This window comes from Amblyraja radiata, chromosome 2 (genome assembly GCF_010909765.2).
Source record: "Amblyraja radiata isolate CabotCenter1 chromosome 2, sAmbRad1.1.pri, whole genome shotgun sequence".
Lineage (NCBI taxonomy): Eukaryota > Metazoa > Chordata > Chondrichthyes > Rajiformes > Rajidae > Amblyraja > Amblyraja radiata.
In genome coordinates this window covers 30517736-30639631 of record NC_045957.1, presented here as the reverse complement: position 1 = coordinate 30639631, position 121896 = coordinate 30517736, and the positions used below count along the sequence as shown (strand labels likewise).

General features: G+C 42.2%; 2 protein-coding genes and 1 long non-coding RNA gene across 4 annotated transcripts; 1 reads left to right on the top strand and 2 right to left on the bottom strand.

Annotated features, from left to right (window-relative positions):
* The first annotated feature begins 309 nt into the window (after window positions 1-309).
* On the top strand, window positions 310-52184 carry cnpy1 (canopy FGF signaling regulator 1). 2 transcript variants are annotated; one of them, XM_033044304.1, is made up of 6 exons: window positions 310-528; window positions 565-740; window positions 31951-32066; window positions 49196-49402; window positions 49751-49847; window positions 51764-52184. In XM_033044304.1, exons 2-6 carry the CDS (start codon window positions 623-625, stop codon window positions 51805-51807), a joined length of 582 nt encoding a protein of 193 aa, XP_032900195.1. In that variant the 5' UTR covers window positions 310-528; window positions 565-622; the 3' UTR covers window positions 51808-52184. The 2 variants fall into 2 exon arrangements, with proteins under 2 accessions (XP_032900195.1, XP_032900189.1); XM_033044298.1 differs by having other exon boundaries at window positions 310-740.
* Window positions 7025-18377, bottom strand: LOC116987959. The gene is made up of 3 exons (XR_004415836.1): window positions 18264-18377; window positions 12180-12251; window positions 7025-7039 (listed from the first exon to the last, which is right to left on the bottom strand). It is a non-coding gene; the product is annotated as an uncharacterized LOC116987959 (long non-coding RNA).
* Window positions 52185-59818: 7634 nt separating the features above from the next.
* en2 (engrailed homeobox 2) lies at window positions 59819-66239 on the bottom strand. Its single transcript, XM_033044284.1, has 2 exons — window positions 64988-66239; window positions 59819-62042 (listed from the first exon to the last, which is right to left on the bottom strand). Exons 1-2 carry the CDS (start codon window positions 65523-65525, stop codon window positions 61726-61728), a joined length of 855 nt encoding a protein of 284 aa, XP_032900175.1. The 5' UTR covers window positions 65526-66239; the 3' UTR covers window positions 59819-61725.
* Between the last annotated feature and the right edge of the window lie 55657 nt (window positions 66240-121896).

Sequence of the window (121896 nt, the reverse complement as noted above, 5' to 3'; positions counted from 1 at the left end):
CGCCCACCCCCAATGTAAACTAGCATCAAGCCTTGGCTCCCACCACAATATCTTTGCTCCCAACTATCTCCGTCCTCCTCTAGTATCTTTGTCTACGCTGCTCTTCCCGACGCCTCTATTGCCAGCTTCTCATTGGTTCCTCTACCCGGGGGGGGATGGGGGCTGCGAGCGCGCGAGGCGGCCTTCCATTGGCTGAGAGGAGAGCGAGCGGCCAGTGTGACGCAGCCTGTGCGTAATGACGACCAAAGATCTTTGATGACGAGGGTGGACGTGGCAACGGCAGAGGAGGTGGGTGGAGGAGAGTGGAGCGAATCATTGTAGGGGAGGAAGCCGAGATGGCGGTGGGCGGGTCGAGGCAGCGCTGACGTTGCCCTCGTCCACGAACCCGGTGATTTTTGTTTTTGGTTCGGGAAACCTCAGCTCCAAAGGGTGACCGATCGATCTTTTAAACAACAGGGCAGCTGAAAGTTGATCGCCGAAACTCACACGACAATCGAGGCGGAGAGTGGAGAAACTTTCGCCGTGTGTCTGTCTGCCTGCCTGTGTGCCGGCCGGTCCGGTCCGCTCCGCTTCCTTCGCCGCGGGGACGGTTGGTTGGCAGCGCGGGGACGGACTCGCCAGCATGGGCTCGCGGCGGCGCTGGGACGATGCGCTGCACCTGCTCGCGCTGCTGCTGCTGCTGCTCGCGCCGGTCCCCCCGCGGGCACGCGCCCGGAGGGACGCGGAAGTGTACTGCGGAGGTGAGCGAGCCGGCCGTCTGCGGCTACTGTGGTGGTGGTGGTGGGTCGCCCTGTTGGCGAGGTGGACTTGGTAGCAGCCGGCATAAATGTAGGGACACTGTTTATATAGGCACGGGGAACTGCAAATGATGATTTATCAAACAACACACAAAACGAAAGGGTAAAAAACTATAAACAAGGAACACGATGCTATTTTACTAAGAAAAAAACACAAAGTGCTGGAGTATAAACAGTTGAAGCTACAAATGCTAGTGGGGGGGAAAAACAAAGTGCTGGAGTAAAACATTGCAAGAAACTGCAGATGCTAGTTTACCGAGGAAAGACATAAAATAACTGAGAAATGTTACCTGTTCCTTTTCTCCAGAGATGCTGCCTGACCCACTGAGTTATTCCTGCATTTTGTGTCTATCCTATGTATAAACTAACATCTGCAGTTCCTTTCTACACATTTTGCTTGCTCCACTGTGAAATCTCCTTAAGGTATGCCTACTTTGAAGAAGTTCTCTTCCCGTCTGAAAAAGAGTTCTGAACCGATTCCTTTTCTACAGAGACGCTGCCTGACTTGCCGAGTTACTCTCTGTTGTGTCTATCTTTGACATAAACCAGCATCTGCAGTTCCTTCCAACACAAGTAACTCAGTGGATCAGACAACAGTGGGTCTGAAGAAACATGGATAAGTGACGTTTTGGGGCGGGACCCTCCTTCCAAAGTGTTCCATTGAGGTCATGGTGTTCAGACTCCTTCCCGAACTCCTTCAAGTTGTTTTTATTAACGCGTAGGTTAAGGACTGAAGAACATAGCCCTGACCTGAAACGCCACCTGTCCATGTTCTCCAGAGAGGGACACAAAGTGCTGGAGTAACTCAGCAGGTTAGGCAGCATCTCTGGAGAACATATAACAATTACAGCACGGAAACAGGCCATCTCGGCCCTTCTAGTCTGTGCAAGACACTTACTCTCATCTACCTGCACTCAGACCATAACCCTCCATTCCTTTCCCGTTCATATACCTATCCAATTTATTTTTAAATGATAAAATCGAACCTGCCTCCACCACTTCCACTGGAAGCTCATTCCACACAGCTACCACTCTCTGAGTAAAGAAGTTCCCCCTCATGTTACCCCTAAACTTTTGTCCCTTAATTCTCAATTCATGTCCTCTTGTTTGAATCTTCCCTACTCTCAATGGAAAAAGCTTATCCACGTCAACTCTGTCTATCCCTCTTATAATTTTAAAGACCTCTATCAAGTCCCCCCCCTTAACCTTCTGGTTAGATGATGTTTCGGTGTCGGGCTTCTTTGGACTGTTCTCTGGAAATGCTGCCTGACCTGCTTTGTTATTCTACCATTTTGGGTTTTTCTGTAAGTCGGCATCTGCAGTTCCTTGTAACTGAGAAGTGAGGTGGGTGTCAGGAAGAACTTTGATTCAGAGCGAGATTACGATTTTGAATTCACTAACTCTGAGGATTTAAAATCACCATGACCCGCCCCTTCAAATGGGATAAAAATAGTATTTGCTGGTGATAATCAACAAGTCGAGCAGCATGACTTCAACAGAACTGGATAAGTGAGAAATCGGTATTTTAAAGTCACAAAGAAAGGTGGGGTGGTGAGAACATGGGGAATGGCTGTGATGGGGTGGAAACTCAAATTGTTTAGATGACACAAATGTTTGGCCAATTTTGTAGAGCTGCAGGGGAAGAGAGGGTGTGGGACTTGTGGGGCTACTCAACTTGGAGCTAGCTGAGAGTCATAAAGTTATACAATGGAAATGGGCCTTGCATCCAAACCCATCCATTGAGTCAATAAGCGAGTTTGGTATTCTGAAAAACGCAAGGAATCATGGGATTTGTTAAAGGTCACTCGCGATAAACATTCTCGGCTACTGTGCTAATGCATGTATACAGACCTCTGTTTCATCCATAGTCAGGATCGAACCCGGATCTCCGGCGCTGCAAGCACTGTTGAATTGCTTACAGCCAGTGGGGAGAAGAAGCGTTAACTCCAGCTCAACTCTGCCTGTCCCGCCGGGTTAACCGACAGCCCTGGACTGACTGGACACTGGCCGGGGGCAGTGGAGTTACCGCTTCTTCTCCACGCTGGCTGTAAGCCTGGGCCGCCACTGCAACGGGCCAGTAGCAATTCAAGCCAGAGACCCTGGTTTGATCCTGACTACGGATGAAATGCAGGTCTGTATTCATGCAGCAGCACAGCTGCCGAGAATGTTTATCGGGAGTGGCCTATGACCTGGGCATGCGCAGTCGGAATATCAAACTCGCTTATTGTGTTTAATTGTCATGTGTACTGAAAACGGAATAAGTAGAAGCGTGACTGCGACGTTTTTAAAGTTCAAAATGGCAATAACTTGTAAAATATAAGATCAATACGAAAGCATCTTATTCACCCTCTACAATCCCCTATTCCCCTCCTACATTATCCTCACTCTCCCCACCCTCCACCAAACATCCTCTGCTCCCTCCCTCCTCTCCTCCCCTCCCTCTTCCCCATATCCTCCTCCATCCCCCAGCACTCCCTCCCTCTCCTCTTCACCCTCCCTCTTCTTTCCCCTCTCCACCTCCCCTACTCCCTCCCTCTCCTTTCCCCTACTGTCAGTCACCCTCCCTCCATAACCCCTCTCCCCACCCAACCCCCCTCTCCCTCTATCCTCCCCCTCCCCCTGCTCCCCCACCTCACCTCCCCCCTATCCCACCCCAACTCCCTCCTCACCTCCCCCACTGCCCCCCCTCTCCCTCTATCCCCCAAGTCCTAGCTCCCCCTCCTCTCCCTCTATCCCCCTTCCTCCCCCACTCCCTCCTCACCTCCCCCACTCTCCCTTCCCTATCCCCTCCTCTCCCTCTATCCCCCTTCTCCCCCATTCCTCACCTCCCTCCTATATCACCCCCCCCCACAATGAAAATCACGATTTAAAAAAAAACAAAAAAAACTCAATAACAATCGTGTTTTTTCTTTAAAACAACCTAAACACGATTTTCGCTGTTAATGAAAACGGAAGAATTTGATTAAAATGTTTTTTTTAGAATAAATTTGATGTCAATGAAAATCACGATTTTTTTTAATGTAAATGAAATTTGGGATCCCATTGTGACGTCAGTCAAGTCAAGAGAGTTTATTGTCATGTGTCCCAGAAGGGACAATGAAATTCTGGCTTGCTGCAGCACAACAGGGTATTGTAAGCATAAGTACAGAACAGTTCAGTGTGTCTATATGACATAGACCATATATATACACATAAATAAACAGATAAAGTGCAGTAGGCTGTTATAGCTCAGAGTTTGTTTGATGGTGAGTTTAATAGCCTGATGGCTTTGGGGGGAAGAAGCTGTTCCTGAACCTGGATGTGCCAGCTTTCAGGCTCCTGTACCTTCTACCTGATGGCAGCAGAGAGATGAGTGTGGCCAGGATGGTGTGGGTCCTTGTTGATGTCAGCCTTTTTGAGGCAGCGTCTGCGATAAACCCCTCGATGGTGGGGAGCTCAGAGCCGATGATGGGCAGTGGTCACAACTTTCTGCAGTCTTTTCCGCTCCTGGACGCTCAAGTTGCAGAACTAAGCCACGATGCAACCAGTCAGCATGCTCTCTACTGTGCACCTGTAGAAGTTTGAGAGAGTCCTCTTTGACATGTCGACTCTCCGTAATCTTCTCAGGAAGTAGAGGAGCTGATGTGCTTTCTTTATAATTGTATCAGTGTGCTGGGACCAGGAAAGATCTTCGGAAATATGCACGCCCAGGATTTTGAAGTTCTTGACCCTTTCCACCATCGTCCCATTGAAATAAACGGGATTGTATGTCCCTATCCTACCCCTTCCAAAGTCCACAATCAGTTCCTTGGTTTTGCTGGCGTTGAGAGCCAGGTTATTGTGCTGGCACCATTTGGTCAATCGGTTGATCTCACTTCTATACTCTGGCTCGCACCATCAGTGATTCGTCCCACAACAGTTGGCGAACTTGATGATGGAGTTTGCACTATGTCCAGCTACACAGTCATGAGTATAGAGTGAGTACAGCAGGGGGCTGAGCATTGAGGTGCTCACGTGCTGATTGTTAACGAGGATGACACATTTCCACCAATACGGACAGACTGTAGTCTGTGGATGAGGAAGTTGAGGATCCAATTGCAGAGGGATGCGCAGAGACCCAGATCTGAGAGCTTGGTAAGCAACTTGGAGGGGAAGATGTTGTTAAACGGCGAGCTGTAGTCAATGAGTAGCAGCCTGACATATGAGTGTTTGTTGTCCAGAGTGGAGTGGAGAGCCAGTGAGATCGCATCCACCGTTGATCTGTTGTGGCGGTAAGCGAACTGCAGTGGGTCGAGGTTCTTGTCGAGATTGGAGTTGATATGCGCCATAATCGACCTCTCAAAGCACTTCATCACCACAGACATTGGTCGATAGTCATTGAGGCACGTCACCATGCACTTCTTGATGCCCTTTTAAAGCAGCTGGGAACCTCAGACCTCAGAAGTGAGAGGGTGAAAATGTCCGTAAAAACTCCAGCCAGTTGGTCCGCACAGGTTTTTAGAACACAGCCGGGTATACCATCAGGTCCAGGCGCTTTGCGAGGGTTCACCCCCCTGAAGGATCTTCTGACGTCGGCCTCTGTGACTGACTGAAATACCATCACGTCGAATGGGGGCTCGGGAAGGCTCATCGGTTTTCTCCCTATGAAAGCGTGCGTAAAACCCATTGAGCTCGTCAGGGAGTGATGCTTCACTGACAATTGAGCTGCCTCCTGATTTCACCTTGTAGGAGATGATGGCATTCAAGCCCTGCCACAGTTGCCGAACATCCGTCTCATCCTCCAGCTTGGAGCAGAAGTCCCTTTTGGCCTTCTTGATGGCCTTGCCAAAGTCTTATCTGGACTTCTTGTAGACCTCTGCATCTCCAGACGTGAATGTCCGGGATCTGGACTTCAGAAGAGCGCGGTTCATCCAAGGCTTTTGGTTAGGAAGGTTTTTGTTGGGACGCAGTCTCATTCTCTTTTCCCTTTTCAATGTCTTGGTGCATTGCTGAATTATGAAATTGTCCCTATCCTTGAGCTCGCTGCTGCTTTTTGCAACATTGTGGTAATTGTTCCCTAAAGTCTGCCTAACTGCCAAATAATCAGTTAACCTTGTACTACAGAATCGAAAATAGCCTGTTTATTGGCTTTTCAATATACTGCAAAACAACATTTGCAGTTCCCTTAAATGACTACTGCTGATTTGGTTTGCCTAATCTATGTGCAGATTCAAGGTCCCCCATGGTTATATTATCGTGGTTACACGCATTTCTTGTATCCTGATTTACAGGATGCCCCACATTACCACTATTACTTTGGGCCTGTATGCAACTCCCAGCAATGCTTTCTCTTCCTGAATGTTCATTTGGTCAGTTGATTTTTGAGCTAAGATCCTTCCATTGGATCCTATTTCATGACCTTCCTGATGATATCTATTGTTATGAATGTATAACCGTATTTAAAATATTGTGGTGGCTTCCTTGGGTAACTTGGGAGTATCTTGCTTTAAACAAAGCCTTCAGCTTGTGCACTATATTAACATAAAATCCAAAAAGGAGGCTGTTGCACCTTTGCTAACATTGGAAAAGTTAATATTCTTCTTCCCCTGGAGCCTTCCCTCCATCAGCATTTGTTATTTTGCACGTTGTCTTAGACCTGTGTTTTCTGGTTTCTTATCCATCCACTAATTAAACAATTATTCCCATAGTGGTTTCTCTTAATTTCTGTTTAATTTTTATTGAAAATAAATCTGTATCGTGCAATGTTGACGAATGTTCTGCTTAGAGGCAAAGGAACACTCGCCTGGGCACAGTTTTATTTATAGGTTTTACTGGTGCTTAGATAGTCAAAACTATATTAATGCACCATTTGTAGATGATCTTGAGAACTTTTTATTTTTTTATTTAGTTTTTATTTATATTTTTATTAGAATAAGTATAAACTGTGGCATATGACAATACATTTATTGTACAGCTTCCATTTTAATTTTAACAAAGATGAAATAGAAAAAGAGAGAAAGAGCAAAGAAAGAAAGTGAAAATGTAAAAATAGAACCCCTAAACTACCAAATGAGTGTAATCAAAGAGTGAGTAAGTAAAAACTTTTTTTTTAAAAAGACAAAAACGAAAAAAGGTAAAAAAAAAAAAAGTGTTGATATACCTGCTTCATTTCTCATCACACCCATCACCCAGTACGTAATTCCGACGTTGTGTTGCATCATGCTATCCTTGTAATGAATCAATGAAAGGAGACCATATCTTTGAAAATTGCTCTGATTTTCCTGCTAAGACAAGTCTCATATCTTCAAGATGTAGCGTCTCAGACATGTTTGTAATCCACATTTTTAGAGTTGGGGAGATGTATTTTTCCAAAATTTATGTATACGTTTTTTCGCCATTGTCAGGCCATAATTAAGGAAACGTCTTTGAAATATTGATAGCTCAGAGCAGGCTCCTGCTGTTCCGAAAATAATCAGTTCTAAATGGGGGGCCAGTTTTGTTTTTAATAATTTTGAGAACATTTCAAAGATTTATTTCCAAAAGTTATGGAGTTTTATGCAAGAGGCAAAGGAGTGTGTTATAGTTGCTTCTTGAGAGAGACATTTGTTGCAAATAGGAGATACATTTGAAAAAATCTTATTCAGTTTAGTTTTTGAGTAGTAGAGTCTGTGGAGTATTTTGAATTGAATTAAAATGTGCCTAACATTAATCGAACAATTATGTATATATAAGAGATATTTTTCCCATCTGTCTTTGGAGATTTTTAGGCCTAATTCCTCTTCCCATTCTCTTCTAATTACGGATGACTATGGGATTTCTGTATTTGGAAGGATATTGTCCAAGTATGATATTGGATTGTTTGTGACAGAATTTCTATTCATACCTTCGTCTAATATATCTGGCAGCAGAGTTTGATAATCGTGGGTATATGTTTTCAAATCTCGAATTTGAAGATATTTAAAATATTGATTACCTTTCAGATTGTATTTCGACTGTAATTTCTGGATTGATAGGAGGTTTCCCCATCTCGTACAAATCTCCAACCTTTTTAATTCCTAGTCTTTCCCAATAAATAAACGTTTTATCTATAATAGATCGCTTGAACCACGAGTTATTAGCTATTGGTGAAAGAAGAGATAGATTTCTTAGTTTAAAAGTAGATTTTACTTGTCTCCAAATTCGTAAAGTGCTGTTGAATAATCTGATTTTTCTCATAAATTGTGTTCTTCAACTTTATTGGGAGAGAAGGATTGCGCCTATATTAAAAGGCAGGCAATACTCTCTCTCCATTACTAACCAGTCTACCTGTTGGCATGCGTTATCCAACCAGCAAATTACATTTTTAATATTTGCTGCCCACCAATAGTAGTATAAGAAATTGGGGAGCGCCAATTCGAAATTTTCCTGTTTTGTAATTTGAAATAATCTAATAACTCTTGCAGATAAAATTTGGTTTAGTTTAAATTTCAATATTGCTATCGTTGTGTTTATCTATAGTTGGATTTTTCGCGTTTTCTAAATTTGTGTGAGTACATTATATTAAAAAGACAGAGGAAGCGGGCCGTTACACCATCAATGGCTTTGATCTTCTTTGCTACGCTCCCCATGCCAAACATGGACGTGCCACCTATGTGCGCTCCGAGATAGCTGAAGCAAGTCACCTGACCATAGCAAGTTTCTCGGATACCATAACTATTGGTGGTTTCCACATTGTCAATGTGTACAAGCCACCAAGTGCCAACTGGGATCTGCAAGTCCTACCCACCCTACCCCACCCTGCCATCTATGTGGGAGACTTTAACAGCCACCACCCTGACTGGGGTTACCCAGCAGCGGATCATGATGGGGAGGCACTTTCAGACTGGGCATCCAGAAATGACCTTGCTCTCATACACGACCCAAAACAAAGAGGAACATTCCACTCTGCCAGGCGGAACAAGGACTACTCTCCTGACCTGTGCTGGGTCAGCTCTTTGAATGGAACCCATTACCCTGCACAGACCCTCATCCTGGAAGATTTCCCACACAGTCAACACCGCCACTCACTCATACACATCGGCCTACACCTCCCAGTCATAAACAGTCCAAGAAAGATGCGCTGGAATTTCCGCAAAGCCAACTGGAAGAAATACAGTGAAACTCTAGACCAGAGTGTTGTTACCATCCCACTCCACACCATCACTGTAGATGAAGCATACAACCGTTTCTGCAGCGCCATCTATAAAGCCGCCCACAAAACAATTCCAAGGGGCTACCGTCCCCTCTGCGTCCCATGCCTGGATGGAGAAAGCGCTGCCCTCCTACAAACCTACAAAACATCAGGGGACCCTGAGATAGCAGAACATCTCATTGAATCACTATCTTCAGCTCGGTAAAGGAAATGGGAGGAGACATTAACAGAGCTAAACTTCACCCACTCTAGCAGAAAATGCTGGAGCCTCATCCGCCGCCTAGGAGCTGCACAGAAACCCCCTACCCAAAGCCGACCTTCTGTCACACCCAACCAGGTTGCATCCCACCTACTGAATATTGCAAAAGCATCCCAAGACAAGTCTACCAGAAGAGCTGTCGCAACAGAGCTAAGGACACTTCGACGAACACCTGGAAAGGAAAGAAACCCTGAGCCCTTCGAGGTGGCTGAACTGGAGAAGGTCCTGCAGGGCCTGAAATGTGGAAAGGCAGCAGGTTATGATAACATCTCTCCAGAGTTCATGAAACACCTGGGCCCCCGAGCTCTAACCTGGCTGACCCAACTCTACACTAGGTTTAGTTTAAATTTCAATATTGCTATAGTTGTGTCTATCTATAGTTGGATTTTTCGCGTTTTCTAAATCAAGTTGTCTAATCTGTTCTTCTAGTTGCAATTGTTCAGTCCTATTATTTATATTTTGAAAAGCTTGGTATGAAATAATAGAATGTGGCGGTCCCTGTGGGGTAGGCCACTCCTTGGATCATCCCCCTCGCCGATTGAGGGACAACCACACTGCTGTGCGATGTCTCCTCTGGAGTTCCGCGACCCATCGTTCCCATCGCCTGGCGGCGCAGGGTGTTTGACGTGCTCCATGGACTTGCACATCCCTCCATCAGGGCGACAGTAGCCCTGGTAGCCTCCCGCTTCATGTGGCACGGGCTGCGGAAGGAGGTTGGACATTGGGCGCGCACTTGCATCCCGTGCCAGACTGCCAAGGTGCAACGACATGTCCACGCGCCATTGCAGGAGTTCCCCATTCCTCATAAACGTTTTGACCACATTCATGTGGACATCGTGGGGCCGCTGCCGTCGTCCCAGGGCATGACGTACCTATTCACCGTTGTGGACCGCTTCACGCGGTGGCCTGAAGCCATTCCGCTACAGAATTCCACAACAACCACCTGTGCTCGAGCATTGCTGGCGCACTGGATCGCCCGGTTCGGTGTTCCACTGGACATAACGTCCGACCGGGGGCCTCAGTTCACGTCAGAGCTGTGGTCGGCCATGGCACGCCTCCTGGGTGTTCGTCTGCACCACACGACGGCGTACCACCCGCAGTCGAACGGCCTAGTGGAGCGGTTTCACCGGCAGCTTAAGGGTGCCCTGAGGGCGCGGCTCACTGACCCAGACTGGGTAGACGCTCTACCGTGGGTTTTGCTGGGGATACGCACCGCACCCAAGGAGGACTTGGCCTCCTCCTCCGCCGAGTTGGTGTATGGGTCTCCGTTAACGGTGCCCGGGGAGTTCATCCCGCCGGCACGTGGCCAGGTGGAGCAGCCTTCGGACGCTCTGCAACGTCTTCGGCAGACGGTGGGCAAGCTGGCGCCGGTGCCCACGTCTCGTCATGGGTCCTTCCGTCCGCACGTTCCCTCTGCTCTGGAGAACTGCCAGTTTGTTTTTCTGCGCAGGGATGCACATCGGACACCTCTACAGCGGCCGTACGAAGGTCCCTTCCGGGTCTTGGAACATGGCTCGTCGACTTTCGTCCTGGACATTGGGGGTCGGCGTGAGACTGTTTCAGTTGCGCGGTTGAAGCCAGCACATATCGATATCGATCGGCCGGTGCTGGTAGCGCTGCCCCGAAAGCGAGGGCGGCCCCTGTCTAGGGTACCTCCTCCTCTGGCTACTTCGTCCCCCGCACTTGTTGACCAGGTGCCTGTTCCAGGGCCGAGCGTTGTGTGCACCCGGGCTGGCCGCCGTGTACGCCCTCCTGTCCGTTTCGTACCTCGGGTACTTGGGGGGGGGGTCCTGTGGCGGTCCCTGTGGGGTAGGCCACTCCTTGGATCATCCCCCTCGCCGATTGAGGGACAGGGGCATTGGTCTGCCACGGGGTTTCCTGATGACTCCCCAGGGGCGGAGATACGGGGTTTCCTGACGACTCACCAGGGGCGGAGATAAGGGTGTCGTGTGTGTGTTCTCGTACTGCTACCATTAAAAAGCTTCTTTAGAATCCGCCTGGTGTCCGGTCTTTTCCTGACCTCGACCAGGCCACTACAAGAACCTCTAATAAACGCCTTAATAGATTCCCATAATAGGGAGGGTGAGATATCTTGGGGTATCATTGGTCTCAAAGAAAAGTTCCATCTGTTGTTTTAAATATTTACAACTTGTTTAGTATTTGAGGATTAAACCTCCAAAACGATTTTTTTATTGAACATTCCTTCTAGTTTTAAGGAGAAGGATAGCGGAGAATGATCAGAAATGACACTATTATGATATTTAGGGTTTGTTGTAAAGGGGGTTAATTTTGTGTCCACTAGGAAATAGTCGATACGTGTATAGGTTTTATGTACTGATGAATAAAAGGAGTATTCTCTCCAGCAGGGTTTGCAGTCCTCCATACATCTGTTATATTTGTATTTTTTATGTATGTATTTAAAAGTTCACTGGATTTTGATTTTATGTCAAGTCTCTTTTGTCGGGCAGATTTATCAAGGTATTGATCCAGAATGCAATTGAAATCTCCCCCGATTATCATGTTTTGGTGATTGAACTCGGAGATTATATTCAGGATTTTATTAAAGAATTGCGGTTTATCAAAATTAGGAGCATAAATATTTACCATGGTGAGTGGAGTAGAGTGTATCTCTCCAGAGACTATAACATACCTCCCCTCTTTGTCTGCGATGGTATTTTTATGTTTAAATGATATGCCTTTATGAATTATAATTGCGGTACCCCTGGATTTAGAGAGATAGGAGGAGTGATATGTTTGACCGATCCAATTTGCCTTCAGCCTGGTCTGAGCTTGAACTTTCAGATGTGTTTCCTGTAGAAATATTATATCGGCATTGAGTAATTTTAATCGGGCAAGAATCTTACCCCTTTTAATTGGCTCATTAGCGCCCCTTATATTCCTGCTACAAAACATAATTCCTCCAATTTTCTTTTGAGGGTCGTCTTGCATTGTAAGTTACATTGGTTCCTTTATTTCAGATGGTGCAACACAATACCTCAAGCTTCTGGGTGTTGGGTGGATGCTCCCAGCTGCTGAACTCTGTAGGTACATCCCATGAAAATGTGCCCTAAAAAGAAAAATCAAAAAAAGTGCTAAATAACATAAATGATATGAAAAAACAGTATTTAAAAATACTGTGTGAAAAAAACACCTAATGGTGGAAGAAAAATTAATGTAACCTTCCGTAGGTGTAAAATTACATTAAGCTCCGTTCCCTTTGAACAAGTATTATGAATAAGAAAGAACTGGTCAAAACTGGGTAATATATTCAAAGAGAAAACAAGCAAACATGTACTAAAATTAGTTTCTCTGATATCTTAAACTGAATAAGTATTTACTATTTAATTACTGTATTTAACTTAGAAGACAAATCCCAATATATATGAGTAAGAATCAGCTGGCTGGAAGGGGTTAACCAAGAATACAGTCTTGACTGGCTGCCATCTGTTTTACTCCCCTCCAGCTTGGGTGATTCTTTGTCGGTTTGGCCTGGGCATATCTGGGAATTTGTCCACCTAATCGATTAAACATATTTTAGTATATCAATCCAATAAATTTTAACTAGAGATCATAGATCTAAAGAATATTCAATATTGGCTTTAAAAAGGAATGAATCATTGTTAGGTTATGATATTGCATTTTAGATTAAGATACATGAGTTAGTCCAATTACTTATGTGTTCGTATAAAATTAATTATATCTTTTTGTTAGTGGATTATTACATTCCACTCCTTTTAATTTGTTTTCTATACTGCGTAGTTCCATTTTATTAAATCTTTCATTCGAAAATATTTTGTCTTTGAGGCGGTCATGTTGCATTCCAAAGCTGATAAGATGGTAAGATGTCTAGACATAAGCACATGCTAATTGGTCGGCCATCTTATCTGCAACATTTGTACATATTTTTATTTTATATATATATCAGGTATACATCAGCAAAGCCGTGATATTTTACTTATCCTTTAGTGTCCTTTTTTGGGTCTTGTGCCTATTTAAATGCTTCTTCTGGATCAGTAAAGAAATGCTCCAAGTCATATGTGACCCTCAGTTTAGCAGGATATATTATACCATATCTTAGGTTTGGAATTCCTTTAAGAATCAGGCGGGTCTTTGTAAAGAAGGCACGTTTCTTCGCCACTTCTGCTGGATAGTCTCTGAAGAATCTTACAGTTTCTCCTTCGAACATCAGATTTTTTCTGAGTGGTATTTTCTTCATAATGTCTTCAAGAACTGCTATGTCATGAAGTTTCAGGATAATCTGTCTTGGTGGGGCTCCTGCCCTCAAGTATGCTCTCTGAACTCTGTGTGCAACATCTATTTTCGGTTTTTCAGACAGTTTGAATACTTGTTGAAGTAGGTTGGCAGTGAAATCCCGAGGGTCTATTCCAGTTTGCTTCCCCTCTTTCAATCCAACTATCCTTAAGTTCTGCCGTCTGGACCGAGCTTTGAGATCGAGGCATTTGTCGGTCATTCTGGCCAGTTGCCCAGAAACTCGGTCTAGATCTTCTTTCATTCTCTTCATCGCTTCAGACATATCCTTAGTCACAGTTTCCAGATCTTTAATAGCATTGTTTTGTTCTGTAGAAGTAGTGAGAACGGACTCTGTTTTTTTAATTGCAATCTTCTTGGACCCATTCAATTTCCTCTCTTAGATCGGTATCTACTTCTTCTATACGGTCCTGTAGAGTACCAACTTTATCGACAATATCCTTATTCCCGACATCCAATATTGTTTCTAACTTTCCCAACTGGGATGACAGCAGGGAAATCTCTTTATGCAACATATCAGCAAAGTCCTTTGTCACAGCTTCTCTTGGAGATTGTTGTTGTTCTTTTACTTTTGCTTCCATATCAGCAATAAGTCCTTCAGTTTCTTCTTCTTCAGATCCTTCTGGAGTTGTTTGAGGTGTTTTCTCCAACTCTTGAGTGAGCCGGAGTCTGGTTAGAGATCTTGTCAGGGGTCGTTTAGGTAAATTGCGTTTTGTCTTTTAAAAGTCCCGGTATCTCCGTTAGTTTGCGGAGATTTATGATGACGTCACTTACTCGACGTCAGGCATCCCCGGTGAGTGTTTTTGAATCGGTCCCGTTTTCTTTTACAGGCTTTTTAGCGCATTTTTCGGGAACGAAGCTAAATGCAGTGCCTCTTACTGCTCCATGGCGCCACCGGAAGTTCCGATCTTGAGAACTTTAAACAAGACAACTAACTATCTTGTCAACAGTCAGATAATAGAATAGTTACAAGGCTGTGATCTAGTCTTTGTAAATTGTAATCGGGAATTCTCTTTGAAAATCGATACAGAAAACAAAATATAAAGGTTGATAATGGAGATGGTGGGTTGGGGCAGAGGAAGAAGAAATAACAAACATATTTAAAAAATAAAACAATATATTCGTAAGACTTTCTTAACATTTCTGTCTTTGGCCTTCTACTCCATTCCAAAGCAGCTCAAGGTAAGCTTGAGAAACAACACATCTCGCAACTTGACATATTGCCACTGCAAGACTTCACAATTAATTTGATAACTTAATCTTAAACCAGTCTTGTGTCTCATTTTCAGCATTCAATGTTTCTTCTGATATTTCATGTTTCATTTATATGCTCCTTATATACACCTTCTCTAGTCGGGTCTTAATTTGCATGATCCTTCACTACCCTATTTTGGCTGGCATCCTATCACTGGTATCATTCATTGGCCCCTGGATTCCAATCTAACCCACCCCTTCACTTTCATTCCCTTTAGATCCTTCACCGGCCAATACCCCCCACCCCCATCCTGAGCGTGCATACGCCATGCACGCAACACGCACGCAACCTGCCTCTGCAATCTAAAACATGTTTGATTTTTAACTTTCCCAGTTCTGATGAAAGGGCATCAAACTAAAAAGTTAACTCTGTTTCTCACCCCACATATGCTGCTTGACAATTTCTGACTCTTTCTGTTTTTATTATGATTCCTCTCCTCTGCTGGAGAAATCAGACAGCATCTTCCAGTGATTTTCTATTTATTTATTAAAAGGAAGGTTCATCTTTTTAAAAACAAACAAAACAGAAGGGAAATGATTTCTAAAATGTATCTTTACAACTTGTCAACAGCAAACTTTTCTTTAAATCGTCATATTAAAATAAGTTATTCTAAATACAGATAAATATAGTTTCAAAATCATGCATGGGGAAACAAATGAGAGAGAGCAAGATAATTTAGTTGCGTGTGTGGGCTCTGATCTCTTCTCACGGGGCAGAAGAAATGCTAGGCTGATAAAAGTGATAATGGATAAGAGAGAGGCTATAATTCTGTGAATTACTGCATGTAGTGCCATGGAAATTAATTTATTGCTGTAAATATGGAAATTTTACCTCTGCAAGCTGAAGAGATTCTAGGTTTAGTCTACAGATTTGGGGTCGAAGATGGAAATTTGATCCCATTATAAACAAAGCAATACAAAAATTATCATCAATCTTATGATTTCTTGCTCCTATTTTATTTTATCCATTCCTTGCGTGCCGATAATGTTAAGTTTAACACTTTGTTTACCACTACATCATAGAGTAAACCCACGAAAAGCAACTTGTCCAGATGGAGTTCCTGACCGTGTCCTTCGTAGCTGCGCTGGCCAGGTAGCGGGAGTATCCGCGGACATATTTGATCTCTCCCAACTCTGTTCTGAGGTACCTACCTGCTTGAAGAAGGCCACCACCAAAGAAAAGCAAGACCTCATGCCTAAACGACTACCATCCAGTGACATCCACCATCATGAAATGTTTTGAGAGGCTAGTTATGGAATCCCTGCTGCCACAACAGGTCCACGGTCGACGCCATCGCCATATCCGTACACTCATCGCTGGAACACCTGGATAAGAAAGACACCTACATCAGGCTCCTACTCACAGACTTCAGCTCTGCCTTTAACATCATTATACCATCCAAGCTCAGCACCAAACCCTTTGGACGGTGTCAGCAGCCATCTCTGCAACTGGATCCTCAACTTCCTGACCAACAGACCCCAATTAGTGAGGCTAGGGGACAAATCATCCTCTCCGATAATCCTCACCACTGGTGCTCCGCACAGACGCGTTCTCAGCCCCCTTTAATCCTCGTACACCCACGACTGTGCAGCCATGTACAAATCGAATTCAATTTTCACATTTGTAGACCTCATCACCATTGGGATGGATATCAAATAATAATGACATGGAGTACAGGAAGGAGATTGAGAACTTCGTGTCCCAGTATTGAGACAACCTTTCAATGTCAGCAAGACAAAGGAGATGGTGATCGACTTCAGGAAGTGAAGCGGTACACATACTCCAGTTTGCCATGACTGTGCCGAAGTAGAGATAGTTGAATACTTCCAATTTCTAGGAGTCTGTATCACCAGCAATTTCTCCTGGATCACCCCTATTGAAGCAACGACCAAGAAAACACACTGACGACTCTACTTCCTTAGAAGGCTTAGGAAGTAAGGTATGTCCCCGACAACTCTTATCGACTTCTACAGATGAGCCATAGAAAGCATTTTATCCGGATGCATCACAGCTTGGTTTGGGAACAGCTCCATCCAGGACCGCAAGAAATTGCAACGAATTGTGGACACAGCCCGACCATCACACAAACCAACCTCCCTTCCATTGACTTCATTTATACCTCATGCTGCCTCAGCAAGGCCAGCAGCATAATCAAATGCTGTACCATTGATGTTGATTGGGGCGGGTACTCCACCATCCACCCTGAAGTCAATAACTAGCTCCTTCATTTTATTGAATTTGAAGGAGAGGTTATTGTCTTGACACCTTGTGTCTCTAAGTTCTCTATCTCCGTCCTGTATTTCGTGTTGTTCCTGATTTGGCCCACCACAGGATGAGTTCATTATTTCAGCTGACATTCTTGCAATTTTATTGGCACATTTAGTTTTTTCAATACATTAATTGAATATTTTGATAATTTTGGCAATCATTTCTTATCATTATATTGGTAGATGAAGTATTCAACACCTTCAAATCTAGATTATCTGTATTAGCATTTGGAAATGACATAACCTGGATTATTTGAACTATTCTGTACATTGATAGTAATGAAGTAGCACTGTATGGACACAAGCCCTTTGGCTCAACTTGTCCATGCTGACCAATGTGCCTGCCTGAGCTGGTCCTAATTGCTTGCATTTGGCCCACATCCTCCTAAACCTTTCCTTCCATGAACATGTTCAATGTCTTAAATGTTGTAAATGGTATTGATTTATTATTGTCACGTATTTACCGAGTTACAGTGAAAACTGTTGTTTGCATGCTATCCACTCAAATCATATTATACACAGCAGAGTCCAGCTGTACACAAATACAACGGGTAGCACAAGCAGAAAAATACCAAAGTGTAGAACATTGTATTACAGCATTAGAGATTTACAGTTACAAAGTAAAACTCCAAGATCTGCAATGAGGAGGGTTGGAAGATCAGGACTGCATCCTATCCTATCCTAAGGGCGGACAGTAGTCTGATAACAGAAGCAAAGAAGCTGATTCTGAATCTGGTAGTACATATTTTAAGTTTATTATGAATCACTGCCCAATGGGTGGAAGCTTATCGACATCTTTATTATTTTATATAGTAGTGTTTGGTTTAGTTTTGCTGATGATCAGTGTCCTTTCAGCCTTCATTCTGTTTCATATTTAACACATGACTGTTAATTTGCGCCCCTCTGCCCCTAAACTGCTGCTTGACCTACTGAGTTCCTCCAGCGGCTCTCCTTTTGCTCCAGAAAAAAAAAATCAATAGGGACAGAAAAGTTTCCCTATCCACATATGCTATCTGACCTGCTGAGTTTTTTCCAGTATCCTCAATTTATTTTTTTGTTTTGATTTTCAAGGCGGTGCATTCATATAACGTTAATTGTATCTCATCACATGCAAGCTGCTCTTCCCCGCTACGTCCAAAAGCAGAATAAATGGTGCTGAATTTCACAGTTAAAATTCAGTTACAAAAGCAGTGGGAAATTTTTTTTTTTAATGTGATGAAATACTTCAGATATACATAGCCTTCATTAAAGCCATTTGGAATACTATATTGACTTTTAGGAATCTCACCTTGTAAAAGATATATTCACCTTGGCAAGCAGATCGACCAGAGCTTGAAGGATTTAAAGAATACAATGAGAGTTTTAAATGGTGTTGGCTTCCAGATGCAAGGTTGTGGTAAATAATTAATTTGTTGTGCGAAAAGGAGCATGTGTGCTGCCTGCAATCGGTATTTGCATAGGAAGCAATGACCTAGAAAAGAGCAAAATATGTTGTACAATGTGCAAAGCTATGTCTGAGATTGGAGCTCAAAGGCTGAAAACTAGTCAAGAATACTGCCAGCGTTCATTGGGTAGATTAGATGTGGACTTTATTATGGAGTACACTTTATTTATGGAGTGTGGGGGGTGGGAAACTTTTTTTAAAAAGGGATAGGTTTCACTTGAATTAATACACCGCTGATCCCTTATACCAGGGGTGGGAACCTGCGGCCTTCTAGGCCATTAAGTGCGGCCTTTTGAATGAATCCAAATTTTGTAGAACAAATCCTTTTATTTTTATTAATATGTTTTTTATTCGTCTTTTAAAAAAAATTTAATCTTAAAATGAACGTATTTAAAATACCAAAGACTAAAAAGATTCAACAAAATAATCCTCCCCGACTGACGGCCACAGAGAGTTAGATAGAGCTCTAGGATCTAGTGGAATCAAGGGATATGGGGAGAAGGCAGGCACGGGTTATTGATTGGGGACGATCAGCCATGATCCCAATGAATGGCGGTGCTGGCTCGAAGGGCCGAACGACCTCGTCCTGTACCTATTTTCTATGTCTAAGTCATTAAAAGGTTAGTTAACTTTAGAATTAACAAATTTTTTTCATTTTCTTGACGTTCGTACAAAGTAGTTAGATTTTTACAAAATAATGTTCATTTTGAAGTATATCTAATTGAAGTTTCTTGGATGCGGCCTTATTAGATACAGCTAACTTAATGCGGCATTCCAACATGAAAAGGTTCCCCACCCCTGCCTTATGGTGAGGATAACCAGCCCAGAAGAAGGCCAATTGAGGCTTCTCTAGCGGATGTGGTTGCTGACTATTTAAATTAAACAGGTGAAGAGAAAACAAATTGATTATGAAAGATCTTAAAATGATTTGGGAACATATGATTAACACATCATAACATTGGAACAATAGAAAAATAATACTTGTAATAATGATAAAGTGTTTGTAGCAACTTGTATCCATTCATTTCTTCTACCTGAATAGCACAATCTCCTTTGTAATAGCAACTCATCTAACCTACCCCTTGACTCTTCAGGCATGTTGCTGGTGTCTTCCACTGTTACGACTGACATAAAAAACCTTTTTCAATTCACCTGCCATTTCTTTATTCCCCATTACTACTCATTTTCCAATGCCCACTCTTGCCTTTCTTTTATTGTTAATTTATCTGAAAAAACTTGCTGTCCTCTTATATCATTGGCCAACTTCATATTTCATCTTTTCGCACAACACCTTCCACACTGGCCTATCATGCCAGGGATACGTCCGTGCCCGGGTGCGGTTAGAAAGGGAATACGCCCTGTCCACAGGCACCGTGAGAGAGTTCCGGGACCGCTGGGCTCCCCAGGGTGTTGAATGTATCCTTGATAAGGATTGTATCATAGTTATATAGCAGTTTACTATGGATATATGTTTATATTGTATTATGGTGGTGGGTTCTGGCTTGTTATATTGTAGTGTAAATATTATTTTTTAATAATTGAATAAATTTTTTGATTTAAAAACAAAACAAAAACACTGGCCTACCATGTGGGACCTTGTGAAATGGCCTTACTAAAGTCCATATAGATAATGTGAACTGCTCTGCCCTCATCAATTCATTTGGTAATGGAAATGTTCAGGAAAGCCTTGAGACACGACTTCAACATTTCAGATAAAATCAGCTTATCTTTACAAATACACATTAGCCTAACAGCTAAATGGAGTACAAATAATCGGTAATCAACAACTATTGGTGAATAGCTTTGTACTTCCCATTTCTATTTACGGAAAATTTGTGTTTAAAATAAAAAATGAAATAATAGACACAAGAAGTGTCCTTCCAGAGGAACAGAGGGTCTTTTCTTTATTCTCCTTCCCGATGCCCCCAAAATGTTGCAAAGTTTCATGTGCACGGAAAAGCAGGCAAGAGAACACTGCGTTGTTCTCTTGTTTCTTAACAATTGTCGAAAGCAATAGTTCTGCATTAAACCATTCACAACTTTCTTTGATTAAGAGGGAGGCATTCCATACACTGGTCCTTGCACCATGCCAGTCAGCTTCCTTCACATCAACTGTACAACTCAGTAACTCCTTTTTCTACTTCGATATATACTTCCTGCATCCATTACTTTATAATAAGATCTTGCACAAAAAGATCTTGCACAATACTGCTCATCTCTTTCATTCACTCAATCCAAGGCAAACTGACCGGCAATATTATTTGGAAGGTACAAAAGTGAAAAGTAAAAATGTTTCTGTTCTTAGGGGTTGGTGTTGAATTGCGGTGTTCAAGAGCATAGGCTGTGGATTGATATTCCTTGACAAACATGTTGGAAATCTAAAACGTGATTCCATTCAGTTTTAAATGGGTTGCACTGAAGTTGCAGTATCTTTTTTAATTATTCCAAGAACCTCTAGCCTGCATTATTTAAATCTCTTGCATCATTTCTCGTTTTAAGGCGGTGCAGAATAGCATTATTTTATATTTGTGTGTTAATTGTCAGCCATTTGTTTGAATGTGGTAATGATAACACTTCAAAAGCAATTCACTAAATGCCATTTGACAAAATAAATAGTATGATCCTTTAAACAGTAATGAATACCATACCAAGGCATGTTCTTTTCTGGTGAGAACATTCTGATGTAATGAATCCCCACAGCCAAGTGGGCCCCTTTGGAATATAAGGTAATAGAAGGAGCTCCAGAATTTCAAAAGCAAAGGTGGTTAGTGAATAGGAAGGTGGATAGACTTGTCCTTACTATGTACAAGCTTCCCAAGGCAATAAGAACCACTTAATTACAATAATAGACTACCTTATGGATTGAAATTTTAACAAACATTAAATCAATTTTCAAAATAAAGCCAGAATGCTCAAGAGAATGGGACAAAGCTATATACTTCATCAACTCCACGGCATGAATAGTACCATTGACCCCAAAGCCGTTAACACCATTTTACCCCTCCCTAAAATGAGAAAAGATATAAGAAATTTAAATAATGCCGGTGAGAGGGTCTTCATATTAACCAAAAAGTACTGCGACTTAAATAATCCAATATTTAAAAACAGAATGGAATCACATTTTAGATAAACAAGTTAACCAAGTAACATCAATCCACTGTCTATGATATTGGATTGCATAGCAACACCTACCGCAAAGAACAGAAACTGTTTATAAAAAATAGTAGTGCCTTGGGCACTACTTGATACTGTTGACTTTACTACCATCTGCATTATCCCAAACTTCCAAGAAAGTACTGGAGAAATATCAGAATGAATTATGTTTGTGATGCTATGCTTACCTATTATACATAAAATGTATTATCAACAGTTAAATATAATTTCTAATCTTGATTTGTACCATATTTTTTAAAGTATGTAGTGATTTTCATTTAACAGATGGCCAGGAAACAAAACAGCTCATGGCCATAATGACAGAAGGCACTTTCATCACAGTTAGATGAAATAGACAAAAAAACACCATTGGCTATTTCTAGGAGGTGAAAAATTACGAATGTGTTTTTTAAAATCTGTAGTTTAATATCACACAGTAAATGAGAGGAAAACATTGTCAAGCCAAGAGCAGAGCTGCAGTGCAGTTATGGCTTATCAAGCAGGCAATGAATGGGCACATTTTAGACAGACGTCTAAAATGACCGTACGAAGATGTTGCCAGGGCTTGAGGTTCTGAGCTATAGGGGGAGATGGGCAGGCTAGGACTTTATTCCTTGTAGTGCAGGAGGCTGAGGGGTGATCTTAGAGGTGTGTAAGATTATGAGGGGAATAGATGGGGTGAATGCACAGTCTTTTACCCAGAGAAGGGGAAATCAAGAAACATAGGTTTCAGGTGAGATGGGAAAGATTTAATAGGAACGCAAAGGCCAATATTTTCACACGGAGGGCGTGGTGAGTATATAGAAAGAGCTTAGAGGAGGCAGGTACTGCAGCATTTACATTTAAAAGACATTTAGATAGGAAAGGATTAGAAGAATATTGGCCAAATGCAAGGAGTTAGGACGAGAGTGTATAGGGCATCTTGGTCAACAAGGGAAGTTGGGTCGAAGGGCCCGTTACTGTGCTGTATGACATCCATGTTGATTTTGTCCTAAAGTCAGAAAATACACAATATGGTAACCATATCTCCAGTGTTGTAATGAACAGTATCAAAAGTACAAAACTGTGAAAGAGGGAGAGAACTAATTAATTCTGTCACTTGAAAAACGAATGCATGCACATATGCCGGTCTTTTGAATTTATATCATAGGAACTCATTCTTATCAAGGATGCCAATAAATCAAGCATTCTTAACCTAGAGATGGCTTGTAGGTAGCTTCCTAACACCATCTAGTAACTGAAAACCAACCAAGCAAATCCAATATCTTAGTGCGGTAACATAACACATGGTGTTGCTTTCAGAAATGCGATATATTTTATTACCAACTGAAATAGGGTATAGTTTTGAAGCTTCTGTTCCAGAAAAGAAAACCTATAGAATTGTAAAATACTTGATAAACACGCGATGAAGCCATACAATTCATTAATTGCTTGTTGCACTGCAATGATAAAAAAAACAAATGAAACGCAAACTATAAAATGTGCCTTTAAAAAATCTTAATGAAGTATTATCACCAGTTTGTTCTACCTCTGAAACAAAACTAGAAAATGCTGGAAACACCCAGCAGGTCAGACAGCATCTATGGAAAGAGAAGTCATCAATGCTTCAAGCTCAGGACCCTTGGTCAGAACAGGGAAAGAAACAAAAACAAGTTTGTGTGAAGGTTGGGAAGGTTGCCGAGGAAAAATAGAATGCAACTACAGATGTTCCTCAACTTACGATATTTTGAATTTACGATGGTCCAAAAGTAATACACAGTCAGTAGAAACCGTACTTTGAATTTTGATCTTTTCGACGAGCCAGGCGCGGAACTGATGCACGGAAAGTGACAGGTCGACAACCAAGTCACCAAGACCAGGGCAATTCATTGACCGACTCGGCCGTGACTGGGTGAATGATGAGTTGGCATGGGTGCTGGACTGCACACAAAGCCCAGCCAGCGGGTCAGTTGTGGAGTTTTGACCCGGGCGCCGGACTTTGCGCACGACGTCCGTGCAAAGTCTGGCGCCTGGGCCTAAACTCCTCAGCTGGCCCGCCAGCTGGGCTTTGTGTTCTGCTGCACGCGAAGTCCAGCACCCTGTCCAACACATGAACCGATGATCGGCCATGAGAAGGAGACTTGGTGGTGTCGGCCGTAAGCGAAGGTCCGACATCTAGCTGGGCTGCCGACCGACGGGGCCACAGGTGAGGCACTGCTGCTGCACTACGTCGGGACGGGTGAGGCGGGGACGGATGCGGGGCTCCGATCTGACAGTCCCCTCGACCCGAGTCCGCCTTCTGACGGGTAAGACATTGCAGCCCCCGGGAAGGCATTGCGTAAGGCCGGGAAAGAGGGAAAGAACGGGGGAAGAGGAGAAACTGAACAGTTAAAACTTGATATCTTCCTGAAGAACATTATGCCTGCTAAACAATCAACAAGTGTTGATGCCCTAGTGCCTTCTCCCACTATTCTTGAGCCTTATCAGAAGAGAGATAATGTTTAGTAGGTTTGGTGTATTAAATGCATTTTCGACTTACGATATTTTCGCTTTAAGTCCAAATTCCAGATGTCAGTTACATGCATATTAAATTTCTTCCTCTTTGTCATGATTTGTTAATGGCAAAGCTGTGGGACATGCCCACAGTCCAGACTCTGAATAGAATAAGAAAATCCAAGTCAAAATAATGACAGACTATAATAGCCATTTCCGATACAGAAAGAAAGTTGAGGGTTTGATAGTCTGGAAGGCTCCAAAATGCCCAGACAGAGGAGATGCTGTTCCCTGAGTCTTATGTTGGTTCTTATTCTAACTGGGCAGGAGGACATAGATATAATTCATAGTGGGAGTCAACCAGGAGGTCAAGTCATGCCTGCAGATGGAACATAAGTGCTCTGCAAAGTGATCAGCCAATTGCTTTTGGTTTCTCCAATTCAGAGGAGGCCGCTAGTGAATATTAAAGGTAGACAAAAGTGCTGGAGAAACTCAGCGGGTGCAGCATCTATGGAGCGAAGGAAATGGGCAATGTTTCATGCCGAAACTTCTTCAGACGGAACATTTTAGTTTAGAGATACTGCGCGGAAATAGGCCCTTTGGCCCACCGAGTCCGCACCGACCAGCGATCCCCACACATAAACACAAGCCTACACACACTATGGGCAATTTACACTTATACCAAGTATACAAACCCATGCCAATTAACCTACAAACCTGTACGTCTTTTGACTGAGAGGAAACCGAAGATATCGGAGAAAACTCACACGGAGAACGTACAAACTCCGTACAGACAGCACCCGTAGTCAGGATCGAACCTAGATCTTTGGCGCTGCTAGCACTGTAAGGCAGCAACTCTACCGCTGCGCCACCTTGCGCACCGTGAATATTGAATGTAAGACAAGATGCACAAGTGAATCATTGCTTCAGCCTATAAGGATTGTTTAGGTTCCTAGTTGATAGATAGGGAAAAAGTGAAAAGTCAGGTATTGTATTTCTTGCAGTTGCATTGGAAAGTGCAGAAGAATAGAAGTGGTTGCTGAGACAGAAGAGGTCAGTAACAATCACTCTGAAACATTGAAAGGAGGGGAACGCAGTTTTGATGGTGGAATGTTGTAACTGTTAGAAATTATCAATATTTTTTGATGAATTTTGGTGGAAGGCAAAGTCTTGGGGAAATCTGTTCTTGCTCTGTATAAAAAGAGAGAGGGCAAGAGCAGACATACATTGGATGCATTCAAGAGCTGTCCACTGCTGTAGATGGGAAGCCATGGTTTAGGAAGATATTTCAGTGGCACCGATGCTGAATGTCACATCACCAGAGCAAATGCAACTGAGGCAGAGGAGCTGGGAAACTCGCTCTATCAGTTCTTCCCTTTGTTCTACCCACCCCACCTCCATTTTCATCCCTTGTGAAAACAAACTTGTTTTTTTTAATTTCCTAGTTCTGAAATATTACTTGTTTTCTTACCTCGTATGTCAAGAGTGTTTAATTGCCGCATATACTGACAATAAAACAATGAAATTCTTACTTGTAGCAGCCTAACAGACCTGTAAATACAATATGCACAGATACTTAAGAAATTTAATAAATTAATAACCGTAGCACTAGTGCAGCAACAAAAATCCTTAGTGCAACTAAAGACAGTCCATAGATGTTCACAGAAGCAGAGTTGAGTGTTGTGTGAACATGCTTGCCTTTGGGTAAGGGTATTGAGTACAGAAGTACAGGGTAGTGTATTGAGCACAGAAGTTTGGACATCATGTGGTAATTGTGCAAGACTTGTGTGACTGACCACACTTGGAGTACTGTATGAAGTTCTGATCGCCCAGCAATAGGAAGAATGTCATTAAGTTATGTGAGTTTACAGCCTTGAGTTATAGGCTGAGGTTAGATAGGCTGGGACTTTATTCTTTGGAGTGTTGGAGGCTACGAGTGACCTTATTGAGCTGTACAAGATCACGAGAGGCATGAATAAAATCTCAGTTCTTCAGGTTTTTTTGTTTTTTTTTTTTTTTCTTTTTTTCTCTCTCTCTCTCTCTCTCTCTCTCTCTCTCTCTCTCTCTCTCTCTCTCTCTCTCTCTCTCTCTCTCTCTCTCTCTCTCTCTCTCTCTCTCTCTGTCTCTCTGTCTCTCTGTCTCTCTGTCTCTCTGTCTCTCTGTCTCTCTGTCTCTCTGTCTCTCTGTCTCTCTGTCTCTCTGTCTCTCTGTCTCTCTGTCTCTCTGTCTCTCTGTCTCTCTGTCTCTCTGTCTCTCTGTCTCTCTGTCTCTCTGTCTCTCTGTCTCTCTGTCTCTCTGTCTCTCTGTCTCTCTGTCTCTCTGTGTCTCTGTGTCTCTGCCATGCACTGTCAACTGTGGGACCTTATATAGACAGGAGTGTGCCTTTCCAAATCATGTCCATTCAATTTAATTTACCACTGGTGGACTCCAATCAAGTTGTAGAAACATCTCAAGGATAATCAATGGAAACAGGATGCACCTAAGCTCAATTTTGATTGTCATAGCAAAGGGTCTGAATATTTATGTAAATGTGCATTTCAGTTATTTCTTTTTAATTACCTTGCAAAAAATTCTAAACACCTGTTTTCGCTTCTTCATTCTGGGGTATTGTGTGTTGATTGTTGATTTTAAAAAGTGCATTTAATCTATTCTAAAATAAGGCTGTAACATAACAAAATGTTGAAAAAGTTGAGGGGTCTGAATACTTTCTGAATGCCCTGTATCTAGAATGAGCTACCAGAGGAAGGGGCCAAATGCATAAAAATGGGAATAGCCCTAAATGCCAACTTGGTCAGCATGGAGAAGGTTGCCTGAAGGTCCCGTTTCTGTGCTGTAAAGCTCTGACCCGGTAACATATATGGCCTTGTTTTTGGCTAGATTTGGGCAATTAACAGGGGGCACAAAGGGGCAGGTAGTAGAGCTGCTGCTTCACAATGCCAGAGGCCTAATTTCAATCCTGATTTTGAGTGCTGTCTTTTGGGCTCACTGTATTTCAAATGTGCTTTTGCCTAAAGTCGTTTGAAACCTAAACAAGACTTCCTTATGTTGCACTCAATCTCCCTTGCAATAAATGCTAACATTTAATTTCCCTACCTTCCTACTTGTTGTACCCATTTGTTAGTATGCTGTATCTCATCAACTAGTATATCAAGATCCCTGTGTGTACAGTTATTTGATCTGTGCAGAAATAGCTTGGGGTCAGGTATTGTTTAATTCCTGTGAAGTCACTTGAAATGTTACTGTGTTAGAAGTCTGATAATGGTTTAGCTAAGGTAGTGTAGAGAAACAAATTTTGAGGAGGCGTTAGATGTGGAAAATGGCACAGAACACAGTGAGAAAATTAGACTACCGCTATGTAGTTTCTTAACTAGAAATGAATACTGGAATAGATGACACAATACTGCTCTTGCACTTTATGGCAAAGAATAAAATAAATGGCATGATTCCAGCATCTGCGGTACCTTGCGTCATCATTTGATTTTTTAGTAGAAAGGAAGATTCTATTATATTTTAACCAGCTGATTAAAATAAGTGTAAAAATATGAAGTTTCTGGTTAATGTTCCTTCAGAAAAGTAAAATATGTTACAAACTCGCATACATAATTTGATCGTATTTCTAATAACTGAGGTGAAGTACACATCTCTGAGAAAAAACAAAGATTTGAACATGTATTCCCATAGCTTCCTACTTCATGATGTTGCATAAAGAACTAAGTTAGAAGCTTCACAGAAACCAATGAAACAAATTTAAATTGGTTTCCCTTGAGTCTTGGGACATTCTGCATTCTCTTAAAAGCCAGTAACAGCCTTCTATATTCCCCTGGAGAGTATAATCCAGCCATTTTTCTTTTCATTATCCTGTCTGCCTCCAAATTGTTTGACTTGTGCGTGCTCTGAAGACCCAAAGAAGCCGCTTGCATCAGCAGGAGTCTCTGACAGATTGGATTTATGTTCTTCCCATAAACCTTTGCACTTTCTGAAAGCTCAAATATAAAGAAATGATGTTGAAAGAATTACAGTCTAAGGAAATAAATAAATATAATCACATTTAAAAAAATAAATCTTTGCCTGTTTACTTCTGAGAAAAGCTAAAGGTGTTTTACTTAAAGCATAAAAGCTTAAGAAAATATTTTAGAACTGTGGTCTCAGAGTTAGTGATTCTGCCATGCAATTCTGGTGCCCCAGTTTTGATGCTGACACAGGGTGTAGTCTGTGTGGAGTTTACTTGTGCTCCCAGTAACTGTATGAGCTTTCTCTTGCTCCTGTTTCCTTTCACATCTCATAAACTGGTTGGTAGATATATTAGACAACAGACAATCCCCAATTGTAGTTGAGTGACGGGAAAATTGGGGGGAGTTAATGGATATGTGAATGAGAATAGTTACAGGGAAACACATAGGGGAATGGGGCTAGCTCTGGGGTGTGGGTATAGACTTTTGGATGGGCTGAATGGCCGCTGCTTTTGTAGTTCAATTATGATAATGAAGGTGGGGACAAGGATTTTGGCAGCAGAAAAAATTAGCTGGTACAGACTATCATGGAAAATAGACACAAGCTGAGTAACTTAATGGGTCAGGCAGCATCTCTGAAGAAAAGGTATAAGTGGCGTTTCAGGTTGCGACCCTTTGGACTAGGAGTCAAGGGGGATGAGAGATATAGACAGTACTTGGGAGATATGAATGGAAGAAATGTAAAAAGCACAAATGATCAAGGAAATGTGGGGCGTTGTTGGGTGTGGGGTCAGTGACAACGAATAAACAGAGGAACTCAACAGGGCGACAGTGAAATTAGTACTAGGATGGGTGAGGGACGGAGAGAGAAGGGGATGCAAGGGTTACTTGAAGTTGGAGAAACCAATATACATACCAATACATACGTAAGCTGCCCAAGTATAATATGAGATGCTATTCCTGCAATTTTCATTTGGCCTCACTCTTAACAATGGAGGAGGCCCAGGACAAAAAGGTCAATGTGGGAATGTGACAATAAAGTATTCCATTCCACACATGGAACAGAGGATACAGATCATGAGGTAAGAGGCGTGCAAGTGGACCTCTGTCTCACCGGAAAGAAGTGTTTGTGTCCCTGAACTGAGATGAGGGAGGAGGTATAGGTTCAGGTGTTGCATCTCCTGCGATTGCAGGAGAAAGTATCTGGGGGGGGGGGGGGGGAAGATGGGGCTAGTGATGGGATCCCGTTGGAGATGTTGAAAATGTTGGAGGATTACGTGCTGTGTGACGGCTGATGGGGTGAAGGGTGAGGACGAGGGGTTACTCTGCACCTGATGCGAATGGGCAGGGGGAGCAAGAGAAAAGCTGCGGGGTAACTAGGAGATATGTGTGAGGGCCTCATCTATGAAAGAAGAGGGGAACCTCCATTCCCTAAAGAATGAGGACCATGGAAGAAACGGATTTTAACAAATACCTAGACTGCTAGTTCTTAAGCATTTTACAGAAGACACGTGGGTTCACAGGTACTCGAGTGATCTTTTGTTAAACAATTGTAGTTCAAATTTCACCCCTGCCTCCTTCAGCAGAATTTGCCTAACCAATGGTGGGTGGGCATTGGTTAGGCAATGTAAGCATGTTCATCATCACTAGGAAATGACATTTAAACAAAAAAATCAATCTTCATGTTTGTCTTTTGTCTTCCCAATATTTTATGTAATCTTTGTGGATATCTTGTCAAATCATTAAACTTTTACCATTTTCTAATTTATTTTTTATAATATCTGCCTTTCCAAATCTTCTGCAACTGTCCCTTTGATCATTTCCTGAGCACTGGGACATCTCTGGGCAAGGTCCCACTGAATGCAAGAACAACATTCTAGTCACTAAAAAAGTACGCCTGCGGGCCGGATGATTTCGGGCTATGGGCCGGATCTGGCTCGTGGGTCGTAGGTTGCCGACCCCTGCCTTAACAGTACATTCACACTGCCTGTATGTAAAGCATCAGCTGACATCACACTGATACAGTCGCTGCCTGCCTCAGATTAAATATATTTTTACACATAAATTATGAATAAAGATAAGAAAATGTTTCAAACGCAAGTAATATTTTCTTATTCCAGTAGCAAACACAGTAAGGATTAAATGAAAATAATAAATCTTTAACTTTTTGAATATCTCACAATTGCAGATTAATGAACTGAACTGGGACTGTGTAAGTAATGTGTGAACACCAGAACAGCAAGGAAGCTATTGACAGAATTCTAGATTAATTCATTGGTGGAATAGTTAACAATTTATTCACAGTTTATACAGCGCTGCGTTCGCTTTTTTCCCCCTAATGACTTTTGACAAATCCCATGATTCCTTGCGTTTATCGGAATACCGAACTTGCTTATTACCAGTGTTTGCACTTTCCATTCAAGTCTCTGATACCCTCTAGAGGGCGCCATACTGTGTATCAAAGAATAAACTGCAAATCGGGAAAGGGATTTCTTGCTTTCTGTAAATCGTATTTTTGCAAAGACCAAAAATTAATAATGGTTGCATGCTAGTTTTTGATTTGTTTTAAATTAAATATTCAAATACATCAGTAGTACAATTGCTGTCTCCAGTTTGCAGAAAGTCATTGGGTTTTAAAAATTTCACACATTTTGTCATGAGATATTGACTGATTTAATTCCATTTAAATCCATTTCATTACATAAAATAAGCCATAACATAATATTTTAAAGTTTGATTTGTGCTTTCCCCTTCATTGGTTAAAAAAGTTCCACATAGCTGCTTTTGTTAATTTGTGTTGCTGTATAAAGACATTTTATTGGTGGATTGTAAGTAAAATGTTTCATGAAGCATTGCTCCAACAAAAAGTTGAGCAGAGTTAGTTGATTAAATAAAAGTTGAAGTTATCATTTTACAGCATTCTGTGATTGTATAGTTGGGAAAGTAAGTTTCCTTGCCAAAAAATACCAATGAATAGTTTCTGAACATCAGTACTAATAAATGTTTGCATGTTAGCTCATCTTGCCTCGCAGGAGCAGCAGACCTTTAAGATAGGTGAATATGGAAAAAAATATTTTGGACTGAAGTCCCTGTACATTGTGGCGTTAACTGTGTCTTGGGAGACTGCAGTTCGTGAAGCGCATGAACGCAAATGTCTGACTTAGCAGCCGAGGCAGAACAACGCGGCTGGAGTACCCAAGTGCTCCCTGTAGAGGTTGGTTGTAGACATGTCAACAACCAGACTCCTGAAGGGAGTGGGAGTTCAAGGACAGGCCTTCCGGCAAGCCGTCAGGTCGCTGTCAGAGGCTGCCGAGCGAAGCAGCAACTGGCTGTGGCTGAAGAGGAAAGACTCCAACTGGGATGGAAAATGACCAACAAGAGGGGTAATATGGAGGGGAGCGCACCTGGGGCACCAGGTGTTGCTGTTGAGCCCTCTGGAGGTGTCGAGGGCCTCTCAACGAAACACCAAGATAGGAGGGTGCCCACCTGATGACCCCAATGAAGTCTTTATCCCTACCCCCACTCAAGATATTAAGGTGCCAATTATAGTAGGGATTGTAATATCAAGCCGTATAAGCTTAACTGTTGGTTACATGTTCAATTGAGGCAGCTCGAGGTCAATATGATATGGAAATAGATAACAAAAGCAAATTACCATAACGTTGACCAGTAAAATGTTTTTAAGATTAAATATTTCTGGTGTAAAAGTGAAAATATTAATGTATCTTTAAATTGCTTTTTTTTACAAATTGTAAGAGTAAAATTTGGTAAGTTGGATCAGTGTTGTAAAATAGAATACTGGAAATAGCATTGATATGTTTTCATCTTTTTTTATGAAAAGATGAGCCAGGCTTTGTCGATAATTCAAGCTTCCAAAAACAGTTCAGAGGATCAATTTTGTCTTTGAATACAAACTTTCTTTACTGTGTTTTAACATTAATTGCTTTTCATTTAAGTTTGCAGGGCATTAGTAGATGAAATAGACTGGGCAGTTAAGAAAGTGGATCCAAAAAAGACAATTCAAGTGGGATCTTTCCGAATTAGTCCTGATGGTTCTCAAAAACCAAATGAGGTATGTGTATTGCTTAATATGCATAATTTATAGCCATTTATCCAAGCAGCAGTGGTCCACAAATTTGGTAACCTTAATCATATGGGGTAATAGAATATAAATTGAATTTACCCCTGGGAAATGGATTTTTTTTGTAATATGTTGAATGTATTTGAATATATGAAGTAAATAAAACATTCAAAGTATCTAAATGAAATAGAACAGAGGAAAAATCCAAATTACTCCTTCAACGTGACACTTGTATATTTAAAGTTAAATTTGAATAACGGAATTCCATACGACACATTAAGATGACATTCTCTAAAATGAATTTGGACTGTTATTTGCCGTGTACTTTTATTTTCTTGTCATTGAAGTTCAATTCCCGTTTACTTAAATTCACTTAATCTCTGTTATTGTATGAATATTTAATCAAATTTGTATTAATGGTTCAAATGGTTCATTAATTGAAGGTTAATTCCGCATTAAATTTACATCAATTTTCATCTGTCAAACAAACTTTTTTTCGATGAAGTATATTAATAAGGTAGGAATTGTACAAATAATACGCATTTGAAATCCGACCTACCGTTTTATTAATATTAAGATCTATCTAACCAAACAAAATACTTTAAAATATGATGCATGGTGGATAAAGAAAAACAAATCTTCAAGTAGATTTAATCTGCTGTGTCTATAATATTGTGACCATAGTTAGAAATACTTTAGAATGTGCTGTTTTTCTTGGGAGATCTTCAAAGACACAATTTAGATTAAAAAAAATAAGGGAAAGGAAGGAAGTTAAATCTATCTAAAGACAGATATAAAATCAGATTGCAAATCGATGCATCAGAGAACAGTAAGATTATAGAAATGTAATCTGAACATGAAATTTGTAATAACTTGGAAATAAGACATTGGTGAAAATATATTATGTGCTATAAAAGAGAATGCAAGTCTTTCATGAATGTTTCAGTAGTAATGATAACTAAGTAAGTAATTTTTATTTATATAGGACATTTAAATCAACTTGCGGTAAAACCAAAGTGCTATACATAGAAGAAATTGGGTTTCCATACATCCATACAAAATAAAAAAGAAAAGACACAACACACTATAGAATTTAACATGAACGTCCCCCCACAGCAGAATCAACATTTTCCACTGGGAGGGCAGTAAAAAGTTCAGTCCTCTTCCTCTGTGTTCACCTGTGGTCGGGGCCTATTTGAGGCCTCCGCAGTAGCCGCAGCAGAGGCTGGATGATTCAGGCCCTCTCGCCGGGATAATGGAACTCCGGCGTCGGAGAGAACACTCTCAGCGGCATTGGAGTTCTGAATCGGCCGCTTCCTACCGGAGACCGCGGCTCCCAAAGTCCACAAGCCGTGCTGAGTGGAGATTCACACTGACGATCTCGTCGAAACATCCCAGGCCTCCGTGATGATGATGTCAGCGCCGCGTGCAATTGGAAGCTCCGCAACCACAGCTCCGCGATGTTGGAATCGGCGGTCTCAGCACTCCGGATCTTACCACCGTCCCTCGGTAAGGCATCACCCGTTCTGCGATGGTGCTTCAGCACTGCGCTGCCGCCGAAGCTGAAGTTCTGGCCGGTCCCGACAGGAAACGCCGTTCCAGTCCAGGTGGTAGGCCGCGAGGAGGGAGCGAAGATGCGGCTCGGAGGAAAGACGCATCTCTGACCAGCAAGGGACTGAGAAATACAGTTTTCCCTTCCCACCCCCCACATAAATGAACTAGAACACCTCCACCAAAACTTTTAAACACACTAAAAATAAAAAAAAGGGTGAAAGGACATACTGCAGGCAGAGAAAAGGGTAACTAAAGGAAAATAAGGCTGACCAGCAAAGATCTTCTGTTGGAAGCAGGGGTTATAGCATTGGAATGTGTACTTTGCATCTATCTTCACTGGGAAAGACTGAAGCAGAATTATCCAGATATTTAAAAGCAAATGGGAATAATTGGAAAGCTTTCAATGAATTGAAGCATACACAACAACTATATGTTTTTAAATTCTGTCTTTCCAAGCAAATATTTTATTAACAATTGAATAAAAAACACACCCTTTGGCCCAACTTGACCATGCCGACCAAGATGCCCCGTCTATGCTGGTCTCACCTCCCTGCTTTTGGTCTATATCACTTAACTTTATTAGTGACGTGCCATGTTGGCTTGGTTAAGTATTTTTATGCCAGGATCAATGCCCTTTGGTTGAATACACATTCAGGACTTGACATATAACCAAAACTAATGGTTATCCTCTATTTCTGTGGAACTATGTATTTGGAAATGCTACTCGTTGAATTACTGGCACTCTCTACTTCTCCCATTGCCCTAGCCGGTATTCCTTCCTTAATTTTATTAAAAAGATAGATTGATACCACAGGTATTCATTGTTTGTTCTAAATCGGTGACTTAAAATTAAGCTTGGTTTAGAAATAAATGAAAATGCATGATGTTCTCAGCAAACTAAGCCAATTTCTGCAGAGAGAAAAACAGTAATGTTTCACATTCATGACCTGAGTAGTGGTTGGCTTTTTTTTCCATAGATATAGTTTGACCTGCTGAATATTTCCATACTTTTGTTTTTGATTTCAGATTTCCACCATGCCTGTTTTTTTAAACTCTGTAATGACAGCTTGTTTTCTTTCTCAGCAGATTATTGTTAGTACCCACATTTTTGTAGACTGCCAGCTCCAGTTACTTAGAGTTGGTAGTAGGTTACCTTCTGGAGTGACTGATTCAAGTGAGTGTGCTGCTGGGCCATTTGGAGGACATTTTCTCAGGCAGCTATATTATCATAAATGAGGTATAGATGGCAGTTTACTATGAGCATTTGTAATTTTAAACTAGTATGTTGAGTCAGCTTATTAGTAGCCTCATCGGTCACCTTTACTGATATTATTTTGCTTATGAAAACACTGAACTGATTATGTTTTCAGCCAGACATAGTTGGATTGCAACTCTGATTTGAAGTTTGATCCAGGAATGATTAGTAATTCCTTGATACACTATTGTAGACCGTGTTACGATGCTATATGTATCAGTCATTTGTGCTGAACAAAATATATAATTTTATTATTAATTTTTAGCAGCAAGAGGTGCAAAAAAAAGGCTTGCCAAAGATTATGTGGATTTAAGAATGGAACTGACGCCCAGCAGATAAAAATGTTTGTCCTGGAAATGCATGTGACTTCAAAACTCCCACTATTGTAATCAACACTTATTTGGCTTTGTACAAAGGTTTATACAATATTATTTGATATAAGGATGTCTATCTTTTTACCTCTTTGTAATAATGTAGTTCACTTTAATGTATTTACAGTAAAAATAAGTTTGGCTGAAGTGCTTGACATATACACATTCTGGCAGCAACTTCAGGCATGGCAGTTGTGCATGAAAAATTGGAAACTGCAGCATAAGAGATATGTATCTCTTCGCTACAAGCTGCAATGTCTCGTAGTTGGCTCCATGTTTTGAAATCATTAAATGCTGTGAAGTTCCTTTTGGTTGCTCTTTTAAATATGAACTAAGCTGCCACAAAGTTGGGTCCATTTCAATTCATGTTTACATTTTATTGGCACAATGAATCTTATTTCCTGCTGTTATTTCTTGCAAATTAACGGACAAATTCAGCTTGTATTTTGTAATTTGTTTGTATATGTTCTCCCTGTGACCATGTGGGTTTTCTCTGGGATCACCAGTTTCCTTGCACATCCAAAAATGTGCAAATTAATGGCATGATTGAACACAGCAAATTGCTCTGTGTGTGTGAGATGAATATCTTGGGTTGGGATAAGGGGTGTGGGTAAGGATGAGGGGTGATGGAATTGATTGGATTGTGAGGTTAGGATAGGATTAATGTAAAAATGGGTGCTTTATAATTGATGCAGACTTAGTGGGCTGAAGGGTCTGTTTCTGTGCCATATCGCTCTCTGATTCTATTATTTGTTTTTCTTTGAAGTTTGTGGTACTGCTAATTTGTTCTAAGATATAGGGGAATATGGCAAGTCTGTAATCATTGCTGTAACTTTCAGCGGTAATTGGTTCCAGTTGCAAAAAGACAATAAGCATTCAAGAAATGGTAGAAATACTGAGAGAGTACGAGGCTGGTTCATGATGTGAACACAGCTTATAATGAAGCATTGGAGAAATATTGTTAAAGTGTAAAAGACCTCTGAGGTGAGTTTCTCTTATCAGAAAGGAATAATGTGTCAGTCAAAGGTTAATTCACTAAAAAGTTTTTTAATCAACATATGGAGTAAAGTGTTAGCTTAAAAACTTGGAAGCAAAAATCCTGAACTTGTTTCATAATTAGTCATTGCAGTGTTCCGTTGCAGATGTTGCTCAGATTGAGCAACTGGGTACAGGGATACTCTGAACTGCAAATGCTAGTTTGCAAAAAAAGACACTGCTGGAATAACTCCGGCCATGCAGCATCTCTGGAGAACAGGGATAGGTGACATTTCAGGTCTGAATCCTTCTTCAGACTGCGTACTATAGTCTTAACCAGCCTTGTGGATGATGATGAAGCTTTGAATTAGGTGAACCACTAAGAGGATGCATTGTCCTGTGTTTTCAGCTGTTACAATTAAGTCCCAGTTGAATGGTGTTAATTCTGCTCCTGTTTTGAGAGAGGTAGAGAAGGTGTGAATGTTGAACGTATTTTAATTTCATTAATTTCGTAGCTTTTATAGAGTACTAGACCAGGTGTGGACCCGTTGGACCCGTTGGACCCGTCCCCAAGGCAATATTCCACCACTGACCCATAGCCCCCCCCATCCCACTGCATGGGCGCGGCTGAGGGGTTCCTGTTGTGACGCCAAAGATTCTTGTTGTGACGCAGGTCACGGCAACCCTCCCCAAACTGTGCCTCGCCATCCCTCTTCCTACCCATATCCTCCATTCCCCCTCATCCCCCAGCACTCCCTGCTCCTCCTCTTCACCCTCCCTCTTCTTTCCCCTCTCCTCCTCCCCTCCCCCACTCCCTCCCTCACTTCTCCCTCCCTCTCCTTTCTCCTACCCTCAGTCACTCACTCCCTCCATAACCCCTCTCCCCTCCCTACCCCCTCCTCTCCCTCTATCTCCCTGCGCCCCCACTGCCCACCTCCCCCCTCCCCCACTCTCCCTCCTCACCTCCTCCACTGCCCTCCTCCCTCCCACTCCACCCTCCTGTCCCTCTATCTCCCCCCCCCTCCCCCCCCCATCCTCCTACACTCTCCCTCCTCACGTCACCCACTTTTCCCCATCCTCTCCCTCTATCCACCTGCTCCCCCACTCCTCACCTGCCCCCTATTCTCTTCCCCCTCCCCCATTGTAAATGAGATTTGGGATCCTATTGTGACGTCAAATGCTGCTCACGGGCAGGGCAAGTGGAAAATGGTTTGAAAAGTGTTTTTTGTTAAGATGTCAATAACTTGTAAAATATAACATCAATCCAAACGAACCTTGTTTAATTTGCATCCCAAGACAATGGTAAGGTGGGCCAAAAATTGTAGCGCTATCGTGTACCGTTTTGGCGGGGTTTTGGAATATCACATCCACGCACGCATACAAACAAACAAGAGACTTTTTTTTAATAAACCTCCGATGAAGCTTCTTCCCAAAATAAAATCTTCAATAGAATGATAAGGTGCTGAAGGTCGTCACTTGGACTGCTCTGTTTTTTGCCAACTCTTTGTGCAATGTTCCTGCCTTTTGCTGATAATACTGTGAAACAGTTCTCTAAGTTGTATTATTATTACTGACTGCTATGGTGAATATAAAATTCAATTCCCGTGATTGATCTTTTGCTAAATAGTGGCATGAATTTTCTCTTTAAAATTCCTCCTTATTATAAGTCACTTACAGAAGTATTCCAATAGTGTGACACCATGTCTCTGCATTTTTGACACTGGTATTTTTATATGAATTTTGATACCACTTTGCATACACCAGATAAATATTTCATTACTTGCAGGATCTTTTGTTATTCTATTTCTTCATGTCATCATTATAGACAAATGAGATTTCAACGAGGTTTATCTCTATATTATGCTTTACCTGTAATAAATGATGCATTCAGAGCTGGTAGTGCTTCGTCAGAGTAGGAAAGAACTGCAGATGCTGGTTTAAATCGAAGGTAGATCACAAAATGCTGGAGTAACTCAGTGGGAAAGGCAGCAACTCTGTCCCGCCCACTCCCCTGACATCATTCTGAAGAAGGGTCTCGACCCAAAACGTCACCCATTCCTTCTCTGCAGAGATGCTGCCTGTCCCACTGAGTTACTCCAGCATTTTGTGATCTTTTCTTAAGAGCCTTGTTGCTTTAAACCATCATTTTTTTGTTAGTAAAGACAAACAAAAACTGCATTGGTTGGTGTCATTTATGACTTGGAAGCTTCTAAGGAGTCTAACCCCAATTCAAATATATAATGGCCCTTTTCTTAAAAATATATAATCGTGATGTTAGATACTGTAATAGAATTAGTTCAAATAATTAGAATGAATCACAAAAGTTAAATGGGCAGTAATTCCCACTTGTTGCTCTCTGGTACGATGGACATTGCCAATTTGTTGCTTTTGTATTTAGCTGCTGGTATTAAGAACTGGATATTTGGCAAAAAAAAAAGGACACAATGCTAGAGTAACTGAGCGAGTTAGGCAGCGTCTTTGGAGCATATGGATAGGTGACGTTTCAGGTCAGGACTCTTATCCAGACCCGAATTGGCCATATAAGAGAGAGGGTGGTGTTGGAGAGATATTACTCTGACTGGAGGACTGTGACTGGTAGTGTTCATAATAGTAAACCACTCATAAAGAAGGAATGTCGCAGACAAAGACAAATACGTTTTTTATACTTAAGGTTCCATTTTGAGGCACTTTAGATAGTGGAAGCAAGTCCCTCACCAAATAGGAAGTATCTGGACATTCATTTGAATAGCGAAAGCATGATGGCTATGAACCAAATGGTGATAAATGTGGTTTGCATTGATGGATGCTTGATGGTTGGCATGGACATAGTGGGTTGAAGGGCAGTCCATGCATTTTTATCTGCACTTTATCTGCAGCTGTAACATTATATTTTGCACTGTTTATTTTCTCTTTGCACTGTATGGTATGATTGTCCAGTATGATCTGTCTGGGTAGCACACAAAACAAAATTATTTGCTTCCAACCTGATCTAATTCTGCTTCACTGTTTTATTCTAAGAGCCTTAATTTTGTTAACCAACCTTTTTTATGTGAGCAAAAAACAGAAAACACTAAACATTCATCAGGCACAGTCACATCTGTGGAAAGAGGCAAAGTTAACATTTCAGATTGAGACCTTATAGAAACATTTTATGTTTTTATATCAGACTTCCAGAATCCACAATTATTTTTGTTTTTTTTACATGGGTCTTTATCAAATGTCCATAGGGACAGTGTCTACTGCATTCCTTTCATCAACCTTTTCTGTTGCCTCATCAAAATATTCAATCAGGTTAGTTATGCACAATTTGCCTCGAGCAAATCTGTGTGATTCGTTATTAACTCGAACTTAAAATGCCTATTAATTTTCTTCTTAATTATTGTTTCTAAAAACTTCCCCACTATGGATGTTAACCTGACTGATGTTTAATTATCTGCTTTGAGCTAGCATGTTATTTTGACCCAAGATAAATTGGAAGATCATGAAAAATCCTGCTTTGGGGCAACCCTTCTTGACCAGGTGAATTTTAATATACCTTTTTGTTACCACCTCGCCATTTTTTCATTCCATTCAATGTCTCTTCACTTAAAATAAGATTTTGATATGATGTGCACTAAAGTTGATGATTTTACATTGATATTCTCCATCCCAGGAAGCTGTGAAAATAAAGAACGATACAATGAACTGCAGCTATGCCCTCCTATCCTGCGCACGGATTGTCTTTTTGGTCCATAATTCTCATTCTGTTTGAAATAGGTGTACCAAATCCCTTTCAGAAATTCTTCCCTTTGCTTTGTTTAATACTCAATCAGTTTAGGGGTAATTGTAGTCTCCCAATATCAGCATGAAAGCAATTGGCAGGGAGTTCTAGTATTTGGACTGTAATGATGACCAGTGATATATTTCCAATTAGTTAATGTTTTGTAACTTGGAGGGCAACTAGTAGGAGGGATTACCATGCACCCACTGTCCTTATCTTTCTTGTGATAGAGGTCTTGAGGTGCCATCAGGGGGAATAACTGCAGTACATTTTGTTGATATGCACTGCACTCTCTATATGCCAGCAGTGTGATGACTAGAGCCAGGATGTTTAGGCAAAGGGGCATAATAAAATTACAAAAAAGACATGTAAAAAGGCATTTATTGACATAAAAAGGCATTTATTTCCACCACCAAAATATGGTTAAAAATGATAATATAAAGGTATTCTACATTAAATGACCAAAGTTGCCTGGTTGCACATAATTACTAGCATTTTTTTTTCAAATTATCTGGTGTTAAGCTCTGCCGTCTGCCAGACAGAATATGCTTCAGTTGTGAAAAACTTCTTTCTACCTCAGCTGAGGTCACTGGTGCATACCCGAAACAAGCTCAGACTCTATATTCATGTCGATATCTTGTGCATTACAAACAACTACCTTTGAGAACTTTAGCAATGTTTTGTATTTCTTCAAGATCTTTGTTAGCTAAAATCATTCTCTCACATTTTCCTTGTATGCCTTTACCCACATCGCCAGGAACGTTACGAATATCATCAGTTACTTTGTTGAAAACCTGCAAGTTATTCACTAATGTTTTGCCATGTTTCTCAAGGGAAGTGATAGCTTGTGGGAAGTTTGCAAAATTGGAAGCAATAAACACAAGACTTTTTCTGCAACATTTCACAGACGATCCTGACTGCAGCAGATTCTTCTTCTTCAAAACAGTTGACAATTTATTTTATCTTTTCAAAATTTGCAGCATAGTAGAGTACAGCAGAGAGCCATGTGCCCCACCTGATCAAAACGGGCTGAGGAGGTAGCGGAATCTCGGGTGCCATTTCCTTGAACAACTGCACATGTGACGATGCTTTGAGGAAGATTTTCTTGACATTGGAAACTAGGCGATCGACATTTGGAAACAAGCTATGTATGTGCTTGGCAATTCTATGAAGTCCTTGAGCAAAGCATATGAAATGCAACATTTTGGGGAATAAAACTTTAAGTCACGAACAGAAGACTTAAGTGTTTTATACCTTCTGACCAAAGTACAACAAGTGAAGATGTAAACAACTGAGCAATAGTTGAGCTGTTTGACTTCTCCATTACTTCTGTTGTCAATAAATACTCCTTTGATGGTTGACCTGCCTCCAGTGTACGGATGACCACATTGGCAACATAACTCCCCACAACATCGGTTATCTCGTCTATTGAGTTCCATATTTTGTTGCATGCAACTTCATCTCAAATTTTCTGCACAACAATGTTGAAGTTACTGTCAACATAATTTTTCCGTAATGATGACTCGCTTGGTCTATGTTCCTCTGTATTTCTCTAACAAAACCTCTGAGAGGTTTGTTTTCCAATTTCCACAGTGGAATTCCAGCATCAATGAATGCCTTGCACAGTTCACTCAAACTCAGATTTGCGACTGGAGCCAGCAGTAAATGTAATGAGGAAACAAGCTTGGGTATTTCGCTTGGGTAGTCTACACCCCAGCGGTATCAACATTGACATCTCTAATTTTAGATAGCCCTTGCCTTCTTCCTCTTCCCCCTCCCCCTTCTCAGCTCTCCTTCTAGTCCTACTGTCTCTGCCTCTTCCTTTCAATCTATACTGGCTCCAACTCCTGTATCAATTCCTCATGACCCTCCAATCTCCCAAATATTCATCTATCTCCATTGTAAATGTACCTAATGGTCTGCTGTCATAATGGGGCAGAAAATTCTGGTGATTCACTACCCTCTGGGAGGAGATTTCTCCATGTTTGTTTTAAATGACCGATCCCTTGCTACATCCTCTTATTTGTGACTCTCCATCTTGCAAAAACATGTAAATATCTACCATTAGTCCCCTCAGGATCTAGTGTTTCAATAACTTCACTCATTTTTCTATCTCCAAGTAATACAGACCAAAACTGTTCAGCCTCCTTTGATCAAATAACACTCATCCCAGGAATTGGGCTAGTAATCTCCTTTGAACTCCCTCCAAGGCTGGTACATTTTTTAGATAAGAGGACCAAAACTATGAATAATATTTTGTATGGTCGTGCCAATACCCTGTACAACTGTAACCAACCCTTTATATTTTTAAACTCCAGCCCTTTCAATAAAGGCCAAAATGCAGTTTCCTACCTTAACTACTTGTTGGGCCTGTTTGCCAATTTTTTGTGATTCATGCATTAGAACGCGTCGATTCCTTTGAATTTTACTTGTGCAATCTCTCTTCAGTTAGATAATAATACACCTTTAGATTACTCTTGCTAAAGTGCATGGTCTCTCTTTTAGCCACATTAAACTCCCTTTGCAATGTTTACTCAATCTATTTATATCCTGTTGCAGAATCTATCTATTTTTGTATCATCAGCGAACTTGGAAGCCATGCATTTTGTTCCCTTTTCAAGCATATTGGGGCCATTCTTTGGAAAGTGAACCGAAACGTCACACACGTTACATAAAGTAATACATTAAAAAATTATTGTAAGAAAATATTCTTATTGATATTTTCCTACCTACAGAACTAGAATGCATATCTGCTAAAGATATGAAAATTTTAGCTTTTTAAAATTCACAGTTTGTAAGATAAAGCTGAGTTGTGAAAAAAATGCTTCCGTGAGGTCACATGCGTAGCAGTCGTATTTGACCTCTGACCGTAAACAAACATTGTCAGCATAACATAAAAATTTCACTTGATAAACTGAAAACAAATAGGAATCATATCTACTGTACAAAACAGGATACCTGTAATGCTTTCATAATTAAAAGAGATGTATTCCACTATTTTTCATATTTTTGGTTACACACATGACTAAGAATGGGCCATTAATGCAAATAATAAACAATTGGGTTTATTAAGAATTCCCCCCTGGGCTACTCCACTAGTTGCATCAGACCAGTCTGAAAATGACACATTTTTTCAAATTCTTTGTTTTCTAGCGTACAACCCAGTTTTCAATCCGTACTAATGTACTTTCTCCAATACCTTGGGTTCTTAATTTATGCATCAACTTTTTACATGGAACCTTGTCTAATGTTTTTTGGAAGCCTAAATGCACTACCTCTTCAGATTTCACGCTTTTAAATCTGTCTGCCTCATCCTCAAAGAATTCCAGTAATTTTGTCAAACATGTTGACCATGTTGGATTATATTCAGTTTTCCTGAATTAATTATTTCCTCTTTTATTACTGACTTGAGCATTTTGCCAACAATGGATGTTAAACTAACTGTCCTTTTAGGTCCCCACCTTCTGTCTTCTCCCTCCCTTTTGTTTTGAAGAAGAGATTCACTTTGCCTTTTTTCTGATCTCTTGATACAATCCTGAAATTTAGTTCGTTTTGAACTAATGGACGCACTATCTGTGCAGTCATTTTCATTATTCAGGTACTTGGTGAGTATTCCATTGTATTCATGATTTGTACCTTGTAGACAGTGGTAATAACTTGGGGGGAGGGGGGGGTGTCAGAAGGCAAATATCTTGCCATAGGATGAAACAAAACTGATACTCTGGCACTAGGTCTCTGATGGTGCCAGACTGGCTGATTTTCATACTACAGGGTATTGGATATTGCTCCTGTTATAACACCAACATGTGTTTATTTCATGTGTTTGGATGTTACTCAGTTGTACAATAACTTTTCTGGTTAATTGTGTTATTTTAAATGAAATGTAGAAACAACAACAATTGAGTTTAAAGACGTGTATGACTGAGGTTGCAATGAGCCAAAATGCTGAACCATCGGGATTTGCCAACAATATGATAGTGGGTTGTTGAAGTTTTACTATACCGAACCTCTGATCTTCTGTCATATCAAATTAAAACATTTATTGTCAAATGACATTGAAACAGCAACATTTCCTTCAGTGTCTTCCAAAGTCACTTTGTGTGTATACAAGGAAAATGAAGATATGCTTTTCTGATGTTTACTCCTTTTGTGCTTAGTTATTTACTGCATTGGTGAATGTTGTATCGTTCACAAATTTCAAAATTGAACTCCTTGCACTTAGGTTTCCACCATTTTTACAAGAAATGCAATGGTACTAATACTCCTGTATTTGACAAGGGGGTTGGGTGGGTGGTGATGAGGCTGTTGGGGGTTCAGAAGTGTGCAGAGTGAGCTTATGGCAGCACCATCAGTTGTCCCCACTGAATATTGCTGTGATCAACTGAACATCTATTTGTTGCTATTCTGAGCTTTTAACTATCCAACAGAAATTATATTATCATTTAACAGCACATGCTTTCATTTTATGAATAATTATGTTTTGAGATCATTCAAATATTTTCCCATATAAATGGCATCGACCTTCCGCTTTACAAAGCACAAAGAGCGCTTGAATCGTCTTGGCATTAAAGGCTGGAAGATGCAATTAATATGGATGGGTGCCTGCTGGTCAGTGTGGGTGTGGTGGATTGATTTGGCAAGTTTCTGACTGACTAACTTTTTCATAAAATATTGTCTTTTACAAATCCATCATGCTTGGTCCAAGTTGACTATGCTTGTCCAAATGAGAATTAATGTTGTCTCAAATAGTGCACCACTGATATGTACTAGATTTATCTCGCTTGTTTTGAGCAGGAGCATAACATTTGCAATCCTCCACGCCTCTGTGGTCTCCTAATTTCCATGCTCGATCTAGGATGTACTCCATCTAAACCAGGCGATGTGCTCTCACTCTGCCAGCAACTGGCTCATTTTCCATCCTCACATATATTAGAAAATATATCCATTTCAAAGATGGTAAAGACTGAAAATTATAAGCTCTACTATTAATGAACATTCTTCATCATATTCTCTTTTTCTCCAACCCTACCCCATCAAATATCCAGTTTATTTTTATGCACAACAACATGGACGATCCAGATTAAAAGCTTTTTTCTATCTCCAGATCCCTCCCTCTACTTTCAGCTTGAAGGGTTCCAACCCAAAACGTCACCCATCCTTTTTCTCCAAAGATGCTGCCTGACCTGCTGAGTTACTCCAGCTGTTTGTCTTTCTTCAGATTAGCTAGCCATGGATTATGAAGGTTTTTTTTCTCATAGTGGGTGGGGATGAAATATAATCTGTACTCCTCTACTATGTAACCTATTAAAGCAGCAAAGAGTTTAAAAATGTTGCTTTGGGTAATTGGACAAAATATTTTATGTTTAAATATCTGATCACTTTCTGTTCATACACAAACTGATCGCCTCGGCCAAGAAGATCCGAAAAATGGCCTTGGCTGGATATGTTGCAGCAACTTGTATTATCCTATTGCATGTGTGCTTTTGAGAGAACAGTAGTAGTATTACGGAAATTATTGAATTTAAAACAAAGTTAGTTATCATTTGTGTACATGCTTGGGTAGTAAATTATGGATTTTAAATTCATGTAAGTAAAGGCAGGAAAAAGTATTTTTCTGAACAATGTGGGAAAACGTGTGGAGGGGTGAGGGCAGCTAAAATGAAATAACAGAGAAGAAAATAGTTTAGTTTGCTGGTGTTAAGGTGGCCCTTGTTAATTTGAGAGCTGCATAACCTTGGCCTAGAAATGAGTCAATAGCTCATGTGTGGGAAGAAATGGTGTGTGGTCTGTGGTAGAATCCTTTAATGTTTGTATAAAAGAAATGATAAAGAATATGTAAGCTATTCCTAATTGTTTTGGCTTTTGAAAATTGTCTTTGCAAACAGCTGTAAATGAATGTATACTTAATTAATTGGTTGGCATTTCTCCATTACTATAAGGAAAACCAATATACATCTGAGCAAATGGTATGAGGGCAGTAGGTTTTGAAAAATGCACAGATTGTTTGGTTTTTAAACTTGGGTAGACTTTACAGAAACTTTTATATCTCAGCCACTTATTAAATTTTCCCTTTTCTGTCTAATTTTACAATAATGGCACAGAAAAATAAATAGTTAATCATGAAGATCATCATTATTTGGGTCATTTCAATGGCGTATTCATTGTCTGAACATTTTAATCTCTTCAACTATCCAAACCTGTTTCCCTATTTTTTTTTAAAAAAGCGTGTCCTTTGTAAATATTTTTCCTTGGGTTGATATAATCTAATTTTGTTTGTGTGTGCTCACTTTTACTTTTTTACTTGTCACATGGTGTTCTGCAGGACGAATGTAAAATTATTGGGAAACTGCAAATGTATCAACTGCTCCCTTTGTCAATGTTTATATTAAGTTTTAAAATATATTTTAATTCTAGTTGCATATTAATACTTTGGCACAGCAGTGCTCTTTATTTGACTAAGTTACAGAATGATGTTCCTATAATCCTTTGTGGCCAATATTAAAGCTTACTTGCTGAATAATTGTCAAGTATACTCCACGGAATTTTATTGTTCACCTTCAGTTTTAAAAAAAATGACTTGAGGGGTTTCATTAAAAGGTGGCTCGAGGCTTAAGACTGACATCTGACAGTTACTCTGTAAGCCATGAGCAATATGTTTTTGATTTGTTTGGACCTCTCTAGGTTTGTATTTCAAAGCATGGGTGAGATTTGTTTTCTGATGTAAACAGCTTTAATTCATCTTCCGTCGAATGCTCACACTTCTGATTTTCGATTGGAATTAACGTAGTAGTAGTGGTCGAATTTCTGTGAAGTTTATTATAAATGTAAATACAATCTTAAGTTTATCAAAATCTAACAGCCTGACTTTGGGATTGAGCAACAAGATATTTTAACTCAAACCTTCACCTTGTGAAAATGCAGCAATTTTAGAACAAATGTCCATGGAACTTAATGGTGAAAGCCTTTCTTTGATGTAAACTAAAACCAGAAAAGGTTAGAAGTACTTTTTTATTTCAGAGTTTTGGCTTGAGTACATTTTTTTGCCTTTTGATATTATTTAATATGAGCTTCAAACGGATTCATGTAGGCTTGTAGAAAACCTTTTTTTTTAAATATATTTTTTAAATTTTAGCCTTTCACAACAGAAAGGGCAGCTTTGATATGACTGTTTTGTCAAATACCACATTTGGTATAAAAATGCTAAATAAATCCTAGCATAGCCCTGTGTCTCTGTTTGTTATCACAAATAGATTAATTGTGCTTATGAAATAAACTTTACAGTCATACATTTGTAGTACCAACAATTTTTTTTACTGTATGTAGAACAAAGCAAAATAGAGTTTTTGCACTTAATTTGAGATGCAAGGTTTGAGATGCCAGTTATTTACTAATTCGGGGACTAAGTTATATTCATTAAAATAAAACAACAATTTCAAATGTTGAGTCCATATTTAGAAATCCAAATGTGTTTAATGGGTCCATGTGCATTTTATAAATTTTTCTTTTTCATTCTTCCAACTTCAAATTGTAGACTTCCTGTAAGCTTTTTTTACAACATATTTGGGGTAATTTTTTTAATTAAATTGTGCAGGTGTGCAGTTTCATTAGTATTTGGTTATCTTTATTTAAAAGAAAAGTGCATCTGTATGTAGCTTTTGTTATCCTGAAAGTGGGAATCTATGCTTGTGTGTCTCAACATTTGAAAATCAAAAGTACTTCATCTTTATCACCTCTTTGCAGAGCATGTCTTATTTTTTTCAGTCAGATAAGAAACTTTTGTTCAAAGCAGACAGGGAAAATTGATTGTGACTCTCGTCCATCACATTTTAATGATGGCAGTCTCTTCATTCTTATTTCAATGGCAACACAATTTGCAGGGCGGTATCTCAGACATCTTTTCTACTGGCAGAGGGCAATGTGTGTTTTGCTTCCCCCTCCCCTCTATCTCACTAAGAAATGCGTTTTATGAACATGATGCATCCAAGCTCCAGTGGCTGCTGTAAGGAAAAGCTTTTTTTTTTACCTACTAGCTATTTGGTTGGTGCTCAGTTATATAAATTTGTTGCAAAGTCACCAGAGAATTTGATGTTGTTCACAATGACAGCTACAGGATTGTTGTGTTTATGTAGATGTAGAATAAAATGCGCCCATGTACGTCTTTTTTTTCCGGTCTAACGAAATATCTACACCGTTTGAAGATTTTACAAAAAAAGTTAAATAAGGGTTATTTACTTCATTCTTATAAAATTGTATCAATTGAGTATGATGGGGGGGGATAGCTGAACTGGTAACGTAGAAAGTAAAATACTTATTTAAGGTTTGAACTCTGATGTATTAGCTTTGTGATCAGATGGCAATGAAGCAAGGAGAAACCTTTTGTGTGAATGACCTGCTTATGTGAAAATGCATCCATAATGTAATCACTGGGACCGGAAGGGGCCATACTGTGTTTGAAAGGAGACAATGGAATCTGGCCATATCTACATTGCTGAAATCGAGTTCATCAGCAATTCAGTCCTTTGACTGTGGTTGTCATGCAAACTTCCTACTTTGATCAGTAGAGGGTGGAGGGAGGGACGTGCAAAGGCCTGTGGATGTATCTCTGCTGTTTACCCTGTACTTGGCTTCAATTGAAACTCTTCCGGAGATAGCAACGGGGCACATTTTGCACCTTGACCTGTCTAGACAGTTAAAACTTTTTGTCCAGTTACCAAGGGAAAGGACAATTTTGACCTCTTGTGCTCTTTTTGTAGCAATTCATTCTAGGAGTATAGGTGTTGTCTGGGGTTTCTCTTGAATTTGGTGAAGGGGGGTGGAGATGAGAGACAATCCAGCAGCTTTAACTCCAGGAAATGAAAACTGAGACTATAGATTTGTGTGATGTTAACTTCGTGGGCCTTGCTTTTTCCCTCTGAATCCTGAGGAAGGATTAAGCAGCTGCTGATCAACGTCTGGACTAACCAGTCATGTGAGCAAACTGGATATAGTAGTCCTGTAACTTAATTTGCTAAAGTGAGGTGCTCTTTCTGATTTTGTCAAACTTGCTATTGTTTTTGAAAGTGCAAATATTGTATATTTATTTAACTGAAATCACAAACAATTCTATTATTACATCTCAGAACCACATTATCAATGTGATGGTTCTTAATTTGATTTAATTTTAAAGAATGCATCATGTAATGGTCACGTTGCTGGTTTCCTACAGATTCCATATGCAAGATCCGAGACCCATCTACTTGAGCTCTTTGAGAATATTTGTTCGAGCATGGATGATTATGCCCTATATGTGGATCCTGACACCCAGAAGAGGAGTTACATGAGATTTGCACCAAGAGATTCAGAGAAAATGGGTTCAGTAGATTTCAAGAATTTCAAATTTGATCCTGAAAATTCGAAATCTCTAAAGTTTGTGGTAAGGTTTTTTCAATTGCGTATTCAGGTAGCTATTACAGCAGAGGGCACTAGAACTTCAGCTTGTGCAATTGTCATAAAGAATTATGCTTCTAAGATTTTGAAAATCATCAATATTAAGCAAACAAATTTTCTCTACATCTTTCTGGCCGTCACTTATTTGTAATTTCATATTTAAGCTGTTTTTATTGTGGAAGTACTTGGATGGCTTTGCCAAGATGGTAAGAAGGGGGAAGCAGAAAATGGCAGTAGGCAAAAAAAAAGCTAGATTTTTGCATGCCCAGCAATGATGAAGATTCATTTTGGCTGTTCTGTAGTGTAATGCACTCTAATTTAACTGATCTTACAGTGTGAAAATATAGTGGAAGAATATGAAGACGAAATCATTTCCCTGTTCACCCATGAGGCGGACCATGTGGCTGACAAGTTGTGCAATGCAAAATCAGGTATTGTGACTGATTTAATGTACAGTTTGTTTTCCTTCTTTCATGTTACCTTGCCAATTTGATGTTCTGTGGAGGAATATCTCTTCAATCCATTGAAAATGACTTGGGATGTTACTTGCAAATGCACCTTTTTTCTATTAAGATTCCAGTAGGCAAAATAAAGTTTTGAATTTGATTTTCTTGTAGTGCATTTAGTTTGCTTGTATGTGAATATATAATGTTGAGCTAAGTGTAACCTACTGTTAGTAACTAGTTTCCAAAAGTATTCAGAAAAGCTTCTTGCTGAAATGAGATTCTTCAGAGAATGAGTGGCTAAAATCTCAAATTTCTTTTGATTAAAGTCCATCTTTAATAACTAACATTTTTTCCATTGGTAGTGTTGATAATAAAAAGGAGATCTATCATAATATTACAGGCTGCAAATTTCAGCAATGTTTTACTTGGCATGTGGCCGTGTGACCCAAAAGCTTGTTTGCATTTGCTGATTCTTGAAGATATTTTTCTCGTGTTTCACTTGTATTTCTCGTGTTTCAAAATTCTGGTTCAACTATTTTAAGGATCCAAACTACCTTTAAGAATTGAAGTAATTTACAGTAGCATGTTTGTACATTTTGCAGCATAATTTTGACTGGTGATCCACATCATTACTCTACAGTAGACCAAAAAAACTCAAATCATGCAACATAAGAGAAATTAGTATTCTTGCAAAATATCTTGGATTACTATTGCCTATGAATGTTAAGGTTCTGGCTTAGTTTTTAAAAATGAACAGAGGAATTGACAAATGTTTTTGATATAGTGTAGTAATAAAAATGGGAACTGTACACTATTGAGGATTTAAAAAAAAATACTTGTCAGGTCAGATAGAATACCAAGAATTGAATTTTCATTCTGTTTCTGAGTGTTTGTTTTTCGTTTACATCACCAACATAATGGAAATATTTAAGTAAATCCGGATATGGTATCTTCAGTATTGGATATTCAAAATTTACTAAATTGTAGTGTGATCCTCCAAGTTGGACTTGGATTTCTTTTTGTACTTTTCCAAAGTAAATTTATATTTTATGCCTACTATACACATGATAAGCTTGCAAGCGGGTGTAGCAGAGTGCAGTGTGCTTTCCCAGATTTAACTCTATTATTTTATATGTTATACACCCTTGTAATCGGATAACATCTTAGGGCTGGGAAAATTATTACAACTTCTTTTTTAAGTATAACTTTGAATAGTTCATAATAATACATTTTAGCCCAGTGAATATAAAAATGTTAGGTGTTTTCCTGGCTTCCCAGTGGTCTTTTTTACTGCAAGAAAAGATGAAAATATTCGAAATCAAATCTATTTGCTTTTGAGAGCTATATATATTAGAACTGTATTTTAATTGCAGAGAGGAATCTTTACTTCAGTGTAGTACACGTATTTGTAATAAATTATTTCCTTGCCCATAATGCTGAATTTTGGAATGATCATAACATGCTTAAGAGTTTGTGCCACTGTTTTCCGTGCAGCTTTATATATCTAAATATGTTCCTCCTCTATTACTAAGTTTGCTTTGATAAAGATTCGCCAGGTTTCAGATGCATAAATCATGTAAATGATAACTTTAGACATGTATTCATCTTCAGTATAACAAAATTATAGTGTTTTTGAATCTTACAGTGGTGCTCAAAGTGCAGAATATAATCACATCTTTTGGAAAAGCGATTTCATATTTATTTGCTGACATCTTCCAGTGGTGGATTGATGTGTACATTTTTTTAAATCAGCAATCTTTCTAATTAAACAAACTAGACTAGTTTTATTTTCAATTTGATTTACACTGAGAGAAGATATAAATAGCTATTAAAAATATTTATATTGTTTGAACTGTTCTGTGTAATAAAATGTACATTTATTTTTCCTCCCACCTCACCAGAAATTTGTGATCCATCTGTACAAACTCTCCACCCTGAGCTATAAGATGTGTTGTGCATCAAGCTGGAATGGGAAAGTACTGAATGTCTGCATCAACAGCTGGCAAATTTACACTGGACCAGAACTGCTGCTGTGAATCTGATCTTTGCTCCTATCTTCTCTCCAAGAACCACTGATTCATATATTTTCATTATGGCTGTATCTTTTGATAATTCCAGATCTATTGGTATATTTGAATTATCCACAATGTATTAAAGAGATTTTATAACTCATTTGTATTAAATTAATGGGCATCTTCAACTTAATACAGGGAACAAAATAACACACACCTTTTTTATGTTCAAATAGTGTGTGCTGATTATTTCTAAGATTTGTTTTCAATTTTATCTTTCAGTACTTATAATTAAAATTATTCATCAGAATTTGTGGGTCTGTTTTTATTTTTGTTACTATTTCCTTATTGACTTGAGTGGCACATTAATTTACACGTGGTTGTCAACTGTTTCTCTAAAAAAAGTCTAATATTCTTTTTACCTCTATTTTCATTCTATGAATTTAGACAAGTGTCCCTTATCCTTGCTGCAACTTGTTCTCGGTGATAACCATGTTTAGTAAATCCTTGAATTTTCAATGGGACAATAAAACTGATATCTTTTTATCTACACATAACATAAATTTTATTTCTATGAATAATGAATAATATACTCTACTGAAGATTTAGAACAGCCTTATTCAGAAATTATACCTGTTTATCTCTGCAGGCTATTTTTCCTCATATGAAAGTGAAAGTTATGAAAATTGTCCACTACTCTGGCATACCGCGCCCCACCCAGCTAATGTTTACATGCTGATTACAATAGACTTTACAGAACATCGCATTTTGCGTGGAAAGGATATGTTAATGCCAGTTATTCCACCTTGATGATTTAATATAAACAATGCTTCGTACACTGTAGACATTTTTTTTGAACAGTTCCATAACTGTGTGCTAAGTATTTGGCAATATATGAATTGGTGCGCAACTTAAATAATTAAACAATTCCTTAATTGTCGCGATAACTAAGTTAATAGCAATATATGAATTAGTGGGCAACTTTTTTTCCAACAGGTAGTTTATTACAATCAAGCCCATTTATTTAGTGGCAGCGCTGTCGTTTTATTTTAAGGTACTGCCCAGTTAATTACAATAAAGGGGGACAATGGGCAAGCGCCCTCAAATGTTTTATGCTTCGATCGATGACTCTTTAGCAATGCTTCGAGTAAACTTCATTGTCGTTTAATGAAACCAACGATTCCTTTACCTGAAGCCATTTCTATTGGCCCAATAACTGTTCCTTTAGAATGCTGAAATTGACATATAATCTGTGGTCATGAGGTCAAAGTCCTGGAGAATGACCAGTATAGAAAGGAACTTTCCAATTTTGAACCACCGGAGGTAAAACTGAAACGGTCTGATTAGCTGGTTACAACTGCCGACCGAATTTGCTGGATACTTTGAAACGATTTTTCTCTCTTCTGATGATCTGCAGCCGAGTATTAACTCTGTCGGCGTACCCTGTTTACATCTCGAATTGTGCACCACCCCGTTAATTGTACGAAGGTCATTTCTTTAAGTTGTATTTCTTTTAAGCGAGGGACATATTATTGCAATTCAATGCAGAGTCCCGCTGAGAAGGGTAAACTCGTGGAGATTCAGTTCACGACGCTCCTTTTTCAATGGGCACTTAACCATTGCGACTGTTTTTGTACAAAACTTCTGAGGGCAAGCGCTATCATCAACTTCCGTTTATAATAATTCCAAATTGAATTACGAATGTTTAGGCAACCTTTTCTTTGATTACATTGTAGTCACATTGACTATTTTCGAAGAGCAATCGCGTTCACAAATTGGACGTTAATGAGACTTTTCGTGACTTTCGAGTTCAGTGTGCTGGACGTTCCTTCCTCCCTTGCCATCTATGCTCATCCCATGTTACTTGCAGAAATTACCAGCATCATTTTATGGATTATCGCTTGCAACGTTTTTTTTTGGGCCCACTGCAGATAAATAGCATCTTGCATTTAACCAGACTACCGTTTCTTCGTGAATATCCGGATATCAATATTACTGTTTGGTTCGACGGTCTGAAGAAGGGTTTCGACCCGAAACGTTACCTATTCCTTTTCTCCAGAGATGCTGCCTGACCGGCTGAGTTACTTCAGCATTTTGTGTCTATCTTCGGTGTAAACCAGCATCTGCAGTTCCTTCCTACACTTACAATTTGGTTTACTGGGTGATGATCTGTACTTGCAATTATTTTTTTGGAGTGCGCCTTCCACCAACCAACCTCCCCATCGCCCTAGCATATTTTATGGCACTTGACTTTCTGAATTTATTGATGCAAATTATATTTCTATGACTACAACACAAACTGTCATTAACCATTGTACCAATCAACGCGATCAATGGTCGGCGTCGATGTAAAATTAGTGGATTGGATTTAGTTTGCGATGTACAAACTGGACAGATAATGCTCATTTCCTCCCGCTCGTATATGCCTTGGTAGGGGAGCTTTGCAAGGTCAGTGACACAGCTGCTAAGGCTTTAGATGGAAGGGAGGGAGTATCTTTCTTTAGACTAGCCTCGTCTGTATGAAGGAGCATTTTGTAAAATTACTTAAATTCAATATCATTGAACCAGGAGGTCCACCTCAATCAGACCTGCAGCAAAGTGGTTCTCTACAGTCTGACAAAGTTCAGCCTCTGAGCTGCAGCATTAACTTGTATTCTAACAAGATTAAAATATATTTGTCCTGGGGATTAGCATACTTAAATCCCCCTTTCCCTTTTTGGTGGTGGCAGTTCGCTTTGATCTGTGTTGCATGGCAAGAGCCTGGCTTCGTCCTGGCAATTGGAGTGCCAAGTGTGAAATCGGCCTGATGTCATCCCTATTCTTCATTTTTACATCTTTCACCAGTTTAATTATATTTCCGCCACAAAAGGCTGGCGCTTCATTGCATATTCAAGTTGGACAAGGAAGCATTAAAAAAAAACTATGGGTGAAATAACTGTGGGGGGAGGGGTAGCTTTTGTGTTGAAGACAGCCAGTCGATTTCCCAAAAAAGAGTACATTTCAACTAACTTTTATTTTCCCCCGCCACTTCATAACGCTTTATATCATAACAGCCTCCACTCTGCAGTGTAAACTGGAAAGATTAACATATTTAAGTTGGGGATTTTTTTCGCCCCAGTACATTTTCCACGCACCCGCCATTTGCAATACTTGATTGTAAAGTCACTGGAGGGAGGGAGGGAGGGAGGGGGGTGGTAATCCTTTTTAGCTCATCGGCGCAGGTTTTGATTGGTTAAAACGAGGGCTTGATGGGAGAGTGTCACCTCGACAGTTGGATTAGATGCTCGGAAAGTTTGTGAATTTTGTTCGGAAGCGCATATGATTTGGGACAGAGAGGAAACGAACCACCTGCAGTCGTGGCAGAAGCTTTGACCTTCACCCCGGTCTCCTGGCTCCAGACTCCATTCACAGTGTGTGAGAGGAGCAGTTGCTCCCCACTTGTACAGGTCCAGCCTCATCAAGGCAGTGACCATTGGGCGTTACTTCCACATACAAGATGAGCAAGAATAGAAATGCAGATTACTTCTTTAGCATTTGATAGCGGGTCAATGCTGGGAAATGCTCTGGCCTGACAGCTACTTTTGTCTGACATTTTCTGTAACGTTTCCCAGTCTCTATATTTAGCAGAGCCAGGTAGAAACAAATGGAACTTAATGACGTTTCGGGGGGGATAACAAAGGCACTAACGTTGTTTGAAAGGAAAGAAAAGGCTCGTATTTACGTTGTAGCTACATTGCAGATGATTTTTAAATTTATTTAAATATGGCTTCCTGCTTTAATCCAAACAACGGCCTGGCTAGGGTGTTAAAAGTTATTAGCCAAAACTTTGTTTCAGAGGATTTACCATTGATTTAAGTACAAATAATTGCTTTAAATGTACTTTAACAGTCGCGCGATTGTTTAAAAAAAATCTTTAATCGAAGCCGTCCTCCTAGAACATTATTGATGGTGTTCCCAAAAGTTTGTAGGAAAGTTTGGAATGGTATAAAATATTCAAAGGTGCTTTGGATATTAAACAATTCGATTACGTAATATGGATTATTAACACGTTAAATTATTGAAAGCAAAAACAACAGTTTGTAACCTCGAGCAAACTTTATTTCTTTTCTTCGGCGAAATTCACAAATCTTTGGAATAACCTCTATCTAAACCGGTACGTTTGTTCTCGAACATAAAACATCAGATTTAATAGAGTGACCAAAATATATAATCAAACCATAAACTTCTTAAAAAATAAGTTAATTTGCCAGCATCTTAGTTTTCTCTAAGTACATTTTCCAAAATAAATTAACTGGCCGGTTTACGGAAGGATTCTTTATTAGGGGGTGGGTCAAAGATGCATTGCGGCTGGCAAAGCCGAATAATGACTTTAAAACATCCAGAAACTTGAGTCTGGTCACAGATCAAACGTATATTGGATCCAATTAATACATTCTTTCCGAGCCTAAATATCACGGTCTGTCGCAAATAAATTATAGCTACGTGCTGTTGAATAGTTGTATTTCACCTTTTTATTTGCAATGCGTTACCATGATTAATCACAATTAATGTTCAAATTCACAACCAATTCATTGCATTAAACACTTACTGAAGTATTCGGATTTAAAAGCGATAAGAACGATGAGCATGAACCAGAGTGTGAAACGACGTTTATTTTGCTAACAATGACATTCCGTGAATGGGAACTGCTCTTTTATTTTCATTCCTGGAATGTTTACAAAATCTCTTCAAGACCCAAGAGTAAGGAAAGACCTTAACTACATTCTTGGGTACTTCGGCGGCTCTGTAAATTCACACCTTTTAAAACCTATAACACAAGAATATCTTCGCCTTTTTGTGCCCATTTCGTGACATTGTTTACCGGGGGGGGGTCCAATTAAGTTTTTACTTTGTAACTTCTGACTATCTATTGCCAATGGCTGTTAGTTCTATTTTATGTTCAGCTTAAAAAAAAACAGGCAATACTTTGGGGAGGGCATAGGAGGCAAATTTAAAAAAATTATGAACGGCAAGCCAATTGGACCATTATCTGCTAATAAGATATCAGGAAAGTTGTCGAGTCGTGTTTATTGCCATATATATGAGTACGGTGAACTACAGCTACCATGGATAACGTGCTTGCAAAATGATACTACCTTTAACGTTTTTCGTCAGTCTACTTTTAATATAGTTTGCCGCGTGAAGCTTTCTTGTAAAATAAAATAAAAGCCCCATTGAATCGCTTGTAGTTACTATAAAGACCAACAAATGCCTGAACTGCAATGTAACAATATATTGCACAGTTGGCAATTGTTATTACTTTGTTCTCTTACATTTACAGACCAGTCCTTGCTTTTCTATTAATCTCGTGCATATCAGCTACTGCACAATTTAGTTGTTGAAAACCAGAGGCATTTAAAGGAGAAACATTGAGGATATTGTTAAATCCGCACACCCCCTAATGTTTTATTAGTCACTGGATACTTAATATGACAAATACCCAACCTCCAGCTTTCTTGTTCCTTGGCGTTTTGTGTAACGACGAATCAGATAATTTCTGCATTGAGATACAACAAAATAATTTGTTTTAACCTGTATTGGTGCTTATATTTGTCTCTCTTCAATATTCGCCAGCGAGTGTATATAATTTAGTTCTACAGTGCTAATAGGGTAATTAGTTTCCCTCATTTTAAAAGTTGAGGTGTGGGAAACGGATTAAAACTATCCTGATTTTTAAACAATTTGATGTAAATGTAGTAAGTCATTGGAAACCAATCAAAAACGGTGTGACGACATTTAAGAAACAATGGGCACAGTTTGGAAGAATTATCCACCGAATATTCATTATAATAAACCAAATCTCGAAAGCCTTTAACCCAAATAATGCCTATATTACTTTATTAAGCTCTGCTTGATTAAAAAATATATATACTTAAAGGGCAAATATAATATATATATATAATATATGTGTGTGTATAGAGGTATATTTAAAGGGCAATTGATTGTAGGGTTCGAAGTCTACACGAGTACAAATTAGCAATGAATCTGTGGAGTGACCTTAAATGATCTGACCCCAACATTTACATTCACTTCTATTTTGTTTGCTTGTAATTCTCATTGAATTCAAAGAAAACCACGGTATACTAATCGGCGCAATGATCAGCTCCCATCTTTTCGATTACAAGTGAGAACAAGATCATCTTGTGACTTTTTGTTGTTGTTGCGCGAGTTCATTGTTTTAGAAATGTTTTTCGTCCCAGAATGCAAATATCTAATCTTTCAGGTCCCTGGCATTAATTTACTTGAATTCGGAAAGAAAAACTTTGTGAAGTTTCCTCGCCCAAATGCACGTGCGAAGACGCGGAGTTCATCAATTATTCCTGAAATAAAAATCTGGAATGATTTTTGATTTATCGGAACATATTGGAACTGTTGACAGGAAATGTCAACAACAGCCGATCAGATTTAGTTCCCATGCAACACTTAATTTCGATAAATTCTTGGTAACCGCTTTAGGTCATCAGCGAGAAATATAACTCCCTTGGAATCAGTTTAACTTGCGTTCTCAGGGGCGCAGGCTATTATTACCATTACAAGATCCTTTTAATATTAGCTATAATCAAGATTGGCTTATTGGTGGAAAACAAAGTTTAATTATCGCTCACTGCGTTTGATTCTTTTTCCAAACTGTGCCCTGTATTACTTACATTAAGTTGAATCAACAATCACTGTATTAGACTGATTCCCAATAACTTACTACGTTTACTTAACAAATTGTTTAAAAATCAGGGCAGTTTTAATCCAATTCCTCACAACTCAACTTTAAAAAAATACGGAAATTCAGAATTTGGGGGACATTGATTTGAAGTTTGTAATCCCAGAATCTGTTGCGATTGGAACGGCTCTTGAAAAAAAAAAAAAAATTGCGAGTTTATCAAGCTTTTTGGCTACGTCCTGCCAGAAATTCTATTAGTTTGTAATAGAATCTTAAGCTCAAATATGAAAGTGACGTAATTTCTAAATACAACCTTCATGAACAAACTCGTTTTTTCCTTTTATGTACTTGTCTGCGTCCAGTAGGTAACACAATATGGCGTCAATGTCAGTCTTTTCAGCCATTTATGTTTGATTTTCTACATGCTGTTTAGGGAGAACCTGGTTTTCTTTGGTTGCATTCATAAACAAATTCTGAAATGTCATAATGCATTTATGATTCACTAAACTGCAAAAACTATTTTTTTCTTATCGGTCAACTCATTGTGCAAGAGTACGATAACATTGCTTACGCCGACGACGTTTTGTAAAGTGCGAAATATAATTAATAAATACAATTTGTAGATACATCAGTGCTAATATTTATCGCGAGCCTAACATATTATATAATATATAATGTAGTAAATCAGACGCGATTAGAAACTGCCAGATTTTCACAAAGAAGTGGAAAAGGGTCCATAATTTCTTGATTAATGTGTCATTTTCATTGTACGTTGTTATTATGTTATTATCTAAAATAAAATGCACTAAAGAAGACGAGTTTCAATTGTGTTGGTAATCACTTGATTTGCCATTAAACCCATCATCTTGGCGTTAAAGCGAGATGTTGGTACTCGTTTTGCTAGTACTCTATAGGGCCGAGGTACTTATATTTTATCCCGTTTGGAACCCAGTGAAATGTGTTGTCTTTGAAGTATACACATCTTTACTTATCCACACCAAGGAATACTTAAACAGAAATTTAAATGAATTTGGAGTAACTTATATTACATTGTCACTGTTTTTAATCTGAAATCACACAAATAAAATCAGAGGTGCATATATAATTTAGGGAGAATAAACGCAGATTGATTCGCTTTCTTTGCATTTATCAGACAAAGAATCCATCCAGGATTTGCACTTCATACAGTCCCTGTGCAGTTTACCATTGACAGTTTCTATTCCAGGCGATTGTTACTATAGTTTTTTTTCTTATATACAACTTTTATACAGTGTTGGTGTATTAAAGCGGGTTACGTGGATATCAAGTATTTAAAAATACAGGAAGGATACGGATATTTTACAGCGCCTCGGTGCATTTATTATATTTAGCTAACTTCACCATATCAAAATAACGAGGCGATATTGAAGGTATTGTAAAAAAGACTATAAATTATGTTACTGATTTCATATCAGTTACCAGCAAAGTCAAGGTATATTTGACTTCCTAAAGTAAACACTTTTTACGGGAGTCGACTCCACACAATTAGGACGCTTGCATCTTTGGACATTCACATTGCCTAATTGTTAGCGCTAGGATAACACTGATTCAAAATGTTACCAAGTGTATTCGGAAGAGTACTTTTTCCTTTCGAGTCTTTAGCTAGTCGATGATAAATTTATCAAAGAATGTCACCTGGAACATTATTCTAAGTCCAGCGCATTTGAAAACTAGCAATGAATACGACAATAATATGTTTTGCAAATGACGCTCTCTATAGGTCCTGGAAATTACAGCAAGAAATACGTTGCACTTTCTTGTGAAAGACAGGGTACAAAAAAACACGTGGGCAAAGCAGCAGAAATTGTATTTCCGTGAGCTTTGATTGCGTCGAATTTTAGATCGGAAGACGAAGGAGAAAGGGCTGCTGTTTCTACAGCCCAGCCTCGGTGCCTCTAACTCAGGCAGTACAAGCGCCCTGGCTATCGGACACAGAAAAAAAAATCTCCACGTTTCGATTAATGATCCGCGGCAGCAAAGTAAGTGGAGCCTTTCATATTATTTGTGACTTAGCGTATGTTTACTCGAACAACGTTCAACAACAATGCCCGGATCCAAAATATAAAATGCCTTAAAAAAAAAAGATCTGTTTACAACCACAGTGAGAGGTTTCCGGTCGAATGCGTTGTGTATCAAGTTCTTGGTTGAACTTGACATTTTGAGACCTCGCCATATGCCGCAGGGAGGCGCTCCAGAGGCGGAAGCCCGTCGGCTGAACACTTTTTTTGTAACCCAACCATCTTCCCCCACCCCATAACCGCCCACTCGGTTTATGGTTTTTAAAAATGGATGAAAACAATATCGTTTTATCTCCGCTGTTTGCTTCCAGAGTTTCGTCTACCGCTTGCAAAGCCCCAACCCGATAACATATTTCAAATGTTTAAAAAAAAAATTCAACGCTGCTCACCAAAACAAATGCATAAATGAAAGTTGGCTGGTTTCATTCTCGCCCCCTTAATATCTTTCATCAAGGCCAGAGAATCGTGTAGAATTTTTCACACAATTCAGTCTTCCCTCACAACGTAATTATCTGACCCTCGGTTAAGTTACTTACATTGAAAATCTTCCCCACCTTCCGATATTAATAATCTAAATAATCTAAAACACGTCCCAATGTACCTTGTCTCAAAACCGCCTTTAGTTCGTTGTTTTTTTTAAAGAAAGCAATCTCAAAAGCTGTAAACCTTGCAGTAGAATCAAACATTTGATATTTATTTAATTTAACATTTTTTCTGTAAAACAACAGCAGGAAAATTCTTTGGACTTCAGCAGGTTGGTTTAAATTTCACGTTAGTATGTTCACCGAGCGGCTACGGAACCCAGTCGGTGACTGGTAGAAAATGCGACCAACGAACAATATCCGCGGCAAAAAAAGTAGCTTCTGAAATCCCAGAAACAATATCTCACCATATATTGAAATATTTCAGTTTTTTTTACAACACCTTACCTGAATTATATACACAGAATATTGCGGAATAATATCTCATACAATTTCATATCTTTTAAAAACTATGCTGGTATCTTTTTCTCTCTCTTTCTTTCTCAATACACTGGCCCTTTATCTTTTTTAGATTTATATTATTGCATTGTATTTGTTCGCACTTTTGTTAAATCTTTGCTATTCGCTTTCTTCCTTGTCTTCTTTCCCCGTGTTGGAATGGTTGTAAAGTCCTTGTGCCATTAAATGTAGTGCCAGTGAGTTCTTTGATCCGCTAGCTTTCTTGATTTTGGCTCGCTTGTTCTGAAACCAGATTTTGATTTGGGATTCGTTGAGACTGAGTTCGTGAGCTAAGCTCTGCCGGCGTTGCTCGGTTAGATAGCGGTTCGTCTGAAACTCGGCTTTCAGTCTCTGCAATTGTTCGGCTGTGAACGCTGTCCTCGGTCGCTTGTCCTCCTTATTGGGAGTCTTTTTCTTTGGTTTGCGGGACCTGGGACCTAAAATTAAAGTGTAAACGTAGTGTTACAAAAATAAAAGCAGTGAGATCTTTGTTAAAGTGACAAAATCAAACAAAGCCCAGACTATCACATTTAATAAACTGCTGTACGATGGATATAAGCACGAACACAGGTGCCATTTTCCTCCCTCGTGATTCTAATTCTTTCAACAATAAATCAAAACTTGAGACTATAGAACAATTTCTTAGCTCGTGGGCAATGATAAATCATTGACAATTTATGCCTGCACTATTCGCAATTTTAACATGTGAATATTTCTATCCAACAACGGCCAAATGCACATTTCAGGAAGTAGGCTACGGGATGCATAGATCAGCGAGTTTGGTGGATCATTGCAGTAGGTTTGAAAGAAATAACATTTTGTATGTGTTCAGTGCGATACAATTCATTACAAATAGGTAAGAGTGTGATCCATAATCCGCTTAAATTCAGACTGTGTGATAACAACCGCCTATATATATCGCTACAATTTGCCCCTGAAGTTGGGAATGCTCGTGTATCTTCCTTCGTCCCTATTTCTGGATTACACAGTATTGAAAACTTTTAAAATCTTGCAAACCTGCAGTTAGGGCGATGTTTATGTTATTCGTTGCCCCTTCATTTGATAGAGTTCCAATTATAGCAGAGTACATGGGGGAAAAAGATGACTTGAATGCGAAACTGAACACAATGAGGCAGATTTGCCTCCACATGCAACTCATAAAGTTAAGAGAAAAGCACAACACGTTCGCCGAGGGTTTCATATACACAGTCCTCGTTGTATGTTTCATGATGGTGGTTAGACAGGGGGGGGGGGGGGGAATAGGATTCGTGTAATAATGTAATCGTCCTTTCAAACCAATTGCAGTCATTCGTGCGCTAACTACCGTACGTGGGAATGTGCAATGTAAAGTTTGTGAGTCTCAATAGATAAACCAGGATAGAGACATAATAAAAATGATTGCTTGAATAAAAAGTGTCATCAAAATAGAAGGGTGGGAAACAACTTTAAAAATCAATGATTAAATGGCCCGCCGTTCAGTCGCGTCAGCAAAACAACAAACTTTAAATATACAATAAATTGAAGGTTTTGCAACCATGGAAGGAAAAAAAACATTCACCCCCCTCTGATCCAAGGGCCTGAAAGTTGTCGGAATATCAAATAATATTGAAACTAACGATAGTAACAAACGCTTGATACACAACCAACACCCGTGGGTCGCGGATTTACAACTTTCTCTCCCGAGTCTTCGTGCAAAGAAAAAAATTAAACATTTAAAAATGTGATTTAAGGGGGGAAACGGGAGGAAGTTGCCACCTATTTATCGGCAAATTATAAACGTTTTCGGAAGCCGTAAATCTTTGAGCAGCGCTAGAAGAAAGTGTGACGGTCCAAGAGATTGGGCCTGTGTATGTGTGTGTGTGTGTGTGTGTGTGTGTGTGTGTGTGTGTGTGTGTGTGTGTGTGTGTATATATATATATATATATATATATATATATATATGTGTGTGTGTGTGTGTGTGTGTGTGTGTGTGTGTGTGTGTGTGTGTGGTTGTAATTTGCCCAGTGTGTGTTAGGGCAGTTAAATTTTTAATGCATTCCAACTCTACTCCTCTCAAAGTATGATACCCAACACTCAACTGGAACCAACTACACACAACTGTAATGATTAAAATAAAATGTGGATCGAAAAAGCAAAAACGCATGACAAACATAGTTGCTACCCCAGGTTCACTAACTCTGTAACAGTCTATATTTCAACCCCTCTCTTTAGTTATTGCGATTTTTTTTAAAAACAAGCCTGTGATAATTTGTTTGGGATGGATTAAACATATTATTTGATGTTTCTCCTCCGGATAAAACGTGTCATTATATTAATACAAGCTCTTTGTTATTTCCGGCGAATTATTGGTCGTGTCCTTCGAGGGCTGAAGTTGGATTTTTTTTGCACATTACGTAATTTCAAAATCTGATTTCAAATTAATGTGCGGTGGGTTATTTTATTGCGCGTGTTGTTATATTCTTTGCCAATGCGACTCTCATGTGCTCTCACCTCGGAAGCGGCAAGTCTGAAGCCGATCGAATATAACGAGGCCTAGTTCGCTGACAAAAATATGCTAAATACTAGTCAACAAAGAGACATACTGGAGCGGCGGAGTGCATCGTGAGCGTTTTCGAATAGCAATAACTACCAGACGTATTTCTGATTTTAAAAATTCCGCCGCTTATAGACACGAAACTCTAAATTACCGTCCATTTTTATTCTAACAATGGATGAGGCTTTCTTTCAAACAATAGGTCTTGAGATAATTTACCCCGTAAGCGCAGTGTCGAAATTTTTTTACAATCAAAACGCACCCCGGGAACCGATTGAAAAGACTCGTTCATCGCATCGATGCATTTGGACAGTTCCCGTGTCTGCTATCATTCTCAACATGAAAATATGACCTTTTTAGATTTACACTGACTTCGACTTCATTCAAACTATGTTAAGTGGAGAGTTGAGAGCGTTTAGTCTGCACTTGCCCTCCTGAAAATAAAATCTAGAATGTTGATTCTGCACAGATTTAATGTTAGAAATACTTATGTCTGTTGTGTGGGTCCCACGTGTAGAAGGATCAGTCTTTTGTTAATTAAAAAAAAATCAAGACACGTTTGGAGAACCATTCAAGGCCATCACCGTGTTCTGGAGAATCTGAGGAAACTTTTCCCTCCTGTTCATTTAATGGAATATAGCAAGATTCCTGTAAAAATACATGTCACAAGGAAAGCGAGATTGTTGCTCTCCATTTAGTTTACGCTAGCACGTTTGCAAAATTAAATTAACTGATGATTCAGTTATTTTAAGCTCTTGGCTATCCGCCTTTTAAAGTTTATCACAAGCCCCCTTTCCCCCCCAATATAAACCTGACATGGAGAATGGTTTTATTGTCGTGTTCCCTCACCTGAAGAAGGCCTGTCCGAGTATCTAGTGCAGTAAACCCACGCAGGCCAAAGCATGGGTTGGGAGACTGCGCTGGTGCTGCTGTGGGAGCTGTCTGAATCGGAGCTCTGGGATTGCTCGGCGCTCTCGCCGTTCCTCAGCGTCGCTTCTCCCGCCACGTCTCGTTTCTTAGCCGGGCCAGACGGGCTGGCTGGAGCCCCTCCTCCTCCGCCGGAGACACCATCACCACCAACACCACCAACACCAACACCACCTCCTCCTCCTCCTCCTCCTCCCACCCCGGGCGCACTGCCTCCGCTTTGGCCGGACACCACCGCCGACGGGCTAACGTTCTCTCTCCCGGGGACGTGACTCTGATCGCGGTGCCCGTCTTTCCTTTTGCCGAAGTCCGGCCGCAAGATGTTGTCGATGAAAAAGTTGGTGATCCGGTGAGGGAGCTGGTTCCCCGGCGCCTGGAGTAGCGGCATGATGGCTCGGTTAGACTCGTTGCTCGACTCCTGGTTGTCCACTTCATGGTTATTTTGATCATTTTCTTCCATAGTGTGTGAACGGCTTCGGAACTGTCGTCCCCGTCCCCGTCCCCCCCTTCCCAGCTCTCTTTAGCCTTTCACCCACTCAAGTATGCAGCGATATCCAAGTTGGTTTGTGGAAAGAATGAGAGGAAGCTCAGATCTTGCCTTTTAGTTCTCCCCCCAAAACGTTCCTCCTTTAATATCTTGCCAGCATCAATCTCTCCGCCTTTAACGTCCCCCCCCCCCCCTCCCTCCCACCCACCCACCCCCCGTCTGATTGCTACTGCTCGTGTGGCTTAGGTGCGGATAATCATACTTTGCCTTGTCTCAGTTCCGCACCCAGGTATCCATGGCTCACGTTTAATCGGCAGCCTTCACTTTTCAAGGCTCTTGTCTCCCTCCCTCTCTCCTCCCTGCCCTTCCCCAATCTGCCGCTCACCCCCTCGACTTGGGCAACAGAGGAGAGAGTCTCTTCCTCTCTCACTCCCTCTCTCTGTCACTCTCTCACTCACTCACACATGCATGCATTCATTCATTCACTCACACACACACACACACACAGTTAAAAGACAGGGAATAAAAATTAAAGAGAGCCGCTAACTGATCAGAAATACTTTCACTGCGCTGGATTTTTGTTCTTTTTTTAATAGGGGGCGGTCACGTGACGCGGTTCCCCGGGACCCCAGACACGTGCCTTTGTCCAATAAACGGGAGCAGATTTCAACACATGACGGTGACACTGAGATTAGATGACAACGCCGCGTAACTCTCATCTCTCCCCCCCCTCCTTCTCCTCTCTTCTTACTTAAAGCTGTAGTACCCTCTCCTCTAAAGCACAACCGCACCGTAAAACACCCAGCACACGCCAGCACTTTAATTCATCAGCCGATTTCACCTCCAGCCAATTAGAACAAAAAAACTCATACATTTTACTATGACCTTTTTTCTCTCCCTAATACAATAGAAATCTCTCTCTCCCTCTCTCTCTCTGTGTGCACCTACCCACAATCCTTCACCCTATTATTACACAAATAATATTTGATTGGGCTAAAGCACAAAGCGATGGGGGAAGAGAGAGAGAAAGAGAGGGGGCGGGGGGCAGGCAGGCGGGCAGGGCAGTTATATCTGTTCTCGATGGCGAGCTTCAATTTCATCGCGGGTTTCCCCAATCATTGGCTTTTGGAAGGGGCGATTTGAAATTGCACGGGTGGTTTAATCTGGCTCCCTGTAAAACGTTAGTAAATTCAGTAGCAATGTCAAGTCCTCAAGGTAAGACGTTTCCTAATAACGGGAATACCTAGACGGGAATAGCCTTATTCTAGGGCCCTTGGAAGTCAAGCATTCATTAAACAGCCCCGCTTCACAGATAAGGAATCTCTCTGCCGCTAACCCCTGTGATATTTGTCGGGCCGCAGCGGGAAAGACAAAGAAACAACAAAAAAGGACCATCCGACGCAACTGGGACAGTTTATATCTGATCAGACGCCAGTGCCTCTAATACAGGAACCGTGGGTGTGATTTTAACTGGGAATAATCGAGCGCGCTGCCTCTTTGGGTAAAAAAAAAAATCCTCATTCCACTTGCTCTCCCCCTTTTCATCTTTCGCCGGTAAATCCGGCAGCGAAGCGTTCAAAAGTTGCCGACAGCGGCCGAGGTGGGAAGGAGATTTGATTTCACCCGGGGAAGATGCTGCCTGCTTTGTTTATCATTACACATCCGATCCGGCCGCCGGATTCTCGCGGTACATAATAAATCGGAAGGTGGCGTCGGGGCCATGGGAAGAGGGTGAGGGGGGGGGGCAGACCAGAATGTGTCGGCGACCTTCTCTATCTCCTTTCCTTCTCACCTCTCCCCACACCTACTCCCCTCTGGGCTGTAAGGCGATGGAACAACTGATGAACAATAACTATGTAAGGTATTGGAAACGGCAACTGCCTTTGGCGATATCATCTCGTCCCAACCAACAGAGACGCCAGAGAGAGGAGGGGAGGGGAGGGGGGGGGGGGGGGGCGGGCGAGAGAGAGCTCTTCTGAATGGCCGATCTTGTGAAACTTTCTCTGTGTGTAAGCGTAACAATCATTTTGAATACTATTTACTTATCTGCAACTCTCCCCAACCCCCACCAATACAAACGGAGCGCACATTCACATCTTCCGGTTTTAACAATTTTTGCAAATGAGGGACACTCCAACTTTCGTAAGGAATCTTTTTTTCTTGTTTTTAAGCAGTTTTCACTTTTATTTTGGCGTGGCACTCGGTCAACCAGTTTGCGGCAGGTTCCCTGGGCTCACAGTAATTCTGAAAGCCGATTAGAGTGACTCCGCCAAGCATTTAGCGATCCTGAGCCTACTCTAGCGTGGTAAATAGCCTGTAATTAAGGCCCCCTGAATGTTGTTGCAAGGTGTTTAGCTATTAGCTATTTTCCTCGCGGGCCTCCACTAGTTGAAACAAGTTATGGATTTCAATCGGATTGTGTGTTAATTGAATGGACTTAAAATGCCTCGTCATTAAAATGAGATTTAACCTTTAAGTGGGAACGAAATAAATTGAAGGCTTCTTGCAGGGCGACAGTTTTAAAATTAAGCACCTGATTAGAAGATACCCGTGCGTCAGGCGTTATACAAATAATTTTACATGGATAAAATATATACTGTGAATTTCAAATCCGGTGCCGAATTTACGACATTCGCCTTGTCGTTGAAGGTACCTTCCATTGATGCCAGGACAGGTTTTATTGTTTTGGTCTGTGAGCAGTTTTGGCTACTCTCGCTCTCGCCGGCAAACATGCATATATTCAGAGCAATCTTTATCCCCCCCCCCCCCCCCCCCCTCCCCTCTTAATCGAGCCGGACCTCGCCATTCCTTCCTGTCTGGTTGTACCTACTGCCCGCTCCATTTAATTTCAATCCTACACCCCATATCACCACACACCCACACACTCTCACACACACACACACACACACACCCACACACCCACACACACACACACACACACACACACACACACACACACACACACACACACACACACACACGCGTTGATCTTTATGGAGCATAATGTTTCCCGCCTTATTCTTAAATCACTCGGAGAGTATAACCTTTCCCATTCGCCATCACATAAATAAGGTTGCAATCCAAGTCAGGTGTGTTAGCGATCAACAAGTGATCCCCAGTTTTGAACATTAACATTACCCGAACATCAGCGGTCTAGAATTGTATCATTGTGTGATTTTTTTTCTGCGATAAATATTCTTTGAAACATTTATGTGTCATCTAACAACCATCTAACAACGGCATTTGGCGCAGAATGACCCCGGTAACCTTTTTTTTTATGGGGAATCTGTTTGTTCAGACTGTGCATCTCCCGCAGCCGTCGCTCCTCCCCCACACAACTTCCCATACATTCCATGCACTTGCTAAAATCAACATTATAATTGTTATGGAAATCAGCCCGCACGTTTCTAACGAGCAGGCAGAGGGAAATGCCACATACGCCACGATGCGTATCAATACAGAAAATGCCCATCCGTGTGTTTATTATCAAAGTGTTATCAAACTGAGTTCCCATTCCTTTTCTCATACAACGCGGCTGGTTTAACTGAGAGTACGATTTGTGTGAAGTAATAATGGCCCCGAATCTACTCTGGTCCATATTCTCACCAACCCTTCCAGCAGCTACAATGAATTTTAATTTGGGTTCATTTTTTATGTAGGTGGATGGATCCTGCACTCTCAGCCCACCCCACCCCACCCCACCCCACAGCGTTGTCGAGCGACACATGGTCGTAAAAGGCGCTACAGAAGTGGAGGTTTTCAGAAGAAAGTCAGCGGAGATGAAAGTTAATTAGTTGGGACCGTTGTTACATTGTGAGATTGTCATCATCCGCGATAATCCAGTACACCAACTCAGATCAAAGTACAATGGGGAGGGCAAGGAGCCATCGACTGCTCATTTCCCCGCCCATTGCTGCAGCGGCCCTACCTATCTCCCCGACAATAAGGAGCGCACCGTTCACCTCTACCCGGTCCCATTTCATTATAAGTAATTTAAATCTTGAAGGAGAGGGGAATGTGGGGTGGGAGCGAATCATAAAGTAATTACAGAGGAGAACGAGGCCGTTCGGCACAATGGTACACTCTAGCCCTTTGGGAACAACCCCCCCCCCCCCCTCAGTCCCCCATAGCCCAGCATTTTTTAAAGCTTCAACTATTTCTTCAATTTCCTTTTGAAAGTCACTCACGAACCTAGCACTCTTTCAAGTAAGGCATTCCTGCCCATATTCTTTCGCGTCAGTTGTCTTCACTGGAAGATGAGATTATACGGCGAGGTCTCATTTCCAATTCACCGAGATTCTTTCCATCAGAGATAGACACAAAGTGCTGGAGTAACTCAGCGGGTCAGGCAGCAGTCCCCGGAGAACATGGATAGGTGACGTTTCGGGTCAGGACCCTTCTTCAGACCCGGAGCGTCACCTATCCGTTGTCTCCAGGGATGCTGCCTGACCTGCTGTCACTCCAGCACTTTGTGTCTATCTTTGGTATAAACCAGCATCTGTGGTGCCTTAAAAACAAATTATGTTAAATTCTTCTCATCGACTTCAGTGTGAAAAGTTAACCCACAATTTAATACGCCCCTGGAAAACGATTCTCAATGCAGTACGACAGTATTAATTAGCTGTGCGAGAGTGAAGGTGTTTTTTTTATCAGTGTGAAAGGAAGCCCCAATGCCAACGGTATGAGGCAACAAATTGCTACATTCCGTGGAGCCCCACACCTCCGATACACCCAGTTCACAGGCAGTGAAACCACCTTCTGTTTTTGTTCCTACACCAGGCGGCCAGTGAAACAAGAGGCGCTCCTAATTTGTGTCTTCCTGTGCTCCTGGCCTTACTGGTGAGCTCGGGGACTTATCCAATACCCCTTGTTTCAGACCAAATGTCAGTGAATATGACTTGAAAACACCATCAGCCTTCGGAGACATAAGAAAAAAATACTAAACGGGGTAAAGATCTGCTAGTGTGGCTACCTTTTATTTAGCCGCAACTCTTCACTAAAATGGGCGAAAGATAATGACTAAATTAAAGGTGTTTAATTAATATCAACATTTAATATTTCATCCAGCTATTGTGTTTCCCAGTAATCTATACAACGTTACAACACAGTATATTGTTTTTGTTTATTTGTCTTTTAGTAACAATGTTCTGTATTAAAACCCCAGTATGAGGTAATTATTTTCTCATATTTCACACATTCATGTGTCTTGTATTTTATGACTGATGGCAGATCAGTTTCCCTCATGGGATGAATAAAGTTCTATCGTATCGTATTCACATGTTCTCACATATTCTGTGTAAGAAAGAACTGCAGATGCTGGTTTAAATCGAAGGTAGACACAAAATGCTGGAGTAACTCAGCGGGACAGGCAGCATCTCTGGAGAGAAGAAATGGGCGACGTTTCGGGTCGAGACCCTTCTTCAGACTGATTCTGTTGTGCTGCTGCAAGTAAGAATTTCATTGTTCTATCTGGGACATATGATAATAAAACATTCTTGGCTCTTGAATATCGATGTCTTCAAACCACTCACACTATTTCTGTGGGCACACTTCACCTGCTGTTTTCATTCATCCAGCTTCTACCTTTGTCTTAAGTTCAGTAGAATTTTGTTAACGTTGACCAGGCGATCAACTTCCCTCAAAGATACAGAAACTCTGATTTGACTCTGAGTCCGGCCGGACTGGCGACGCTCCAAGCCTCGCTGATATTTGTTCAGGATTGTGTACCAACTCTAAAATATATTCAAACGAAAATAACATTTGCCAATAAATGTCTCCTGGATTCGGCTGTGACGGGTGTGTACTAATGACTAACGCCAGAAAGACAATGAAGTATTACAGGGTCATTAATGTTAACTCGTGGTGTGTTTATACTAATCAAGGTGTCGATCGTAAATCAAAATACACATTACATTGTTTTATTTATTTTTTAAATAAGATCCCCAAACTCCACACTTTTGCGAAAAAAATATGCGAACTAATAAACTGGGCCTGGTTCAGTTAAACCAGTGGTTCCCAACCTTTTTTAGCTCATGGCCCCCTTGGGATCTTTTGATTTTTCTGTGCCCCCCCCCCCCCCCCTTGACATTATTAGCGGAAAAAAAGTACTTTAATATTATAATACCTTCCATAAAAATATCAGTGTTTATTAATTGCACATATAACCATATAACCATATAACAATTACAGCACGGAAACAGGCCATCTCGACCCCTCTAGTCCGTGCCGAACACATAATCTCCCCTAGTCCCATATACCTGCGCTCAATATATATTCTCTTTTATTCTATTCCACAAACATCAAAAATATTTCAACTACATAGATTTAAATTTATTAGAACTGAAATTTAGGAGGCAACAGGGTAGCTCTGTGGCCCCCTTCATTGAATCTGTGGCCCCCTAAATCCCAAAATGTTTCTGTGCCCCCCCCCCCCCCTGAAATTTGCCATGGCCCAAATCACTGAGTTAAACAATCTGTCTTTTTCAAGAGGGGCTTCCACCTTAATCTCTAGCCTCCCGAGTGTCTCAACACTGTACTGAGTACTACATAAATACAAACAACAAGTTTTCCAACAAAGATGAGTATTCTTCATTAACCACCTCCACCCAATTCATTTTGGCATTTTTATTACTGCATGGGTTGCCATTTTCAACTCGTGAACAATTCCGAAGCATTCATATATTCTGTAGAGTCAAATAAATATTCTCAGGTATACCGCCCGGGCGTGAGCATATCTTTCAACCGTGGAGCAGTGAAAGTAAATTAGTTCAATCGCCTTTCGCATATTTCCAGCCAGGAAAGGGACTGCGAGGAAAGTGTCTAGAAAACTCTCTACCTGAACAAAAAGTGAAACAATTCTCCTAGTTTTTTCTTCCGCACAAGGGCGGTGGGGTTGGGAGTGTAATGGAGGTGTGCGTGGGTAGCATGAGGGGGAAGAAGAGGGGAGAGAAAGAGGGGAGAGAAAGAGGGGAAAGAGGAAGGTGGGAGAGGAGGAGGAGAGAGAGGAGGAGGGGAGGCGATGAGGGGGAGAGGGGGGTCGGGAAAGTGGGGGAGAGGAGGGGAAAGATGGAGAGAAAGAGGAGGCTGCAAGGAGGAGAGGTAGTAGCGGTAGTAGAGAAGATGAAAGTGAGAGAGGGGGGAGGGAGAGAGGAGGAGGGGAGAAGAAGGATGGGAGAGGAGGCAGGGGAGAGGAGAGGGGGAAGGGAGAGGGGAGGGGGAGAGCAGGCGGGCGAAGAGAAGGAATGCGGAGAGGAGGGCCGGAGGGGAGAGGAGAAGGGGGGAATGAGAAGGAAGAAGAGGAGGAGGGGAGTGGGATATTAGAGCTCCTGTATCTCCATAGGACTGAGATGCTCTGCAATTCATTTTGTTTTATCTCTAATTGTGCCTACAAAGGGTAAACATATATCACTACTATTCACTGAATGTCTGTTCTGGCGTGTCCTTAGATCGGCCGGCCAGTGTTAAAGGCCTCTGCTCAGAATTAGGTTACTTTAGTGGGACGAGTTGAATAATCCCCTCAAAGGTTGTGTGTCACATATCCACTTTGTCCCGAGCTCCAGAATAATACGCGCTCATATAGTTTAGAATCATGCAAACTGTATTAAAACGATAAAAGGCTGGGTATTTGGGAAGTTTTTGCAGCAGGCCAAACCCGAGATAAAGAAAAACAAGGGGCCGGGTTGGTAGCAGTGACTTGTACTCCACATTGGGACTGGTTTGAGACCAACAGGATTTCTGTCACTCTTAAGGCAGTCAGATGGAAAAACTAATGGCTTCAGATCGCCTTTGCAGATGACACCACAACATATGCAGTCAATTCGTTGAAAAGAAGGTGGTCAAATATAGCATTTTCCACAACTGTGATCATGTCAACATGGAACAAGCCGGCTAAGGGCGTAGAAAGTGTTGCGAGCACCGGGCGATTAGCAAACTCGACACACGATCAGATAGATGGAGAGAATGTAAACCGGAATCTATCAACACTCTCTCCCTTATCTTGTTATTTTCCTTTAGAATTCGAAGCACAGTCTTTCCCTTTGCCTCGAATTTCAAGGCTTTTCTCACTTCCGAGCTGCTAATCCTTCTAGACACAACAAGGAATATTGTGACGGTAAAGGAGTGCAACTCTATCCGATCCTGGGTATTAACGTAGGTCCAGGCGATGGAAACAGGATCCGCTCGAGCATTCAGGCAACAAAAAAGTAACGAATTCCTTTGGCTTTTCACGTCGGCATAATTTTCTTCCAAACAGGAGTGCAGTAACGGGTCTCATTCAATGCGACCAATTGAACACACACACATTGTTAACTTATGTTTGAGCGGCTCCTTTAAATCCATATCGGCCCTGTGTTTAAGTGTGGCTAAATTTACGGGCGCTGATTTATGTAATCAGGCACGGAATGGGCAGTAATAAATAAAAGAAAAGGCTTGCTTGCTGAGTGGAAAGGCTTTATTTTCAAATACCACTCCTGGTGCATATGGGCTCAATTTATAGGGCCAATGTTTGACTCTTGTTTGCTCCTTTTTCTCCAGAGATGCTGCCCGACCCCCTCAGTTACTCCAGCACTTTGTCTCTATCGTTGACTCTTCCTCGCCGCCTTCTAGATCCACAGTCAATTGCTGAGTTCTTTGTTTCCCAAGCATCGGCTGTTGTGGATGTAGCAGTCCCCTTCATAAGGTGCTCATTTTGAAAGTATTGTTTGCAGCTTTGCCCTACTTTGTTTATTTGCACTTCCAGTTTCCTTATCTTTCTGTATGGGGGGATACCAAAACCCGTGAGCGTGGTTGTACTAACAGGATTAATCAATTGCAAATGTCGCTGTCTCACTAGCCTTTGGTGAACATTGGGACAACGTCTCCCCACCCCCACTATCTCCCGCCAACTCTCCCACCTGCCTCTCAATCCCACCCTCCACTCTCTTGCTTATTTCTTCTTAAATTAAATGTTTTATTTTCTAAATATCAAAAATCGATCAGTGATTCCCGATTGATGTTAAAACTGACAGACACACAGACATGCACCGGAATCGAGGAGTTTAGAAGTTTTCTTTTGTGTGTGGTCATTTATTTATGTATTAATAAAATAGGAAATAGGCACTGAAACATTAAAAAGAACAACCTCGCATTAGGTATGAAAAAAAAAGTTTGGCTGAGCTTTCAAGTCAGAAGATCTTGTAATTTCCGAAACACATGAAGCTTTCTTTTCACAGTGTTGAGTCTGTTTGAATAGGTAGATAATACATTCGTCTCCCGGCCGCCTTGGGGCTGAGTATTTCCAGCAATTTTAAATTCGACCAAGCGACCAGCTGTTCACCGTCAATACTTCTCAAACCGAGCAAATGGCGTCAACGTCGCACTTTGCTGGTTAATTCCTACATACACATTTCGATGTACACTTCGTTGGGATTTGGGGGTCGGAGGCGTCTTTATATATTCAGAATGTCATTGGCACATCAGTGCTGCAGGGGTCAGAGATGTCACACTTGTCTCCGCGTTTAAAAGTATTTATGAATGAACGGCGTTGAAGTTGCCAGCCCATAGATCATAGAGCAGGCCGACTACAAGGATGTGGCCCAATGAATTGGCGCAACAGCAGCCAGCTCACAATGCAAAAGGTCACAATCTGAATCCTCAAACTCCAAACATGAGGTTTAGAAAAAAAAAAGCCGGATTGCCAGACACATCTATAGAATGTGACTTATCACAAAAAAACAAAACGAAGGCTTCCTGTCATTGTGGGGAGTAGATGAGGGGCTAGAATATTGCTTTTGTTTAAAAAAAAAAGGAACCTTGTGCTGTGTATTCTGTCGCCCCATAGCTAAGGATATTGTTAGCGACACACGTTTTAAACTCTTTCTGAGGGCACAGGAGATGACGCAATTTTCTATTAAAAATGCAGCTTCTGTCTAAAGCGTGAAACATTTGCTTTTATTTTGCAGCGCGCACTCTAGATGATAATTACACCAAATTTTCCCAGCTCTTCATATTCTCCAAATTAGAAGTAAACCCGTCAAGGGCGTGAGTGGGATTCTTGTCATGATCTTATCTAAATCATTTTGCTGTTTCGACAACCTATTACTTTTTATTTAACCGGAGTCACACTAATAACGCGTGAAATCACGATCAGACGACAGGGGAACTCATCAGAAATGCTCAATTGGCGAATATATTGTAACTTTAACCCGAGAAAATGTAGAACACACCAGACAATTTGCCCACATTTAAAAAATAAGTACATCTAGTGTGTGTTTAAGAATTGCCACTAAAGTTGAATCTGGAGTTTGGGAACAATGGTTGGATTAAAATATTTATTTTGGGTGGTCATTATTTGATTGGATTTTTAAAAAATAAAACAAGTATCGAAATCCCTTTCGGAGCCAGGATGCTGCCGAGCTGCCTTTTTTTCTGGCTTTTTATATATTTTTTAAAGTTTGATCCAATATTCTTTGAAAGGGCAAAGGGAGCATCAGAGGCCTTCTCTTGAACGGAGTGGACACTTAGAAAAAGAAATGTTGCAAAAGATAATTTCCAGGCTTTAATTACTGTTTAATCCGCCTGATCGCCACGGCGTGAAGAAATCCCTTCTGAATGGGCCTTTCTGAAAAGCGCCGTCAGGATTGTGCAAGCAGCCCCTAATCGAGTCCTTTGCAGTGGTGTATTACACAGCCCTCTCTCCTAAAACGCAATTAAGGACCTGTAGATAAACCTAATTGAATGATGGGTCTTGTCTTTGGAGACACCGTTTAGTAACATGGCTTCATTGACAGCCGGAGCCTGATCATTTAACCAGCTTTCAACTTTTGTATAGACGGTGGGGGTATATAATGGGATGATAAACAATTTGAAGTCATTAGTCTTTCAAATGAATGGCGTCCTGGTCCCTTTTCCCCCCTCCAGAATGCCATTTTCGTGATATTTTCATTAAATGCACGCGTGGATTCGACTGGAAATTATCATTATTTCCCAAGACTAAAATGAATGACAACAATAACTGAGATAATAATAGTAGCTAATTTGGCTGGCCTTTTCTTGGGCAGGTAGTGTCTTTGTTTTAGTGAAGTCGGTGCAGGTCTGGGAACCCAGAAAATGAAGCGTTTAAAAACCAAACAACACAACAGTCATCTGGTGATATAATGTGTGGCAACAGAAAGAAAGCAAAATGCATTAGTGCCAAAGGCAACGTCCAGGGTAAGGTTGCATGGATTAATGAATGTGTGCTTCCGATATAAACAGGCCACTGCCGACACACTCATTCATAAGTGTTTTGTTTTCTGACCCTAGCAATCATATACGATCACTGCCGGATCTTATTCTCGTTGCGTAGGAATGAACTGCAGACGCTGGTTTAAACCGAAGTTAGACACGAAATGCTGAAGAAGGGTCTCGACCCGAAACATCTGCCATTCCTTCTCTGCAGAGATGCTGCCTGTCCCGCTGAGTTACTCCAGCATTTTGTGTCTATCTTATTCTCATTGCAATGGACTGTGAGGTGTTTCACTAATACAAATGTGCAACATTGCAGGCAACGTAATTTCGCAAGGGGGCAGATTATTATCTCAATGGGGTTAGGTTAGGTAATGGGGAGACCTGGGCGTCCTTGTACACCGGTCACTGAAATTTGGCGTGCAGGTACAGCAGGCAGTGAAGATAGCTAGTGGAATGTTGGCCTTCATAACAAGAGGATTTCAGTGTAGGTGTAAAAAGGTTATTCTGCAGTTGCATAGGGCTATGGTAAGACCACGTCTGGAGTATTGTGTACAGTTTTGGTCTCCTAATTTGAGGAAGGGCATCCTTGTGATTGAGGTAGTGCAGCGTAGGTTCACGAGATTGATCCCTGGGATGGCGAGACTGTCATATGAGGAAATATTGAAAAGACTAGGCTTGTATTCACTGGAGTTTGGAAGGATGAGGGGGAATCTTATAAAAACATAAAATTATAAAAGGACTGGACAAGCTAGATGCAGGAAAAATGTTCCCAATGTTGGGCGAGTCCAGAACCAGGGGCCACAGTCTTAGAATAAAGGGGAGGTCATTTAAGACTGTGAGAAAAAACGTTTTCACCCAGAGAGATGTGAATTTATGGAATTCCCTGCCACAGAGGGCAGTGGAGGCCAAATCACTGGATGGATTTAAGAGAGAGTTACGTAGAGCTCTAGGGGCTAGTGGAGTCAAGGGATATGGGGAGAAGGCAGGCACGGGTTATTGATAGGGGACTATCAGCCATGATCACAATGAACGGCGGTGCTGGCTCGAAGGGCCGAATGGCCTCCTCCTGCACCTATTTTCTATGTTTTATGTTTCTATATTTATACCGAAACTTCAGGGTGTTTACGGAGGCACAGTTTGGAAATTAGCAAACTATTTATCTAACTTTGATGGGATTAAATGTACAACGTGGTAAAGTTATGACACAGTATATGTGAATTCAAGTGAAAGAATTCACAAACTATCCATCTCGTATACTACTACTTGTACAGCACAACCTGTATATTGAAGAAGGCGATTTGGGTACTAGCTGCAAAGCTAATTTATCTTGTCAAGCCACCTGCTCTTTACTGTGAAGAGGGCGGTTTTAATGCATTTTCTGTCGGAGGCTTTATTACAACCATCTCAAGTAATTATTTTTTTAATGATCAAGATTCACTAGGAAGCGAATCAATTCACATCTGTTGCCATTTCCCCACCTTTGACTCATCAATGTGTTTCAAACAGGACTGCTTGGTAAATCTTAAAGGAGAAAGTATACATTTGGCCAGAGGCTCAACCTGGAACTGTGACCGGTCACTTTCACAAGTGCTCAGGCACTATTTCCTTTGTCCGAAATATTTTGCTATCCTTCAATTTTCCAATTTCTTTTTATTTCATCGTTTCTGTCCGGGAATATCTATCGAGAACACTTGATTACCGATTGATATGTCTGCGCTCTGGGATATGGCGTTGCTTGTCTGGCCGTCACCAAAACAATGTTTTAATCCAGTCTTATTTTAATGAGTAGTTTCATTCTGATCAAAATGAAAGACTGGGGCAATTCGAACGTGAGATTCATTCGGGATGAAAGAAACCTACAAAAGTTAACTGGGAGTTTAAATGGCGACTCTTGCATATAGATTCAGTGGGTTGATCTGTACATTTAGTACTAACAGTGCTATGTTTATGTTTGGTGATAGTTTTACTGATCACCACACGGGTAATCTGTTTTGTTCCCCCATTTCCTGCAGTAAACGATATTAGAATATCTTAACATTACTTGGGGGAACAAAACTGGAGATGAAATGTGTTCACATAAATACCAAAGCACCTTGCTCACCCCCCAAAAAAATAACTTGACACTGCCAAGCCCCGGCTTTTGGGAATCGACACCATGACAAATCGATTCATAGACAACAAACGTCTGGAATTTGAATTCTGTACAAAATACTTTCCAAAGACCCATGTTAATAAACTTGACTTATGTATATTCACACCGGAAGCGTTAATAATAGATGAAAGAAAGGACTCAGTGTCTTTGATACCGGACAGAAGGTATGTAACAAAACTGGACTAGTACTTTGACCCAAGGTACACAAAATTGCTGGAGGAACTCAGCGGGTGCAGCAGCATCTATGGAGCGAAGGAAATAGGCGACGTTTCGGGCCGAAACCCTTCTTCAGACCGACCCTATAGCCGGTGGCGGCCCCCTAAATCCACGGACAATCGCCTCTCTGAAGACTAACAAAAACACCAAAACGGTGCGCGGAATTACTCCGGGTTCAGTAACTGAGAATTTTTGTTCTGACGGAGGTTATCCCGATTAGTTTGTACATTTCTAATAAGAAATCCCATTTGGTTTCCAGGTTATTTTGGTATGACTGGGGTCCCCACTTTTCTTCCCCCCCCCCTCCCCTCTCCCCTCTCCCCTCTCCCCTCTCCCCTCTCCCTCTCCCATCGAGTCACCAATTGACATTAGCAGCGCCGCGTATCCGGGCTTCCACAGTTTATATTACAAGGCATGTATTCCTCTCACAGTAAATTTGTATTTTTGCGCAGTTCTCCCTCGCACGCTGCAGCAGCAGATACCTCCCTCAGTTTACCCCCCCCCCCTCGAGAAATGTCAACTTCTCCTCAATTCCTCTTCAACCCATACCATACTTGCATTAAACAAACGCGTCCCGAAATAAATCAAGATCATCATCGGATTGCTGAATATATTTCTAATTATTGATTCCCTCACCTTACCAATTGAAACAGAAACATAAAATCACAACTCAGAACACTTCAATAACCCCCCACTCCTCCTCCCTCCCCACCACCCCTCCCTCCTATCCACCCAAATTGCTTTAATCTTGGATATTTAGCAATTATGAATTCTGTGATACTCATTAGAGGGAAAACAATACGCTAGTACCGCCTACAGCCACAGCTGTGGGCCACAATAAACCTCATTAACATAGGCGCCAGCTTTCCAAATATTTTGAGGGCAGATCAAGTCAAGGTTGAGGTTTAACAGGCAGAACATGTTTTAATTTTGGGGCGGAGAGTGGTGGAGCGATTTCATGATTACAACAGTCCTCTTATATATAAACCAAGCTGCATTTTTAATAAACATTTATTTCAGTCAAGGGGCTATTCCTCGGCTCCCAAAGCCACCCGGAGTTTGCCGCTATGTTAATTACTCGTGGATTATCCAGCGGACAAATAGTTTGTTATAAGAATGGAATGTGGATATGGGAACGCCTCATTACACCCCAGAGGTCAGTCTTGAAATTTGATGGAACCATTTTTTTTACGGGGGGGGGGGGGGGGGGGGGGGGGGAATAGATTTTGTTTTTCATTTGTCCTATTTTTGTTTCCTCTAGACATATTCTGTGCAGCATCCCCCTCTCATTCAGCGAAAATAAATAAGCTGCAAATGTTCAGAACAACAAGCCAATGTTGCTGTATCTCTAGACAACAGGAATAGGTGCGTCTCGGGTCGAGACCTTTCACCAGACTGAGACTCGGGAAGGGGGAAAGTAGAAGTATGAGGTCATCAAATCATAATTTGATAGACACATATTTGACAAAACAAATATGGTCATAATTGTTAGGGGCAGAATTTGGCCATTCGACCCATCGTCTATTCTGCCATTCAATCAAGGTCGATCTATCTCTCCTTCCTAACCTCATTGGGAAGATACCAAACAAAGCCTTCCCATTCTGTACCTTTCCATACCTCTAGTTTCCCTCTCCCTGTCTCTCAGTTTGATGAAGGGTCTCCACCCGAAACGTCGCCTAGACCTTCTCTCCAGAGATGCTGCCTGGCCCACTGAGCTACTCCAGCATTTTGTGTCTATCTTCGGTTTAAACCAGCATCCGCAGTTCTTTCTCACACAAGGAAATATTGCAGATCTGCCCCTTAAATGGCCGAGGTCATTGGCAGAGTCTTGAGGGTCAGTGCTGTAAATTTCACACGCAGAACATTGCAGTCACTATTTGTTTGTCACAGTCAATTACCAGAGTGTTTTCCCCATTGAACAGGCACAAAATGCTGGAGTAACTCAACGGGTCCGGCAGCATCTCTGGAGAGAAGGAATGAGTGACGTTTCGGGTCGAGACCCTTCTTCAGACAGACCCTTCTGGGGGGCAGTGTTAGCTGTGAGGAGGATGCTAGGGGACTGCAAGGTGACTTGGATAGGCTGGGTGAGTGGGCAAATGTTTGGCAGATGCAGTATAATGTGGATAAATGTGAGGTTATCCATTTTGGTGGCAAAAACAGGAAAGCAGACTATTATCTAAATGGTGGCCGAATAGGAAAAGGGGAGATGCAGCGAGACCTGGGTGTCATGGTACACCAGTCATTGAAAGTAGGCATGCAGGTGCAGCAGGCAGTGAAGAAAGCGAATGGTATGTTAGCTTTCATAGTAAAGGGATTTGAGTATAGGAGCAGGGAGGTTCTACTGCAGTTGTACAGGGTCTTGGTGAGACCACACCTGGAGTATTGCGTACAGTTTTGGTCTCCAAATCTGAGGAAGGACATTATTGCCATAGAGGGAGTGCAGAGAAGGTTCACCAGACTGATTCCTGGGATGTCAGGACTGTCTTATGAAGAAAGACTGGATAGACTTGGTTTATACTCTCTAGAATTTAGGAGATTGAGAGGAGATCTTATAGAAACTTACAAAATTCTTAAGGGGTTGGACAGGCTAGATGCAGGAAGATTGCTCCCGATGTTGGGGAAGTCCAGGACAAGGGGTCACAGCTTAAGGATAAGGGGGAAATCCTTTAAAACCGAGACGAGAAGAACTTTTTTCACACAGAGAGTGGTGAATCTCTGGAACTCTCTGCCACAGAGGGTAGTTGAGGCCAGTTCATTGGCTATATTTAAGAGGGAGTTAGATGTGGCCCTTGTGGCTAAAGGGATCAGAGGGTATGGAGAGAAGGCAGGTACGGGATACTGAGTTGGATGATCAGCCATGATCATATTGAATGGCAGTGCAGGCTCGAAGGGCCGAATGGCCTACTCCTGCACCTATTTCCTTTGTTTCTATGTTTCTATGTTTCTCCACTAGATAATTCCAGGAGAAATGACTCGACACGAAACGTCATCCATTCCTCCTCTCCAGAGATGCTGCCTGTCCCGCCGAATTATTCCAGCTTTTTGTGTCTATCTTCGGTATGTCCAGGCACTTGTCCAGACCGTGAGATGCAAGGGGAGAGATGAGGCCTCGGTGAAATCACCGGGAGAGCGGGGGGGAGCTTTGATGTCGTGGCTGACCGTCAATCGATTTCCCGGGGCTCTCCTTGCCCTATTCAGAGGCAAGAGGCTTCTTATTAAAACAATATCTCCAGTACCCCAACTCTCCGTCTGAAGCGAGGTTCTCTGCAGGATGCAAGGCTTGTCAGGAACCACAGATGTGTGGAATTTGAAAACAATTCCAGTACAGCACACTTACAGTACAGCACACTTGCAGTACAACACACCCCGAACAGTTCACCTCAAGTCAATTACGCTGCAAAATAAGGTGAAATAAGTCAGGGCAGGTAATTACACCTCGTCCTCCCCCACCAAGCTTGCTCGGACTTAGAGAAGGCTTTAGAGCCAGACAGTTTTCAACAACTCGTGGAAGGGGTAACATCAATCACCGGCAGGCATTTTAAATATTAGTTGAAAGCGAAAAACCAACAGGAAATTCTGTACCGCTGTGGCTAACATTTACCAGGGTCTTCCGAATCAATCTTTGACAGCAGCATTATACCTGCCACCGCTGTGGCTAATAATCTTCTGCACTCTCGTTCCCTTTCATCCAAACCACACTCTCTTTTTCAATATATATTGATGGCTTAGGCAAGAAATGTACCAGTGTTTTGAACGCATCCACGACTGCACTTCTGCAGACATTTTGGATACAGATTCAGCATCCTCTCAGTGAAGCAATTATTCCTAATTTCGGTCCTCATGGTCCACCCCTTAATCTGAGACTCTGAACATTAGTTCTGGACACCACAGCTAGGAGAAACACTCCCACCCATCCACGCTGTTCAGCCTTTAAAGTATTTTGTATTTGATGTTGAGATTAGTCCTCATTCTTCGAAACACTGGGGGATAGAGGCCCAATCTGTTCATAAATGACACACCGAGAATCCCAGGAACCACAATCTGCTGGAGGAACACAACGGGTCGAGCAGCATCTGTGGGGAGGAGAGTGGGAGCAGGAACTGTCGACAGTTCAGGTTGAAACCCTGCATCAGATTGAGAGGGGAGATGTCCAGTATAAAGACTTTAGTTAGTTTAGTTTATCGTCACGTATACTGAGGTATGGTGAAAAGCTGTTGTATGCTAACCAGTCGGCGGAAAGACTATACATGATTGCAATGAAGCCGTCCACAGAGTATTGATATAGGATAAAGGGAATAACTTTCAAAGTCCAGAAAAGTCCAAAGGTGTGCAATGAGGTAGATGGGAGATTAGGACCGCTCTCTAGCTTGTGAGAGAACGGTACAGTTGCCTGATAACAGCTGGGAAGAAACTGTCCCTGAATCTGGAGGTGTGCCTTTTCACACATCTGTACCTCTTGCCTGATGGGAGAGGGAGTGAGCGGGGTGAGACTCATCCTTGATTATGCTGGTGGCCTTGCCGAGGCAGCGTGAAATACTCATCAGGTCTAATGGCCTAATTCCGTTCCTATAACTTATGAAGTTATCAACATATGAGATTGGATAGACTGGGATTGTTCTCACTGCAGCGGAGGCAGCTGAGTGATGACCTTACTGAGCTTACTGAGGTTTATAAGATTGTGTGGGGCAATCGAAACATATAAGATTGTTAAGGGTTTGGACACGCTAGAGGCAGGAACCATGTTCCCAATGTTGGGGGAGTCCAGAACCAGGGGCCACAGTTTAACAATAAGGGGTAAGCCATTTAGAACGGAGACGAGGAAACACTTTTTCTCATAGAGAGTGGTGAGTCTGTGAAATTCTCTGCCTCAGAGGGTGGTGGAGGCAGATTCTCTGGATGCTTTCAAGAGAGAGCTAGATAGGGCTCTTAAAAATAGTGGAGTCCGGGCATATGGGGAGAAGGCAGGAACAGGGTACTGATTGGGGATGATCAGCCATGATCACATTGAATGGCGGTGCTGGCACGAAGGGCCGAATGGCCTGCTCCTGCACCTATTGTCTATTGTCTATTGTCTATTCATTGGGTAAATCCGTCCCAAGGCTAAGACTATCTAGGTTTAAGATGAGAGGGAAGAAAAAGGAGATCTGAGGGCAAGAGGGTGGTAGTTATATGGAACGAGCTGCCAGAGGAGGTGGTGGAGGCAGAAACAATGACAATTTTTAAAAGGCATTTGGATAATTACTAGGGTAGGAATGGAGCAGAACGATATTGTCCTGATGCCGGCAAATTTGATTTATGTAATCGGGCACCACAGTTGTTCTGGGCATTGTTTGGTCAGGTTACATAGCTTTATGCCTCTGTGGATCTTCTCACTTCTTAGCCAACTTTAGGCCTTTCATTACAAGACAGTCTTGATAATAAACATAAGGTGTAGCACATTGTAAAGGCCTTTTAGAATCCATACACAGTATACCACACCAGTCACAATTCCCTCTTTGCCCTTGTCTGTTACTTCAAAAACCATCAAGTTAGACATGATTTGTCTTTAGGTACACAAAAATGCTGGAGAAACTCAGCGGGTGCAGCAGCATCTATGGAGCGAAGGAAATAGGCAACGTTTCGGGCCGAAACCCTTCTTCAGACATGTTTAGTTTAGTTTAGTTTAATTTCAAGATACAGTGTGGAAACAGGCCCTTCGGCCCACAGAGTCCGTACCGACCAGCGATCCCCGCACATTAACACTATCCTGCACACACTAGGGACAACTTACACATACGCCAAGCCAATGAAACTACATAACTGTATGTCTTTGGAGTGTGGCAGGACAGAACCCGTAGTCAGGATCGAACCCGGGTCTCCGGCGCTGCAAGCGGTGTAAAGCAGCAACTCTACCACTGCGCCGCCGTGCCGTCCACGGTGGATAATAAATAAATTAATTTTCTGGATAATAAATCCAGAATTCATAAGTTCATAAGTTATAGGAGCAGAATTAGACCATTCGGCCCATCAAGTCTACTCCGCCATTCAATCATGGATGATCTATCTTTCCCTCTCAACCCTACTCTCCTGCCTTCTCCCCATCACCTTTGAAGCCCTGACTAATCAAGAATCTGTCAACCCCTGCTTTAAAAATACTAATTGACGGCCTCCACAGCCCTCTGTGGAAATGAATTCCACAGATTCACCACGCTCTGGTTAAAGAAATTCCTGCTCCTTTCTAAAGGTACGTCCTTTTATTCTGAGAACATGATGCTGAACATGATGTTTACTCTAATTCCTTCTGCCTGCACATGATCAATATCAATCCCCCTGCATAATCATTGGACTTTCTAAAAGCCATATTTGTTTCCACCACCACCCTCGGCAGTGGGTCCAATTCCTAACACTCTCTGTGTAAAATATACATGCCTTGCACATTTCCTTATAACTTTCGTCCACTGATTTTACATCTATGTCCTCTAGTCTTTGACATTTCCCCCCCAGTGCAGAATGTTTTGACTGTCTGCCCTCACTGAAATTCTCATAATTTTACAAACTTCCAACAGGTTTCTTCTTAGCCTTGATTGCTCCAGAAAAAACAATCCAAGTTTAGTCCAACCTCTCCTTGTAGCTAATACTCTGTGATCCAGGCAACATTCTGATATTTTGTGTGCTGCTGAGTTACTGCAGCATTTTGTGTACCTATTCCTTTCCTCCAGAGATACTCCCTGAGCCATTGAGTGACTTTGTCTGAAGAAGGATCTCGACCTGAAACATCACCCATTCCTTCTCCCCAGAGATGCTGCCTGTCCCGCTGAGTTACTCCAACTTTTTGTGTCAATTTCCAATGTTTTTGTCCATCTTCGGTGTAAATCAGCATCTGTACAATACAATACAATACAATACAATACAATACAATACAATACAATACAATACAATACAATACAATACAATACAATACAATACAATTTATTTGTTGTCATTTGAACCCAGAGGTTCAAACGAAATTTCGTTTCTGCAGTCATACACACAAGAAGAAGAACCAAGACACAACACAATTTACACGAACATCCATCACAGTGAATCTCCTCCTCACTGTGATGGAAGGCAAAGTCTTATCTGCAGTTCCTTCCTAAACATTCTGATAATCTCCTGTGCAATTTCCAAAGCCTCCACATCCTTTCTGTAATGGCGTGAACAGAACTGTACACAATACTCCAAATGCGGCCTAACCAAAGTTCTATAAGGCTGCAACATGACTTCCTGACACGTATGCTCAGTGAAGGAAGGAACTACAGATGCTGGTTTAAATCGAAGATAGACACAAAATGCTGGAGTAACTCAGCGGGATAGGCTGCATCTCTGGAGAGAAGGAATGGGTGATGTTTTGGGTCTAGACCCTTCTTCAGATTTATACTCAGTACCGCATTCAATGCCTTCTGTCCAGATTTAACCTGCACAGCCCCAGCATTAACTGCTCAGTTGGTCACCTTTATAATGTGATTAATTTATTTAGTTTTATTTTCGTTTTAGAGATACAGCGTGGAAACGGGCCATTCGGCCCACTGGGTCCAAGCCAACAAGTGATCCCCGTACACTAGCACTACCCTACACACTAGGGATAATTGACAAATTTTACCAAAGCCAATTAACCTACAAACCTGTACGTCTTTGGAGTGTGGAAGGATACCGGAGCACCCGGAGAAAACCCACGCGGTCACAGGGAGAACACACAAACTCTGCACAGACAGCACCCGTAGTTAGGATCGAACCAGTGTCTCTGGAGATGTAAAGCAGCAACTCTACCGCTGCACCACCATGTTAAATCTGCTGACTATATGTTACATGGGGTGAACTGTATTCTAAAATGAAGCCAATTGCAATTGCACTCAATTTCTACTTTGCTGTTGTGATCTGTGGCAGTGTATTTCTGACATGACATGTCAATGCCAAGTGATCCAATCTCCCATTACTGCCGCAGTTAGACTGCAGCCCATACGCTTCTGATCCCAGTGATACTCAGCTTCCACTTCTGCACATATCAGCAATAATATTTCATGCCTTATCCCTTGCTACCAACGAGCATGTTAGCAGCGCCGTGCCTTTTATCTGCTCTGACCACAAGCTCTGATCAGATCTCAGGTTTACAGCAGCAAAATGCTTTGCCTCGAGATATACCTCTCGCCAATCAACAGAAGTCTGGAGCTTGAAGCAGTGGATTTCAGTAACATTGTGCAGTCAGTCCAGGTATAAAGTCCGCTGCCACAGCACAGATGTGGAACAAAATAACGTGAACATATTCTTAAAGCAAGAGCACTTTCCACTTTGAAAGCTGTAAAATCTCACAGCAGGTGCATGTGAAAAATGCATTTAGTTTATTCTCTCTGCTCAAATTTATTTGTCACCCTATCTTCACCCCTATGTCCCAAAAGGATGTACGAGGATGTTGCCAGGACACGAGGGCCTGAGCTACAAGGAGAGGTTGGGCAGGCTAAGACTTTATTCCTTGGAGCACAGAAGGCTGAGGGGTGATCTTATAGAGGTGTATAAAATCATGAGGAAAATAGATAGGGTGAATCTTGGGGGGATGAACTCTTATCCAATTATTGAGCATCAACAGTCTCTGAGAAAGCAAATTCCAATCATTTGAAAGCCTACCCCATCCTTCATCATTAAGTCACAGCATGGAAACATGCCTTCAAGCCCACTTGTCCATGCTGACTAAATGACCAAACTGAGCTAGTCCCACATGCCTGTGCCTGACCTTTGGACCGCCAACCCGTTCCTATCAATGTACCGGTCCATGTGGCTATTAAACGGTTTAATTGTACCGAAGGTACACAAAAATGCTGGAGAAACTCAGCAGGTGCGGCAGCATCTATGGAGCGAAGGAGATAGGCAACGTTTCAGGCCAAAACCCTTCTTCAGACTGAATGATTAATTGTACCGACCTTTACTATTTGTTCTGGCTGCTTGTTCCATTTACGCATCACCTTCTGTCTAAAAAGTTGCCCCTCAGATCACTTTTACATAATTCCCTTCTCACCTTAATCCTATGGGTGGCACAGTGGCGCAGCGGTAGAGTTGCTGCTTTACTGCGCTAGAGACCTGCGTTTGATCCGGACTAAGGGTGCTGTCTGTTTGGAGTTTGTTTGTTCTCCCTGTGACTATGCGTTTTCTCCGGGTGCGCCAGTTTCCTCCCACACTCCAAAGACGTGCAGGGTTGTAGGTTAATTAGCTTTGGTAAAAATTGTAAATTGTCCCTAGTGTGTAGCATAATGCTAGTGTGCCTTAATGCCCCTGTCCCACTTAGGAAACCTGAACAGAAACCTCTGGAGACTTTGCGCCCCACCCAAGATTTCCGTGCGGTGCCCGGAGGTTTTTGTCAGTCTCCCTACCTGCTTCCACTAGCTGCAACCTCCGGCAACCACCTGCAACCTCCGGGAACTGCACGAAAACCTTGGGTGGGGCGCAAAGTCTCCAGAGGTTTCCGTTCATGTTTCCTAAGTGGGACAGGGGCATTAGAAAGGAGATGAGGAGGAATTGCTACAGTCAGAGTGTGGTGAATCTGTGAAATTCATTGCCACAGACAGGTGTTTAGGCCGCCAATGGATATTTTAAGGCAAAGGTTGACAGATTCTTGATTAGTACGGGTGTCATGGGTTATGAGGAGAAGGTAGGAGAATGGGGTTGAGAGGGAAAGAAAGATCAGCCATGATTAAATGGTGCAGTAGACTTGGTAGGCCGAATGGCCTAATTCTGCTCCTATTACTTGTGAACTTATGAATGATGTCCCGTCTAGCTATAAAATCAGCAAGTGGTAGGGGGATGGCAGCATTCAGTCACTGGAGCAGCCACCAGACTTCTGGAATGCTGTTCCAGAGACTTGAGTTTAAATCATGGCATGTGCAGGATTTAATTTCATGACATTTTGGGGAAATAAAGTTATCCTCAGTCATGGGAACTATGAAATTGCTGGATTGTCATAAGAATCCATCTTGTGTGTCGGAAGAGAGAGAGTTGGATAGAGCTCTTAAAGATAGCAGAGTCAAGGGATATGGGGAGAATGAAGGAACAGGGTACTGATTGTGGATGATCAACCATGATCACAGTGAATGGCGATGCTGGCTCGAAGGGCCAAATGGCCTCCTCCTGCACCTATTGTCTATTGTCTATTGTTCACCAGTGTCATTCAGAGAGGGAAACATTGTCGGCAAAATGGCGCAGCGATAGAGTAGCTGCTTCACAGTGCCAGTGACCCAGGTTCGATCCTGATCCCGGACACCGTCTATACGGAGTTTGTACATTCTCCCAGTGACGGCTTATGTTTTGTCCGGGTGCTCCGGTTTCCTCGCACTTTCCAAAGACGTGCGTGTTTGTAGGTTGATTGGCTTCTGTAAATTTTGCTTGTTCACTAGTGTGCTTCATGTTAGGATACCAGCCATCCTTTCCAATATCAATGGTGCTTTATTGTCACATGTGCAAAACGCAGTGAGATTATTTTGGACTCACCAGATTTGGCACTATTTCCAAAGTCCAGTCCGTGCGCTAGGTCTTAAGGAGAGGCACCCGATCCAAGCGAGCCCCTGGAATGTTCAATGGGCCGACGTTCCTCTTCTCGCCCGGCCACCTTTGTCCCCCACAGCCAACCTTGAGGGGACGGTAGGTAAGACTTTCCTTGCGGCCTTGCTCCTCGGGACCATTGACGCCAGCTCCCTCCCCGTTAAGGGCATGTCCCACTTGGGTGACATTTTCGCCGACAGCCTGGAAAGAGGTTGTCGCGTCGCGGTCGGGGCCTGACGCGTGGTGACACATATAGTGACGCGCGGTGCCTCCCTGTTGCCCCAGGATTTTGGAATGTTCAAAATCCGGGGGCGACATTTGTGTGTCTCATCATGTCACGTGCCCTGTCACACACTGTCCTGTGGGTGATGCCCGGTTAGGGTTAGGGTGAGGGTTGAGGTTAGGGACACAGATGGGCTGCAAAATATTCTTCCTTGAATGCATGGATTTGAAACATTAATATATTAAAATCGATACGATTAAATCAATTGTGCAAATGAAAGGATGTCTGAGTCGTTCAGTTTTATTTATAGTTGTATTGGTCCACTTCCAGATCCAATCACTGTCTATATAACTTTCCACAGGGATGGATTCAGTGAGTGTAGGCTGAACTCACCCTCACATCCCCTTCTCTCCCTCTCCCTCCCTTCTCTCATTCTACAACCCTCCCCCCCCCCCACTTTCCCCAACGCCTCCCCTATTTGTGGACCCAGCCTGTGACAGCTAGATCCCACTAATTGTACTGCACAAAGTCTACTCCACATCATCTGTTTTAGTAACATTGGCTATGGGATAAATGCAGACTTTGGGAACAACACCCCCCACCTCCCCCCCCCCCCCCCCCACTCCGCCCCCCCCCCCCTCTCCGCCCCCTTGCCTTGCTTCAAGATGGGTGGTGGGTATTTAGACTCAGTGGCCAGAGCAGGTGGGTGGCACTGGTACATTGACAACATTACCTCTACCCAGTTGAAAAGCCCGCTGCCTCTGGGGGTTTGGAGCGACCATTGGAAGAGAGATCTGCCCTCTGGGACAACTCGTGGCCAACAGTTTAGTTCCCATGAGGAGCAGGCAGAATATTGGGGGTGTGAGTCCAATCCCTGGGGCCCCTGTATCGCATTTAGTTCAGAGATACAGTGCCCTTCGGCCCACACCGCACCGGGTCCACACCGACCAGCGATCCCCCACACACTATCCCACGTGCGCTAGGGACAATTTATACTTATACCAAGCCTATGAACCTAGAGTTAGGGTTAGGGTTACAGTTACGGTTAGGGCTAGGGCTAGGGTTAGGGTTAGGGTTAGGTTATGATTTATCGGACAGTGGGCCAACATGCCCTCTGGTGCTCATGGATCTCTCCCTGGAGATTCCTTTTCACCATATACTGTCACTTGGTATTTGGCCCACGGTTTCATCACCCTTGTCCAAATCTATTCGCCTTACAGTTGCCCTTCCGTAGATTTGTAGGAGTCAGTTGGGATCCACCCTCGGTATGAGTTTATGCTAGATTAAGGCCATTGGGCTCTTTTTGCTCACAGGTTATCCTCTGTGTTATCTGGCCTCTCTTCCCTGTCAGTCACACTGTTCTCTATGTTTTTGGCTATTACCAAGTAGGTACAGGCCCTACACCATCTTTGCCCACCATCTGAGCTTGTGTGTGGACCTCGATGTCCCTCAGATTTTTAGCCCTCTTAAATGGTGACATTACTTTGCAGTGTGACAAATCCCCTTTGGAATTGTTCAAAGCGGCCTTTGACTATTTTGTGGGCCTGGACAGCCATGTTGCTGTATCCTGTTATTAGTGGCAAGTTCAGTGTTGACCCCGGCCTAGATTTGGGACATTGTTGCTGAGAAGGCCTGTCAGCCTAACTCTGAGGCTGTTACCTGTTTTGCCTATGAACAGTAAGTTACCCTCCTTACATTTAACTGCATATACCTAGAGTTAGGGTTAGGGTTAGGGTTATCCCAAGAGCTATAGCGGCTCTGAACCGGCCCTAATGAGTGCCCCCCCACCCACCCCCTTTGGACAGTCTCCCTCAGATGGTCACGTCAATCAATTCAGCTTGTTTATTTATGTATTGTATTTATTTACCTTCCTGGACATCAGTGGAGCTGCACACTAAATCTCGTTGCACTGACGTGCAATGACAATAAAAGATATATTATTATTATTATTATTATTAGGGTTACGGTTAGGGCTAGGGCTAGGGCTAGGGCTAGGGTTAGGGTTACGGTTACGGTTAGGGCTAGGGCTAGGGTTAGGGCTAGGGTTAGGGTTAGGGTTAGGGTTACGGTTACGGTTAGGGCTAGGGTTAGGGTTAGGGCTAGGGCTAGGGTTAGGGTTAGGGTTAGGGTTAGGGTTAGGGTTTGGGTTTCCTCCCGCACTCCAAAGGTGCACAGGTTTGTATAAATTGTCCCTAGCGTGTGTGGGATCGTGTGCGGGGGATTACTGGTCGCAGGCTGGGTCCGCAAATGGGGGAGTCATGGAAAGTGGGGGGAAGGAGTTGGAGAATGGGAGAAGGGAGGCAGAGGGGGAGCAGGGAATGTGAGGGGAGGGGGGAATTGAGAAGGGGAGAAGAGTGGAGCGGGGAGAAGGGAGGAAGAGGTTGGAAGGGAAGAAGGGGGGGGTGAGGGGAGGGGAGAAGGGTAGGGGGGAGTGGAGAAGGAGGGATGGGGGCAGGAGGGGGGTGGAGAGGAGAGTGGAGTTCAGTCTACACTCACTGAATGTATCCCTGTGAAAGGTTATAGAGAACGGTGATTGGATCTGGAAGCGGACCAATACATCTATAAATAAAACTGAACGACTCAGACATCTTTTCATTTGCACAATTGATTTTATTGTATTAATTTTAATATATTAATGTTTAAAATCCATGCATTGAAGGAAGAATATTTTACAGCTCATCTGTGGTCCCTAACCCTAACCCTAACCCTAACCCTAACCCTAACCCTAACCCTAACCCTAACCCTAACCCTAACCCTAACCCTAACCCTAACCCTAACCCTAACCCTAACCCTAACTGGGCGTCACCCGTACGACAGCGTACGTCAGCGTGTATGCCGTGCAACTTGACGGTTTTACGGACGTCAGTCACTGAAGTTCCGCAGTCGCCGAAAAAATCGCAAAGTGGGACATGCCCTTTAGTTCTTCGGTCTTTGGTCTTCATGCGACCTGCTCCGTAGCCCACTGGGCTGTCCGGGTGGATTCCCGGTCCGCAGCGGATGAGCCAGGACTGTTGTCGGATATGGCCGCGGCTCGGCGGGATCCTCCTGCTGCTGCCCGGCTTGGCAGGATCCAGTTTGGCCTGGATAGAACTCCAGACTCACCAATGCGAGTGACTTTTAAACACAGGGACTAAGGAGCCACACAGTTTAAGGGCAAACCCGAGAGGCAACAAATGTTGTTAAAAGGAAATGCAGATGCTGGTTTATTCTGAAGATAGACACAAAGTATTGGAGCAACTCAACAGGTCAGGCAGTATCTCTGGAGCAAAAGGATGGATGTTGTTTTGGGTCGGGACCCTTCATCAGGCCCTTCACTCTGAAAAGGGTCCCGGCCAGAAAAGTCACCGATCCTTTTTCTCCAGAGATACTGCCTGACCCGCTGACTTACTCCAGCACTTTGTGTGTCTAAGGGAGACACAAGATGCTGGAGTAACTCAGCGAGACCCTTCGTCAGCATTTGTGTCTATCTTCGGCATAAACCAGCATCTGCAGTTTCTTCCTATACACTGTGTGTGTCTATCTCCAGCAACAAATGTGTATCTGGCACTGCCTCCCCACTTTAGGCAGGGTTAGTCCATGTTACGTACGGTCTCTTTGAGCATTGCAACGTCTCTCTGGGTCTATCCTGGTCACCCGGTGTCATACATGCCCTCCTACATCATGCAGATAGCCCCTCCAATCAGCTCCTTCAAAACACTGGGACCTTGGGATTTATCATCTTGTATCTCCCCAACATATCCTAAACTACAGTTTTACTGATATTGATTTCATTTAGTTCCCCAGTCAGGTTAGATCTTTATGTGTACTGCAGATGCTGGTTTAAACCGAAGATAGACACAAAAAGCTGGAGTAACTCAGCAGGACAGGCATCTCTGGAGAGAAGGAATGGGTGACGTTTAGGGTTGAGACACTTCTTCAGACCTGAAGAAGGGTCTCGACCCGAAACATCACCTATTGCTTCTCTCCAGAGATGCTGCCTGTCCCGCTGAGTTACTTCAGCTATTTGTATCTATTTTAGGTTAGATCTTTAGTTCTCTAATATTTTAGGCAGCTTTTCATATTTCCTTCTATGAAAACAGGCTCGGATAATTTATTTAATTCATTTATTCTCCATTATAAATTCTTCAATTTCTATCTGTAGGGATCCTGGGCTAGTCTTCTATTTTATGTACTCATTGGATTTGTCAACAGTCATGAATGTTTCAAATATCCCAAAATGGAACAATGAAATTCTTACTTGCAACACCACAACTGATAAGTATGTAAACATAGTACTCTGTGAAACCCATAATGAAGAACAAAAAGAAGTTTAGTATATATATATATAAGAAAGGCAAACAGACAAATAAATAGACAATAATAGTGTAAAAGTAATCGTCTATATATTCAGAGGCAATTTGGAGGTTGCTATTTGGAGTGTTTGATAGCCTGATGGTTGCAGGGAAGAAGCTGATCCTGAATCTGGACATTACAGTTTTCAGGCTCCTGTACCTTCTCCCTGATGGCAGGTGTGAAAGGAGATCGTGGCCAGGGTGATGTGGGTCTCTAATGATGCTGACTGCCTTTTTGAGGCAACGACTCCTGTCGATCCCTTTGATGGTGGGGAGGTCAGAACTGGCGATGGACTGGGCAGTGTTCAGCACTTTGTGCAATGTTCTTCATTCCTGGGCTTCCGTGTTGCCGAACCAGGCCGTGATGCAACCAGTCCATATGTTCTCTTAATGTATCTTGACAGATTGCTCTCATATTGCACATTCCTTTTTCTTCATCAATCTCATGGTCTTCTTGTGCTGAGTTTCAGAATACTCCCAAACTTCAGGCCCACGGCCGTTCCTGTTGTGCAATATAAATTTAAATTAGCATTTTACCCAATTGATTACTCAACATCTCGATCTAGAAAACTATCCCATACACTCAGAACATAGAACAGTACAGAACAGGAACATGCCCTTCAGACCACAATGTCTGTGCCAGGCATAATGCCTAATGAAACTCATTTACTCTGCCAGCACATGATCCATATCCCTCCATTTCCTGTATATCCATGTTCCCATCTAAAGGCCTCTTAATTACCACTATCGTATCTGTCTCCATCACCACTCCTGGCAGCACATTCCAGACACCCACCACTCTCCGTGTACAGACGTTTGCCCCACACATCTCCTCCCCCTTCTGCTTAAAACAATGCATTCAACTTGACATTTCCACCCTGGGAAAATGTCTCTGACCATCTATCTTTGTCTCATAATTGTATATACTTCCATCAGGTCTCTCTTTAACCTCCATGCTGCAGAAAAAGTGATCCATGATTGCCCAACCTCTTCTTATAGCAAATAACAAGGAACTGCGGATGCTGGTTTATACCAAAGATAGACACAAAGTGCTGGAATAATTCAGCAGGTCTGGCAACATCTCTGGAGAAAATAGATAAGTGACATTTTAGGTCGTGATCCTTCTCATAGCTAATACCCTCGAATTCAGGCAGCTTTCTGGTAAACCTCCTCTGCACATTTTCAAAAGTCTCCACAGGGGGGGAGTGCAGTGGAGAGATAAGTTTCTTTTTGCCTTCCATCACAGCAATGTGATGGATGTTTATGTAAATTATGTTGTGTCTCGGGTCTTTTTGTTTGTAATGTATGGCTGCAGAAACGTCATTTGTTTGGACCTCAAGGGGTCCAAATGACAAATAAATTGAATCTTGAATCTTGAATCTCTTGAATCCTTCCGATGATAGAAACATAGGAAATAGGTGCAGGAGGAAGCCATTTGGCCCTTCGAGCCTGCACCGCCATTCATTGTGATCATGGCTGATCGTCCGCAATCAGTAACCCTTGCCTCCCCATACCCCTTGATTCCGCAATCCCCTAGAGCTCTATCTAACTCTCTTTTAAATTAATCAAGTGAATTGGCATCTACTGCCTCTGTGGGAGAGAATTCCACAAATTCACAACTCTCTGGGTGAAAAAGTTTCTTCTCATCTCAGTTTTAAATGGCCTCGTCTTTATTCTTAGACAGTGGCCCTTGGTTCTGGACTCCCCCATCATTGGGAAAATTTTTCTGCATTTAGCTTGTCCAATCCTTTAATAATTTTATACATTTCTATAAAATCCCCGCTCATCCTTCTAAACTCCAGTGAATACAAGCCCAGTCTTTCCAATCTTTCCTCATATGACAGTCCCGCCATTCCGGGGATTAACCTTGTGAACCTACGCTGCACTGCCTCAATAGCAAGGATGTCTTTTCTCAAATTAGGAGATCAAAACTGCACACAATACTTCGGATGTGGTCTCACCAGGCCCCTGTACAACTGCAAAAGGACCTCTTTACTCCGATACTCAAATCCTCTTGTTATGAAGGCCAACATGCCATAAGCTTTCTTCACTGCCTGCTGCATCTGCATGTTTACTTTCATTGATTGGTGTACAAGGACATCTAGGTCTCATTGCACTTCCCTTTTTCCTAATCTGACACCATTGAGATAATAATCTGCCTCCTTGTTCTAGCAGCCAAAGTGGATAACCTTACATTTATCTACATTATACTGCATCTGCCATGCAGCTCTGTGTCATCTGCAAATTTGCTAGTGTTACTTTTAATTCCATCATCAAAATCATTAATATATATTGCAAATTGTTGCGGCCCCAGCACCGAGCCTTGCGGCACTCCACTCGTCACTGCCTGCCATTCTGACAGGGACCCGTTTATTCCTACTTTTGTTTCCTGTCTGCCAACCAATTCTCTGTCCATGCCAATACCCTACGCCCAATACCATGTGCTCTAATATTGCCCACTAATCTCCAATGCGGGACCTTATCAAAGGCTTTCTGAAAGTCCAGACACACTACATCCACTGGCTCCTCTTCGCCCATTTTACTTGTCGCATCCTCAAAAAATTCCAGAAGATTAGTCAAGCAGGATTTCCCCTTAATAAATCCATGCTGACTTGGACCAATCTTTTTACTGCTGTCCAAATGCACCGTTATTACTTCTTTAATGATTGACTCCAGCATCTTCCCCACCACCGATGTCAAGCTAACTGGTCTATAATTCCCCGTTTTTTCTCGCTCCTTTCTTGAAAAGTGGAATGACATTAGCTACCCTCCAATCCACAGGAACTGATCCTGAATCTATAGAACATTGGAAAATGATCACCAATGCATCCAGGATTTCTAGAACCACCTCCTTGAGTACCCTGGGATGCAGACCATCAGGCCCTGGGGATTTATCAGCCTTCAGTCCCATCAGTCTACCCAATACTATTTCTTGCCTAATGCACATTTCTTTCAGTTCCTCTGTCTCCCTAGATCCTCTGTCCTCTAGTACATCTGGGAGATTGTTTGTGTCTTCCTTAGTGAAGACAGAACCAAAGTACCAGTTCAACTCTTCTGCCATTTCCTTGTTCCCCATAATAATTTCACCAGTTTCTGCCTCCAAGGGACCCACATTTGTCTTTACTAATCTTTTTCTCTTAACATACCTAAAGAAGCTTTTACTTTCCTTCTTTATATTCCTGGCCAGTTTACCCTCGTACTTCATTTTTTTACCCTGTATTACCCTTTGTGTTGCCTTCTGTTGTCCTTTGAAAGTTTCCCGATCCTCTGGCTTCCCGCTTCTCTTTGCTATGTTATACACCTTTTCTTTTAGTTTTATTCCATCCTTAATTTCCCTTGTCAGCCACGGTTGCCTCTTACTCCCCTTAGAATATTTCTTCCTCTTAGGAATTAAATGATCCTGCAACTTCTCAATTATGCCCAGAAATTCCTGCCATTGCGGTTTCACCGTCATTCCTGCTAGGATCCTTTTCCAGTCGACCTTGGCCAGCTCCTCTCTCATGCCTTCATAGTCCCCTTTGTTCAACTGCAACACTGACACTTCTGATTTAACCTTCTCCCTCTCAAGTTGCAGATTAAAACGTATCATATTATGGCCACTACCTCCTAGTGGTTCCTTTACCTTGAGGTGATGTGAACTGTACACAAATGCAACCTTAGCAACATATTATAAAGCTGCAACATGACTTGCTGACTCAAATACGCAATGCCCTGACCAACAAAGGCAAACATGCCATACACCTTCTTTACCACTGAATCTATTTGTGTTACAACTTCGAGGGTGCTATGGACTTGGACCCCAAGATCCCTCTGTACATCATTGCCTTTAGATGTACTTTCCCCCTTAGATTCAATCCCCTAAAATGCAGCACCCCACAATTGTCACATGAAACTCCTTCTGCCATGTACTCTCTGCCACATTCTGGATCTGATATACTGTATATCCCGCTATATTTCCGCACTTCTGCAACTCAACCAATTTTGCTGTCATCAGCAAACTTTAGTTTAGTTTAGTTTGGAGATACAGCATGGAAACAGGCCCTTTGGCCCACCGTGTCTGTGCCGACCAATGATCCCCTGTACCTTAGTTCCATCCTACACAGTAGGGAGAATTTACAGAAGCCAATTAAGCTGCAAACCTGCACGTCTTTGACTGAGCTGGATATACAACAGCTCTCAGTAGCGTTTGTGTGGGGGCCATTAGACGGTGTCTGTTGGACGCCTCACACTATTAAACCATGGTGTGACCACCTCTCCAATCACATTATCCACAATGTCCTCAGCCGTGTGAAAGTGCCACAGTAACCTCAGCAGCCTCTCCCAGCTTCGAACACCAAGGTATGTCTCTCGTTTCCCTTTCCCCTGAATCTCAGTCTGAAGAAGGGACTTGATCTGAAACGTCACCTATACCTTTTCTTCTGAGATGCTGTCTGACCCGCTGAGTTACTCCAGCTTTTTGTGTCTGTCTTTGGCCTATTCCTCTCCTTGCCCTCCAGCCTACCTCTGTGTCACATGGTTATGTTTGTAACAATTTGGGTTTTTTAGAATCTATCTTTCTTTTTGTTAATTATGTTATTTATGAGTTGTGTGTTAATAGGCCTGTTACAAATAAGAATTGAATTGTTCTCTTTCGACTCATATGACAATTTATATTGGTGAGACCAAACGCTGATCGGGCAATTGCTTCGCTGAACACCTTTGCTTAGTCCGCATAGGCCTACCGGATCTCCCGGATGCCAATTTTTAAAATTCTTCTTCCCATTCCCACACTGACCTTTCTGTCCTGGGCTTCCTCCACTGTCAGAGCGAGGTCAGAGACAAATTGGAGGAACAGCATCTCATATTTCGCCTGGGCAGCTTACAACCCAGCGGTATGACTATTGATTTCTCTAATTTCAAGTAACCCTTGCATACCCTCTCTCCCAGGCCCTCTCCCACCCTAGTTGTCCTGCTAGTTTCACGGTTCGCATCCCTTCGTTATCAACTCGTCCAGACCTCACAATGGACCATTGTGAGCTCCACCTTTCCTTGATATTCGGTGCCGGCTCTGATTTCGTACCTCAAGTTTCACTCTCCCCTGACCCTTTGTCTGAAGAAGGGTCTCGACCCGAAACGTCACCTATCCTATTCAAGCCTACGGGTACTGTCTGTACGGAGTTAGTACGTTGTTACTGTGACTGCGTGGGTTTTCTTTGGGTGTTCTGGTTTCCTCGTGTCTATCCTAGTGTGAGGGATGGTGCTAAACAAAGTATGCTTGACAAAACTACGTGGCTCATCAGTTAAATGTCCTCGTGCGTGAAATAGTGCTAGTTGTTACAGTTTTCTGATTTTATCTCGCCTAAAATGTTCCTGTTCATCCCGGCGGGAGTATCCCAGTGATCCGCAGCCAGACCTGGCTTGCCCGCTGTGGAGCGAAGACCCTTGTCGAGATACGGGAACCCACCCGGAGTGGAAGGAGTTGGAAGGAGGGGCTGACAAGCTGACTGGTGACGGAACGGAGTGCACTGCCTGGACGGTGGAGTGGGCCACTGGAGGCCCTGTGGCTTGGCTGGGCCGGGTGCTGCTCCACGAAGCCAAGTACGTGGACAGGGCGTGACCTGCAGCTGCACTGTGCGGTGGAGCAGCGGTGGAGAACACCAATGGCTATGCTTGGCCAGGACAGTGGGCCTTCATTGACAGGTCAAGAACCCTGCACTTACTATAACTGGAACTTGGAAATGGTGCCAAATCTGGTGACTCAATATATAATGATTCAGTGTCCGACTGCTACACACAGGTACTGCATCTGGGGTGCTTAACTAAGATGTACCCAAGTGCTTATGTACAGTGACACTTGTACTGAACTGTACACAAAAATGCATTTCACTGTTCCTTGTTACATGTGACAAATAAAGTACAATTGTATAATTGTACCATTATATAATTGTACCAATTGTGACCATGGGATCTGAGGCTCAGAAAAATACAGTGCAGCGCACAAGATATGCAGAGGGAAGAGGTGCGAAGGTTTAGAGAGTTGGATTACATGGCGCACCGAGTCCAAGCTGACCAGAGATCACCCCCTACGCCAACACTATCCTACACACTAGGAACAACCGAAGGCAAGCAACCTATAAACACGTATGTCTTTGGAGTGTGGGAGCAAACTGGAGCACCCGGAGACAACCATCGCGGTCACGGGGAGAACGTACAAACTCCGCACAGGCAGCACCCATAGTCAGTATTGAACCCGGGACTCTGTATTCAGTATTTACTGTAATGTCATTTTAACTGAGTACTTACATACACAGAAGAAACGAAAAAATTGTTTCTCAATCAGTTCCCGTCAGTGCGGTTAATAAAAACAGAATAAATACATCTTGCTTTAAAATTAAAATTAACATATCTAAAATAGGCCTAAAAATTGAAATAAAAACAGACACTCAGACTGAACAGCTTTGCTTTGACAGGTGCCTAGCTGTCAAAGTATGGGCGAGGTTAGATGTGTTGGTGTATGATATATGGGGAGGGGACACAGTCCGTTAACCAGCCTTATTGCCTGTGGGAAGAAGCTGTGGAGCATCCTGCTGGTGTTACATCTGATGCCCCTGTACCTCTTCCCAGATGGCAGAATGGAGAAGTTGTGGTGTGATAGGGGTCTTTAATAATGGAGATGGCTCTGCGGATGCTGCGCTTCTGATAGATCTCCAACAGGAAAGGCAGCAACTTTACCGCTGGCACTGTAAGGTAGCAACTCTACCCCTGTGCCACCCTGTTGCTCAAAACTAAACTAAACTAACAAATGTGCAGGAGGAAGAGGTGGGAGAATTTGGAGATTTGGATTACTCTGGGAGTTAATTTGGAAAGTAATGTTTCGTTTCGTGTAGTTGTCTCATATTAATCTGAGTTGCATGATACAGGGCCCTAACACAATCACCACCCGAACAAGAGGCTTGTGAAGATTAGCCCATCTTGGAGAAGGAGACAGTAGCACATACATATATATATATATATATATATTTTAACATCTTGTCTTGCTGACAAGTATCTTTGGGGACCTGCCACTCGATGAAGATATAGAGGGTGATATTTCATGGTGAGTAGCCTGGCCCACAATGTGGGACTCTGCTTGGCAGCACAGAACGACTCCCCGAAGGCTGAGAGCAGTGAGAAGCATTCCAGTCGATTTGGCAAATCCACGCAGATGAAGAAATGTTAGGCTTCTGCAGGGGCGAGAGAAAGGCACTCCTTGTGAGATTGAACAGGATATTTGCTCGCTCTCCGATGAGGAAAGTTGCAGGTAGATCGATTGCTTGAAGGTCTCAGCACATCACATGTTTGTTGCTCTAATCGTTTAATCGGGCTTCCTTTCCCTCATTCCATTGTGGAATACAGGCTAGCCAGTCAATGTTATTTCACCTCAACCGCGCGCGATTCTATGTATTCAAATGGCACTGCGATGGCGTTTGCACCAAGATCTTTGGTTTGCATGTAAGTGCAGCTCCCAGTCAGTCTCTGTCGCAGTAATCAATCTTCGACTCCGTCATTCATTATTATGGAGATTCTCTCAATGGGGAACACAACGGTATGATTGGCTAATTATCCTTCCCTCATTTCAATGTCCTTTACCAGGCTGGGTAATCAGCCAAAAACGAGGCAATTACTGTAGCGTGTGGCTCCAAGTTATTGCCTGACTGACACCTGCTGCATGTGACATTATTACTGAAGCTGATGGGAAGGTGAGTGACAGGGGAGAGAGCTGTCACATCAAAGCTGGCACCCACTCCTTTCTTGAAAATGAAACATTTGGATCTTGGATAAGTGCAACGACTCTCAACTATTTTGTCTCGCAAGAGGGGGGAAAACAACCGTATCCCAGGTGTGGAGCTCAAAGAATTTCCCAACTGATTGAACCGAAAAAGAAACTGATGTCTCTAATTTCAAGCAAGCCTTGTGTCCCCTCTCTCTCTCCATCCCTCCCCAACCCTAGTTGTCCTATTAGTGTCACCATCGTCTTGATAAGTTTCACTGCTTGTATCGCCTCACTATCACCTTTTCCACAGCCATCAATTAATTATTGTGGGCTCCACCTTTCTTTGATCATTGGTGCTGGCTTTGATTTGTTCTTTTCATACCATTTATTCATTTATTCAGTACCTTTTCATATCTCTGGTTTCCCTCTCCCCTGACTCTCAGTCTGAAGAAGAGCCTCAATCCAACACATCACCTGTTTCTTTTCTCCAGAGATGCTGCCTGACCTGTTGAGTTACTCCAGCATTTTGTGTCTATCTTCGCTGTAAACCAACATCTGCCATTCCTTCCTACACAATAATAGGAAGTCCCTTTTGTGGTTATAATGAATGGATTTATTTCTCGGAGGCACAGCTGGTAGAGCTGCTGCCTCACAGTGCTTGAGATCCGGGTTCGATTCTGACCTTCACTGCTATCTCTGTGGAGATTGTACATTGTCCCATGTGGGTTTCTCCTGGGTGCTCCCACTTCCCAAAGACCTGCGGGTTTAGAGGTTAATTGGCCTGTGTAAAATTGCCCCGAATGTGTCGAAAATGGACGAGGAAGTGGGATAACACATTAACTCGTATGAATGGGTAATCAATGGTCAACATGAACTTGGTGGGCTGAAGAGCTTATTTCTATGCTGTATCTCTAAACTAAACAGGTTGGCACAGTGATGCAGCTGTAGAATTGCTGCATTACAGCGCCAGAGACCTGGGTTTGATACTGACTACGGGTTCTGTCTGTATGGAGTTTGCACGTTCTCCCTGTGACCGTGTGGGTTTCCTCTGGGTGCTCCGGTTTCCTCCCACATTCCAAAGACGTACAGGATTGTAGGCTAATTGGCTTCTGTAAAATTGTAAATTGCTCCTAGAGTGTAGGATAATGTTAATGTACAGGGTGATTGCTGGTCTCAGTGCTCGGTGGGCCGAAGGGCCTGTTTCCGCACTGTATCTCTGAACAGAAATCCATCGGATAGGTTAACATTAAAAATAAATCACACCTAATGGAAAGTTCATTAGAACTCGCTAGAATTTAGAAGATTGAGGGGGGATCTTATTGAAACTTACAAAATTCTTATGGGGTTAGACAGGCTAGATGCAGGAAGATTGTTCCCGATGTTGGGGAAGTCCAGAACAAGGGGTCACAGTTTAAGGATAAGGGGAAAGTCTTTTAGGACCGAGATGAGAAATTTTTTTTCATACAGAGAGTGGTGAATCTGTGGAATTCTCTGCCACAGAAGGTAGTTGAGGCCAGTTCAGTGGCTATATTTAAGAGGGAGTTAGATGTGGACCTTGTGGCAAAAGGGATCAGGGGGTATGGAGAGAAGGCAGGTACAGGATACTGAGTTGGATGATCAGCCATGATCATATCGAATGGCGGTGCAGGTTCGAAGTCCGAATGGCCTACTCCTGCACCTATTTTCTATGTTTCTATGTTGCTATGTTTCAAAATAGCTGAATATGTTGGAAATGCCAAAGGTTTGGTCAGTCAGGTGAAGGAAAGTAAGTGCCTGATGGAGACATTTTAGAGATATCTAGATGACCATTCATGTGGCCAAGGAGAGCCGGCTAGACTGAAAAATGTGTAGAATGAATTGCAGATGCTCATTTTCATCAAAGATAGACACAAAATGCTTAACCCGTAAGGCAGCATCTTAAAACGTAAGGCAGCATCTCTGGAGAAAAGGAATAGATGATGTTTCCGCTCAAGACCCTACTTCAGACTGAGAGTCAGAGGTGAGGGAAACTGCTGATATGAAAAGGTACATAACAAATCATCGATGACAAAAGATAGATGGAACTCACAACGGTGCATTGTTCGCTGTGGAAGAGTTGATAACTAAGGGATATGAACTGAGAAACTAGCAGGCCAACTAGGGTGGGGAAGGGATGGAGAGAGAGGGAATGAAAGGGCTACTTGAAATGAGAGGTATCAATATTCATACCACTGGGTTGTTCATACCACTAAGCTGCACAAGCGAAATATGAGGTGCTGTTCCTCCAATTAGCGTTTAGCCTCACTCTGACAGTGGAGGAGGCCCAGGATAGAAAGGTCAGTGTGGGAATGGATCGGGTAGGCTAAGGTGCACTGAGCAGAGGTGTTTAGCGAAAGGATCTCCTAGTCTGTGCTCGGTCTCGCCGTTATAGAGTCGTCCGCACCGAGAACAATGGGTACAGTAGATGAGTTCAGAGGAGGTGCAAGTGAACCTCTGCCTAACCTGAAAGGACTGTCGGGATTGGTATGACAGGTACTTGAGAATTGGGGTTTAACATGGTGGGCAGAAGGGTCTGTTTTCATGGTGAATGACTCCCTCTCCAATGCAATTCTTGAATAATGGAGCATTTAGAAATTCCAGTCCTTGCAAGAGATAGTTCATCGATGTTGTCACTTTCCCTCTCATCGATACGATCATTTCCTGACCTGACATTCATAAAACATAATGGGCAGTTGAGAATGAATTCCAGAGCCATAATCTAATTGAAGGGTTCCAGTAATTTTGGTTGAGAGTGAAGATCAAAGCATTTACGACTGCAATGTGACCCCTCACATGAAGCCACAGCCTTTGTTTACCTTAAAATAAAAATAAATCACTCAATAAGTAGCACTTGTCGATTCCACAGCTGTCAGTGGGAGACCTGTCTGTCAGTACTCTTTAAACACATGGTGACAGTCAGGAAAAGAGAAGTAATGCCTGCAGGCATAGATGGAAAAGTATATTGACGGTTTGAATGAGAACCTACAGATGATGGAAATCTAAACTGGAAGCAGTAGGCATCTGTGGGCAAAAACAATCTGATCCGATGCCAACCAGCTGGTGAAGAAAAAATGCAGTTTTAATGAGCAATGTAGATTCCAATAATTAATTGGTGACACAGCATAGAAATGGGTTATTTGGCCTAGTGAGCCCACGCCGACTATCGACGAACCATTCATGCTAGTTCTGTTAACCCCCTTTTGCTTCCACAACCTAAACACTCGAGCTGAAATAGAGGCTAATTAACCCACAAACACCCATGTCTTTGGGATGTGGGAGGGAAACCGGAGCAGCCGGAGGAAACTCAGGCGGTCACAGGGAGAACGTGCAAACTCCACACAGGCAGCGCCTGAAGTCAGGATCAAACCCAGGTCTCTGGCGCTGTGCGGCAGCAGCTGCACCACTGTGCCGCATTAAATGGTTAATGGGCTTTTTCAAGTTCAAGTTTATTGTCTTGCGTATAAGTATGTGGTGGTGCAGGAAGGTCGGAACATCTTGCAAGGGTGATGACACAATCTAACATAGTGGGAACCGTTTTCATTGGATTAGATCAAGGGGGAGCTCTGACACAGAGACCCACGGGGGAGCTCCGACACAGAGACCCACAGGGGAGCTCCGACGTGGAGCACCCACAAGAACAGTTGACTGGCTTGCAGAAACGGCCGCATGGGATGGCAGGAGTGCACCGCTACTAAGATGCGCAACTTGGAAATAAAATAATGGGCTTAAAGAATTGCTTATGTATGTAAGTGTGAATTTACGTATGTAAGTCGGGGAGTGCCTGTAATCTGTTTTAGAAATGCTTATCGTGCAATAAACATTGGGCTCTGCTGTTATGCGGTATTGTACACTTTGGGAAGGCATGGTGGTGCAGCAGTAGAGTTGCTGCCTTATAGCGCCAGGGACCCGGGTTCAATCTTGACTACGGGTGCTGTCTGTATGGAGTTTGCACATTCTCCCTGTGACCATGTGGTTTTTGTACAGAGTTTGCACGTTCTCCCTGTGACCACGTGGGCTTTCCCCAAGTGCTCCAGTTTCCTCCCACACTCCAAGACATACAGGTTTGTAGGTTAATTGGCTTAGGGGGAAAAAAAATATTGTAAGTTGTCCCTAGTGTGTGGGATAGTGCTAGTGTATGGGGGAGATCGCTGGTCGGCACAGACTCGGTGGGCCGAAGGGCTTGTTTCTGCACTGTATCTCTGAACTAAACTAAACTTCAGTGAATGGATGTGGTGTCAAGCTGTTCAACTTGTTGACAGACACCAGGGTGGCTGACAGTGCATAACTCCCTCCGAGAGATGGAATTTGATCCTTACCAATGGCTTTCCTTTCAATGCGGTGAGTGCAGAATCAATAAATTCCAAAAGGCAGTGAAAAGATACAGGGCAGCGCAAAACACAAGACATCTGCGCAAGATGCAATTAGAAATTGATTCCATTGTAGGGCAGGAGGTGGTTGGAGTGTGTTGTGCAAAGGTGGGATTAGGCTAGTGCAGGTCGGTTTAAGAACCTGGTGGTTGTTGGAGTGTAGCTGTCCCTAAACGTGGTGAAATGGGACTTCAAGCTTCTATACCTCATTCCCGATAGTAGCAATTAATAGTTGGAAGCCTTCATCTGAAATTGAAACTGCAGCTTTGACTTCAATTCTGTCCACGTTTTGTTGAAGGCAATATATACTGTGAAGTTCAGAGAATTACTTTTGTTCCAATGGGATTACTTTTGTACTCTGCTTTGCCATTGTTTATCAATGTACTGGTCTCTATTTGCTGAATTCGGACTCTTTTGTAATCCTCAGGATTACTCTTCTTCTTGGCAACATTACAAACCTTTTCCTTTGATCAAATATCTATGACAACTATTCAAATGCCTGTGTAAATGCTTCTTAAACATAATGATTGTATCTGAATCCTTTGGCAGTGTGTTACTGATATCAACCACTGTGAAAACAAACTGACCCAGCCTTTTTATTTAAAATTACTTCCTCTCACCTTAAAGCTATGCCGTCTTGGTTTTGATGTCCACTCCAATGAAAGAGAATAGATCTACCATATCTATGCCACTGATATACTTCTATAATACACTCCCTACACTCCTTCCCTCCAGTGAAAACAGCCTCAGCTTATCCAATCTCTTTACAGAACTAATGAGGGGGCGCTGTCCTGTGCACGGCTGCCCTGCCAGCAGTTGTCTGTCTTTTCACCGTTTTATTTTTATTTTTAGTTAGTTAAAGTGTTTTGTTTGGAGGTCTAGACTTTTTTGTGTGCGGGGGGGGGGGCAGAAACAAATTTAAGTTCTGTAAATTAATTTAAACCCATAAAAAGGGGTTATAAATTTGTGTTAATAAATTTTATGATTTCAATGTCGAATTCGTCCAAATTATGTTAACACAATTCCTCCTACAGTCATCAAGGCAGACGTGATGCATGGACTCGTTTCCACGGCATGAAATCACAGAGCTTTAAAATCTTCACGTAGTCACTCACGTGACTCCGAAGTAAAATAGTAAGATTAAACGAGAACTTACCAGTTTGAAGTTTGATCTGTATTTTATGAGGAGTTACGATGAGGGATTACGTGCCCTCCGCTCCCACCCTTGATCATATACTTAACTGGTATCTCTTCTCTAATCTTACTATGTTTAGTCATTACAGTTATCTGTGATTTCACACCGCTGCTTTGAAGAATGACACGCATGCGTCGTGGCGGGGTTCTTCACGTAATCCCTCATCGTAACTCCTCATAAAATACAGATCAAACTTCAAACTGGTAAGTTCTCGTTTAATCTTACTATTTATGGATAACCCCAGTTTATTGGATTACCCAATGAATTAGATTTAGATTTATGGCAATGAAAGATGCTTCAGTGACATTGATATACTTTTACAAATTGCCCAATGTATTTGAATAATATTTACAGTTCATCCAGTTAATTTATGGTTGGCATAGTGTATTGGGTTAAGCCTTGGTTATTGCACAAAAGGATTTAGAGTAATGGATGACCTGTATGTTAGATTCTGATCAATGAATGGCCCTCTCTATTGAACTTAGATTTTGTTTAGTTATTTAGATTAGAGATATAGCCTTGAAACAGGCCCTTCAGCCCACCGAGGCCGCAACGACCAGCGATCCCCGCACATTAACAATACCCTACAAACACGAGGGACAATTTTACATTTACAACATGCCTATTAACCTACAAACCTGTACATTTTTGGAGTGTGAGAGAAAACCGAAGATCTCAGAGAAAACCCACGCAGATCACAAACTCCCCACAGACAGGCACCTGTAGGATCGAACCCGGGTCTGACGCTGTGCCACCATTTATTGATGGTTACATTTCTTAGATTTATGAGCTGCAATTTTATTGGATTTAAATTTGCGGGCCGTTTAATTCAATGGTTTCAGATTTATATCCATTGGATTTCAATTTACAAATGGACAAGAATACTGTATTTGTTTCAGATTTATTGATGACCGAGGATATTGGAGTTAGATTTACAGATGAGTCAATGAATTCAATGTACGTTTCCAGTTGCTCTGTGTATTTTATTTAGATTTGTCAATGACCCAATGTGTTTAATTTAGATGTATGGATGATCCATTTATTTTATTTTATACTTGATCAGTTAATTGATTGTCCAAGTTAATGAGTTTGATTAATGGATGCCCAAAGTATTGGTTTTCGGTTTATGAATGGCCCAGAATATTTGGATTAATTTTATGGATGACATGGCAACATATAAATCAGTGAACTGGAATTTGGGCGTTGCATGGAGCCATTGGAACTGGAATTAGCACCCACAGGAATTACATTTATCTGGTAGGGTTAAAATTGGTGCACTGTCCAGGGCACTAAGATTAGGTCTGTTTTCAGACAATGTGTAGAAATTGGACGTGTTCAGCGATGTGCAGCACTGTGGGGCATCACAGTGGCACAGTGGTAGAGCTGCTGCCTCCCAGCACCTGAGATCCTGTATTATTTATTTGGGATTAAATTTCTCGGAAGACCACTCTATTGAGATTAAAAGTGAGTACAGATTATTGCATCCGCTGCTCTAGGTGTCAGCTGCTCTACATCGGTGAGACCAAGCGTAGGCTTGGCGATCGCTTCGCCCAACACTTCCGCTCAGTTCGCAATAACCAACCTGATCTCCCGGTGTCTCAGCACTTCAACTCCCCCTCCCATTACGAATCCGACCTTTCTGTCCTGGGCCTCCTCCAAGGCCAGAGTGAGGACCACCATAAATTGGAGGAGCAGCACCTCATATTTTGCTTGGGTAGTTTACACCCCAGCGGTATGAACATTGACGTTTCCAATTTCAGGTAGTCCCTGCTTTCTCCTTCTTTGCCCTCCCCTTCCCAGCTCTCCCACAGCCCACTGACTCCACCTCTTCCTTTCTTCTTCCTGCCTCCCCCACATCAGTCAAAACGTCGCCTATTTCCTTCATCCATAGATGCTGCCGCACCCGCTGAGTTTCTCCAGCATTTTTGTCTACCTTTGATTTTCCAGCATCTGCAGTTCCTTCTTAAACATATTATTGAAGTGGGTTTGGATTGATGGCAATCTAATTTACTGGGATTAGATCTGTGCACTGAAAAGATTTTTTGTATAAGGTTTACTTACAGCTCAATGTTATTTTGGTCTATATTCCAGGTTACCGGGATTAAATTTGTGGTCATTCCATTGGTATTAGCTTTGGTTTATTATTCTCAGGTGTGCAAACATACAGTGAAATTCTTTGTATACAAGGAACTAGAGATACTGGTTTCAAAAAACAAACACAAGGTGCTGGAGTAACTCAGCGGGTCAGGCAGCATCTCTGGAAAACACGGGCAGGTAACATTTGAAGTCGGGACCCTTCAGACTTATTATAGTGGGTGGAGAAAGAAAGCTGGAAGCGAGGAGAGACAGGACAAAGTATGGCAGGTAATAAATTGATGCAGATGAGGGAGGGTTTTAATGGACAGATAGTGGACAAAACTATGAGATGAAAAGATAGAAAGAGTGAGACAAAAGGATTGCAGACTTTCGAATTGTAAGGTTAGAAGAAGGGGTGTAGGAAGGGGAGGGGTGAGGGGATAAATAGGTGTGAGTCCAGGTAGGGCACAGGGGAGGGGGGGGGGGGGGAGTAGTGATGAAGGGTTAGGGGGAAAGAAGGGAGATGGGGTGGATGTTAATGTTACATAAAATTGAAGAATTCAACGCAGTGAAGTTCTTTGTTTTGTGTACTACCCAGGTAGGTCGTCCGTACATGTGTAAAATCACTCCAAACATGAGTAGAATCATACCATACATGAGTACAACAGATGGTGCAAAAGATAAATTAAACAGAGTGCAGATTATATTGTTACTGCTGCAGAACCCCGCCAGGACGCATGCGTGTCATTCTTCAAAGCAGCGGTGTGAAATCACAGATAACGGTAATGACTAAACCTAGTAAGATTAGAGAAGAGATACCAGTTGAGTATATGATCAAGGGTGGGAGCGGAGGGCACGTAATCCCTCAACGTTACCTCATAAAATAACGATCAAACTTCAAACTGGTAAATTCTCGTTTAATCTTACTATTTTACTTCGGAGTCACGTGAGTGACTACGTGAAGATTTTAAAGCTCTGTGATTTCATGCCGTGGAAACGAGTCCATGCTTCACATCTGCCTTGATTATGGGGAGAATAGTGTTAACATCATTAGACATCAATACGATATTGAAAACCCAACGATAAATATATTAACACCAAATTATAGCCCCTATTTATGGGGTAAATTACATTACAGAACTAAAAATTGTTTCTGCAAATGTTCCAGGTTTAATGACTGGTTTGTTATAAATCATTGGAAAGTTTTCTCCGTTGACCATCCTGCTGTCTTGAGGATTTGGTCCATAGGAACATCCAACTTCATAGCAGCCGATGTAGCGGCAGCCCTGGTGGAGTGAGATTTAAAATGCTAGTGTCTACTCCAGCCTTATTAGGACCTGTTTTAGCCATCTAGAGATGGTCTGGACTGTCACTGTTTTGAGTGGCTGTTTGTAGCCGATTAAAAGTGACATTTCTTTCCCTCTGATGATCTTAGTATACTCCATATATAATAGTAAGTGTGTTACAATACAGAGACGATCATCTGTCGGGTAGGCCCTGAATTCTGCTTTTAGGCCTGCTGACCCCTGTCAGTTCTGTTTGACTAATTCATTGATGTGAAAAGTTAAATTTCCAGATGAAATAGTCATGTTGTCCAGCCTTAGGTTCTGTAGTGACTGGACCCTTTGTGCCGTGACCAAGGCCATCAGCATGACTGTTTTCATAGTCAGTTTCTGTAGGGACAGAGCTGTAGCTGGAGACCAGTTTCTTAACATGGTCAGTACAATGCTCACATCCCATATTTGGGAGTACCTGGTTCTTGGGGGATTAACATTAAAATGCCCCTCATGAGTTTGGTTACCAGGGTGTGTCCCAACAGAATGCCGCTCTGTTCCTTGCCACAGGTATGTTGACAGAGCACTTCTGGCGCAGTTGATGGCACTATGACTGAGCCTCTCATCGTAATGGAGGCTTGCCAGGAATTCCAGAACAGACGGGATGTTCATAGATCTGTGGGTGATCTTTCCTTTGTTACCGGATGGACCAGTAAATTAGGTCTATGATGGATGGTGAAGCATGGTTCTAATACCATGTCTAGTATCACCGGGAACCATGGTTGAGTAGGCCAATCGGGCACTATCAAAATACCAGATGCAGAGTCTTGCTGTATTTTCCTTAATACCCGACTGATGAGGCAGAAAGGGGGGAATGCATAAATAAACAATTTCCCCCAATGCAGCGAAAATGCATCTGTTGCCGCTGCCTCAGGTCTGGTTCCCATGAAACATAATTTGATAACTGGTGATTGAGCCTGGATGCGAAAAGATCGATATCTGGTGTTCCATACCATGCTGTAATTTCAGCAACTACATTTTTATCCAACATCCATTCAGTGTTTTCATTGAATTTGCGTGACCTGGTGTCTGCCACTAAACTTAGTTTACCTGGTAAGTAGGTAGCTGATATCCAAATATCTCTCTGGATACACCATTGCCAAATTGTGTTGGCCAGATTGTCACATGATGTCGATTTGTTTCCACCCTATGGTTCATATATGCTACCACGGTGGTGTTGTCAATTTGTAGTCTAACATGCTGGTGATTTAACCCAGAACAATATGACTTAAGGCAATGGAATGCACTTAACATTTCTAGGTAGTTTATGCCCAGTGTTTGTAATAATGATGCCTCCTGTGCATTCCATCTCCCTCCACAGCTGGAGATGGAATTGGTAGCACCCCAACCAAGTGCACTGGCATCAGTTTGTAGTACTATAGACGGGTTGCTGATAATTATTGGATTGGAACAATACCTGACGTTATGTTCCCACCATTTTAGTTCCATTATGGCCCCTGTTGGTAGCTTCATTGGTCTGTCAAAATGGCCACCATTAAGTTTGAGTGCTCTTATTTTTGCTCTCTGTAAATTTCGATAGTGTAAAGGTCCGAATTGTGTGGCTGGAAATGCAGCCACTATCATCCCAATTATTCTAGCTACCAGTCTAATGGATGATTTGGTGATGTCAATGATTTCGCTACAAGCCTCTATTAAGGCTGTAACCTTTTCTTTCGGCAAAGTCACTGACATGAGAACTGAGTTAATGGCCCCACATAATCCATTTTTGTTGAAGGCGTTAATTTAGACTGAACTGGATGGATGATAAACCCCAGTTTTCCAAACAATTGTTTTGTGGCTGTTACCGCTTGTTTAGCCCATTCCAAAGTTTTGCCAACAATAAGTATGTCATCTAGATATGCCATTACCATGTGTTTTTGTTTCCACAGTAACGCTAGGGCTGGTTTCAAATTTTTTGTGAACAGCCTGGGGCTGATGTTAGGCCATTAGGTAGTGCCCTGTATTGCCAGCGCTGACCCATCCAGTTGAATTTTAAATAACATCTGTGGTCACCTCTTGTGGGTACTGTATAGTAAGCATCTTTTAAATCGATGCTTGCCATGTAGTAGCCTTCGGAAATCAATTGCTTAACAGTAACAAAGACTTCCATCTTGAAATGAATATATTGTACAAAGGTATTCAAAGTAGTTAAATCGATGATGATGCGGCAACCACCATCTTTCTTGTTTTTTATAAAGATGTTGGACACGAATTCCTGTGATCCGTGTTGGGTTTTCTCAATTACTCCTTTTTTATATAGCCGCTGTAATTCAGCATGTGCTTTAGATTTTTCTATGCCTGTGAGCACGAACATTCGATTCGGTACATGCTGAACTGGAGGGTTATGTTTTTGTATAAATTCTATGGTATAACCCTGGATACTGCTTAGAATATAAGTGTCGGTAGTTAACTTATTCCATGCATCCAAATAATATCGTAATCTCCCACCAACTTCCATGCTCCCTTTAATTATTAAGGAACCAGACCCACCTACCTCCATGGTTACCAGTGGTAGGTGTGTTACTTCTTCGGCATCCTCCGTGGACGTTGAGGCGCCGTTGTCTGGGTCTGTAGTTGGGTTGGTGTTGAGGGCTTGCGCATTTTCCAGGAAGGTCGGTCTGGGCCATGGCCTAAAAAAGACCGATGTTGGGTGTTCCTGGTTTTGCGCTTTCTCCAGTTTATCTTGGCCAACTGGTGGGTGCGTAGGGGTGATGTTTATGGCCGTAGTAGCTTTTGGATGCTGCTTTTATGAGCCCCAGGGTTTTCGCCTCTTCGTCAAGTTCTTTGACGTTTTGATAAATCCCCTCCAAATAGTAGTATTGATGGTTTGGAGGTTCCAGGTTTGCAGAGGCCGGCAAATTTGGGGTCTAAAGCCGGTTGGATAGCACTTTTCCCAATATTGTTTAACTCGTATTGTGAGTTGCAGAGTAAAGCCAGTGCATCTTGGTGGTCTAGGGTCATGTTTTGCTCATTCAATGTGCGGGCAAAAGCCGTAATTCCTGCTGTTAGGACTTTTAGGACTTTCTGTATTTTTAAGTCCCTGGTTCTAATTGATGCCCCGACATGTTTCCAGATGTACTGGTTGACACTGGGAACATTTAGCGACTTGCAGTTCCCTGGTGGTAAGTGTCGTGCCGTGGTGTCCGATAATGCCTGTCCCTGTAGTTGGTTAAAAGACATGTAGTCAATGCTTACCGCTATTTTCGGCTCCAGGTTTAGGCAAGTTTGGTCGGGTTGGATAAACTGGGACACCATATCCAACATGTTTTCTTTCATCCCAGGCATACTAGGGGTATGTTGATCACTCCCCTCTTCAGGGTCAGCCCAGAATTGACCCTCCGTGCTCCCCTCTGATGAGGGAGAAACACTGTGCAGCCCCACAAGAGGTACTGCTGTGGGGCTTACTAACTGCCCACTGTGGCTAGCCTCCATCTCCCGGAGCCTGCCACTTGGAGTATTTCCTCCAGCAGCCGCTCCAACTGGCTCTTATGCTCTCGGGCATAGGCCACTCGCTCCAACCGGCTCCAATGCTCACGGGCACTGGCCGTCGCGGCTGCTTTTGTTCCCTGATCCTGCAGCCGCTCCAACCGGCTCCAATGCTCACGGGCATTGGCCATCGCGGCTGCTTTTGTTCCCCGCTCCCAGCCGCTCCAACCGGCTCCAATGCACACGGGCACTGGTCGCTTGCGGCTATTCAGAGTCGGACTCATCGGAGTCAACGACTCTGTTAGTTTTTTGCTTCGCTCTACCGCCCGGCCGTGGCCGGTGCGGGAGCGAAGTCGGGAACAGCTGTTCCCATTTCGGGAGATTGGCGTGCCGTTGGCTGCTGCTGCCGGCTGCCCGCAACTCCGCGGTTCTCCCCCGCCAGCTTTCTCGCAGCCTTCGTGGATCTGGTCCATGTCTCCACCTGTAAGGTAAGTGGAAGGAACACAGAGTCTCCTTACCTGCTGTTCCCGGCTTTCAAATTCTGCCGCTAAGGGGAACGTCGTTCCCCCTGCTGTGACTCGTTGCAATGCGTGTAGCGATATGGCACGCATGCGTCCTGGCGGGGTTCTTCACGTAGTCACTCACGTGACTCCGAAGTAAAATTCTTAATTTGTTGAGCAAAGCAAACATTCACTTGGAGACTGTCTAATGAAATCCATCATCCCACATGCCTTCCTAACCATGATAACTATCCATGCAGCCAACTTCAAGGATCATTGCGGTTCTACAGCAAGGTTCTTCCATTCCTCACTACTTTCTAGGATCTGACCATTCATGGCATATATCCTGGGGGGGCTTTCTGGAGCACTAGTATGTCCAGAGGGCTAGTATGGACATGGTGGGCCGAATGGATTCTTGGGGTGTCACCTCAGTCACTGAGACCACACACACACACACACACACACACACACACACACACACACACACACACACACACACACACACACACACACACACACACACACACACACACACACACACACACACACACACACACACACACACACACACACACACACACCATATATATGGCAGTAAACTTTCTTGATTACTCACACGGCTGAGCGCGGCCTCTCCACTTTGGGGCTTCTGCAGTCAGCGGCACTTCCGCAATCAGTGTGACCTCTGCACTTACCGGAAATTACGCAATCAGCACGACCTTTGCGCTCACCGGAAATTACGCAATCAGCGCGACGTGTCCACTAAACGGAAGTCACGAAATGAGCAGGACCTTTGAACCAAACACAGTCGGACCTAATAAAGCATTTCTTCCTTCCAATCACAGTCAGACCTAATAAAGCATTGCAGTTTCAAGCACAGGCAGGGCGGCAGGCCAAACAACTCATGGCATTGTCATTAAGGGCTAACAAATCATTTATTGCAAGTACATTACAGACTCACAGTTCAGTTGATTCACAGCTTAGAATGAGAGTTGCGGCCTCTCCCTCACGATCTTGCAGAGTGACTGAGTCACGTCCAGGTATCCAGGGTTTTATAGACCTGCCCCCCCCCCCCTATTCTATAAGTATGGTAGAATTTTTTCTAAAATGAATATACAGCTCAGGCAGGAAGTGGTCAAAATGAGACTTATAATTATATAGATATGTGTTCAGCCAGTTCACTAGGATTGGACTTGTGAACAGACTTCAGACTCTAGATATACAGTGTGGAAACAGACTCTTTGGCACACTTAGCATTTGGAAAGACTCTTTCCACATTTGGAAAGATTTGTGCACAGTCCAGTGTATGGGGATTATGTTTTTGTATGGCTTGATTCACTGGATTTAGATTTAAATGTTGCTCAGTGTTCTAGGATTAAATTTAGGAGGCAGGTTCTGGGAGGCAGGCACAATAACAAAATTTTCACGTTCAGAAGTTCACAAGTTATAGGAGTAGAATTAGGCCCATCAAGTCTACTCCGCCATTTAATCATGGCTGATCTCTGCCACATAATCCCATTTTCCTGCCTTCCCCCATAACCCTTGACACACGTTCTAATCAAGTACTTGTCTATCTCTGCCTTAAAAATATCCACTGACTTGGCCTCCACAGCCCTCTGTGGGAATGAGTTCCACAGATCATCTACCCTCTGACTAAAGAAGTTCCTCCTCACCTCCATTTTAAAAGAGCATCCTTTAATTCTGAGGTTATGACCTCTGGTCCCAGACTCTCTGACCAGTGGAAACATCCTTTCCACATCCACTCTATCTATGCCTTTCATTATTCTATAAGTTTCAATGAGGTCCAAACTCAACCTTCTAAACTCCAGCGAACAGAGACAGTTAAATACACGGACAGCAAAGGTTCAGAGGGAATATGCGTCAAATGCAGGCAAATGGGACAATGATAGATGGGGCATTTTGATTGGCATGGGCGAGTTGGACCAAAGGGCTTGTTGCCATGTTGCATGAATCTGTGACTCCATGATTTGTGTATAGACCAGTGAACTATCATTACATTGTTGTGCAACCCAATGCTGTGGGAATAGATTTGGGTAAACCCTATTGTAATAGGATTAGATTTATATAGATTCCTGTACACAAGTATTATATTCCTGCATGATCCTAATCATTGGGATTAGATTAATTAGTTAATCCCAGTTTCCTGAGATTTTCCGAAGAAGGGTCTCGACCCGAAACGTCACCCATTCCTTCTATTCATAGATGCTATCTGTCTCGCTGAGTTACTCCAGCATTTTGTGTATATTCCTGAGATTAGGTTTGTTTATCAGACATTATGCTGGGATGAGATTTATGTATGGCCCAGGTGGCTGGAATGGATTTGTGTGCAACCTCATAACCTGCTATTACATTTGTCTACATCCCTATGTTCTGGGATGAAATTGTGTAGCACCCAATGTTCTAACAATTCTTTATACCCCTTGAAATGAGAAAAAAAAAACGTACAGCACGGTGAATGCAAGTGAACATGTATACAGCCCATTGCACTGGGATTAGATTTATGTACTGTGATTAGATATACTGTATGGACTCAACGGAATTGATTCTGAATTGTGAAGGAGTTTGTTTAGAAGTTTCAGCATGGAAACAGGCCCGTCGGCCTAACTGGGTCCACATCGACCACCCATTCACACTAGTTCTATGTTCTACTTTCTCATCCTCTCCCTACACACTAGGGAACAATTTAGAGAGGCCAATTAATCTACAAACCCACACATTTTGGGGGTATGGGAGGAAACTGGAGCACCTGGAGAAAACTCACGCAGTCGCAAGGGAGAACAACCAAACTCCACACAGACAGCACCCAAGGTCTGGATCGAACCCAGGTCTCCAATGTTGTGAGGCAACTGCTCTACCAGCTGCACCACTGTGCTGCCCCAGTATTGTAGTGTGTATTGTCCCATGACTTGATATAGGGATTTCCCTCTGCATTGAATTAAAACTTTACCCCACTAATGTTCAGAAGATAGTCTATGACTGTTGCAACATTTTGCGATATCACCAAGTAAATGATCCTTTATTAAAAGACCTTACGTCATGTTATCCTGTTAATATTCAAACCCCTGATCTTTGACTGGGGATCTGTTCTGGGGCTTCTTACAACAAGGGCAACACGACATTTCAGCAAGATCAGACAGACTTGCCTGCAAAACCGAGTCCTTAAAAAAATAATCTATTTTTGCAAATTGCTTTGCATTGAATTCTATCAATGAGTTTTTAAAAAAGTAAATGGATCTCTGATTTTGATGTTCTGGAAGGTTATAAATTGATGTGAAGTAGCCTCTCCCCCCCCCCCCCCCCCCTCCCCACCTACACCCCCGATTAAAAAATAAAAAAGCATTTTGGCATGATTGGATTTTCTGTCACTGCCAAAAGCCGAGAGGAGACGAGCTTCAACAGATGGTCTGAAAATACAAGAGTTAATGAACGTGGAAGGGATTTGCCTGTCAAAGCCGTGGCATCTTACACAAGCCATAATACTTGGAACGCTCCCCATATCTCACGCTGCCCCCTCTCCAACCTCTACCCATCTATTTCCACCTCGTACCATCCTGCCCATTCTCATACTTATCGTTAGACTGCACAGTGTTGTTTGTGTGGAAAGGAACCGCAGATGCTGGTGCATACCGAAGATAGACACGAAGTGCTGGAGTAACTCAGCGGGCCAGGCTGCACCTCTGGGGAAAAAAGGATAGGTGACATTTCCCACCCTTTTTTCTCCGGAGGTACTGCCTGAATCGTTGAGTTCCTCCAGCACTTTGTGTTTATCAGCATCTTTCATGCCGATTGCATGATAGTCATACGCCTGTAGAAGGGGTGCTGGCCAGGTATTTAACTTAAATATTCAAGTGGCTGTACTGTTTCATGTTGTTTTGTTGAGGGATGTGGAATGCAAGTCTTTGGTATTTTGTGGGGAGGGGGACAGAACTTCATTCCTCAATTCCAGTGACACAGCTGGCAGCTGCTGAATCATACGACAGCTCATCGAAACAAAACTGATTTAAAACTGTTTTAAAATCTAAATTAAACTAAAATCCAATGAATGGGCTGGAAATTGGGTTGCACCTATCTCCAACGAAGAGAGGAAGACAGTGGTGGTCTGATGAGGCTGATGGTCTATTTCAAGACTGCCTCGAGTCAGTGGAGCGGCACATGTTGAAGACCACTTCAGCTGGCCTGAGTGAGTATAACTCGGCCATCACTGATGTCAACAGGAAATGCATTGATGAGGACTTTCCAAGTCATGTTTCCAAGATGGCGCCCAAGCCAGATGACTAGCTGCATGCTAGTCCCAGAAATGGATCTGCAATCACACATTACAACCGCTGCACTCTTTTAAAGTGTGGCACGGTGGCGCAGCGGTAGAGTTGCTGCCTTACAGCGCTAGCAGCGCCAAAGTTCACGACTATGGGTGCTGGCTGCACGGAGCTTGCATGTTCTCCATGTGGGTTTTATCCAGGTTCGCCGGTTTCCTCCCACTCTCCAAAGACATACAAGTTTGTAGGTTAAGTGGCTTGGTATAAGTGTAAATTGCCTCTTGTGAGTGTAGGATAGTGTTAATATGCGGGGTTCGCTGGTCGGTGCGGTCTGGGTGGGCAGAAGGGCCTGTTTCCACGCTGTATCTCTAAACTAAGCTAAACTGAACCTGTGGATAGCTCGATTGTAATCATGTATAGTCTGTCCGCTGACTGGTTTGCACATAGTAGAAGCTTTTCGCTGTACCTCGGCACACGTGACAATAGACTAAACTAAACATTCTACTGAAGACAACTAGGGTCTATCTTAAGCAGATATGTTGGATGAACAGGAGTTTCACCCGCTGCTAACGTCTAGATCTGAGGCTTTCTAGATGGATGACTCTCTTGTCATACAAGAAGGTCAAGTGTGATCTCTGCAAGTCTATCAGGAATGTCAAAAGAGAATTTCAGAACAAACTTCTCTTCATCACTGGAGCTGCTGTGGAGATGGTCCATTATTCAAGTTCCTAAGCATCTATATCACCAGTAACATTTCAATCAACCTTTATCCACTGGCCAGACTTCATCTGCACACCGCCACATCTTTTTCCATCTTTGTCCCCCTTAGCACAATTAATCTGAAGAAAGATCCCAACCCAAATCATCCCCCTGAGATTCTGCCAGACCTGCTATGTATTTTACCACTCCACTTTGTACGTTATGCAAAATCCCAGCCTCTGCAGTTCCCTATGTGTCTCACCAGCAACCTTACCTGGTCCCTTCACATTGATGCAGTGGTCAATGAAATACATCAGCATATTTATGTTCTTAGGTGTAACAAGTATTCTGATGGAATGCATTTCCGCCTAGTATGCTCTGCTTTAGGCATTAGGCATTAGAGATACAGCACGGAAACAAGCCCTTCTGTCCATCGAGTTCACGCCGACCAGCAAATCAATCCTTACAATAGCCTGGATCAAACCTGGGTCTCTGGCGCGGTAAGGCAGCAACTCTACAGCTGCACCATTGTGCTGCACAATCTGCCCTCGATCACCTGAACCTGCAGAGTTGTGAGACACAGCCCATTCCATCACTGGCGCGTCTTCCATTCTTCACAGTGCATTGAATTAGGACAGCTGGAAGTACTGTCAAGAGTGCCTGAGACCCTGGAACATTTCCTTTTATCTCTTCAACCCACTGGGAGAAGATACATGAGTTTGAAAGATTGATTGTCCAGACTTAAGACCTGTGCCTGCTCCACTGCTATTGGACTCCAGATCCACTCATCCATTTCACACCCACTTCCCGGAGGTGCTGCCATATCCTGCCACACTTAAATCTACCACATTCAGTTATTCCATTAGAACACCTTAATCCCTTATTTTGTACTACGATCTTTGCACCATTCTGCCGTTTTGCACTCGATATTGTACTCATTGTTGTATTTATCATTATTGCATGTATACTCTGTGAGCTTCATGTGAACAATGGATTTCATTGCACCCCGGTGTATATAACAATAAACTAATCAGAACCTGAATAATGATCTTCTTCCACTGAGGCAATAAGTGCAAGAGTTAGGACATCCACGTTGCAGTTGTACGAAATGGTGGAACATTGTGCAGTTCTGGTCACTACACTATAGGAAGAATGTGATTAAAATGGAGAGGGTGCAGAGAAGCTTCACAAGAAAATTTTACATGTCATAAGTGATAGGAGCAGAATTAGGCCATTCGACCCATCAATTATACGACATTTAATTATGGCTAATCTATCCCTCCCTCCTAACCCCATTCTCCTGCCTTCTCCCCATAACCCTTGGCACCCATACTAATCAAGAGTATATCTATCTCTGCTTTAAAAATATCCATTGACTGTCTCCAGAGCCTTCTGTGGTAAAGAATTCCACAGATTCACCACCCTCTGACTAAAGAAATTCTTCCTCATATCCTTACCAAAGGAATGCCCTTTAATTCTGAAGCTATGACCTCTGATCCCAGACTCTCCACATCCACTCTACCAGGCCTTTCACTATTCTAAATTCCAGCGAGTACAGGCCCAGTGACTTCATACGCTCAATTATATGTTAACCCATTCATTCCTGGATTACCTTGAATTGGAGGAGTCCAGGAGAGACGGGGCTGCATAGCGATGGGGAAGACGCGTATGTATGTCTGGCCATTCCATCTTTCAGACACACGTACCTTCTCCCAGTGGGTAGAAGAAACAAAAGAGAATGGTCAAGGTGCCAGGCACCCTTGGCAACACTTCCAGCATCCCTGATTCACTGCACCATGATGAAGATGGGTGTTGTGGAAGGAAGTGACAAGCCTGTGATGGACTGGTCGTTTTCCTTGGAGTGAAGAAGGATGAGCCTTAGCATGATGGAGGCAGATGGGCTAATGAAAGGGATAGATTGAGTAGATATCCAGAGTCTGATTCGCAGGGAAGAGGTGTCTAAAACTGGAAAGCATGGGTTTAAGGCGAGAGTGAGGAAGTTTGAAAGAGATCAAGAGGTATTCTGTTCCACAGAACGTGTAGTTTGTATC

Coding starts and splice junctions, on each gene's coding strand:
- cnpy1 (XM_033044304.1), top strand. CDS start 623: ATGGGCTCGCGGCGGCGCTGGGACGATGCGCTGCACCTGCTCGCGCTG. Junction 741..31,950: donor CGCGGAAGTGTACTGCGGAG/GTGAGCGAGCCG, acceptor TTTTCATTTAAG/TTTGCAGGGCATTAGTAGAT. Junction 49,848..51,763: donor GTTGTGCAATGCAAAATCAG/GTATTGTGACTG, acceptor CCACCTCACCAG/AAATTTGTGATCCATCTGTA.
- en2 (XM_033044284.1), bottom strand. CDS start 65,525: ATGGAAGAAAATGATCAAAATAACCATGAAGTGGACAACCAGGAGTCG. Junction 62,043..64,987: donor CTCGGACAGGCCTTCTTCAG/GTGAGGGAACAC, acceptor CTTTAATTTTAG/GTCCCAGGTCCCGCAAACCA.